The sequence below is a fragment of the Girardinichthys multiradiatus genome, chromosome 2, assembly GCF_021462225.1.
Source record: "Girardinichthys multiradiatus isolate DD_20200921_A chromosome 2, DD_fGirMul_XY1, whole genome shotgun sequence".
NCBI classification, from domain to species: domain Eukaryota; kingdom Metazoa; phylum Chordata; class Actinopteri; order Cyprinodontiformes; family Goodeidae; genus Girardinichthys; species Girardinichthys multiradiatus.
In genome coordinates, this window is record NC_061795.1 from 6,174,192 (window position 1) to 6,302,746 (window position 128,555).

The window sequence follows — 128,555 nt, forward strand, 5'->3', positions numbered from 1 at the left end:
CAGTCTTGTAAGCTAAAAGATAAAGTTAGATGTGGTCCCATTTTCTTCTTAACCTCAGCTAATAATCTCAGTGCATTGTGAATATCCTGAAATATATGTCCGTTTGTTTTGCAGGGAAGGAGAATCACCATTAATTTACCCCTTTTCCTCCGCTTTGTCGGATTCCAGTGGCACTTACAGCAGTATCCTAAAATGAATAGAGGCTCCTCCTTGATGAGATGAAGGTGGGGGGATGGTGATATTTCAGGAGCTTGTTGGCTGATTGGACTAAGGATCTTGTATTTCCATAAAAAGCAGCTCCACATTCACATCAGAGGCCTCATATATATACACCCTGATGATGATTTCTTCCCACTGCCTCCACTGTCCTCCTTCTTGGCTTTCTGTTTCATTGTAGGTGAGACTTGGCTGCTTTTCTTTCTCTTTCATTTATCATATCTTTGTAAAGTTTGTATATGCATACAGACTCTGGTGATAATAAGTAAAGTAGTATGGTGATGATCTTCAGCAATGCAGAAGGAAAGGTGTGATTCATTGTTGAGGGGAGAGTACCAGTTGGTGCATAATATCTGAGGAGGTTGTGTTTAAACAGGGAGGCATTGAGATTTCAACTAAGGAGGTATAATTTGCTTAGTTTTGTTTTAAAATATTGACTTCTTAGAATTTGTAGCACTTAGTGCATATTTGCTAAAATAAATATTAAGGATTGCATTGGTCATACAGCATTGTGCATTGAATAATTTTGGGCTGTTTTGCAATAATAATGTTCAGAAATCTATTGAAATTTCTAGTTTTCTAGTCTTTTGAGCTCAGATTTGAAGCACAAGCTTTAGTTTTTCTTCAGAAACAAAATTACATGCCACCTATCAAGAAATGTCCTGGAGATGCTTGTGTCTCACACAGAACAGAAGGTCCCTAAAAACAACAAGGATTTTTTATAGATTCCTAAACAAGCAGCACTGTAAACTATGCTGATGTTTTAGGATCTGGAGGCTAAACCATTAGCAAGGAAAAGAAAAAAAAAAAATCTTTTCACTTGGATTGCCATTTTAAAGAGATTTCAAATTGTTTAAATTTTTGAAGTTTTATTGGTTCCCTGTCAAGTAAAGTAATGAACCTATTTATTGTTTGTTAGAATTGTGACTAAAGCAGCTAAGCTGGAAATTGTTTTCAGTAAATGTAGAATTTGATTGGGGATCTCCTACCTTGTTCTGGTAGGTTCTAAGTCCTTGTGTGCGTGGGTGGGAATGTGTTTGGGTTCAGTTACTGCTGCTAAAGATGCTGTTGCAGCACATTCACTTGAGAAGTTATTTTCTGCAAAAATAATTAAGTGTCAATTCCCTTCGGATATTTGGCTTATCCTACTGCCTGCGTCAGCTGTGACATTTGAGCTTACCGCTAAACTTAGCTCTATCACCACTCAGCTGCTCATTAAAGGTTTTAACAGGCAACTTTGGGACACAGCACGGCTTCTTGTGTGATGAGATGGTTATTTTTCTTCTGTTGTTTTTCTTCTCCAAACAGGCTGTGAACAAAAGAAACTGCCAACATGTCTGAGTAAGTTACCTTCCTCTATGGATTTTAGTACACTGAATAATTGATGTTTGTTTTCAGAAGTTTGATCCAACTTTACTGAGAAAAAAGAAGCATGATGTACAAACATTTGTTGAGAAGCTTTAAAGGTTAAACACTTATAAAGTTGTGGTAAAACAACAGTTTCACAGCTGTTACACTTTCCAAAAAGCACAAGAAAAAAAGAAGAAACAGGTGTAAATATTGGTTTAAAATAGATGAATGAATAGAAGCAAAGAAAGAACAAGAGAGAAAAAAGCAAAAACATTAAACAATGAAGAAAGTAGAAAGCATGGCACTGATGTGAGACAGAAATCAGAGTCTGATCACAGAGCCAAAGATCTCTGGAGCTGTACTGTAGTCAGGTTCTCCTCAGCTCCACATTACATTTGATACCATCTTTTGTTTGTGTTCCTCACAGGAAGAAGATGACTTCCAGCCGCAGGCACCACCTGAAAGTAAAACACTTACTGCTGATTGGGTTGGGCATTCATGATGTCTGCTGTTTGCCTGCTGTGTTGAACTGATTCAGGACAAAGTCCTTGCTGTACAATACATTCATTGCATTACTGCATTACTTATCTACATTACAACATTGTTAATGCTAATTTTATTCTGTTAAATCAGTAAGGAAAAACTATCCTAGAATGTCACATATTTCATCCACCTGCCTCTGTTTCTTAGACAAACTAAATCATGTTTTGATGTGCCTTTTCTGGTTACTTACAATCAATTTAATGACAATCTATAGTTTGTTGACTATTAATTTATTTAGATTGAGTTTGCAGCTAGGTTTGTGATGGGTTAGACACTTTGTCTCTTGTTTTGTGAGAGTGGGCTGCGAAGGGGCAACCATAACTCAGTGGTAGGAGTAGATGAAGCAGCTTTTCCCTTTATTTATCATTGAAAGGTCTGTAGAATGTATCATTGAGCTGGTGTTATTACTGTTTGACACAATTTCAACTTCTACATTGTTGGAAGTTGCACCTCATAAGTTGTTGTCGGTTAATTGTTTTCTGTGAACACTAAAATATCTCCAATCTGAGCCAGCACCCTGGTCTTTTTGTAGCAGCCATCTAAAAAGCCTGAACTGTATGGCTAAACTTGAAGAATCTTTGCAAAAACTAGACAAAAAAATATCTTAACTTATGCGACGTTGTATATATTTTATTCGTGCATTTTGTTGCATAACTTTGTCTGTAGCAATGGAGTCTGGATGATTGGGCAATACAAAATTGTATCGTTTCTAGCTCTGAATCAAAATGTTTGTCCACATCTTTACATAGAATGGGTTTTTCTGACAAGTTTGCTGCTGTGTATTAATTTTCATCCTGGACAAACTGTATGAAATGCTGTGCCCACAGCTTTTGTCCTAAATGTTGTGGCAAAATACCAGGTGGGAATGTTGGAAGAGACATTCTTTTTCACCTGAACCCATGCTGGGTACAGTTTCTCCAACCTTTTCTAAATGTATTTTAATTTAAATTAGTTTAAATGCCTATCTTTAGACATTCTTAAAATAATCTCAAGTATCATCCAAGATGACATTTTGGCCTGCTTTTGAGCATCAGCCTCGTCCTGACGTTGTATTTTAGTGCCTCCATCTACTCTTGGTTTTTCATCAGGGTTTTCTGACTTATATTTAGCAACAGAAACATAGTGTAATATTAATTACATAATTTTAAAGATTTTAAGATGAGATGCAGTTTTCTGCATTGGACTTAGAACAAAGAAGGTAATCAGGAATATGTAGCTGGCGTACAGTTTTTTAGCTTTTGTTGTGCATTTTGTAGACTACAGGTCCCCATCTGATATCGGTGTGGTTAGTATTTCCTTGTTTCAGCAAACCTGATATAAAGGTCAGATGTCAACATACAGGTCCTTCTCAAAATATTAGCATATGGTGATAAAGTTCATTATTTTCCATAATGTAATGATGAAAATTTTACATTAATATATTTTAGAGTCATTGCACACTAACTGAAATATTTCAGGTCTTTTATTGTCTTAATACGGATGATTTTGGCATACAGCTCATGAAAACCCAAAATTCCTATCTCACAAAATTAGCATATTTCATCCGACCAATAAAAGAAAAGTGTTTTTAATACAAAAAACGTCAACCTTCAAATAATCATGTACAGTTATGCACTCAATACTTGGTCGGGAATCCTTTGGCAGAAATGACTGCTTCAATGCGGCGTGGCATGGAGGCAATCAACCTGTGGCACTGCTGAGGTCTTATGGAGGCCAAGGATGCTTCGATAGCAGCCTTTAGCTCATCCAGAGTGTTGGGTCTTGAGTCTCTCAACGTTTTCTTCACAATATCCCACAGATTCTCTATGGGGTTCAGGTCAGGAGAGTTGGCAGGCCAATTGAGCACAGTGATACCATGGTCAGTAAACCATTTACCAGTGGTTTTGGCACTGTGAGCAGGTGCCAGATCGTGCTGAAAAATGAAATCTTCATCTCCATAAAGCTTTTCAGCAGATGGAAGCATGAAGTGCTCCAAAATCTCCTGATAGCTAGCTGCATTGACCCTGCCCTTGATAAAACACAGTGGACCAACACCAGCAGCTGACACGGCACCCCAGACCATCACTGACTGTGGGTACTTGACACTGGACTTCTGGCATTTTGGCATTTCCTTCTCCCCAGTCTTCCTCCAGACTCTGGCACCTTGATTTCCGAATGACATGCAGAATTTGCTTTCATCCGAAAAAAGTACTTTGGACCACTGAGCAACAGTCCAGTGCTGCTTCTCTGTAGCCCAGGTCAGGTGCTTCTGCCGCTGTTTCTGGTTCAAAAGTGGCTTGACCTGGGGAATGCGGCACCTGTAGCCCATTTCCTGCACACGTCTGTGCACGGTGGCTCTGGATGTTTCTACTCCAGACTCAGTCCACTGCTCCCGCAGGTCCCCCAAGGTCTGGAATCGGCCCTTCTCCACAATCTTTCTCAGGGTCCGGTCACCTCTTCTCGTTGTGCAGCGTTTTCTGCCACACTTTTTCCTTCCCACAGACTTCCCACTGAGGTGCCTTGATACAGCACTCTGGGAACAGCCTATTCGTTCAGAAATGTCTTTCTGTGTCTTACCCTCTTGCTTGAGGGTGTCAATAGTGGCCTTCTGGACAGCAGTCAGGTCGGCAGTCTTACCCATGATTGGGGTTTTGAGTGATGAACCAGGCTGGGAGTTTTAAAGGCCTCAGGAATCTTTTGCAGGTGTTTAGAGTTAACTCGTTGATTCAGATGATTAGGTTCATAGCTCGTTTAGAGACCCTTTAATAATATGCTAATTTTGTGAGATAGGAATTTTGGGTTTTCATGAGCTATATGCCAAAATCATCCGTATTAAGACAATAAAATACCTGAAATATTTCAGTTAGTGTGCAATGAATCTAAAATATATGAATGTTAAATTTTCATCATTACATTATGGAAAATAATGAACTTTATCACAATATGCTAATATTTTGAGAAGGACCTGTACAGTCATGAGTGTCAATTTCATAAATAGTTTTCATAAATAGTTTTTAAGTAGTTTATTTCAGTGGTTCTCAATACTGGTCCTCAGGACCCACTACCCCACATGTTTAAGGTGTTTCCCTGCTGCAACAAACCCGACTAAGAGAAACAGGTGCAGCACTTATTGACTTGGTGAGGGGAAGAGTCAGATGTTTTGGAGCTCAGCCACATCTAAAACATCAGGGGATAGTGGACCTTAAAGACCAGGACTGAAAGCCACTGCTTTCTTTGACTTCTTTTGTCAGGATGGAAGGATAATATCTTTTTTCAAAATAAGTATTATGTTTTAAAGTTCAAAATTATGAAGTAATTTATTCATTATTTCATAAATGCTCTTGAGTACAGGGAGCTGGTGGATTACTTTGTGGCAAGGTGTAGAAACAATCATCTCATCTTGAACGTGACTAAAACAAAGGAGATGATTGTAGATATCAAGAGATACAAGAATAAGTCAAACTCTATTTCCATCATGGGAGAAAAAGTGGAGGTGGTGGAGGAGTATAAATACCTCGGCATTCCCCTGGACAACAGACTGGAGTGGAGATGCAACAATGAAGCCATCTACAAGAAGGTACAGAGCAGACTGTACTTCTTGAGGAAGCTTAGGTCCTTCAGTATTTGCAGCAAGATACTGCACATCTTCTATAAGTCTGTTGTAGAGAGTGTGATCTCTTCTGCCATCATCTGCTGGGGTAGCAGCATCAGAGCCAGGGACTTAAAAAAGCTCAACAAGCTAATAAAGCTTCACTTCATCCTCCGGCACCTGGACTCCACAGGAACCTATGCCAGGATCCTGTTTGTGGATTTCAGCTCTGCCTTCAACACCATCGTCCCAGTTCTGCTACAGGAGAAGCTCTCCCAGCTGAGTGTGCCCGACTCCACCTGCAGGTGGATCACTGACTTCCTGTCTGACAGGAAGCAGCGCGTGAGGCTGGGGAAGCACGTCTCTGACTCCCTGACCATCAGCACCGGTTCCCCCCAAGGCTGTGTTCTCTCTCCTCTGCTCTTCTCCCTGTACACCAACAGCTGCACCTCCAGTCACCAGTCTGTCAAGCTTCTGAAGTTTGCGGACGACACCACCCTGATCGGACTCATCTCTGATGGTGACGAGTCCGCGTACAGATGGGAAGTGGACCATCTGTTGGACTGGTGCAGCCAGAACAGCCTTGAGCTCAACGCTCTAAAGACAGTGGAGATGGTTGTGAACTTCAGGCAGAACCCAGCCCCACCTGCCCCCATCACCCTCTGTGACTCCACAATTGACACTGTGGAATCTTTCCGCTTCCTGGGAACCATCATCTCCCAGGATCTCAAGTGGGAGCCAAACATCAGCTCCCTCATCAAGAAAGCCCAGCAGAGGATGTTCTTCCTGCGGCAGCTGAAGAAATTCAACCTGCCAAAGACTATGATGGTGCACTTCTACACAGCCATCATTGAGTCCATCCTCACCTCCTCCATCACCATCTGGTACGCCGCTGCTACAGCCAAGGATAAGGGCAGGCTGCAGCGTGTCATTCGGTCTGCTGAGAAGGTGATTGGCTGCAGTCTACTGTCGCTCCAGGAACTGTACACCTCCAGGACCCTGAAGCGGGCAGGGAAGATTCTGGCTGATCCCTCCCACCCCGGTCACAGACTCTTTGAGACTCTCCCCTCTGGCAGGAGGCTGCGGTCCATCCGGACCAAAACCTCACGCCACAAGAACAGTTTTTTCCCATCTGCCACCAGCCTGGTTAACAAAGCCCGGAAACCACCCTGACATTCCCCCTTTCCCCCACCCCCCCCCTTTTTTTGCTGACAGGACACCTGTAACCTGTAACTCTATGCGTTACATTAACGCTCAGCTTGGACTCCTGCTTACTTGCACTGCTTTACTTGCACAATGATCACCTGCACTGTTGTATTGCTCTTGCATCTTATACTGCTCTATATTTACTCTCACTCACTTAAAACTGTGCACTTATATTTATATTATATTGTAGATATGTTTATACTGTTTAATTTGTACTGTATTGCACCGACTACGCCAAAACAAATTCCTTGTATGTCCAAAAACGTACTTGGCAATAAAGCTTTTCTGATTCTGATTCTGATTCTGAAGAAGACTGGCTCTGTTCTGGGGACTCCTCTGGACCCTCTGGAGATCATTGTGCAACGAAGGATTATTCATAAACTGAAGAACATTATGGAGAACCCTGAGCATCCTCTTCATGACACTGTTGTACACCAACAGAGTGTCTTCAGTCAGAGGTTTCTTTAGATTTGCTGTAAGACGGAGCGCTACAGGAGATCCTTCCTGCCCACAGCCATCTGCATCTACAACAGTTAGAGATTTTTTACACTGTGGACTGAGCATAATTTTTTAGGTTGGAAGTGAGTATCTAGATACAACTGGGAGTGTTCAGGCCAAGCATGACAGGTTTTTCTTTTAGTCTCTGGGAAATAATGGTAATATTTAGCTAAAATGACTTTACAGGATTCTGGCATAGATGAGTGAGTAGGTTGTTCAAAATGGTGCATCTTGGAGCAGTTGGGGAGTCGCTTGTATTTCAAGTATCAGGGAGGTACCCCTATAATTTTTCCATGTAGGTATGTTTTGCTACACTGATGAATTTTGAAAGGGCTTGTGTTGCTTAGCAGATAGCAGCCTTACAATGTCTAACTAACTAATTATAATATCACAGGTAGTTTTGAGTCACAATGGTGCAATGCAGGCAGCCTGGAGCTGCAACAGATAGCCTTTAAATCCTTTCATAGATTTATTAAGTCTCCAAGCAACTACTTTCAGGTAACTTTTCTAGTAACTTCCTCCTCCTGACTAGATAAAATGTCACATAAATCTTGAGTTTATGAAATTAAATTCAGCTGGAGTCTTTTACAACATCTTATGCAAATATGTCATTGTGCCTGAGTTCAGAGTTTCAGTCACCCCTCTTTGATATATATTTTTTTGTTGTGGACTCTTTTTTCTTTCATATGTAGAAATATGTATTTAATTTCTCAAAATTTTCCCTTGAAAATTAATTAACTGTTGTGAGCCACAGGCTCACGATTAAAAAAGAAAAAAGGAAAAGTTGTCATATTATGTATGATAAATGCTCTTTAACGTTTAGGGTTTGATAAATTGTGTGCAGATGTATGCTTTTTGGGGAGTTCTTGAGTTTTTGCAAACATTTTCATTGTAGCTCCATATTTGTTCAGCTGATGCGTTTGGTGGAAAACATTGTTAGAATCTTCATACATTGACTTCATACAACTGAGGCAACTATGCTTAGAATTTATTCACCATGACTTTAGTCTTGTTTGTAATTCTCATGACTATCTTAGCACAAAGAAGACATTTATTCATTATTTAATAAATACTATTTGAGGGATATGTTTGTTCTCATAGAGGGAAGTCTTTAATAAAGACTAAAAACCTGGTGAATTAAAATGATTTTTTCACTAAGTTTAAATTGTTGTCTTTTCTATAGAGTTTAGTTCTCTCTGTGGCAGCAACCTGGCTTGAGAAGGAAAAAAAGGAAGTTGCTGAAGCCAAGGAGGCCTACATGGCTGAGAAATGTCCTGCACCAAACCTTAGTGGAGATCAGGCTTCCCTCATGGTGAGAGCACTGCAGCTTCAGGACACAATGGTCTAATGCCTCTTTTCTCATTCACGGCTCCCCTCCACTCTATCTCGCTCTACTCAGTATGAAACCTGTTATGTTTCCATTGACAGCTGAAGGTGGGACTTTCAGCATCTTGTGCTGTGCAAACACTCACCGTCGCACATAATGTCCTCTTCAAACAGTGAGGTTGGCGGAGTCCAGACCACCCTTCTGTCCACAACTCGCAGGACAATGGCCATAGAAGGCATCCGTAATTTCAAACCCCACCATAGCTTTCAGTTAGACCAGCTCCGGCCATTGTAGAACATTTTTGTAGTTGCTCTTGAGTTATTTGAGCTTTTTCCAGGACCGCGGTGTGCAGTAAAATCTGAAATCATTCTCTCCACACGTTCTCATTTCGCTGTTTCACTGACAGTCGGCTGACCACGCTCATGGCCAATCAGTGAACAGCAGTCTGTTCAAGTCACATTTCAGCCCTGCTCAGCCTCGATGGGACCTGTTGATCAGCAGGGACTATGAAACCCATACCGGGCCGGAAAAGCCAGAAATGGAAAGGGTCAGAAAACAGACTGAGTGGAGTGGAGCCAGCCAAAGTAGAGCCCATGGAAACGTGGCATAAGAAAGTTAGCTTTTGCTCTAGCAGAATCTCTGCATGTTAATTAATTCCAGGTTAGTTGGACTGCATGAATCTTAGCCAAAGTTTAATTTAGTTTTGCTCATTTGTTTGCTTGTATTTCATTTTGAGATCTTTTGGATTTCAACTTGAAACCCCATCATTGTCTGCTTTCTAAAGCATCCATGAGTTGATCCCAATATCTAACCATCACTTTTCAATTACTACAAGGAAACCTGCAAAAAGTTACATGCTCTCATTGACGTTGTGGATGAGGAGAGATATGACTTGGAGGCCAAACTTGGCAAGAGTGATAAAGAGGTAGATATGCATTTTTTTTAGTCATGATGTTGGAATGGTAACCATTGTGTATTTTATGCTGGAAGCATTCTGCATGGAGAAAAAAAAAGGTTTCGCTTTAGTCTCAGTTTGAAACTGCTTTATTGCTCTCAGATTGAAGACCTCAAGATCAAAGTAGTGGACCTCGCTGGAGTAAAGAAACCAGCCCTGAAGAAAGTGCGTATGTCTGCTGATGCTATGCTGAAGGCTCTGCTGGGCTCCAAACACACGGTTAATATGGACCTGAGGGCCAACCTGAAGCAGGTCAAGAAAGAGAGCAAAGAAGAGGTGAGGGTTTTGTTAATGGAAGATTGGACCTGAGGTTTGTTGTCAGGAGAATGTGCTGCATTTCACTAACAGTGGACAATGTCTGTGTGCTTCAGCCCACAGAGGCAGTTGGTGACTGGCGTAAGAACATTGAGGACAAAGCGGACAGAAAGAAGATGTTTGAGAGTGCTTAAAGAACTGAACTCTACTCCTCCAGTTGCTCTGGGCTGTTCAAACATTTTTGAAATGTCTGACATTCTACATTGAATTATCTTGTGTTTCATAAAATAAGTGTGTTTCAGCCTGCTTTTGTTATTGTGCATTTGTATAGTGCCTAAAGCAGCATTAGCTCAGAAAGTAAAGTAGCTGACCATCTGTTGGATGACTGGTCATTGAATCCCCAACTTTTCCAGTGAAAGTGTCCTTGTCCGAGATACTAAACACAATATTGTCCCTCATATGTTCCTCACTCAACATCGGATAAAATAATAAATATAATGCAGTGGTTTAGATGGGTAAAGATGCCTTTTATTTGCATTTCTAACTACCTCTCATTTTGTACAGTAAATTTCAGCTTTATCTCATTGCTAATATTCACTTTCACAATTTACAGGTCCCAATATTTTTTTAAATATTGTAAATTTGTACTGGTTTATACTTTAAAAGCCACAAGATATATTTTCTTTAAACTCAGTGATGCACAACAATGCAAAAAATGAGACATTAGCATCAGTGGCTGAATTTACAGAACAGATTTAAGTTTTTTTGTAAGATTTGTCTCATGCATTAAACATTTAACTCAAAGAGATCTTGTTATAGCAAATTCCGTGAAAGCCAACATTTCATCTTCTATTTTTTTTTACAAGGCATGTTAGTTAGGAAGAAGACTGAATAACCAGTTTCTCTCTGCATCCAACAGGAAAACCACACTTTCTGTTTGCTCATAACTACAACAGTGTCAGAAAGATTGTATTTTTTTCTGTTATAAACCAGTCATGAATTTCACCTCAGCAAAATATTCAACACAGCACAGTAACATGTTGTAACACCTACACCTTTATTAATTGAACTCACTGTAATTTTTTTAAAACCAGAATCAAACTTATTAAATTACAAATGATAAGTATAATAGGATACAACAAGTTTAACTACCTTTTATCATTGGTATCATGTTGAGGAAAGTGCTCCAATAATAAAGAATGATCTGTGCTAGGTTCAGGAAGCTGAAGAGAGAATGTTGGTACAGCGTTCCAGGACTCATCACTGAAATTATTTGGCTTAAGTGTTGCAAGATTCCATGTCCTCCATCATTATTTTTTCTTACTCTTTTAGTGCTAAAAAGTAAACATTTACTTAGCAGGCTATAAAATACAGTCAAAAACTTAGAAAAAAATAATCAGCTAACCTTCAGGTTAATCATCGGTCTGGAGGACAACATTAAGCTCAGCATAGGGGCGTAACTTTGTTTAAAATAAATTTAAAGAACTTAATTCTGATTCCAACCATGCTGTAAATTATCTTTGATTTTTCATATTTAGGAGAGCAAAGTTGTTGAAGGTCATAAGCTTAAAATGTTTCTTAGTGTAGAGTTACTTTAACGATCCCCTCAGCCACACACTGTCAACAGAGTGCTGCCCAAACCATACTATTCTGATGGACACTGCAGTGTTCTCCAAAAACAGTGTTAATGCATTATATTATGGAAAGTCATCCAGGTCAAGACACACCATTTCAAACAAAAAATGCATTAATGGGCCTTGAGTTACGTTTCAGTCTTACAAGGTCAATCTAATATTTGTTTCATTCAATGCATGGTAATGAAATGTATATAATTTGTTGGTTTAATCTGTACACATTTAATTGAGTCAAAAAAGGTGAGTAGTGTTGACTTTTTTGTTTTTCAACATGCTTTTTATTTCTTGACACTTCTTTTGTTGCTGATTACTGTTTTCTGTTTGTTTTCAGGTGGACCGATGCCATTATGACTGAGTCTTTACAGCCTCGACTCTGAGGATGAGGTATGTTTTTAATATTAACCTCAGCTTTCATTTGCACAGATTTAACTAATGCAGATTGTATCCGATATGCCCCTTTAATTTAAGTCTAATGAAGTTCCGAGCTTACAGTTTACATAGGTCTCTGACTTGGAGCCAGGACTTGCAGTGACACTCCTGGCTCATCAATTAACCTTCATAAAGAATTAAATAAACATGAATTAAATATTTATTAGACAGCCCCCCTAAAAGCCAGTAGAGCCCTGATCACAAAACGAAAAACAAGTAATCACATTTTAAGCTAATTATCATACTGATCAGATACTGATATTGAAACAAAATAAAATAAACTAGTAATATGTCCAAATATAGCAAAGTCAATTTTGGATTACCTGTTGGGAAGGTGATTGTTATGAACCACGTCAAACACAGTCTTCTGTGTTCATAACAGTTGGACAGTTTAAAGAGTTTTTAAAAAAACAACGTGTTGCCATGGGTTGCTTGAGATTGAGTTTTAACATTGCAATAATCCACTTTTTTGCCGGCCCCGTTCTTACAGACCTTTTGATTGGACATCTAATGTCTCCTTCTTTAACGTAAATATGTAAATACATTTAAAGAACTACAAGTGACATCACCTCTCAACAAAATCCTACTTCCAAATATCAGAACTGTGAGACTCAGACTTTTCTCTTTGATTTAGTTCAGAGATTTCATAGAAACAGAGAATTTTGTGTTCCTCGTGATGTTCTTTCTGATGTGAATTAGCATGAATCATGTTTGCAGCAAGATGCTGCATATCTTCTATAAGTCTGTTGTAGAGAGTGTGATCTCTTCTGCCATCATCTGCTGGGGTAGCAGCATCAGAGCCAGGGACTTAAAAAAGCTCAACAAGCTAATAAAGAAGGATGGCTCTGTTCTGAAACCTCTGGAGATAATTGTGCAAAGAAGGATTCCTCATAAAGTGAAGAATATTATGGAGAACCCTGAGCATCGTCTTTATGAGACTTTTGTACAACAACAGAGTGTCTTTAGTCAGAGGCTTCTTCTGATCTGCTGTAAAAAGACCGCTACAGGAGATCCTTCTTGCCCACAACCATTAGCATCTACAGTTTTGAAGTAACCCGCATATGAGATACAACAACATTTAATTTCCTTTTGCATGTGAATTGAATTCTTGAATTAAATGAATAACAGTAATTAGTCTTTAATTTCAGATTAGGTCAATTTGAGACAGTATTTCATCTGTCAACATCCATTGAACTGCAGGCTGCAACACATTCCAAAAAGCTTTTCTAGCACTATAATGTTTTGGTCTTTTTTAGGATCTCAGGCAGGCCAGTCCAGTAGATCTTCTTCGCCAGATATGTTTGTCATTTTGCTGTAAAGACAGTATATGTGACTTTAGAATTTCAGCTATAGCAATAGTGCTATACCAATGATGGTGACAGAGTTTTGAAAAAAATTTTTTAGTATGGTTCATATTTTAAGGTCAATCTAAACTGTATCAGGCTAAAAACCTGGGTTATGAACAGGGGCAGTTTATGCATGAATATCAACCTGGGCAAGCTTTTCCTTCTGCCATCCCTTACACCCACTACTGTTTTCTCCCTTCGTTTATTCATCCTTCAGACAGAGATTTACTGAAAGGGTTTATGAAGATGTAATTTATTCAAATTTCCTGGTGAAGTTTTGCTAAAGGTAGTCTTCATCCACTCTAGCTAAAGAAAAGAATAAATCACAGAATAACTTGTGCCTCACCCCATGTGCCCATTGTGTGATTGAGAGCAAACACACCCTGATCTCCCAGTTTTCAGCAGGAAGCAGGGGGATTCTTCTCCACACCTGGGTGCGCCAACCCCCAATTGACTACACCTGAATGAATGCATTTGAAAACTTGTTCAGGTTACTGGCAGATACATAAGCTCTATATTGAATGTGTTTGCTTGTGAGCCTTCCTGGCCGCCCTGTGAAACTCCCCATATGGACCATATCAAAAATGGCATTGTTGATGGGGAAGAATGTGATGCTGTTGCAAGAGTAGCAAAGACACAAAAACAGGCAGTCTTTGCAGGAAGGCTCTGCAGGGAAGCTGGGCGTGGTGTGTAGTTTAACAAGTCATTTAAAACACTTCATTACCAAGCTGGTTTGTCATTCAGGCAGGACTCAACATTGTTTGCTACTGGTATAATTTATGGGGTTTTTGATCCATCTGAGGATGGTTTCTTGACTAAAGGAGATGAACTCTTCACATTGTCAGTTTGACCATTTACTGGGTTGACAGCACAAATGTTTAGCCCACGTGCAAGGATCTTATCAGGACCTACTACTGTGTGAGTTGCACCTGTTTAATATTCTCAGCGTTACCTGAGCTGATGATGAAACAAACTTTATGAAAGTAAGTTCTTCAACATGACTAGAATGCAAAATGCCCCTCATTTTGCATTCTTGCTGACATAACAAAAGTAGATATGGAAACAAATAGTTGCAAAATAAAATCCCCAATACTTAAAAACTGGAATAATAAAAGTAAATGTAATGCATTTTTAAAATATGTTATTAAAAATTGAATGCCTGCCTGTAAGAAAACAAAACATAATAACTTTAAATTGTTTTGGTTTCCATTAATTGAATACATCACCTGGCAGTGTAGGGGGTATGGGCATTGCCAGCTTGGCATTGGGGGCTGGGGTATGGGAATGCTGGTGCTGGTGCAGTGCTAGGCTTTTGCCAGCTGTGGCAGTGAGTCTGACATGGCGGTGTCAGGAGTAAGGTTGGGGTGCTGCGGCTGCGGCTGCGGCCATTAAGGGAGGAGGGTTGAGAGATTTGGGTGTGTCTGGGTGGACAGTAGGAGTCTGGAGGCTGGGAGCACCTGCCGGGGCCTGTGTGCTGCCTACTGTCCTGGATGTAAATATTTGACCTTCCTGTTGCTAAAATTAGCAGTTAGCGCCAATTTAGCTAACAAAGGAACATACTTTATTTAACAACCATTTTAGTTTCATATGTGCTTGAAGTACCATTAACATCATATAAATATTAATGGGTATACAAGCACTGAAGGCGCATTATGTAACTATCACGGAGCGTTTAAAAGGAGCTCTGTTGTAAACAAAGCTGTCTGCTGTGTGGTATAAGAAGACCTATTAGTCACTAGCAGAGACAACTTTTGGCATATATTTTAAGCAATATTCAAACCTATTTTTAGCAGTTTAGTTCAAGGAGATTAAGTTAAAACATAGTTAATTGGAGCAAACTTACATTATTGGACCATCAGTGAAATAAAGTTTGTCTTAAACTTTAAAAACACAACAGAACAAATAGACTAGCCTCAAGGCTTAGAGATTTCAAAGTATATTAAAATGTACTCGTACTCGTACTCGTCGTCTTCCGCTTTATCCGGGACCGGGTCGCGGGGGCAGCAGACTCAACAGAGACGCCCAGACGTCCCTCTCTCCAGACACCTCCTCCAGTTCCTCCAGGGGGAGCCCAAGGCGTTCCCAGGCCAGCTGAGAGACATAGTCCCTCCAGCGTGTCCTGGGCCGTCCCCTGGGCCTCCTCCCGGTGGGACGTGCCTGGAACACCTCCCAAGGAAGGCGTCCAGGAGGCATCCGGTATAGATGCCCGAGCCACCTCAACTGGCTCCTCTCGATGTGGAGGAGCAGCGGCTCTACTCCGAGCCCCTCCCGGATGGCCGAGCTCCTCACCCTATCTCTAAGGGAGTGCCCGGCCACCCTACGGAGGAAGCTCATTTCAGCCGCTTGTATCCGGGATCTCGTTCTTTCGGTCATGACCCAAAGTTCATGGCCATAAGTGAGGGTAGGAACGTAGACCGACCAGTAAATTGAGAGCTTTGCTTTTCGGCTCAGCTCTCTCTTCACCACAACGGACCGGCACAGCGCCCCCCTTACTGCCGCACCGATCCGTCTGTCGATCTCCCGCTCCATTCTTCCCTCACTCGTGAACAAGACCCCGAGATACTTAAACTCCTCCACTTGAGGCAGGAACTCCCCTCCAACCTGAAGAGGGCAAGCCACCCTTTTCCGGTCGAGTACCATGGCCACGGACTTGGAGAAGCTGATCCTCATCCCAGCCGCTTCACACTCGGCTGCGAACCGCCACAGCGCATACTGTAGGTCTTGGCTAGAGGGGGCCAGCAGGACCACGTCATCTGCAAAAAGAAGAGACGAAATCCACTGGTCCCCAAACCCGACCCCCTCCAGCCCTTGGCTGCGTCTAGAAATCCTGTCCATAAAAGTTATGAACAGGACCGGTGACAAAGGGCAGCCCTGCTGGAGTCCAACATGCACTGGGTACAGGTCCGACTTAGTGCCGGCTATGCGGACCAAACTCCTGCTCTGCTCGTACAGGGACCGGATGGCCCCTAGTAAAGGGCCCCCGATTCCATACTCCTGGAGCACCCCCCACAGGGCATCTCGAGGGACACAGTCGAATGCCTTCTCCCGGTCCACAAAACACATGTGAACCGGTTGGGCAAACTCCCATGAACCCTCGAGCACCCTGTAGAGGGTGTAGAGCTGGTCCAGTGTTCAACGGCCAGGACGAAAACCACACTGCTCCTCCTGAAGCCGAGGTTCGACTATCGGTCGGACTCTCCTCTCCAATACCCTGGCGTAGGCCTTACCAGGGAGGCTGAGGAGTGTGATCCCCCTGTAGTTGGAACACACCCTCCGGACCCCCTTCTTATGAAGGGGGACCACCACCACAGTCTGCCAGTCCAGAGGCACTGTCCCCGACCGCCACGCAATGTTGAAGAGATGTGTCAACCATGACAGCCCTACAACATCCAGAGACTTGAGGTACTCAGGGCGGATCTCATCCACCCCCAAAGCCTTGCCACCGCGGAGCTTTTTAACCACCTCGGTGACTTCAGCCTGGGTGATGAAAGAGTCCGACCCCGAGTCCCCGGCCTCTGTTTCCACCACGGAATGCGTGATGGCAGGATTGAGGAGATCCTCGAAGTACTCCTTCCACCGCCCGATAATGTCCTCAGTCGAGGTCAGCAGTCTCCCGCCCCCACTATAAACAGTGTTGGCGAAGCACTGCTTCCCCCTCCTGAGGCGACGGACGGTCTGCCAGAATCGCTTCGAGGCCAACCGGTAGTCCTTCTCCATGGCCTCACCGAACTCCTACCAGGCCCGTGTTTTTGCCTCTGCCACAGCCCGGGCCACTGCACGCTTGGCCTCACGGTACCCGTCAGACGCCTCAGGAGTCCCACAAGCCAACCACAGCCGATAGGACTCCTTCTTCAGCTTAACAGCATCCCTTACTGCCGGTGTCCACCACCGGGTTCTGGGATTGCCGCCGCGACAGGCACCGCAGACCTTACGGCCACAGCTACGTATGTAATCATTAAACATAAAGTGATTTTCTGAGATACTGGTTATCTTTTTATATTTCTCATGGTTTTCAGATAGATATAGTAAATAATCACTGCAAATACTGGAATGAGTGGGTCAAATCAGTGTTTTCTTTGGTTTGTAATCAATACCGGTCTTTTAGCTAAATATTTTGTGTTGCTATTAAACTAAAAACTTCACTAACCTTAAGATCTCAACTGTCTGATGCAGCCTCACTTTATTTGCAGTAAAACTTTTGTTTCAGTGTATGCTGGATGCTGAGTCTGCTAAATCAACCTCGTACTCTCTGTGTTCTCCTGGTATGGATTAACTCAATGAATCTGCCTGACTTGTGGTTTAACAATTGCTTCAGTCCCACACTTGTCTCTGACGGAGGCAACCTGATAGGAAGGTGATTTCCTGCGGCCGAAATGTATGAGATTCCGCAGAGAGTTGCAGTGGTATTTCTGGATCCTGCTGGCCCATTGGTCTGAAGTGGCTCTGCTACCATAAGGAGATCTGACTTTCCTGCTGAGCTGGCACTTAACAACATATATACATGTTTATTCTTTACTGTTTGGGACTTGGCAGTATCTCCCTCTTCTTCTGCAGCTCCTTGTCCTCATCACTCCTGCAGATTGCTCCATTCACTGTCAGGAAGCATTATTGACAGTCGCTTTTAGATTTGTCTTACAGGTAGGACATAAGTTGATCCTGTAAATGTATTTACCTAAATATTATTGGAAATCAAAAGCAGCCTAGACCAAGACTTTTTGTATTTTTGAAGGATGACGCAAGACACTCAGATACATGGTGAAAATGCTGGATTTTTAGAAAGCTTTGAGTTTCCTGTTACGTAGAAAATTGTTGGTCAGTACAAGCAAATCTGAAGGTTATGAGTAAAACAAAATCAATGCATTTTATTTCATTGCAATACGGTTTATTGTCAAGACGGGCATTCGTTTAGATTCCTGTTTGGACTTAAGTAAATAACACCACGTTTAAGATTTATAATTAGTAAGACTTTATTCATACACATCATGTGGTTAAATCCTGAATTTGAAAACCTGCTTCTGGACCTGGGTGGTGTCAGTCACTGTTTTGATTGCCTGTAGGATGTTTGAATCACTTAACTGCTGTGACTGCCTGCTCTGTGCCATGTTTTTGTGCGGTGCTGGTGTCTATTTCTACTGTGATCTTTGGCTTATTGCTACAAGTTTAGTCTCAAGTAATATGTCTTCAGTAGGACCAAGGCATCTGGCCCCACCCAGCTAAAACTGCCTGCTTTGAAAGCCTGGTTGTTTTTATTCTAAAAACAAATGTCTTTCTTCTACTTGCATTTTTCTACTTGCAAGTTATCTTATGAACAACATAGAAGCAGCAATATGTTTCTTGTTCAGTTGAGAATTTTATTGTGCTTACATTTACTTGACAAAACTGTTTTCTCTGTCTGAACAGGGTGTCAAGATCAAGCACGGCCAAAATGTCTGAGTAAGTATTATTCTCAAGATGGTCTTGCTGTTATTATAATGGTAATTAAATTTCAAATTTTAGAAATCAATGTGATTTCTTCATTTCATGTTCTTATCCCAGGATATTTTAAGATTTGAATATTTCTGAGTGTATCCTGGACATCAAAATCAGATTTATTTCTTATTGGAGCCAAAAAAGATCTTAGAAAAGTTCTTTAATAGCTTTGACATCAGTTTTTAATATATTCTCCCAGACTTTACCCCAAATATATGTTACTTGTTAAATTAGGATTCAATTCAATTCAATTCAAAGATACTTTATTGATCCCCGAGGGGAAATTAGAATTCCAGTACAACCCATCCAAACATACATCATGACACAAGACAAGGGGGGACAGGTCACCGAGGCTTTGCTGCCCACTCACAGGCGCTGCCCTTGCTAGATGAGAAAAGAGGCCACATTAGGTAAGTAGAGGAAAAAAAATCATATTTCACACTTTATCCTTAGCAGGATACAGTTTGAGATTGCAAAAAACCTCAGCACAAAGAAGCAACAAGTTGACAAAACAACATCATGCCGGGAACGGTGAAGGTGGTGTGAGGGGGTGCATATGTTTATCTTGAACATGTGTGTGTGTGCAAGTGAGTGTGTGCAAGTAAGTCCATGGGGCACTGTCACAGAGGCCATTGTCCTTGATGGTACGATGGAAAGTTCATCAACCGGCCACAAAGTTCTGAGCAGGTCCACAGATGTCCTCAGGGAAGGGAGGGAGCGTCATGTTTACATAACTTCCAGGAGAGTGCAGGGGAACCAGATTCAGAAAAACAAATTATTTGGGTTAGGCGGACTCTTAATTTTCTGTCAGCCTTGAAAGTCTTGCTGGTGCTTTTCAAAGACAAATCCAAACAGCCAAATTCCTGGTCTTTCGCCAGATCCGAGCGAACAACTTTCTCCAAGATTTATCCCATTTCACCCCTGAGTCCAGGAACCGCAACCTGCCTGCGATCCTAAGGATCACATCCAGTCTGCGATTCAGCTCACGTAACATCTCAGTCTGAGTGCTGATCGCACTGAAGATCCCATCACACATGCCAGGCAGCCTTACAATGGCCAGAACAGCTGCTGACATTCTCCGAATTTCTCGATATGCCAGGTAACCGCTGACTCCAAAAAGCAGAAATCCTGATATCAAACATCCAATTATATACATATCTTCCACATCCTCGACTGACATTATCAGCAAACACACAATCCTCCACTTCTGCTAGGAGTCCATTGTGTATCCAGAGAAAAACGTCCAGTCCGGACAAGTTGGGCTCTCCCGACCCCTGTCTTCTCCTCGAGAAAGATTTATCAATTGCATTGAGAGACCAGCTGACCAAATCCATAACTAACAATTTGGAAGATATGCAAGAAGAGGCTCCAAAAAGAAGACAAGACACAGAGCTGAAGCAGGGCAGATATGGGAGGGGTGCGGGAGACAGAGAAATAGCGTCCTCCTCCACCGAGAGCAGAAAGAAAAGATGGTAACTTATTAACATAGGTGGGTCTAGACAGGGTCTAGACAGGGTCAAACAGGGGCCAGTGCCCCTGTTGAACTGGTCCTGTCCCCTGTTATGGCCCCTGTACTGAAGACATAATACTAAATTAGTTGCTTATGATGATGTGCGCTGGCACCAAAACTGTAACTGATTGGCCCCTTGGACCAATTTCATTTTTTACCGTTACAGTTTTACTTTAACAATGATTTAAAAAGCAGGGTTTTGCACTTTTAGCTTCAGACGTATTGAGATAGGATCATAGTTTTCATCTGCTAGATCAGGGATCTGCTACCTGCAGCTCCAGAGTTGACAGTGGCTCACTTAATATAGTAAACCATAAAATATTGCCCTGTTTAATTCTTTTGTTCTGCTCCCCAATGGAAAAAACACTGGCTTCACCCTGGCCCCCCTGGTAAATTTGGTCTAGACTGACCACTGCTGACTAACTGATTGAAGGTATTTTAGCTGGTTTCTATTTGAGGCTTATCTGCTCCTACTTATAGCAAGGTTGGTTGATTCATTCCTTCTTCAGCACTAGCATCTGAACATAGTACTGTGTCAGAAACTCAGTTTCTGTTCAGTTGGATATTTTTGTTATAATGAGTACAATTCTATAAACATGAGTGCACAGTCAGCTGTAAATTCAATTTTTTTTTTTTACAATTTACAGTTTTGTTTGTATATAATTTTTTTTCTGCTAATCTGTAAAATATATTTAAACTAAGACAGTGAGAAATAGACATTTTCTTTTAAAGAGCAAGACGTAGCTTAACATTAAGACTGCAAAACAGAATGAACAACTAGCTCAGGTGGAACATCCTGGGTGTGCTGTGTAGATCCCTGTCACAGCTACATTGTAAAAGACCTAGAAGATCTAGCTGTCTTCTGTCATTGTTGTGGGTGTTTTGTGTTAGTGGTATCAACAGTCAAGATTTCCAAAAACAAAATCATAAAAATAATAGTAATTAATATCCAATTAATTAATTGTTTGTCATGATGAGCTTCTGAACCTCACCTTACAGGGGAAAGAAAATGACATCAAGCCGCAGGCATCAATTGAAGGTCAGGATTGAATTTTGTTTTTTCTGCACTGAATAAATTTAAGTGGGTTTTTATTTTAAGTGTTTGGAGTGTCCCTTTCACTTGTTTAAACCTGTTTTTACAGAGCTTGATGCTGCAGATTGCTACCAAAAGGCTTGAGGAGGAGATGAAGGAAGTTGCATCTGCTAAAGAGGCCTATATTGTTGAGAACTGTCCCCCGCCTGACCTTAGTGGAGACATGGCTGCTCTCACGGTGAGGAACACACTCAGGCAAGAGTGCTGCTTTCTGTTTAACACAGGGACTGCATTATAAGAAGGGATATATCCAAAGCAACAGACAATAAGTCTCCAGATGCAGTAACATTTTGACTTTGGCAAAACAAACCTTTTACCTTTTTTATATTTCTTTAACATGAAATTTGTTTGGTAAATTTATTGAGCCAAACCTTAAACAAGGCTGTGAATAACCCATAAGAAAGAAAAAAAAAATACATTTTGTTCCTTTCACAAAAATTTTAACATTACCAAAATACTTCAGGATCTCATTTTTGAGAATTTAAGACAGCTTTTCGATTTTTGACCTGAAACCTTACTTGGGGCGGAGTTCCAAACAAGAGTTTTATATTTATCACCTTGAGGCATTGAGCTTGGATCATGTACCAATATAGTATGTGGAAAAAAACAAAACTGAATATGACAATGCTAATGAACTAGAAAATAGTCATGTATCTCCTTTAGAGTCCTTAAGAATCTAAAATGCCCTTAGCAATCAGGCTCCCAATCTCATTTTCCTTGCTGTCTTAATATACAGTATATGTTATAGAGAGATGGGATTGTAGGTTGTAAAAATGTGTGTAGTAGTTATCTTGCAAGACCCAGAAGCCCGGGTAAAGTTATGTTCTACGACCTAACCCTGACCCTAACCCTAAACCTAAACCCTAACCCAGAAACAGCACAAAGCCTGGGCCCCATAAGGAGAAGCTGGTCCTCACAATGTAATATGTGTTGGAAAATGGGCCTTGCACTGCATAAAGGGTAGGACACACACACCCACCACATACACAGTCCTCTGGCAAAGCTGAGGGGTCCCTTTGCCAGATATATCCATTTAAAATCTGGTGGCTTTAATTTTGAAAGCAGGGTTTTCATTAACTCACTCTTTGTCCAGTTATCTTTATGACCAAAGTCTTAGCCCATACTAAATATTTTATCTAATAATTTAATAAATAATGCTTTTAATAAAGCATCTGGTCAAGGGTTTAAAATGAACACCTAGCACAGAAAATCAGCATAGCCATTCTTTGATCCAAATAACAAAAGCTTAAAACCTTCCAATGGCAGGGTTTTCTGGTTGGGAGATTTCACTTTATGTAATGAGAACAAGTAAGGCTCCTCATATTCAGCCTGTAAACAAGAAAATTCCACCCTTCATTGTGACAGAAAAGTAACCCGAAAAAAAGAAAGACAAACAAAAACCAATCAGATTCACTGGGAACATGTTGAAACACAACAATCACCATTTTTCAGACGGGAGGTTTTGCTCTTTGGTCGTTGGAATGCCTTTTCAACATTAACAATGGATATTAGCCAGTACCCCCAGTCTATTCTGTTTCCTGGCCTTTTTTTAAATAAGAGTTATGACTGCGTCAATAAGAATTTTGTGCATGATATGAAAAATAAGGTGAATGTATATCTGTAAATGTGTTGTAAAGCTCCAGTGTAAAACTGGAGTGTAATTCAGGCCAGAGGTCTTCCTACATTAAATTTTTTGTTGTTTCTATTAGTTCCTTTTGCTCTAAACTGCATAGTCCTCCTGTGAGAGAAGTGACTTTATTTTAAAAAATGAATGCCAAATCACAGGGTTCAATTATTATTTTAGAGGTTCAAAGAATTTCACACTAGTCCTTAAAACAATGAAGAACACTGTTATTTTTAAGTGAAATTCCTGATTAAAATCTAGCTATGGCATGTCATAAACTGCTGAGAATATACATTGTTTCTCTGCATCCACAGGAATTCTGCAAGAAACTCCACATGGCCATTGACAAGATTGATGAGGAGAGGTATGACATAGAAGCCAAAGTTCAGAAGATTAATAAAGAGGTGAGAGACAAGCAACAGGCAAACTGTTTTAAACTCTAAATATGCAGTTATATCAACAATCATTTAAATCCACTTTCAGCCCTTTGTTTTATTTCCTGTGAATTTTTACAATGCAGATTTCACAAATTCATAAAGAGTCCTTTACTCAGGGCAGTCACTGTCAGTGAGCTCATACGTGTTAATTGCTTTTTATTATGTGTTGGGATAGAAAATAGGTAGACGCCATCCATTCCACAGCACTCCAGTGTGACAGATCCTTTAATAGGTACCTGAGCTTTTAATCGTTAGTTCAATAAAATATTAATTAATGGAAAGAAAAAAAAAACAGAACAGCATAGATGAAGTCTGAAATGCCTCTTTCAGGTTTGAGTTCAGGCCTTTTGACCAGCAGCTATCACAGCAACCATACACAAATGATGACCACCCGGGTCTTCTTTAAAATGTTACAGTTAAAACATTACCTAAAATCAATGCTGCTATTCTCAATAAACTCTTACAGCTATCACTCTATTAACAAGTTCTATAACTGACATGAATGTTTAGCTGAAGCGACTGTGTATGGGTGTATAAGGGTAGGTGTAAAAATCAAGCAAATGGCTGAGCATAAGACCATGTGCTGTGCAGCTGTTTCAGCACACATGGTACAGAGAACAAGGGGTCTTTGGAATAGCAGGATTTTTAAATCTCTGCAGAAGTATAGTTTTGGTTCATGGGATAGTAGGATAATGCTAATATGGGCAAAGTTAAACAAATGATGGTAATTTTGCATGACTCTATCTTAAGCACATCTAATTCCACTCAATAAAATGACCAGCTTTACAACTAATTAGATAAATAAAATTAACTTTTATTTTGTTTTTAAAACCTTATGAGGTCTTCAAATCAGTTTTTATTAAATATACAAATTACCAGGTCTAAACTCTAGGGCAGGGATCTCGAACTCCAGTCCTCGAAGGCCGGTGTCCTCAAATGTTTAGATGTGTCCCTGGTCCAACACACCTGAATCTATGGCCAAATTACCTCCTCAGTATGCAGTCAAGTTCCCCAGAATCCTGCTAATGATCTAATTGTTAGATTCAGGTGTGTTGAAGCAGAGACACATCTAAAGGTTGCTGGACACTGGCCCTGAAGGACTGGAGTTTGACACCTGTGCCAGGGTGATTGGACTTTCTCAGTGACAGCACCCAGACACTGGAACCAGCTCCCGCAACCACATTGTTGCCTTAATTGGCTGTTTAAAGAGCTTTATAAATAAACGATTAATTGATTAATTGATTGTCCTGGGCTGTCCCCTGGGCCTCCTCCCGGTGGGACGTGCCTGGAACACCTCCCGAGGAAGGCGTCCAGGAGGCATCTGGTATAGATGCCCGAGCCACCTCAACTGGCTCCTCTCGATGAGGAGGAGCAGCGGCTCTACTCTGAGCCCCTCCCGGATGGCTGAGCTCCTCACCCTATCTCAAAGGGAGCGCCCGGCCACCCTACGGAGGAAACTCATTTCAGCCGGCTGCGAACTGCCACGGTGCAAGCTGTAGGTCTTGGCTAGAGGGGGCCAGCAGGACCATGTCATCTGCAAAAAGAAGAGACAAAATCCACTGGTCCCCAAACCAGACCCCCTCCGGCCCTTGGCTGCACCTAGAAATCCTGTCCATAAAAGTTATGAACAGGACCGGTGACAAAGGGCAGCCCTGCTGGAGACCAACATGCACCGGGAACAGGTCCGACTTAGTGCCGGCAATGCGGACCAAACTCCTGCTCCGCTCGTACAGGGACCGGATGGCCCCTAATAAAGGGCCCCCAATTCCATACGCCTGGAGCACCCCTCCCCCCACAGGGCATCACGAGGGACACAGTCGAATGCATTCTCCAGGACCACGAACCGGTTGAGTAAACTCCCATGAACCCTCGAGTACCCTGTAGAGGGTATAGAGCTGGTCCAGCGTTCCACGGCCGGGACGAAAACGACACTGCTCCTCCTGAAGCCGAGGTTCGACTATTGGCCGGACTCTCCTCTCTAATACCCTGGCGTAGGCCTTACCAGGGAGGCTGAGGAGCGTGATCCCCCTGTAGTTGGAACACACCCTCCGGACCCCCTTCTTATGAAGGGGGACCACCACCCCAGTCTGCCAGTCCAGAGGCACTGTCCCCGACCGCCACGCAATGTTGAAGAGGCGTGTCAACCATGACAGCCCAACAACATCCAGAGATTTGAGGTACTCAGGGCAGATCTCATCCACCCCCAAAGCCTTGCCACCGCGGAGCTTTTTAACCACCTCGGTGACTTCAGCCTGGGTGATGAAAGAGTCCAACCCCGAGTCACCAGCCTGTGTTTCCACCACGGAATGCGTGATGGCAGGATTGAGGAGATCCTCGAAGTACTTCTTCCACCGCCCGATAATGTCCTCAGTCAAGGTCAGCAGCCTCTCACCCCCACTATAAACAGTGTTGGCGAAGCACTGCTTCCCCCTCCTGAGGCGCCGGACGGTTTGCCAGAATTGCTTCAGGGCCAACCGGTAGTACTTCTCCATGGCCTTACCGAAGTCCTCCCAGGCCCGAGTTTTTGCCTCTGCCACAGCCTGGGCCGCAGCACGCTTGGCCTCACGGTACCCTCTCAAGGAGATGGGTTCCAGAGCCCACGCTGTGCGTGGAGGCGAGCCCGACTATTTCTAGTCGATATCTCTCGACCTCCCGCACAAGCTCAGGCTCCTTCCCCCCCAGCGAGGTGACATTCCGCGTCCCTAGAGCCAGTCTAAGCATCCGGGGATTTGGGCCGCTGAGGTCTCCACCTTCGTCCGCCACCCAATCCTCTTTGCACCGGTCCCTCACGGTTCCCCCTGCAGGTGGTGGGCCCACTGTGGGATGGCCTCGCGTCTCTCGTTCGGGCTTGGCCCGGCCGGGTCCCGCTAGGAGCAACCAGGCCACCAGGCGTTCTCCGGCGAGTCCCGACCCCAGGCCTGGCTCCCGGGTGGGACCCCGGTTCCGCCGTACCGGGCGACGTCACGTGCCTTGAAATTTTTGTCCTCACGAGGGATTCTTGAATTCTTTGTCTGACCCATCACCTAGAGCCTGTTTGCCATGGGAGACCCTACCAGGGGCATTTAGGCCCCAGACAACATAGCCTCTAGGATCATTTGAGCACTCAAACCCCTCCACCACATTAAGGTGGCGGTTCAAGGAGGAGGAGAAAGGATTTCTCCTTGTGCAAACTTACTTTGTTCATGACAGGAAACAGAGTGTGTGTCCACAGTTGGTCCTCTTTGTGAAGAAGGACTTGTCACTTCCTGCTCTTGAAGGATTAACCTCCAAGTTAACATAGTATGTCAATTCTGTGTCCCAAGGCCCTTCGTAGCTGGAAGGGAATGTCTTCCAGGCTTGTGTTTATTATGAAAGTGAAACAGAAACAGGTGAGTGAGCCTTGCACACAGACCTTGGTCAGTGAGCATTTTTTGGGAACTGAAGTCTTGCAATGGCTTGAAAGGCAGAATATGTCAAAGAGAGCAAAGGATGTGTTGGAATAAATGTATTTTTACTGGTGTATATGATTTACAATTTTGTTTTAAAATGTTTGTTAGAAGATTTTTGAACATTTTCAAGTATTGCTAGGTTAACTCAAAGGACAATGTATTGACTTCACAGGAGCATTCAGAAAATGTATAATGCTACTCCAAACAAAAGCAATCTTAAGGACTTTAAACTAAAATGAACCTTTAAAATGAAGAAAGTGATGACCAGCTAGCTGTTGTTGAATTAATATGGTAAAGGTATGTGCACAGCTTTATTAAAATTATGAACCTGTTTTGGTTTGCCCACAATGAAACATCTTTAAGAAAAACATGTGTGGTGGAGTGGAAGAGAGATCAATATATCTCTACTTCATGTTCTTGACACAGCTATCTAGGGTACAACTGCCAACTTTAGGACCTTTGCTGCATGTGTTTCTCTGTTTTATCTCGGACTCTTTCCTATCTGAAAATTGTGAATAAAACACCAGTAGTGCCACAAAATCCTAAAAATTATAACAATAAAAAAACATTAGACCTTTTAACTTTGGGAAAGAGATATCCAGAGGACCGTGCTACAAACTGATTCAAATGCAAGGCTGTTTCAAGGGAAATGACAGTAGTGTCCAACACTGTGTAAGCATAAGCATCATATTACCTTTACATTTGCTCAATGATCAGTTACTCATTGCTAAATATTTTAATAAAATATCATTAACCCAATGGTTTATAAATAAGCATTAATGCTTATTTAGAAACCATAGGGTTAATGATATTTTCTCTGGTCCCAGATTGAGGATCTGAAGCTGAAGGTGGTGGACCTCGCTGGAGTGAAGAAACCTGCCCTGAAAAAAGTGCGTATGTCTGCTGACGCCATGCTGAAGGCTCTGCTCGGCTCCAAACACACAGTCAACATGGATCTGAGGGCCAACCTGAAGCAGGTCAAGAAGCAGACTAAAGAGGAGGTAAAGATCAACGTTACATCAAACAAAACTCTTCCTCAGTGTGACTTCCTCAGGATTTTGCTTTTGCTTAAAATTGAACAGAGATTTGTGCTTACGGTTACTTAACAGCTGTGGCTAACAATTAACTTTGATTTAACACCTTAGATATGTATTGCACATTATGCAAAGTCATCTTTCTCTACTAATCACCAATCAGGAGTTATAAACGTATTCTTTTTTAATTAATATGGAAAAGTATTTTGCAGTAAACTACACAATAGACTTTTCCAGCCAAGAAATTGGAAAGTTAGAATTTTAGGGATTGTTTTTTAGTCCAAAGAAATCTGTTGAGCTATTACTTACAGTCTAGAATGCAGGCTAGAGGAGTTTTGTCAGTGTTTGTGTTGTTAGTGTTGGTATTAACAATTTGTTGTTGTTTGATCCAGCCAACAGAGGCAATTGGTGATTGGCGTAAAAACATTGAGGACAAGGCCGACAGGAAGAAGATGTTTGAATCTTCCTAAAATCCTTCAGGATCCACGAGGATGTTAGCAAGGGAGACAGGTCTGACTGACTGGGTGCATCTCTGTGTCCCCTGGAGGCATTCAAAGCCAAGAGTTGGGGTACTTTTTCTTGCTATTCTAGTTGTTTCATACTACACTCCTGGGAGAAGGATGGAACGTAACCAAGAACTATTATGTATGTAGTTAAACTTGTCATCAGAATGTACCAGATTTAATGAAAGCAATATAAATAAATCTTTTGAAATATGAGGAATATTGTTGCTGCTTTTATTTACTTGTTAGATCATCCACACCATTCTAACTGACACCAGGGGGAACCTTGGAAAATGGAAAGATAACAGAAAGTACTTTTTATTTTGATATGTTACAGTCAATGGTAAATTATTCTAATAATATAAATAAATAAAATAAAATTAGTGTTTTTAAATAATGATTTATGTAGAACTGTAACCATGTCACTAATAGTAATAATGCCCCTTTGTAACCTAGCCCTTTAGCATGGAGATCCCCCCACACTATCCTGTATCTGGGTTTTAGTAACAGATCCCTTTGTCTCTACAGATTGTTGGCAGGGATCTTTGTAGTTTGGGCAGATGCTTTTTTTTCAGACTAGGTCAGATTGGGGGAACACCTCAGATCATTTATACCTGGGAAGTGATGCTGTTATGAGATGTTTGAGGCAAAGTGGATTGTTTAGGTAAAATATGAGATTTGAATTATTCTAAAGGCCAAATTGCAGGTTTTTACATCACAAAAAAGGGAATCTATAGTTTAGGCTATTCTCATTTGACAGCAGTGAAGTGGGGATAAAACCACTGGAAGACAGCATAGAGTGAGTCACTGAGACTACCTTGGATGTTGGGTTAATTTTGCTATAGCAACCAGACAAATGAGTGATTGTTCAGTTAATTGTTTTACTCTGCTTTCTGTCTGTTTGCAAAGAATCAATAATTCCCTCTACTTATGATATCTGAAAATTTCTATATAAATATGAGGAAACAGTCCTTAAAGGTTGGAATAATAAGTAATGCCTAATTTTCCTTTCACAGTAAACGTGGTAGAAGGAGCTTTAAGGTTAGTTAGAAGGATAGGGGGCAGCTTGGAGTGGGGCTGGGCAGGGTGTATTTCAGGAGCTCGTAGGGCTATTGGTCTGACTTTGAAATTCATTTCCATAAAGAGGTTCTCAGCATTCTGCTGAGGTATCTCAGGCCACCATATATACGTATTTCATTTTTCTCTGTCCGTGGCTTTGGCAGTGTCTGCTTTTCTTCCAACAAGTGTGTCTTGTCCTCCTTCCCTCTCTCAGTAGGTGAGAACTCTTTTATTTTTTCTTTCTCCAGCCTTTTTGAGCCTCTCTGACAGCAGCATCCTTTACTTTAATTGGGAAACCAGAAAATGTTAACCAGAGTCATGTCTTTAAATGACATCATTTCAGACTGCTTCACGTTTGACCAATTCTGACACCCTAAAGTCACGTTCAACATGTTTTTAGGCCCTTTTTTCAGTTCTTATATTTTGCCTTGATGTGTTTTAAGATCTGTTTGTGGCTCAGTGGGATAAAGTGACTGTCCTCATAGTTTTAAAACTGTCCTGCTGGTATTTCTTTTCAAATTATTTGTCTATCATGACACGGGTTAGAAATGTCCTTCAGAAAATGACGTTTTAACTAAATAAGTAATGTTAAGGTCTTTGTTAAAGCAAGTCTATGGATTTTGGACATAGTTAAATTGTTAAAGTTCATTAGTTTCTAGAGAAAAATGTGCATACTGCTGACTGACACATTTTCCTTCAACCCTATCAGTCAAAACTGTTGGAATTTGGAAGAATTTTACTGACTTATTTTTGCCTTTCTTGTTTTTTATTCAAAGGTCAAATGTTCCGATTTTGTGTACTTAATGTTCTCATAAATATTGCATTAGGTGGTAAATATTACTTAGCTAGGTTTTTGATAAAATGTACCACTACTACCACTAATAATAATAATAATAATAATTATTATTATTATTATTATAGTAATAATAATTATAATAGTAATAATAGGAAAATTTGTATTCAATAAAATAAGTTTAATTTTGTCTGTGTGTTGATAGGAGAATCCAATGGTATCTCATTAGATCAGTAAAACATGTTCTTGTCCTTGACCATTTAGAGTAATTCTACATAAAAATGTCATGTTGAACTTTATTGATTGATATTGCTATAAGGATGAATTCCGATAACCTTTTCACATGTTCTTATGGTACCTGAAAAAGAAGCGACACCCTAGCTGGACTTCCCAGATTAGTTCAGTCTATGTTGCTGTTTCTCAGCTGTGGCCTCAGATCACGTTACGTTACAAATTCTGCTGTACATCAGTGTCCATCTTGCTGATCTCAGACAGCTGATATGCTTGGCTCCAGCAGTCAGCAGAGCTCAAGCATACTCATAAATGTTCTCTTATTAATGTGTTTTTCATGTAGCTTGTGAACTACAAAGACCGTCAAGATGTCTGAGTAAGTTAAAATATCTTCTCTGATGACTGTTTCCAGTTGTCTGTCACTACACAGATAGTTTAATTGATTGTCACATAATTTTTTCACCTATTTTTAAGGAAAATACATATGGGAAATTTTAGTTTTTATTCAACAGTGACATTGTAACTATGTAAAATCTGTCTAAACAGGAAAAAGATGACATCCAGCCGTCGGCACCACTTGAAGGTTTAAAAAACACACACAAACACTCTTCTCTAACATGCTGTCTATAGATCTGAAAAGCCTGCTGCTACTGAAGTTAGCAAGTATACAGTTGATTAACGACAAAAAGAACATCCAAATGGCAGCCCTTGTGAAAATTCACTTTAATGTTCTAGATGGATTAAAATAACTGAAGAAATGCAAATGAAATAATGTGTTTCCTGTTGTTTCATTCTGCAGAGCCTGGTTCTGCAGGTTGCTCAGCAATGGCTTGACAAGGAAAAGAAGGAGAATGCTGAGGCCAAAGAGGCTTATATGGCTGAGCACTGTCCTGCTCCAGACATGGCTGGCGATCAGGCTGCTCTCATGGTGAGAAACCACTCAGAAATATTTATACATTTATAAAGATGTTTAACAAAAGAGGAAATGTTTATGAGGAAGCAAGACCAACCATTCAGTAACAAAAACAGGCAAAAATAGCTTAAGGAAGATATTAGAAAGAGTCAGAGCCTGTGACACTTTCCTTTGACTCCAAAAACATTCTTAAATTATCATCAAAGGTTTCTAGCTTGTGAATGTCTACCTGGGTTCAGATTTAACCCTCTAAATAAACTACATACACAGGGTACTTGTTTCCCACAGTTAGATTTCACTATAAATTATGGTAACATCTTAGAGGAATCAGAAAGAGATTTGTATGGCACAGATATCCAGTTTTTGTAAGAGACAAAATCTTTATCGACAAAAGTTTATTTCCTTACAGATTTTTCCACATTTTTTCTTTACAGTCACTAACAAATCTGAATTTGACAGATGAGCACAACTTGTTGTCCTGGTCCATGAGATGATTAGGTGTTTCACAGACATGTTTACACAAAGCTGTTATTGGCTATATTTATTAATCTTTTGAGTTTATGGGATGGGGTTAAAGGTGAACAGTTAGGTTACTCTGCCCCCTTTGTTCTCCGCAGCATTTTTAGATACAGAACCACATAAAATACGGTACTTGCTAAAAGTGCTACAGTGCTTTAAAAAAATTGTTGGATTAGTTACAGGCTCTTAAACGCAAACTAAAGAGTTGGATGTTATGTTTAATATTAAGTCTGATCTGACAAGAAGTAGACAGTAAAAGTAAGCAAGTCTACACCTTAGCATCCGTTCTGCTGTGGATCTTTAATGCAGTTCCTCCATATGTATAAGCAACATTTGTTTCTGAGTTTTTCATTGAATTTGATCTAAAACAGGCTAGGCACCTATTGCTTCTCGGATTTAAATGAACATTGTTGTTAGGCCGATTTATTTTTAAAATTCCAAATGCTTCTTTTATGCTTTTATGTGAACAGGAATACTGCAAGAAGCTCCATGCTGCCATTGACAAGATTGATGAGGAAAGGTATGACATCGAGGCCAAAGTCCAAAAGGCAGACAAAGAGGTGGGTCAAATATGATTACAAATACACTGCAAACCCAAAAGTAAAGAGCAGAAAAATGGCATTGTTTTACTTGCTTGCAGATTGAAGACCTAAAGATCAAAGTTGTGGACTTGGTTGGAGTAAAGAAACCCGCTCTGAAGAAAGTGCGTATGTCTGCTGATGCCATGCTTAAAGCTCTACTGGGCTCCAAGCACACAGTCAACATGGACCTGAGGGCCAACCTGAAGCAGGTCAAGAAGGAGACCAAAGAGGAGGTGAGACACATTTTTAACATTTTAACACTATACGTAAAATACAAAAAAGTATGATAGCTATTCCTATGGCTGTGATACTTTTTAAACAAATGCATTTTAATTAGAAAAATATGTTTCTTTCCGCTACAGCCAACAGAAGCAGTGGGTGACTGGCGTAAGAACATTGAGGACAAGGCTGACAGGAAGAAGATGTTTGAGTCTTCCTAAATGTTCTCTGCTGCTCGTCTTTCTGTTTACATGAACTACACGTGTCTTATGTGCTGGTCGACGTAGGCAATTAATGTTCATCTCACAGCTGAGGCTTGGTGTGCCTCAGGGGAGTTTTCTGCAGGAAATGTAACGTGTCAGAGTGACTGAGAGGGAGTTTTTGCACCTTGTTGCAGTCTGGAGGGAGAGGGAGGAGAGTGGAGTTTCAGGTTCACCACAGAAATATCAAGTCTTCGGTTCCACACATACAGTAAAACACTCACCCCAAACGAAACAATAAATATAATAAAATCAAATGTGGAAGAAGAGAAGTGGTATGTTTGGTCTTTTTTCTGATGTGACATTTGATGTAATGATACCATAACTGAAGCAGCAATGATTAAAACCTCTACTACCAAGAGGAAACTCCACTCCAAATCACTTGAGTAGTTACCCACTAACATTCAGTCAAGTTGGAGTTAGACTAACGCCATGAAGTGTATATGTGCGATTTGTATTGACATACAGTGAAAAAAAGCTCTAAGTAAAACTCTGTTACAAAACCCATAGTCCAATGGCCTTTAGAGACAGACGTGTTTATGTCTGTTTACTTGTAATGAGACATTCTGTAACCTGTAAACCCACCAGTGACTGCTAGTTTAAAAATGCATAACCCGCTTCCTTGTGTATCAGCTTCTATTGCTCTGCATCTATGACAGCTCAGTAATTATAAAATAATCTACAAAGCCAAAATTATGACCTTAGTATTTAGAAAACCAAACTGTTAAGGTTTTTTCAGGTCAGAAATCCTGTTCCACAAAGTAATTTCACAGTCATGTTCCTTACCAATGACACACATTTATGTTATGTATTTCACAGCTTTTTGTTATAAATACAAACGTTTCAAAGGTTCAGTTGGAGTAACCAGGCTAAATTAAATGTGGTTATGTAATCCTTTAAATGCCATTAAAGGAGTCCTTATTTAGATGTGCGAAGACAATATTAAGCTCTGAACACTAAGACTGCTTTCTGATTGCATGTTAGAATACCCTCCAATAATAACACAGCAAATCACTTAGATATGATATACCCAGGTGGTTGGATTAATAACTAAAATAGAAATTTTAATGAATGTATAAAAGCTACCACTAAACGTTATGTGTTTATTAATAAAATGACAGTTTGTCATCAATTGTTGTGTTTTTGGTGCAGCCTTAAATGCAGACAACACAGTGTGTGCAATGTATCATTCGGAATACTGGAGCCAACTCATGCAAAAGAAAATAACAATTAGTTAACTTTTGGTAGGAGCTGAATATGATTTATCTATTTATCTGTGTCTAACTAATCATTTCTCCTGATGTTTACTGCTCCGTTTGGTTTGTTCTACTTCCTCCATATATTCAGACATGGTCCCACTCCTTGTACGGTGCTTTGAGCTCTGCCTCCAACCTGTCAGAAACCTCAGACACTCCAAGGCTCTAATGTTTCCTCAGAAGCTAACTTTATCCCTGTAGCCTTTGGAGGAATGTCACAGAGATGCCTCTGAGTTATATTTGGAAAATGTCCCTTTACTGAGACTCGTTTTAAAAAAATAAGTAAAGTTGGATAATTGCTTTTAAAGTTAGAGCTATGAATCAACTTCTGGGCTGAGTTTAGGTAAATGCAATACAGACAGGTGTAGAGATTAAAAAAGCTCAATTTTAAATCAAATCAATCTTGAAAGCTGACTCCCCTATTAGGCTCCTACACTTCTTAGTCAGTAGTGATAAGCAAAAACAGCCAGAGCAGTGGGTGCAAGTAGAGCAAAACCACTTTACAGTCCTTCAGTGTCTAATATGAGAGGTATGTTATTCATCAAAATCTGATGCAGTGCGTTAGGAATGACCCCAAACTTTGCTCATATTGAAAGTATGAAGACTGTAGCAGAAAGCTTAGCCAGATAAAATTGGATACAGGGGAAATGACAGACACACATTTTCTACAAACTGCTCAGGTGAATGCTGCTGAGTTATAAGACCCATATCACCCACTTTTCCATGTGCCTACCCTCCCCTGGAGCTGCAAATCACACACATCGAAACGTTTGTCAACAGATACGTCTACTTTTGAATGTTTGTTGAAGCAACAGGGACACCTCCTGGATGTGGTCACATATTAAACGTGGTTCTGAGCCAATTTTGAAAGATTGGGGCTTGACCCAGCCCTAATTACATTTTCATACAACCAGTGTTGGGAATGTTACTTTAAAAAAGTAACTAGTTATAGTTATTAGTTACTTCTTCCAAAAAGTAACTGAGTTAGTAATTTAGTTACTGTACTATCAAAGTAAGTAGTTACTATGCAAAGTAACTATTCAGTTACTTTTTAGAATCTAAATGATGTTACAAGTTGTTGGCCGGAGAAATCAAGCCTTTTCTGTTTGCACGGTGTAGGATTGTCAGAGCTCCGCCCCATTTTGAGCCCTCAATCCACACTTCAGCGAACTTCGCCAAAGTATGTTACCCACAATTCACTGCTGCAGATGACGTTCTGAGCAAAAACCAATCACAACCATCAACGTAATAAACCATCAAATCAGAATAATAAGAACTTCGTGAACTTTAGACAGCAAGCCGACAAAGTTTTTTTTTCAGAGATGTGTGGACAGGGATGAAGACGATCACAGGCTTCAACCAGAAGGATGATCAGACCGATGGATGTCTGGACAGAGCCAATGAACTGAACACATTCTTCAATAGGTTCAGTTCAGAAACAAGCTCAGCATCCTCCTCTCCTGCTAACAGCCAAACAGACATTCCACCTTCCTTTGACCCACAGGACCCACAGCTGTCCAGTAACACCTCACATTTTTTATCTTCCACCTCAGCCCTATACCCTTCTGCTTCTACATGTTTGCCTTCAACCATATCAGAAGATGCTGATGCTTCCTTTGCTTCCACCTGTGTGTCTCAAGAAGTCAAGTGAAGATGCAACTGGAGAGACTGAATCGGAATAAGGCTGCAGGTCCAGATCATGTCAGCCCTAGAGTCCTGAAGGCCTGAGCAGAGCAGCTCTGTGGGATTCTGCAGCACCTCTTCAACCTTAGCCTGGCCCACAAGAAGGTTCCGGTGTTGTGGAAGACCTCCTGTCTTGCTCCGGTACCAAAGAAAACTCACCCATCAGTCCTCAATGACTATAGACCTGTTGCCCTCACATCCCACATCATGAAGGTCCTAGAGAGACTCCTGTTGGCCCACCTGAGTAAGCAAACAGTAAACCATCAGGACCCCCTTCAGTTTGATTATCGCTGTGGAATTGGAGTTGAAGATGCCATCATACACCTGCTTCAACAAACTCACTGTCATCTGGACAAAGCCAGTAGAACTGTGAGGATCATCTTCTTTGATTTCTCCAGTGCATTTAATACAATCCAACCTGATTTGCTTTGTCAGAAACTCCAGAAGACTCAGGTGGAGGCCTCAACAATCTCCTGGATCAAAGACTACCTGACAAACAGACCACAGTTTGTGAGACTGAAGGGTTGTGAGTCCAGGTAGTCAGCAGCACAGGAGCACCACAGGGGACTGTACTCTCACCATTCCTTTTTGGTGTTCCTCGGTGTTCACCTGGACAACAGACTAGAGTGGAGATGCAACTGTGAAGCCATCTACAAGAAGGGACAGAGCAGACTGTACTTCTTGAGGAAGCTTAGGTCCTTTGGTGTTTGCAGCAAGATGCTGCATATCTTCTATTAGTCTGTTGTGGAGAGTGTGATCTCTTCTCCATCATCTGCTGGGGAAGCAGCATCAGAGCCAGGGACTTAAAAAACTCAACAAGCTGATAAAAAAGGCTGGTCCTGTTCTGGGGACTCCTCTGGAACCTCTGGAGATCATTGTGGAAAGACGGATTCTTTATAAAATGAAGAACATTATGGAGAACCCTGAGAATCCTCTTCATGAGACTGTTGTACAACAATAGAGTGTCTTCAGTCAGAGGCTTCTTCAGATCTGCTGTAAGACGAAGCGCTACAGGAGATCCTTCCTGCCCACAGCCATCAGCATCTACAACGGCTCTTTGAGGAATCCCTCATAATGAGCTACAACAACATTTAATTTCCCTTTGGGATTAATAAAGTATTTTTGAATTGAATTGAATTGAATTGAATTGAATTGAATTGAATTGAGTTGAATTGAATTTCGTTCCTGATCCTGATCAGGGCATCACTGAGCTCCTGGAGAGGTAACTACTGGAGGATGTTGGGCCATCAGGCTAACCTCATTGAGTCTGTTTGTAATTGTTTGGTCAGAGACATTCACGCCAGTGGCTCCCTGGAGGTCCCTTTACAGGGCTCTGACAGCATTCATCCTGTTCCTTCTTGCACAAAAGAGCAGATACCAGTCCTTCTGATGAGTTAAGGACCTCTGACAGCCCTGTCCAGGTTTCCAAAAGTAACTGTCTGTCTCCTGGAGTCTCCTGCATGCTCGAGACCGTGCTGGGAGACAAAGCAAACCTTCATGTAATGGCTCGCATTGATGTGTCATCCTGTTGGAGTTGGACTTTCGGTGCAACCTGTGTAGGGTCCAGGTATCACCTCATGTTACCAGTAGTGACACCGACCCTGGTCAAATGCAAAACTACTAAGAAGTTATCAAAATAAATGAGCGAAAAAATGTATATGATCTCCACTTGCAAAATCATTCCAGTTTCTGGAATCATTTAATTGTTGCCCCTTTAGTGCACCTGTTGGTAATCTCAATAACACCAAAACAGCTTACACTGATTTTACAGCTCCTTCTACTACATACTGACGAGATCAATATTCCAAAGGTTTAACTGACTTAATGTTATACTATGATTAAAAAGTGTTCCTTTAATTTATTTTAGCAGTGCATTACCCTAACCAGTCAGCAAGCACTACCCACTTGAATGCTGACGCTGCTGTGAATATATGATTGGTTCATTTGATTTGTTTTTATTTGTATTTTACTTTATAATTTAAATTAAAACTTTTTGGTAATTTGTGATTACCCTGATGAAAGCGACAAGCAGAAATCCAATAGTCAGTCTGTGTCATATGTGAGGGTTTTTGTTGCGGATCAAAGTGCAGAGACTGGCGAGGAGTCGGCATGGCGAGGCAAAACGATGATTTATTTAAATCAAAACAAAGGCAAAACTCACAGGAAGGCAGGCAGAATGAAACAGAGAGTTCAGGAGTCCAGGTCTGACAGTGTACCAAAAATAAAGGGCAAGTGCTCAAGTGGAAAAGGGCACCTTGTGCGCACATGGAATTCTCAATTGCCTTTATAGTGTGAGATTTATTACAGGCACAGTTTGAACATCATGTACAGCATATGTATTAGTAAGTACCCACACAACAAGCTGTCCTGTGGGATCTAGGGAAATAACCACTTAGGAAACATTTTTTTACTCAAAACAAGGATGCATTTTAAGTGCATTTTATAAAATTCTTAAGATTAATAAAGCAGCAAAATTATCATAGATTGATTAAAAGTTACTGGCTCACAACCAGCCTTTAACATGAATTTCTTTATCAAATTTGAAACTTACATTACCCTTAATTTTTTTTTCTTTTTATACAATGAACACAATGTGACTATATCATTCTTTACTTTTATCACAAAATATGTTCTGCACCATATAACCTTATGTTGTAGCAAAGCAGGTTAGCCCGCCAAATTTACCAGGTAGGTCACACTAAATGAGTTATTTCAGAAATCTGAGTAAGCAGTGACCATTCTAAAGGGTACATCAACTATACCCAGAAAAGATTTATAAAATCTTTATAGACACAATGAACCCAACAGCAGAGAAAATGGTCATAAGAAGAATCATCTATACTTCTGCAGCCAGTATGATATATGACAGAAATTATTCTTAGAGAGTTAAGATGAATGAGATTAACTACAAGTCCTGAGTACGGATAACAAGATATCTGCTATTTACACATTAAAACACTCTGATCACATCGACATTTTTACACACACAGAAATAGAAAATACAACTTAGCCTACATGCCCCACATTTACTGCACTTTATTATAGGATTATTTTTGTAGTGACTGAATTGTAATGTTACCCAGCTCATTTGGCCTTATATGTATTTAAATAAAATGTTTAACTTGTCTACTGTATTTGCAATATAAAAACATGAGCCAAATAGAAGTCATCAGGGACCATTGTAGCAAATGTAATAACTACATCTATGAGATACATTTTAATTTATTTTTTTATTCTAATTTAATCTAAGAGCTAAGTTGTAAACATTCTCCTGGCGCCTGGTGGCGGCCATAGAAGACATAGTGGGTAAAGGTATACCATTGATTGGCCTGCTCTGTTTAGATAAAACTGAGGCAAGTGAAGTTTTGACTTCTTCATCTGAGGTTTAGGAAGCAAATACACTCGTTTTGTTTGTTACCCAGGTGGTCTGTCCCTGCTGAGTGACACACAAGACAGGGCTCGTCACCTGTGTTTGTGGGTGAGAGCAGGGAATTTGTTGGGCAACATTACAAATCGTGGGGCACTGCTATTATAGGCCTTGACAATCAGAAATGTTGGGGGAGGGGGGGTAACAGCAGACTTCCCGTGAGGTCTCTGCCCGTATAAAAACCCCACCTTTTCCAATGAATCGATCTCTTCCATGCCAGTCTCTAGAGGATTGGGACAGGAGAGGCACAACAATGTCTCTTTGCAGGCAAACAGACATAACTCTTCAAACTGGATCCAAGAGTGTCATACAGTCAGCCGATCATATGCACTAAGTTAAGTAGGAATGAATTGCTGTATGTGTATCCGGTATTCATTCGTGAACGGGGGTAATTAAGTTACAAGCATTGCTTGACTTTTCTCTAAGAGTTCTACGGAATCAAGCTGTGTTACAGAGAGTTCCCAACAGAGACGCTGTCTCTACGACGCCGAGTGGAGCAGTTTCCAGGTCTCAAGGAAGGACAACGGGGGCCGCATCACCGTGGTTATGGTAGTAACTGTGCAGTTTGTTTGGTGGGCAGAGCGAGCCACCTACACAACAGCTATGGAGGTTAGCTGTAGCTAACCCTTGGTTCACAGAGCTTTCTTCAAACTTCGTCGTCACCCGGACAACATTTCGCCAGCATGGTTCACATACGAGGTTAGGGGTTTGGGCAGAGAGAAGTAATTTAGGATGAAATGATCTAAAAAAAAATTTATTTTATGAAATTTGGTTTTGTTTGTGTTGAACTCAGCTATCTTGCTGCTAGCAGGCTATCTGCTCAGCACGTGCTCAGTTTTGTGTTTCTGTGTTTGTGTGTTTTTAAAGTTAAGACAAATTATTTTTAAAGGGTGATTTTAAACACACAAGATTGATCATAAGGCACCCTCTGCGCTTATGCATTTTAACCCTTTTATTAACGGTATTTTAAAGGTGTGTGTTTGATTCTGGTGCTAAGCTATCAGCTTCTTTTGTTAGCTTTAACTGCTAACAGCTAAGAACAAATAATATTTCCCTAACATTATTTTACTAAACTTGATACACCATTAAGCCCCATTTCTCCAGAAAGATTTGGCTCTTTTCCAAAAATATTTCCTTAAATATTTTACCATTTCTTTAATAATATTTCTTTAAATATTATTTTAATAAATAAAGGCAGCTAATGAGACACCATTGACAATTATTCATCCAGAAGGTTGGTTTTATCCAGCAAATCATTCTTTAAAACATTATTTTAATAAAATAATATTTTATCTGATCTTGCATTGTGAATGGTTGTCTACAGGAATGCTGATTATTGCCTAAGTTAGTTCCAAGACTAACTTAACTTCACTTCCAGATTCGTCAAGATAATCCTTGGTTTTCAAACATCAACATTGCATGGTAATGTCGCATCACTCCTTCAGTCACGGTTTTCAACCATCTTTGATCAACTTGTTTATATTGTACATAGCCCCTTAGTCTTCGCTATTCTTTAATTCTGCTTGGTAGTTTAGTTGGATTGCTTTAGCATGGTGAAGAGTTTGTTGATTGAAATATGTTTGACTTTGAGTTGACTTATTTTTGTTAATAAATTCTTGTATTTTAAAAAATTGTGTGAATTCATTCCATGTGTGTGCAGAGTTTTTCTGTTCAGTAATGTCAGAGCTTGGCTCACCCTTTTCTATTTTGTCCTAATACCACCACCTTACTGGGCTGGTATTCACAGGACAACCCTTAACAGACCGAAATATTATTTGATAAAATAGTAAAGTATTAATATTAAATAATATTCATATTCATAGTCACAACAAGGTAGACATCATTTAAGTTGCCTACGGTCTGCTCCGTGCTCTTCCGCCAGACCAACATTATCTGGCTGTGCTGCAGGTGGCCTGGTCTTATGCTGTAGCTGAGGGGGAAGGTAGAATTTGACATCTCAGACACTTTGATAAGTCCTCAAATATATGGCACCAGAATCTATGGACAGGTGTACCTAATCAGAGTGCATGTATGTAATTGTCAGCTAACTCACTTTTTGAGCAAGACATTAATCACAAAACCATGGATCGTCTGAGAAAGTTGTATTTCTCATGTCAAAAGATACTTTGAAACAAATGGCATGCAATTAGCTTATTAGAGTACACCAGGAAGGAAATTATTCCTAGAAGTGTATGTATTCTCAAGCCACTTTCTTTTGGAAAGGACAATCCAGCTTTTATAATGGCAATGAACAATTGCTCCTTTGCCCTAAAGATACCTAATGAAATATTAAATAATAAACATCACCTGGAGGTGTTGGCAAGAGACAACAATGATGTACTAAAAGAAATGGAGGAAAGTGATAAAAGACTAACAGAATATGAAAATGAAATAAAAGGCCTCAAAAAAGAAAAAAATACTAGGAGATGAGGAGAACTATAAGAAGGGATTCATATATCTCTGGTCTAAAGACACCCATAATGCAAACACCAAAAGTTCCACCACTACTGAGCCACGCCATGCCGAGTTTCCCCCTTGGCACACCCACCCAGGAAAGGTCCCAAGTCAAGCACACAGGTGAAAAAGGAAATGATCCACTCGCCCATTGACACGATCGCAACATCGAGGAAAATATCAGCTGTTGTCACACTGATTAGCACTGCAGTGACCCTGCTCAGCTCGCAGTGCTTGAACTTGGTCTTTCTTGTCTGACAACTACATCTATAAGTTAATTTTGTTAGATTTTCAAAAATTCTTCAGAGATGTAAAATGTAAAGACCTTTTCATAAAACGTGAGTTTTTCCAAAAGGTCTTCAATTTCAGAAGTAATTTTTGGCCCCCAATAACATATATAATTTGGGGTTTTCCAGCAATGGAAAATGAGGGATTTTGTCATTTGAATGATGCTGAAAGATTTGTTTCTCATGCAATGATGTTGAGGTATTGACTCTAAACTTGATATAAATGAGGTTCAGGCATCAGACAGTAAAAACATGTCTTTTGTGAAAAATGTAACATCCACCTGTCCTTTGTGCCATACCCTAACTGCTTCAAGGTTGCTAATTTAAAATGAGAGATTATATGAAAATACCAAGCAAGCCGATGCTTTGCCAACTGTTTAGTAACTGTATAATCAGTAGTTACACTTTTAGTTTACTATATTAAAAGCATGGCAATGCATTTGGACATTCCATAATCCATTACTTAAGGGGATCCGGATTTTTTTTATTATTACGTTACCCACACTATTACAGGTTCATGTCTATATTTATATAAAGAAGTGCCATTATCATAATGAACACAAGTAAATATGAAAATTAGGATTTAAGACAATTAGAAAATTCTAATTTCTATATGAAAAAAAAAGATCTGATCTGACCCAACAAAAGATTAAAGAAACTACGTTTTTTACTTGAAGGTTTCCTTTGGTGAGATTTCTTTGAAAGAAAAAAAAATTCTTATGAGCATTTTTGTATTTACTATATTACTAAAAATCCATACAAACCCAGAGCAACCACCTGAATTGAAAGTTCAACGGAGAGAATGTCAAGTTTTAGAGACTTTCATATTAACAACCTTGTACTCTAACATAAAAGACAACTCTCATCTTCTGCTTCTTCTCACAGACCTCCCACGAATTGACTAGATATAATAATGTGCACCATATATATTGGATCCTTATACACTGTTAACCATCAACAAGACCTGGAGTCACTGGAATGTTTTCATCTCATCTACAATATCTCTATCCTTTTGAATTAAGCTGGCTCATTTTTTTTCTACAGAGGAATTCTCTTTGTTTAATACCACATCATGCCTCTAAATTTCTGGAATTGCAATGGGAACAAAATGGCACATATTTTTGCTTGTCATTCGTCACTGGTCACCTGGAAGAGCTACTTTAATATGCTCACCACAAAAATCCTTTCCTGCCATTCATTATGGAAGGGCTCAGTCACCAACTACTGTAACTGTGTCATAACGGTTGAGTAAGTGACTCTAGTGCAGGCAACAATTACAGAGACAAAGTTACAATTTAACAGATTTATTGATGAACGAGCAGAAGCAGAAGGAATATCTTGTTTCCCTGTTATGGCTGGTCTGTGCACTAAGAAGGAGAGGTAAGTGATTAAGGTGGGTATGGAGAAAGGAGATTTGATATTTTGACCGTTTGACTGTTTGACTGTTGCAGCGGAAGAGGGATATCCAGGAGGAGGTGAGTCTAATCACAAAAGCTGAGGATGACAGGAAAAGTTGTTATGCTGTAGCTGAATCTCTGTTTGTTTTCCAAATGGTGGCATGCTGTGTTGGAGGGTAGGTCAGCTTGAAGTAGGTAATCATGAAGAGCAGTCCGTACTTTCCTTAGTTCTGCAGTTTCCAGGAACGGGAAGGAGACTCACTGTTGGATTAGGTCTGTTGAGTACCAACCAACAATGGTTATGGACTTGGAGCAGCAGCCATTTTCAGATCTCTCCAGATCTTTCATCTGGCCACTACCATACAGGCCTGATTAGTGGATTGTTGCAGAGATGGTTGCCCTTCTGAAAGGCTCTCCTCTCACTTAATTTTATATAAATGCCCATCATGCTGCTCTCATGGCCATTGCACACTATAGGGAGCATAATTTTGTGCTTTATTTAGATAAATCGCTCACAGTTTCTATGGGACATATGGTTTTGAGTCACAAATTTCAGTAAGATTTTAAATCCAGACAGAAGCAAGTGACTGATTATTAATTGCAATCCCTGACACAGTGACGAGAGGGATGTCATGTCACTGCATCACAAATGCAATGCTTAAGTTTAATTACTATTTTGCTGAAAAGGAAAAATTTAAGAGGTAGGGTGTACCGATTAAACTTGTCAAATAAACTTGTTTCAGTTTTTCTTTGATTTAATTTGATATAACTTAAAATCGTCAGATCTTTGCAAAGGTTGGAAGGTGATTAAAAATAAATGAATCAGCGTCTTTAAAGCATGTAGGCTAAAAACTCTAGTAAAGAGGCAACAACATATAACAACATTTCGACATTTAGACTTGCACAAAGAATGATGAGTCAAAGCTAATAGAGTGACTAATGTATGATTAATGTTAGCTTAACAACTAAGTCTCTTTTTTTGCTCACATCATAGAGTCTGTGAAGCCACAGCTTCTGAGTCAGAAGTAACCCGAAAAAGATTACACACCAGCATTTAATTCAGATGGTTAAAACTGCAGCCTGCTAATTTTGCAATACTAAAGTTACATGGTAATGCAGTGACATAAAGGTGCGCTGCCACTTTAAGACTGCCAATTCCGATGTAATATATAAAAGTGCTTGCCTACACATAGCGAGTTCCCTTTCTCTCTGCCTACGTCATGACCTTTCTGTGCTTCCACCCTCAACAATTAGGCTAATATAAATTATTGATTATAGCTTGCCATAAAAGTAAACGTTAATGTAAAGTTATGTCACCCTTATGTTTAGTTTAGCCTTTCTTCTGGGATATTAATAGATCTACCCATTGCATCTCCGGTTTCCAGCTCATCGATAAGAGCTACTGTTTGATCATTGTCAGCTCTTTCATGTGGACAAATGCTGATTTGGTGGTGATCTGAAACCGCTTTAGTTTCTCTTTCTTTGAGCCTCATCAGGCGGCGATACTTCTGTCCATGTGCCCCTGCTATCTGACCCATAGGTCAGCGTCAATGTTATGTTGCTGCCTTGTTGTTGCCAGTTTTTTTTAATATAAATTAACGCTCATAGTGCTTTGTCACAACTGTTTTGCCCTTCATGTACCTGCGTCTACCAGCTTGTCTGTCTGTGCTGTCAGTGATTGATTAACAGGTATGCAATTTGATTTATAATGCAGTCTTGTTGCAAGCACTTTGACTCTGTACTAATGATCCACTCTGTTTTAGCTTTCTGCTGCGCCTGCTGACCTGCCATCTGCCACAAAGTTATTTTACTTGCTGCCGTTATGCCTTGGGGGAAAATAATGTAAAGCATTAACCCAGCCCTTGCTTTACAAGTTTGATTCGACTCTGCAAATCCAATGGACTGATTGCATAATTGGGAAGTGTAGTCTGAATGTGAACATTTCTGTCTCTAATGCTATCATGGTGATATTGTACTGAGGCTGTTTTCTGTTGCAGGCACTGATGCTCTGTGACCCCTGGTGGCGGTGTCTCGTTTTGTGTCTTTGGAGCACCCCTTTCTTTGGTTTGCTGTGTTTTGTAGGGTTTAGGGTGTCTCTCTTTCTTCACTGGATGCTGTCTCCTTGTTCTCCACAACTGCCTCAGTTTCCCTAGTGGTAAGTTAGTTTTAGCCTTGGCCAAGTTTTTTTTAACCTTTTTATTTTTTTTTATTTAAAGTTAATATAAAAAAATATTTTCTATGTTCTTCATTTTGCAGATTAAACTGTTCTAGTTCCATGTTAAGTCTTTTCTTTTTGTGTGTCCTACCATTTTTATCGAATTGTGTGGTGAGTGTATTTGAATCTTGTCTCCTTTCTCTGTGTCTTTTCGTTTTTCAGTACTTAGATTTCCTGCGGTATAATTCTAAGTGGCGCTGTTGGTGTTTTTTCCTGGTTTCGTACTGCAAATTTAATATACATGTTATAGAGTACACTAAAACAACCACTTATTTACTCTTTACCACCAAGTCACCACAGTAACATTACTAGTATTTCTCTTAATCAAATTGAAAATCAGTTTGCTCAATATTTTTCTTCAGTTTTCTGGCTGTTTTGTTGGTTCTGGTAAATACTTATAAAAAGCAAAATCAGCAATGATTCTCTGATGTTTATGAATTTCTTGCTGGTTGTGCTGGCGAACAAAGGCACCTATAAGAATGTATTTATAAATCTGAAAATGGTAAATTATTATTTGGCTGATTAAACAACAAATCTTGCCAAATAAATCTGTTCAAGACTTAAAATAAAAAGTTTTGATTTATGGGGGCTCCTCTCTGTCACCACTGGGGAACTCTAGGGGGAGTATCATTTAGGACTGAGAGCAACACAGCAACAATAACTGCTGCTGGTAAAGTGGTGAATGATTACAGTGGATAGCAAACAAATACTGGTTTGCTCTTTTTCTTGGTTAATTGAAAGCGTTTGGCTGACTTGACCACATTATTTTAGTAAACTGGAAATTCTTGCAGAATTTTGGAGCAGCTGCTGACTTTTTACAGAACTTTCTGTTGTTCTGATAAGGAATAGCAGCAGGTATGCATTAACTGTAAAACATTTATAGTGATAAATTCTATGTAATTATTTAGATATATGGTTATCTATTTACTTTGTTACTTTGTATGGCTTGCTGTTGGCGCCAGGGTTTTTACATTCATTCAAGCATGTGTTGTGTTTCATACACTCCAGTAGATTCTTTTTTTCAGGGAAACGCTCTTGTTTTTTTTGTTTGTTTTTTTCACACTAAGGAAACCCGAATTTGCTTGAATAATGGACAAAGATGTAATAAAGGCTGAGAAGAGAGAGTCCCGCTGCTCTGAGCTCTTCAATAAAAACCACATGTAGGACAGAGGGAGGGGTGACGTGTGTGTTTGAGTTGGGGGGAGTGTAAGGACTAAAGATCCAGCCTCCATGAGAGAAAGGAGCTAGTCCATTTTAGCTTTGCTGACATTCTGAACAAGCTTTGTAAGGGTTAGGACTGTGTGTGTGCTTCAGGGATCTTTACCATCTAAACACACAATCTCAAACACTTAAGTACTGTTTAATTTGGTGCAACTTCAGGGTAAAAAACTGCTCTCAAGGGTTGATTTTAGAGAGAGAGGAAAGTGATATAGGTAGCTGGTGTGATATCGTTTATTTCTAACAGGGTAAGGTAAAAAGAAGAGGACAACAATAAGCAGAAAGGAGGCAAACATGTCCAAAGCTCTGGTGAGGAGGAACTCCAGCAAACAGGGTTTGCAAAATCTAATGAGGTATGTTATGGATCTGTCTTCATATCTGGTGCTAGTTTATCTTTGTGTTAGAAAAAAACACAGCCTCTCAGGTTAATATTTAAATGCCACACAGTTTTCAAATAGTGACTGCTACGAAAAGTAAAATGAGTAAACATGGCTTTTTGGTTTACCCTGCGCAGTTCTTGAATGATCATCCAAAACCATTATCTCTGCCTATCTGCAAGTTTTGTCAAGTTTTTCTTTTTAGGTTTTGTGTCTGTTTGCATGAAAAATCAACATATTTTCATGAAAACCCTGGGATTAGTGGAAATGTTTTGGGTCACACAGGGTTTTAGGGGGATTAGGGGATTCTCAATAAGATCCTTTAATATGTGTTCATAATAATAAATAGACTGCTTAAATATTTTGATTGAACCCCACCAACCTTAAGGCTGGCAGTGGAGACTTTTCAGTTAAATGTTTGAGAAAGTGTAGATATCTGAGCCTTTTTTTGCTTTACTGAGGAGGGAAATTTTGTTTAAATAGGAACGTTTTATATTTACTATCAATTTCTGTTGTGTGAAACACCTTTTTCCACTTGATTGTTGAAACGAAGCAACATACTTAATGTTCCTAAAATGTGATTGATTTCATCTTAATTCAATCTTTTTATTTCATTTTGACATTATCTTCGCTTATTTCATTTGGATGACAGTTATTGCTTTAAATTTTCTTTTTGATTGAGTCCTCCTCACTTTGGATGGGCAAGTAAGGAAATGATATAAAAGAGAAATGACTGCCTTTTGATTGCAAGAGAACTTGTGTAGAACCAGAACCAGACCCAGCAGAAGGTAGATAGCAGACGCTCAGGAAAGAGACATTCATGCAGTCAGCCACGAAACAGAAAAGAGAAAAGAAAAGAAAAAGAAAAGGTTCATCAACCTGAGTAAAACAATAGAAGAGGAAGGTTTATAAGCCTATCTCATGTATTTAAAATGTCCTCTGAGATGTTTGTTTAAATCATATTTACCCACTGCTGATGTGTTCACAGCCTGTGCAGACTTGTGATGTGCTGAAAATGATATTTACATGTTAATCAGTCTGAACTAGTCAGACTGCTGTCATAAAATATTAGGTCAAAGCACCTCATGTTCCTTTAAACAGGAATGAGATATTAATTTTCCAATGTGCCTAATGGAAAGCTCTGACTGATGTGCAAACACTGTCAATCTGAAGTCTTCAAACTAAAATGCTGCTCACTATAAGGCAGCATTCATTCCATTCATCATCAGTGTGATAATTAACATAGTTTTCCATGGCAGTTTATGATGCAGTTTGCCCCAAGCTTCTATTTCAGGTGTGAGATCTTTAACGGATTTCTTGAATGGACAGCTGATTACAAGTCATCCCAAAGGATCCAGATAAGACCAAGATATGGACTACCAAATACTTGACTTTTTTTAATTTTAAAGATTTCAGCCTTGTCCTTGCTGGGTTAACTGGCATGTTTTTGATCCAGTTCTTCTGTACCTTTGATTGTTTTTATGGATGGTCTCACAGGTTGTGGTGAATCACCCAATGAGGTACTTCGAGTTATTTACAGCCTTTACATGTTAGTTTTTGTCTGTTAGTTGCCTCTTCATCACTTGATCGGGGTAAAGACGTTGGAGCTGATCTTTGGGCATTAGCGGATTTGAAGAATGTTTGACTATTGAAATCATGATCTTTTTTATTTATTTAGAAATGATCAAGCATTATTTTTTCTACATTCAATTTTAAATGGTTTAAATCATATATTGTTAACCCCAAACAATGTGTTACTCCAAGTGCAGAGAAATGATAATTTTAAAAAACTGATACAGGCCTACCCTAAGCCTCAGTTCTTGGTCCATTTCATAGGAATAGCTGCTAATTCACATAGTTGTTACATAAACAGTTGGTCTGGTTGTTATCAGCTATAACCTCTTTCATTACAATCTTGTTAGAATTATAAAAATATTGCTTTATTTCATATTGTTACCTTTTCCACACTAGTTCTTTAAGATAAAATAGTCATCCCAAGAATTGTCTTTGTTTCAAATGTTATTCATGAACATTCAGATTGTTGGGAAAACCTTTAACCTGTTATTATTGAACTGGGTTTTATGTGTAAATTGCTGTCCTCAGAAATTTCCTGATACTAGACATTTGCCTTTAAATTAGATATTTTGTCACAGAGGATTGATGCTGAAGATCTGTTTCTGGTGCCTGTCTGTGTTGAGGTTTTGTAATCTATGAGTCACTGCAAGAATATCAGATGGCCAACAGATAACAGCTGGTGGAGGTGATTCTGATGTTTTTTTTCAGAAGATTACCTTTGTTCGGATGTGCAGACAGAAACCATGACATCATACCAAATGCAGAAAGTAACTCCAACCCCCCTATTGTGTCAGATAATTTATTGCTTGTCTGTTATCCATCATCATTTGTCATGTTCTCTCCTCTCAGGGAGTTCAGACATACCCAGATTGTTTGAGAATGTTTGACCCTTGGTTTGCTAATTCTGAGCTACCTCATTTAGTGTTTTCTCTAGATAATATGTTTATTGTTTATTTGTGTTCCAGTTGTCTAATACAACTGAGACCTTTGTTTTTAATATTTGGCACAAGCCTGAAGCCTCATGAAAAATCATGTGTCATGTGAAAACCTAAGACACTCTATAAAAGGCTATGTGTTTTTATAACAAATGTTGACACATAGATGTTTATTATCAATTTTCACAGTACTGAAAAAATCAGGTAGTATAATTAAATAATTAAACTGGACCTTAAAAAGCAGTTTTTTGAAACTTTTTGTGGAGCTGCACATGGCATAGCCGTAGAGTGGGTACCCCATGTTCCAAGCCTATTAGTCTTGGAATAGCACCTTGGGACCTTTGTTCCAGGACTTCCCCCCTTTTGCTCCCTACCCATTTCATATCTGATTACTGTAAATAAAGGCTACTATCAATGCAGTTTCTAGTGAGGATAAGATTTGGACATCCCTACATTTATTGTCGTTCAAAATAAAATTATACATCAGTGTATCACTTCAGGTGCAACTAGAAAATCATTTTAAAATAACGTCAGAAAGTTAGTTTGGTGTGCACCTTTTTAAGTGAGCTTGATCACCATGATGAGATCATAAGAGCCATCTGATGCCTCCAGAAGGAGGACTAACAGCTAATGAGTCACATTTTTCAAAGACCTCTGAAAAGAATTTGAAATCTACCGTCCAGAAAATAGTCTACAAGTGGTGAACAATTAAAAAAAAACTTCCTCCATGCCTAGGTTTGGTTGTCCAAGCTTGTTCACTCCAAGAGCAGACTGCTAGATACTAAACAAAAGTCTCTAAAAACTCTAAAATGTCATCATAAGACCTACAGCAGTTCTTGTAACTGTCAATGTGAAAGTGCATCCCTGTACAATAAGAAAGAAACTGCACAGGTTTATCTTTCATAGGAGGTTTAAAAGATACAAACATTATCTCTCCATAAAACACATGAAGGCCTGACTATGCCGAAGATGAACATAAACAAAGACTAGGACTTGTGGAACAATGTTCTTTGGAAAGATGAGTCTAAAACTGAAATATTTGGACACCAGAACAAATGACATCTTAAACCAGATACAGCAGGAAAAGAACCCTTTTTAGGTTTGGGAGTCCTTTGCTGCAGCAGAACCTGGCCAGCTCATCATCATAGAATCCACCTTTAATTTGATCAACTATCCGAGGGTACTTGAAGAAAATATGAGATGATCTAAAACTGAATCTGGACACTGGACTTTAAAGCGTGGTAATGACTTAAAATGTTCAGTAAATCCACAAAGGACTGACTGACAAAAATATAATGGAAAATTCTGGGCTAAGACAAAGTCCAGATCTTGGTCTCAATGAGATGCTGTGGGGTGACCTGAAACCATCTGTACATGAGAGAAACCCCTCAGATATTAGACAGATGTCAGAGACTTGTAGATGGCTACAAAACGTGCCTCACTGATGTTATTTCAAGCAAAGGTGGTAAGACTAGATGTTAGGGGACACGAGTCTGAAATCTTTCCTGAACTAAAGTAACACACATTTATTGAAATATTTTGTTTTAATAAGTAAAAATGAGGCAATATTTTTGTTGTGTGCACTTAAGTAACTCAGATTAGACAATGATATGTGACAACAATATTTTCTATTAAAGAAAAAACGATTTAATGGGATGTCCTAATTGTTTCATATGACTGTAGTTAAGAATTAGATAATTCTACTCTGATTTCTCAGAAATTCTTAGAAGGGATTTGTAAGATACTTAGAACATGATCTTTGTTTTGAGCTATGTCTGTTTTTTGTTTTTTTTTCGGGAAGTTTTTATTTTGTCCCACATTCTTTAAAGTTTTGTAGTACTGGACTGAAAATGTGGTCACAAGCTCTTCTCAGACACAGCATGCTGTTATCAGAGGGGGTCACGGCAGGCATGCAGGAGACCTGATCTGTTTTTAATCAGCTCTTTGTCAGGCTGTTTAGCCTGCAGCACAGATTGGGGCAAATCTGTGACCTCGAAACTGAATCCACCACTCATGTGTAGGTTGTCCTAATGTTTATGATCCAAAGAGATAAGACATTCAGGAATGTCTTTGGGGGAGGTGGTCTAATGAGTGACGAGAGCACAGGCCTCCCTGCTCTCTCCACATGTTGTTTTCATTAAAAGGATGAAGGAACTTCACAGTCAAAGTACCATCCTATGATGGTTATTGACTTAAATACCTACCTACCTACCTACCTACCTACCTATTTATTTACTTACTAGTAAGGGTCAACAGATGAAGTTTTTCTTGTTCCAGCTGTTCAGATGCTAACCGTTTTACTCTTTGCACCACAGTTATCTATGTTTGATGTTACAAAGGAATTTTTACCTCCGCCAAGCAGGGTATGTTTTGTCGGATTTGGTTTGTTGGTCCATCCGTTGGCCTGTTTGCACAATAACTTAAAAAAGTTATAAACTTATCTTGATGAAATTTCTAGACAAGGTGCATATTAGGGCAAGGAATGGAGTATTACTTTTTGGTGGTGATGCGGAGCACCACCTGGATCTAGGATTTTTATGAAGGATTCTTTCTTACTGTTTTCTCAAAGTTTTAAGAATTTTGCCAGGTTCAGTGTATGTTGTGACTGTGACACATGCTCCCATAAAATAAAGACTGAAAGGAGTTTGACTTGTGTAATCAGGGACCTCCTCACACTGTTCAGAAACCACCTGTTGATTTTTTTTCTGATGTTAGCATGACTCATTGCATCTCACTGTTCTGACTTGTTTCAGCACAACAGTGACTTCATCTCCAAAAGTGTTCCCACCATACTTATCTGCACCACAGAGGCTGGAGGGCTTTTAGGCTGAATACTAACCCTGTTATTATTGTATCATTCAATCCAGTCATCCATCTAACAACAGTGTGAGAGATTACAAAAGAAGTATAATACTCTCAATCTTTCCCTCCTTAACTGTGATCCCTCTTCCTCTTCTGCTCCAGTTAAACATGTACCGACAGAGCAACCACCTATGCGTTGTTGCTGGCAGTTCCTATCTGTCATGTGCTTATTTGTCTGTCAAGCCACAAATGCACCAAGTAATCAATTCTATCTAGACAACACAAAGAAACACTAAAGAACCTTTCAACTTGTCTGTTGACATCTTTCCTTTGTTTTTTAAAAGCCATATAAAATATGAACATCACAGTCACCTGCTTGCTAGGTGAGTAATAGGAAGGATGGGGTCAAAGACGGACACCAAGAGACTATGAACAATTAAATTATAAGGATAAACAAATAAGAAGTTTGGCATCATAACTGGCCGCCGAATGGACACTTTGGTAGGTTGGTGGCGAAGATGAAGATGCTAAACAAACTGCTATCGGTCTTGACAATTTCTGACCAGCCTCACCAGCATACACTGGATGGGAACCTTTGCAGATAGACTGCTACGTCTTCTTAAATAAATAAAGTAAATAAGGGGTGACTGTGGTTCAGTGAAAGAAGGAGTCATCTTGCAATCTGAAAGTTGTAGGTTTGATTCCAGCTTCCTCCTATGACATTGATGTTCCCCTGGGCAAGACGTTTAACCCCAAGTTGTCTACCAACCTGGGCAATGGTCTATGAATGTGTGTGAGTTCTTCCTTCCTTTCTTTTTTCCTTCCTTCCTTCCTTCCTACCTACTTACCTACCAATCCAGCCGGGTATCCATCCATCCGTGAGGTTCTGTTCCATCCAATTTAATATAACGCACTCTGAAACATTTGTTTAACAGTTTTCGAATTATTACATTAACCATTCTAAAACTACAAATGAAGGCAGGGGAGAAAAACACATCTCTTTAAACAAAGGAAACCACGGGCAAAACCAGAATTTTGATTGTCAATTATCAATTATTTGGGTTTGAGGAATTTCCACTGGCTAGCCATGGTAATTTTTTCTCACAAAAGTGATAAAAATTTCTTATAATTACTAATTACAACAAGTAATTATCTAAACAACTTAGCTGCTAAATATTAAATGCCAGTTTAAGTTCAAGAGTAAATGCTAATTATTTTTGTGAAAATGTCCCAACTTCTGTTTTTTTTTTTTTCACTTCTTAACTACACTTTTAGGGAGAAAATATAAAAGTGGTAAAAAAGAGAACATATTTCATTGGACTCCCTAATCATGCTGTTCACTGTATATTCAGGCAATTCACATAACCATTCATCAGTACTTCTAAAAGCCCTATTGTAATTCTGACCTGAAGAAACCATCCTCAGTGCTGAACAATTTACTTTACAACTAGATGATACATGTTTATGGTTGGTCCATAAAGTTATGTAGCTTTCTTAGTATTTACTAAAAGTACAAGAAACATACACAGTGTGTAGAAAGCAATTTGAAATATGCTCTCACTTACTATGTAAAATGCTTTACTATTTTTCCTCACCCTCCAATCTTTTGCTGTGACTGTCAGGTCAACCTGTGGAACACAGTGTCAAATCAATTTGGGTTCAAAGGTTATTCCCCAATGTGTTTCCTGAGATTTAATATTAAGAGATTTCAAGCAGATATTTAATTTCTACTAACACCTTTCTGCTCTTAAAAGCTAATCTGTCATTCAAGATAAATGTTGTGGTTTGTACTGACCTCCGTGGCTCAAGGGAACTTTGCCAACCGTTATATGAGGAAACACTAGAGACAGCACCTCTGTTCTTGCCCGTGGTGTCAGTTTACAAGGCAACAGCAGAAGACTACAGAAAAGTCTTGGAAGAAAAAAAATGTTTTAAGTATTTGCAATGGCAACATTACCACAATACAGACCCAATGGGCCCTGTGTGCTGTGAAGGGTTTTGGAAAAGGGGGTAGATCAACATATGTGTGCGAAAATTACATGATACAAGAGAGAGGAACAAAGATTGTTTTTTTGTAAAAATACAACAGGAGAAAATTAAAATTACTTACTGGTGCAAAATTAAAATTATGGTCATAGGTTTGCTTAAAATGACTGAGATGGAGATTTATTGTTTAAACTTAAAGACACATTGGAGATGCTGCCAAGCTTAAGAAAATATTTCACCAATGATTAAAGAGAATAAATGTAATAAGCAGAGGAAAATACGGTTATTTCGTCTCTTTGTTAAAATAATCTATACCTACTCATTAGAATTGTTTTAGGTGTTAATGAGGTTTTTCTTCATAAGATCAGTCTGCCTGGTTCTGATGTACTTTTAATCTATTACATCCTGACCGAGGTTATCATCTCTCAGTGGCCATGACTCAGCAGAGAGGAGTCACTGGGAGGTTGTGAGTTTAATACCTGCCACTTTGAAATGGGCAAAAAAAAAACATATCTATTGCAGGACTTTCAGCCATTACCACGGATTTTAAAAGCCCTTCACTTGTTTCGACACAGTTTTACCCGAGTAATTTCATTTTCTCAGCTCCACACTGGATAAAAGGTCATGGTCTGGCTGTAGGACTAATGTGCTGAGCAATTATTGATCCTTTTTAGCAGTGTTCTGACATCCACTCACCCTCCATATTTAAGACTTGGGTGTTGCTATTGTTTTCTACATTACATGAGATTCATATTTAAATTTACTCCTGCTGATGGAAAATGGACCAAAGGAAGAGGAAATACGGTAGGTGGACGAATAATGAGGTCCCGGACAATGTGGTATAACATCACAAGCAAATTAGCAAGTTGTGTGTTCTTCATTTTCTTTTGAGAACAAATGGCCGGGCACTGGTTTTTCATTCGGGCTTTGCTTGTTTGGGCTTTGGTTTCTTATTCCCGGCACCTGTTGACTGGAGGTACAGTGCAGTTTTCTTCACCTTCTCCATATGTCATTGGGCAGATTTAAATACATTGTCTGCAGCTTGTCAGAGCAGAGAAGACAGAAAGCACACAAAATAACCAGGATTCCCTTTACCCGAGTAGGAATAATCCAAGTATTTAAATCCAGAGACGTTTGGTGGGAAACGGGGCTATGTGTCCTCCCCGTAATCTGTGTATGTGTATGTGTGTGCGTAGATGAGTGTGTACAAAGTTCACCTGGAGGTGCGGTGTTGTTAGAATGGTGAGAGAGGCAGAATGTTTGTAGCCTCAAGTAGCCTCAGCTCCTGAAACTGCCGCAACAGCCCCTGGAAGACACCAGGCACCCCTTTAGAGCAACCATACATCTAACACACAGCTATGTCCACAAGGAAGCACAGGAGCAACAGCCCTCAGGTCAAAGAGGCACAGGAAAAGATGCAGGTCACCAAATCTCTCTGACCAGGCAGCATTTCCCAGTGCTAATGCCCCTGGCAGCATGTCTGCTCAGCACCTAGTAAAAGAGACCTCCCCAGAACTCTCAACCTGCCAGGCAGTCTAACACAGGGACAACACTTCCTCTATAGCCAAAGCCCTCCAGCCGTTTCCCAACCATATCCACGCCCCCTCCCCCTGTGCCTCCACCCTTCAGTCTTCTGTGACACTGCCAGAGTCCCCCATCCAGGCACAGAGCTTGGCACCAAATCAGGAACATGCCACATCATCCAGGGGCAGCCCTCCACCCCACCCCCAAGTTCTTGAATACCAGTTTTCCACATTTTGGTGATTGGTGTTTATTGTGTGAGAAGAAGAAAATGAAAAGTAAGACACTACGATGCAGTTATTCACTGGTACCACCAGTGCAGGCACATGCATTTATACATGTAGGGGACTTTCTGGCTCCTGTCATGATTAGCAAACAGTAACATAGTGCACTACAGCAACTGATACAACGATACAGTTATTTTCTTAACTTCCAGTGCTGTGTATTATTGATTTAATTTGTGGATTTTATTTGTAAATTAGCTGTCACTGAATTAACTGGCCTGGTACTGCTGCTTCCTGCTATTCTCACCACCCTAAAAAAACCTCCACTGATTTTCCATCTGAGTGTTCATATTTTTGACACACCCAACTCATTTACATCAAGCTGTGCTCTGGCCTATCCACCTCTATGCCCTCTCACTGCCTCTTTGCTCATCCTTTCCTGTCAGAGGGAAACACATTAGTAGAACTGAAGGAGGAAGAAGGGCATTGAATGTTAATGAATGCACCAGTGCTTCAATTTCAGAACAATAGCAGTTAAAAATGGTAACCCTCTCGAGTTACAGGTTGGAAATTGTGAATATGCAACATGCAAAAAAATGTGTTTAGTAGGAATGGGTGAAGCAATGTGAAATGATTGTGGAATTTATTGTAATACAGACTGTTTATTTGTATGGAAACTTTTCACCTTTCCACTTTTCACCTTTCCACACATTCTTTTTGTATTTTTTATGAAAAGAATTGAGAACTTAATATTGACATCAATGAGTATTCTGCTTTTCTCACTTATTATTAATGTCTGTAAATGAAGCAGTGTGCTGATCTTTCCCTTTTGGCATGTTTGGCAACACTTTTACAAAAGCCATTGGATGTTTAGATGCTTCTAATTTTTGTAATTGTTGTCTTTTCTCCAGGCTTACTGCTCAGAGGAGCATTGAGGATGCTGAAGAGGTGGAGCGGGAACGTCGCCGAAAAGCTCGGGAATCTTTACGCCGAAGGAACAGTGGCTCAACACCCGAAAACTCATCACCAGAAAGCGAGGCACCAGAAGAACGTAATATGTGAGTACATACAGGGGTTGGACAATGAAACTGAAACACCTGGTTTTAGACCACAATAATTTATTAGTATGGTGTAGGGCCTCCTTTTGCGGCCAATACAGCATCAATTCGTCTTGGGAGTGACAAATACAAGTCCTGCACAGTGGTCAGAGGGATTTTAAACCATTCTTCCTGCAGGATAGTGGCTAGGTCACTACGTGATACTGGTGGAGGAAAACGTTTCCCGACTCGCTCCTCCAAAACACCCCAAAGTGGCTCAATAATATTTAGATCTGGTGACTGTGCAGGCCATGGGAGATGTTCAACTTCACTTTCATGTTCATCAAACCAATATTTCACCAGTCTTGCTGTGTGTATTGGTGCATTGTCATCCTGATACACAGCACCGCCTTCAGGATACAATGTTTGAACCATTGGATGCACATGCTCCTCAAGAATGGTTCGGTAGTCCTTGGCAGTGACGTGCCCATCTAGCACAAGTATTGGGCCAAGGGAATGCCATGATATGGAAGCCCAAACCATCACTGATCCACCCCTATGCTTCACTCTGGGCATGCAACAGTCTGGGTGGTACGCTTCTTTGGGGCTTCTCCACACCGTAACTCTCTCGGATGTGGGGAAAACAGTAAAGGTGGACTCATCAGAGAACAATACATGTTTCACATTGTCCACAGCCCAAGATTTGCGCTCCTTGCAACATTGGAACCGACGTTTGGCATTGGCATGAGTGACCAAAGGTTTGGCTATAGCAGTCCGGCCATGTATATTGACCCTGTGGAGCTCCCGACGGACAGTTCTGGTGGAAACAGGAGAGTTGAGGTGTACATTTAATTCTGCCGTGATTTGGGAAGCCTTGGTTTTATGTTTTTTGGATACAATCCGGGTTAGCACCCGCACATCCCTTTCAGACAGCTTCCTCTTGCGTCCACAGTTAATTCTGTTGGATGTGGTTCGTCCTTCTTGGTGGTATGCTGACATTACCCTGGATACCGTGGCTCTTGATACATCACAAAGACTTGCTGTCTTGGTCACAGATGCGCCAGCAAGACGTGCCCCAACAATTTGTCCTCTTTTGAACTCTGGTATGTCACCCAAAATGTTGTGTGCATTTCAATATTTTGTGTAAAACTGTGCTCTTACCCTGCTAATTGAACCTTCACACTCTGCTCTTACTGGTGCAATCTGCAATCAATGAAGACTGGCAACCAGGCTGGTCCAATTTAGCCATGAAACCTCCCACACTAAAATGACAGGTGTTTCAGTTTCATTGTAAAACCCCTGTACATAACAAAATGACTATCTACATATTTCAACAGATTCATTTTAGGTGTTGAATAAACCTGCAGTTTTTCATATACCTTCCATTGGGTGAAGAGCAAGTGGTTAGAACTACTACGCATTCTGTCACCTCATGACTGCTTATTTCCCACATTTAATGTTTGTCATCATTTGTCCAGCTGTGAAACTTAAAGCTATGCAGTGAACTAAAGCAGACAACCCCCACCCACCAATCCCCTTCAACCCAACCCTTTCAATGATTAACATCAGAATCAGCTTTATTGACCAATTTTGTGTGCACAGACAAGGAATTTGACTTTGGTTTCACATACTCACATCATACAGACGTTAAATTTAAATAGATAAACTTTAGAGAAGATTAGAAAAAAACTACTAGAACGCTATGTTTATACATGTGTATGTACACCCAATAGTTTTTTCTTTAAAAAAAATGAAAGGTTAAAAAACTGCAAATTTGCTTATTTTGTTACACAGTAAAGTAGCTAGTTGTAAGGTGTCTGGTTTCTGCAAATAGCACACTGTAGTGTGCCTAAACAGCTTGCTTGCAGGATATGTGGGATCTGCTGAGATTTTAGAGGCCTGTTTCCTGACCCTATACCTCTAGTTCTGGATGGAGGGAGCCCTGATGATCCGCTCTGGATATCCGTTCATTGCAGTGGCCCTTTCCTGTTTGTGGCTGAGCCAAACCACACAGTGATGGGTGTGCACAAGATAGACTGAATAATGGCAGTGTAAAAAATTACCAGCAGCTTCAACGGAATGTTGTACTTAAGTTGCCGCAGGAAGCTGGATTTTTTTCCAAACAGTGTCTAGGAGTGAGGACCATCTCAGGTTCAGAGCAAGGGGTGTTCCGAGGAATCGGACGTAATCCAGAGTAGATACAGAGTTGTCGAGGATGTTAAAGGAAGTGAGTGTGAGGGTGTGTAAGGATTTTATTACAACAAGCATAAGAAGAAGCCGTTGAGGTTGTCAGCCAGAAGGGGTGTCGTCACAATGTTGGGGATGGGCTCCTGTAGTTACTGATGTTGTGCAGGCCTCTCCAAACTGCTTCTGGATCATTAGATTATAAGCTGCTTGTTAGGTTATTGCTGTTGTTCTAGCTGTGCTGATCTCCTTGCTCAGTTTGTATCTTGCCCACTTATACAGGGCCTGGTCTCCACACACAGCTGTAAGCCTCTTCCTTGGTCCCAGGCAGCTTCTTCAGATGTGGACAGGACCATGTTTTATTGTTGTCAGATGTGGAAAAGATCTTGGTCTGTATAGGACTCTGATGTATGATGTCGCAGTTTCAGTGAGTTTGTTTAGATCAGTAGCTACAGCTTCAAAATCACTAAAATCTGTGCAAACCAGGCCTGTAACATCTTCTCTAACACATCAGCCCACTTCCTAACAGTCCTTACGGTAGGCTTAGAGATTTTAAGTTTTTGCCTGTAAGTTAAAATGAGGTGAAGCAGACAATGGTCGGAGAGTCCTAAAGCTGCACCAGGAACAGCGCGATAGGTGTACTTTAAGACTGTGTAGTAGTAGACCAGTGTGTTTGTGTCTCTGGTGTAACACTTGATATGCTGTCTGTATTTTGAAAGTTTATTTGACAGGTTTGCGCAGTCGAAATCCCTAAGAACAATGTCTGGGTGTTATTTCTACTTATCGTAATCAGGTAAGCAAGCTGTTTTTCAGCCTCTGATTTGCAGGCTTGTGGTGGGATATAAATACTGGCCAGAACAAACAAGAAGAACTACCTTGGTGGATAGAAAGGTTAACAGTTTATCAAAAAGGACACCAGAGTGAGGGCTGCATGTCTTCTGTAACAATGTGACATCAGTACACCAACCTTACAAAAGCACATTCCACTTCCTTTCTTTTCCCTATGAACTCTGTGTTGCGGTTTGCTCAAAACAGCTGGAAACCCAGTATCAGAAGTACACTGTCCAGGAGGAATTTACCAATCCAACTTTTGCTGAAGCAGAGGGCGGCATATCCACAGACGTCTGAGCTGAAAAGAAGCAGCTCATTAATTTTGTTCACTGGGGAGTAAAAATTCGCCAGGTGTATAGACTGGAGTGGAGGCCAAAGTCCATAGCTTGATTAGCATACCTGTGGATTTTCCCCATCTGCATCTCCAGTTAATTCCACAGAGAACCACTGCACTTTCAACCAGGATCTCAATAAAGGTTTCTGGATTGGTGTAAACTACAGAAAAACTGCTCAAAGAGGACTGCCTAATGCTTAGGATTTGCTCACTGGTTAATGTAACTGGAAAATGGCGCCAAAGTCCACGACAAACACAGAAAAACACACAAAGAACAAGATAGCGTAGTACTGAGGTGGGCATCTTTGGCGTCAACTTAAATGTCAGGGGCGGCATCTTATATCACCTTGTGTTAGCTGATTTACTTTATTTTACTGATAACATAAGAACAAATGTTTTCATTGAGCGAAGCAGTGAACAGTCTCCCTTCCCAACACCATGGTGATGATTTGAAGATGAACACACAACTGTTTCCTCATTACATAGCTTGCAAAGAATGTGTCCAGAGAGAAGTATGACCATGCCACAGTCTGTGTTGTCTCGGCAGACTTCAAATTTAGGGCCTGTAAATTACTGCTTTCACCTCTAACACCTCCTCCATCTCATCGCACCCTCAGCTGGTCTGATGTTGTGGTGATTCAACATTAGGTAGCTCTGTCGCTGCAGTCTGTCATTTTCAAAACTCTTATCTAGATGTAGAAATGGTGAAATGCTCTCTCTTAAATTCACATTTTGTAGTAGATGGATTATTTTTAATTTTCTGAAGTGGCAATTCAATAATTAATTTGGCTGGGATCATTTATAGTAAAAGTAAAGGTGTTTCCTCCTAAAGAATTGCTTCAGGTACTGCGTTTAAAGGAATTTTCTTGACACTTAAACAATATTTGGTGTATGTGTAAGTTCTTTACTTTACCAAGGATCAGGAGACTTAGGGTTTCACTGGGTGATCAAGTGTTCTAATCATCTGTGGAATGCTGAATGAATTCCTTCTGCCACCTCCCAGAGCTACAAAACACCCTTTCAACACTAAGCAGGAGGACACTCAGAGGCACAGGTCTGATTAAAAGTGGGAATTGTACGTGGTAAAATATGGCAAATAAACAAAAGGTTTCAAATAAGCTATTTATTTCCTCTCATCTAGACTATTGTAACGCACTTTTGAAATGCATCAACAAAAAAGGCCTTTATCAACTTTAATTGGTACAAAACTCTGCAGCAAGTCTCTAAAGAGAACAAATAGAAAAACTACCATCAACCTAGTTTTAATCAGTTTTTAACGTTTTTGCACTGCAGACAGAGATAAGTATGCTTTGAAGTGGCTTTTCAACAATGGAAACAACGATTATAAAAGAAATTTCAGGAAAACAAATATTTCAAATATTTTTTCTTAGTAGAATCCACCAGATTTTTATTATCTTTCAGCTAAATGATGATCCAACCATTCAATTACTACACACAGCAACAGAAGCAACCTGTTCTCATTACTTTAGGATTTAAACCAGGGGTGCCCAAGTACAGTCTTCATGAGATATTAACTCGCAACTTTTGGATGTATTTTGCGGATTCTCCAACACATGAGACTCAAATGGCTTACTTCCCGCATTAGTATGTCTTTCTGCTACCTGGCCATTCATTTGATTAAGGTGTGCTGGAGAAGGGATAGATCAGAATTGCCATGTTTGTGCAAACAAACAAGGAATTTGGCTTCGGTTCCACTTTGCTCTGAGGACTTTTTTCAAAAATATAAAAGGGGAATGAAAATATTTTTGTAAATATGTATTTAGACAGTGTTATTTACAAGACATGGTTGCAGTTAAATGTCGCAGGATAGTTGTTCTTGATAACTATAATTGGACAACCCTGGTATTAGCAACACTGAAATATCATAAAGTGCCAGGTTGTTTGACTTTTAAGTCAAAAATTATGTATCTCTTTCTAGAGTCTACAGCCTTCAGTTTTGCTGAACATTTCGGCTATTTTGTGTTATAAGAATGTACACCTTTTGGAAAACATTGTTTGTAAGTGACATGATTATCTTGAAACTAGTAAACTGCTAAAAGTTTACACCTCTGACCAATAACTGTTAGTTAATGATAGGAAGCTTTGGCACCAAAATCTGCTAATGTGCTTTATTCGATTGACATTTAGCTGCAATCCAGGAGGCTTGTTCATATTTACTATTAGGAATGTATTCATTCATCAGTGGTTTTCAGGACTAATCATGTTTCTTACTAAAGCTTCAAGAGAAAGTTCTAGCGAATAACTGAAAGTCTTTTTGAATGTGTTATTCACATTCTGGAACATTAGAGAAGTTACATTATTGTTTCCACTTTGTCCTGTTGGATAGTATTTAGGTTGTAAATTGAGATTCCAAATGTAACAAGATGAAACAGGAGCGAGCAACAAGAAATAGAGAAGATTTATGTTTAGCATTGTTGTCCCAATTTACTTCCAAGGACCACACCACTACATAGTGAGTTTAAAGGTTTACTGAAAAAAGAGGTCAGAAGATTAACTTGAATTGGGTGTGATGATGCATCATTTGGTGACACTTGTTGACGGAGACTAGGGCTCAACATGGTGGCCGAGAACGGACTTTTCTTGAGCTGACTTAGAACCCCCTAATGCAACTAAAATGAAGAGGAGTATGAATAAAAGACATGGAAAATTATATGGAAAGGTTTGCAAAAATGTCCATAGATGAACCACTGAGGAACATTTCCACCAGCCTAGGGACAATGAAATTGGGGTGCTCAGTACTGGATCCTTCTTGAAAGCCTTAAGTTCTGTTTGGAGGGCTTTAGTTTTAAACCACTGACCAGCTGATGATCTGCCTGTTCATGTTTTAATCTCGTTTTGAATACTTTGCCTCTGCTGTTAATTTTGTGTCTTGTTCATGTTTCTTCTTTTTGCAGGTTGAAGCTAAATGTACAACCAGATTAAAATAGCATGAAAATACTTTTTTCCCATACTTACCATTTGGATCAGGATTGTACTATTCCATATTTGAGCCTGTAATATCGCTTTAAATATATTTATTTAAAGGTAAATGATAATAGGTGTGTCACCCAAATACTACAGCTGAACAAATTTTGCTTAACTGTCTCATGTAACTTTAGGTATGATTGCGAACTGAAACCCAGCAGTTCCCCATCTCTTGAGGAGGATGAGGGCTTTAGTGACTGGACTCAACGCAGACAGAAACTAAGGCAGCAGCGTCTGCAGGAGCTCAGCCATGATGGTGAAGAGAAGGAAGATCAAGAAAACGTTTTTAATGTAGCCAAAATGGCTGTCCAGGGCCTTTCCATGCCTTTCAGTCAAGTCCAAAGACAAGAGCAGCAGGAAACTAAGAGTATCAGAATGGAGTTGGAGAGGAGAAAAGAACACAAGGAAGAGGCTAGGACAGTGAAGGAGAGGGAAGAAATAAAGAAGGATAAAGAGTTCCTAAGCACAAAACAAGAGATTCAAAGGTCAAGTACAGAGGTAAGAGTTTTTCATCAAACACCAGAAGATGTTGTTCATTAGTCACACTTATTTCTGAAGTTGCTAGGATAATTTTGTCTGATTTATTTTGTAATTGATGACGTTGCTAATATGCTGTTGACTCAACTTATTGATAAAAGACGACACTACTCACATTAACTGATCTCCATTAGATTTAGGGTACCATGTGAAAACAAAGTGTGGGTCACAATACCCCTACCGTAATTTAATTCAATTAAATTCTGTTTATTTATAAAGCACAGATTTACAAAAATGTCTTAACAAGGAACTTTATAAAAAACACCCAATTTATACGCAGAAACTCAACTAAGTCCAACTGTTTAGACTGATTCAAAGTCAACTACATACATTCCAACTCAATCCTAGCCAATTAAGCAAAGCAGTTAAGTTCAGGTTATTATTCAAATTGGTAAAACGTTCTCTATGTTCTCTTTGGAAAGCCAGCCATAGTCATTGACTTAACAACCATCCTGAACATAAATGTAGCAACTGTCAACAACTGATTGCACAAAGTCTTAAACTTTGCAGCAATCACTCAAACTGAACATCCATGTGGCAACAGTGAAAATAAAACTTCCCTTTAACAGAAAGAAATATCCAACAGAACCTGGCTCAGTGTGAGCAGCAATCTGTTGCAGCTGTCTGTTGGTTTTACAAGACTGTTCAGATACACAAAGAAAGACATAAGTCCTGGAGTACTTTCTATGTTAAAAAAGTAAAGAGTTAATCAGAGCAGTAGCTCATTGAGTGGCTTCATCTAGGACTGAAATGCAGCTAAACTAATAAAGTCTGAAGCAGAAGGAAAATCTATAGGACAAAAACATTTCACACAGTTAGTCACAGCAATAGCTCCTTCAATTACCTTGTATGGGAGAGAGACAGTGGTGATATGGTTTGCATGTTCTCCCCGTGCATGTGTGGGTTCTCACCGGGTACTCTGGCTTCCTCCCACAGTCCAAAGACATGCCTGTTAGGTTAATTGGTCACTCTAAATTGCCCTTAGGTGTATGAATGAGTGTGTGCATGGTTGTTTGTGTGCTGCCCTGCGATGGACTGGCGACCTGTCCAGGGTGTACCCTGCCTCTCGCCCATAGACTGCTGGAGATAGGCACCAGCTTCCCGCGATCCACTATGGAATAAGCGGTAGAAAATGACTGACTGACTGATGATGACTGATTTTAAACGAGTCATATTCAGCTTTATTTTGTTTTTAGTTAGACGTAATATTTTTTTAATTTATTTAAAATACATCAAAACCATTTGGTCCTATCTTAAGACACAAAGGCAAAAGATTGTTTAGGTTTTATGATTACCACTTGAAGTACACATAAAAATAGAAAAAAAAATGTGTCTGTCTTACTTGAGATATATATATGTTCACATGCAGTCAAAGATGAAGATGTGCCTGAAGTTACAAAAAAAAAAAAGTGAGGCTGCACAGAGGCACAGTTGGTAGCACTATTGCCTTGCAGCAACAACGTCCTAGGTCCAAATCCTGACCTGGGGTTCTTTCTGCATGGAGTTTGCATTTTCTTTTTGTGTACTTCCTCCCACAGTCCAAAAACATAACAGGTTAATTGGTCTCTCTAAATCACCCTTAGGTATGAATGTGTTTGTGCATGGTTCTTTGACCTGTGTGTCTTTGTGTTGCCCTGTGATGGACTGGTTATCTGTCCAGGGTGTACCCACCCAATGAATGCTGGAGATTATCTGTTCTTTCTTTCTAGGTGAAACGACTAAAGGAGCTACATCCATTAACATTTACTTTTCCTTCCCATAGAAAGTACTCCTGGGTCAGTGCTTCTGTGTTCTTTTTGTGTCTCTGCTCTGTTTTCTCAAACCCGCAGTCGGTCGTGGCAGATAGCCGCTCACACTGAGCCTGGTTCTGCTGGAGGTTTCTTCCTGTTAAAATTGAGTTTTTCCTCTCCGCTGTCGCTACATGCATGCTCAGTATGAGGGATTGCTGCAAAGTCAATGCCAGTGACTGTCCACTGTCTCTACGTGCTCATCCAGGAGGAGTGAATGCTGCAAGTCACTGACTGGATGTAATCTGCTGGGTTTCCTTAGATAGAAAAACTTTTTATCCAATTTGAATAAGAAGCTAACTCTGACTGCACTGTTCAATGGTTAGGATTAATTGGAATGTATGTACCTGACTGTTGTGAAGTGCCTTGAGACAACATGTGTTGTGAATTGGCGCTATATAAATAAAACTGAACTGAACTGAACTGAACAGATAGGCACCAGCTCCATACGACTCTGCAAGGATAAGTGGGCATAGACAATGTATGTATCGATGGATGGTTGGTTTCCAGAGGTCACTCTAGCTATTTCATTTAGACAACTTTTTAAAGAGAAGTTAGAAAAAAAAGGACTGAGTCAAATCATAAATATTTTATTGGTAAAGATAATTTTGTATTGTCTTTAACACTTCAAAAAAAGAACATGTGCTAACAAAAGCCTGTTTTTTACTGTTTCAGAAACAGGGAGAGAAAAAGCAAGAAGCTAAAGTGTCCTACACGTCCAAGGTTTTCCTTGACCAAGAACCAAAACACTACAGCCCAAGGAGTGACATGGCCAGTGAGGAAGTCACATCATTCGTGAACCAGATGAACATATCCAGCAGGTGTGTGGTGTGCATTCAAAATAATCCAAATCTGCCCTGTGTATCTATCCAGCATTTGAAAAAAACATATTTTTCCTTGGTCAACATAAGCAAAGGAGACCAAGCTTTAATCTGGTAATAGCATCAGCTACAATGGACCAATAATCTTCTGATCATAGTTCTGTATTTACAAAATAGGAATGTAAGAAACGTTTTGGAGGAAAAGTCATTTTTTAGAAAATTATTACCTCAAATAACTTTCTTTATTTAAGAAGAATGTGTTTAAAAAAAGGATGTATGTGGTGTTTCATGGTCCAGAGCCTAAACCAAGAAAAATAAAAATTGTTTTGGTGTATGCAGAAGATCTGTGAAGTCAGAGAAGGTGAAACCCTTCCTGGAGGCGGAGCAGAGACTGGAAAAGATCCGTCAGAGTCTGCACGAGAAGGAGAGTCAAGAGCTGGAGCAAATAAGACACAGACAGTTTGAGGCCGAGCAGGAGCTGGATGAGCTGAAGAGGAGGAGGGAGGAGAGACGCCAAGCTCGTCAGGAGGAGGAACGCCAAAGGGAGGAGGAAGAGAAACAACAGCTGGCTATAGAGGAGGTGATCATAATGTTCTTTATGCTTTATGTATAGATTTACACAATTGCCAGGAATGATGCATCTCTCTGGATGAACCTGGAATGTAAAGCTTGGCTGTTATACAGGTCCTTCTCAAAATATTAGCATATTGTGATAAAGTTAATTATTTTCCATAATGTCATGATGAAAATTTAACATTCATATATTTTAGATTCATTGCACACTAAATGAAATATTTCAGGTCTTTTATTGTCTTAATACAGATGATTTTGGCATACAGCTCATGAAAACCCAAAATGCCTATCTCACAAAATTAGCATATTTCATCCGACCAATAAAAGAAAAGTGTTTTTAATACAAAAAACGTCAACCTTCAAATAATCATGTACAGTTATGCACTCAATACTTGGTCGTGAATCCTTTGGCAGAAATGACTGCTTCAATGCGGCGTGGCATGGAGGCAATCAGCCTGTGGCACTGCTGAGGTCTTATGGAGGCCCAGGATGCTTCGATAGCGGCCTTTAGCTCATCCAGAGTGTTGGGTCTTGAGTCTCTCAACGTTCTCTTCACAATATCCCACAGATTCTCTATGGGGTTCAGGTCAGGAGAGTTGGCAGGCCAATTGAGCACAGTGATACCATGGTCAGTAAACCATTTACCAGTGGTTTTGGTACTGTGAGCAGGTGCCAGGTCGTGATGAAAAATGAAATCTTCATCTCCATAAAGCTTTTCAGCAGATGGAAGCATGAAGAGCTCCAAAATCTCCTGATAGCTAGCTGCATTGACCCTGCCCTTGATATAACACAGTGGACCAACACCAGCAGCTGACACGGCACCCCAGACCATCACTGACTGTGGGTACTTGACACTGGACTTCTGGCATTTTGGCATTTCCTTCTCCCCAGTCTTCCTCCAGACTCTGGCACCTTGATTTCCGAATGACATGCAGAATTTGCTTTCATCCGAAAAAAATACTTTGGACCACTGAGCAACAGTCCAGTGCTGCTTCTCTGTAGCCCAGGTCAGGCGCTTCTGCCGCTGTTTCTGGTTCAAAAGTGGCTTGACCTGGGGAATGCGGCACCTGTAGCCCATTTCCTGCACACGCCTGTGCACGGTGGCTCTGGATGTTTCTACTCCAGACTCAGTCCACTGCTTCCGCAGGTCCCCTAAGGTCTGGAATCGGCCCTTCTCCACAATCTTCCTCAGGGTCCGGTCACCTCTTCTCGTTGTGCAGCGTTTTCTGCCACACTTTTTCCTTTCCACAGACTTCCCACTGAGGTGCCTTGATACAGCACTCTGGGAACAGCCTATTCGTTCAGAAATTTCTTTCTGTGTCTTACCCTCTTGCTTGAGGGTGTCAATAGTGGCCTTCTGGACAGCAGTCAGGTCGGCAGTCTTACCCATGATGGGGGTTTTGAGTGATGAACCTGGTTGGGAGTTTTAAAGGCCTCAGGAATCTTTTGCAGGTGTTTAGAGTTAACTCGTTGATTCAGATGATTAGGTTCATAGCTCGTTTAGAGACCCTTTTAATGATATGCTAATATTGTGAGATAGGAATTTTGGGTTTTCATGAGCTGTATGCCAAAATCATCTGTATTAAGACAATAAAAGACCTGAAATATTTCAGTTAGTGTGCAATGAATCTAAAATATATGAATGTTAAATTTTCATCATGACATTATGGAAAATAATGAACTTTATCACAATATGCTAATATTTTGAGAAGGACCTGTAGATCTGATTCTTCTTTAATAAAATAGACTTATCAGCTCAATCAAAATCCTAAAACTGAGTTTGGATTGTTTCTTTAAGGATAAAACTGCTATTGTGACATTTTAAAGTAAAAAAATAAAATGAATTGAAGAAGTCTACCTGCATGGCCGACCAGTTGGTTGCATTGTTGCCTTGCAGCAAGAAGGTTCTGGGTTCGACTCCCAGCCGGAGGTCATTCTGCAAACTCCATTCTGCATGGAGTTTGCATGTTCTCCCCATGCAGACCCCGGCTTCCTCCCACAGTCCAAAAACTCTTAGGTTAATTGGTCTCTCGCAATTGCCCTTGGGTGTAAATGGGTGTGTGTATGGTTGTGTGTCTATGTGTTGCCCTGCAATGGACAGGTGACCTGTCCAGGGTGTACCCCGCCTCTCGCCCACACATGGCTGGAGATAGGCACCAGCTCCCCCGTGTCCTTGTATGGAAGATACAGGTATAGAACATGGATGGATTGAAGGGTGGATGGAAAAGTTTAGCTCTTGTTTGAGTTTGAACAAACAAGATAAAGTACGTTTAAATAGCCAGAAACAGAAAAGTTAGAACTGGACATTGATTTGTATGCCGTACCTCCCATTTTACTGTTTGTTGAACAGCTGCGACTGTGCTTTTATGTTACTCTAAACACCTTGGAAAAGACAGCTTCACAGAGGAATTATCTGGGAGGAACTTTCTGGCTGTTTTTTTGTTAGACAGTACTGTACCACATAACATGATAAAGCGTTGGCCTTTTCTCCAGGAGGAAAGAAGAAAGATGAGAGAAGAAATAGAAAGGAGGAGGATGGAAGCAGCAGAAAGGATGAAGAGCCTAAGTATGTCCAGTGCGGATGAAGAGGAGGTGTTCAGTCCTTTTTCTCCTAAAATTTCAACACATAAGGTAATAGAAAGTGCTCACAGAACCTCCTAACAACTCACAATAAATGATATTCAGCCTCTGTCTGAACAGCAGGTTTATATGTTGGCTGAATCTTACAGCAGATTGTCAGCTATGAAACATTAAGTTTTTTTGTTTTTTTTTTAAACCTGACACATCATCTGTAATCTATATACCACCATCTTTAATTCCAGATACTGATTGAACAGCTTGCATGTTTTTAGAACAATGAAACGTTTTAAACTTGATATCTGACCTGTCTGGTTTTCAGACTAAGCTGACGCTAAGCTTGCCTTTTGTGTTGTTGTATTGAATGGATGATTATTCAAAATTATGTTAGAACTGCATCAAATGTGCCTTCTTGTGAAATAAGGCAAAAGTACAGAAAAGCATCATTCTACATATCAAGCAGTAGTCAGCACGTTTAAAACATTTTTAGACATTAAAAACAAATAAAACAAAAACTTTAGAATAGGCTTTAATAATACGCTGACTTTTTTTTGCCATAAACTTCAGTGAACATGCAAAAAAAAAATTTACACACTGACCAGTAACTGTGTATTTTCTTCACAGCTGACGGGTTCAGCCTTTTAATGCTTGTAAGTTGCATGTTTGTGTTTGTGTGAGTTTGAAAAGCAAGCATGACCTGGCTGCACATTCCACATACCTGCATGTAATGTTGTGTTTGGGTTTAATCGATATGTTGGTTTCATGGTGTAAAACGTGTGCAACGTTAAGGCTCTATAAACGGATATGTGCAACATGCTGCATGTGTGTGCCACACTTTTCATTATTTTCTTAACAGCGTTTGGATAAAAAGTGCACACAGATGTTACAAGAGAGAAAACTGATTTCCTGACTTGTTTATTGAAGCAGAATGGATTGAAACCCCCAGGTCCATTTACACTGACTTCGAAAGTTCATTTAAGTGTGTCTAAAACTTTTGACCAGTAGTGTAAATGGCAGAGAAAACATCTTACTCACTTAGTCACACGATGCTGATCTAGAAGACAACCAAATTGCCCTTTGCCGGTTTGAGACTGTCTTTTGGATGAGGCAGCAAAGAATAATCCTCAAATGTGTTTGCAGCAGTAGTAGTTGATCAGTGTCATCAGTGTGAGGAACACATACTTCAAGTTGTTCCTAACAAACTATTATTCAATTACAATTAACAGAAAAGATAGATAATGTTCATTAATATGACAAGACTTTGTGTAGCAAAAAATAGGAGATTTATTTTGTGTGCACATACAGCGCCTTGCGAAAGTATTCGGACCCCTTGAACTTTTCAACCTCTTGCCACATTTCAGGCTTCAAACTTAAAGATATAAAATTCAAATTTTTTGTGAAGAATCAACAACAAGTGGGACACAATTGTGAAGTGGAATGAAATTTATTGGATGTGTCAAACTTTTTTAACAAATAAAAAACTGAAAAGTGGGGCGTGCAATATTATTCGGCCCCTTTACTTTCAGTGCAGCAAACTCACTCCAGAAGTTCAGTGAGAATCTCTGAATGATCCAATGTTGTCCCAAATGACTGATGATGATAAACAGAATCCACCTGTGTGTAATCAAGTCTCCGTATAAATGCACCTGCTCTGTGATAGTCTCAGGGTTCTGTTCAAACCGCAGAGAGCATCATGAAGACCAAGGATCACAACAGGCAGGTCCGAGATACTCTTGTGGAGAAGTTTAAAGCCAGATTTGGATACAAAAAGATTTCCCAAGCTTTAAACATCCCAAGGAGCACTGTGCAAGCAATCATATTGAAATGGAAGGAGTATCAGACCATTGCAAATCTACCAAGACCCGGCCGTCCCTCTAAACTTTCATCTCGAACAAGGAGAAGACTGATCAGAGATGCAGCCAAGAGGCCCATGATCACTCTGGATGAACTGCAGATATCTACAGCTGAGGTGAGAGAGTCTGTCCATAGGACAACAATCAGTCGTACACTGCACAAATCTGGCCTTTATGGAAGAGTGGCAAGAAGAAAGCCATTTGTCAAAGATATCCATAAAAAGTCTCGTTTAAAGTTTGCCACAAGCCACCTGGGAGACACACCAAACATGTGGAAGAAGGTGCTCTGGTCAGATGAAACCAAAATCAAACTGTTTGGCCACAATGCAAAACGATATGTTTGGCGTAAAAGCAACACAGCTCATCACCCTGAACACACCATCCCCACTGTCAAACATGGTGGTGGCAGCATCATGGTTTGGGCCTGCTTTTCATCAGCAGGGACAGGGAAGATGGTCAAAATTGATGGGAAGATGGATGGGGCCAAATACAGGACCATTCTGGAAGAAAACCTGTTGGAGTCTGCAAGAGACCTGAGACTGGGACGGAGATTTATCTTCCAACAAGACAATGATCCAAAACATAAAGCCAAATCTACAATGGAATGGTTCACAAATAAATGTATCCAGGTGTTGGAATGGCCAAGTCAAAGTCCAGACCTGAATCCAATCAAGAATCTGTGGAAAGAGCTGAAGACTGCTGTTCACGAATGCTCTCCATCCAACCTCACTGAGCTTGAGCTGTTTTGCAAGGAAGAATGGGCAAGAATTTCAGTCTCTCGATGTGCAAAACTGATAGAGACAAAACCCCAAGCGACTTGCAGCTGTAATTGCAGCAAAGGGTGGCGCTACAAAGTGTTAACGCAAGGGGGCCGAATAATATTGCACGCTCCACTTTTCAGTTTTTTATTTGTTAAAAAAGTTTGACAAATCCAATAAATTTCATTCCACTTCACGATTGTGTCTTATTTGTTGTTGATTCTTCACAAAAAATTTGAATTTTACATCTTTATGTTTGAAGCCTGAAATGTGGCAAGAGCTTGAAAAGTTCAAGGGAGCCGAATACTTTCGCAAGGCACTGTAAGAGATCATTCCTAGAACCAAAAGTAACATTATGAAATAGGTGCAATTTATTAATTTGCTTATTAAGATGCAGTAATATGGTGAATATCTTTTAACCATCTATTCATGAACTTTTTCAGGGAGAAACTGTTACACTTCAAAGAATCTAATTATAGTGGGGACTATTTTGGGGTCCTACTACTGTATAATCAAAAGACCATTAACCAGAGTGTTTTTCTGAGATCCTTTTAAATGCTGTTGCAAATTGTAAAGGGCACTCAATGCTAATTTCATTTCACTTTAAACATAAATTAAATAACACAGGGCAGTTTATTGAGTTTCTCAATTCTTTCTCACTTGATGCATTTCTTTTCTGACTTCATGTGTCTAAAATATTCTGTCCTCCTTTTCCCACTCCCTCATTCTCCACTCCCCCATCTACATACCTAAAGAAGGAGAAATAGAAAAACAAAAACATTCCATTAAATATTTCAAATACTATGACTATACATTCTGTACTCCTGACTGTGATGATTAATAATAGTTACATTTAGTCGAAATATGCCATTTCACTGCAAGCTTGTTGAAATGAAATACATCCTGAGTTAAAAGCTAACAAGCTAGTCAGACATACAGTACATTGTTTTAGCTGAGGGTGGCAATTAAAAACAAATCAACATGAAAATATTCATGACATTTGTTACATTTGGTGTTTTATTCAGTCAGTATTTGTATGGAGGTTGTTTGAGCCTGCTGGGTGGATCAGTCCTCCAGGTCAAATGTGACTCACCAGTCAGATCCAGCTCCGCCTGGATTGGAGGAAACCTTCGGAGTTTGCAGCTGTAAAGCAGCATTGAGGATTGGATGTTCCCGTGTTTGTCAGGTGTTTTGTTGTTTGACAATTATCACGATGGGCTCATGATCAGCTGATCTGCCAGACTGGCTGATGAGGTGGATTGACACAGTGTACATCAGCTTAGCTTGTTAGCTTCAATCACTTCAATTATGCACTTACTTTTCCTGAAAAGTTTAAGGTTGATATTAAATTTTTCATTTTACTACAGTTTACAGATTACCTGAGCTAAACTTTCCCCAGGTCTGTGAGCCAACTTCATTTTGTCCTGCTGTTAACTCTAAAAACTGCTAACAAATCCAGGACTGGATCATGCAAAAATCTTTACAATCTATCTTTTTATAGTTTAATTGTACTGGAAAATGGAAAAAAATATTAACCTACAATGATTTTGCATCCAGATAGGGTATTTAAGGTGTCCTGGAACTTCTGTCCCGAAAATCTTCAGTGGGCAAGCTAGAAAACCTTTAAAGGAAGAAATCTCAGACGGATAACTCCAAATCAAGCTCATTTTACAACATCATTTTACGCGGGTGCTTTCGTCTGATGATCCTAATTTATTTTAAATATGAAATTACCAAAAATAATCTTCTCATTCTTATTTATATTTGAGGGACTGATACGTACTTATTTCTGGGACCAATTAGGACCTTCTCTATATACCTTAAAGGCCCCTGTGGCTTGCTGTTGCTGTTTATTGTATCACAATTAGTTATGTTATTTGAACACATACGATTTATGATTCAGCTGTGTGCAGCCTCTTTATCTCAGTTTTGTCAAAGTAAAACATTTTGCAGTTGTAATTTTTTGTACAGAGAAAGATGTTCCTCTCATTGTTCACCAAAGGTTTAAGTCTAGGCTTTCCATTGTCTCCATAGCAGTGTGTTTTTGCAAAGCAATGTTCTGACTCTGATTCCTGTTCCCGTTGTCAGACAAAATCCCAATTTTGCCGTCATCATTAGTCCTGATAAAAAAACTAAACAGCTTTGATTGTAGTTTTTTCTTCTAATAATTTTTCTCTCGATGCTTTTATTTATTTTATTAAGTGTATTTTACCATGATGAGTCCCTGGAAGAAGAGATGGTCTGGCTCAGTCGGACCATCTCTACTGAATTAAATCTTTATAGTTACTTCATTATTAATGACAAAAACAGTAAATTACACTGTCACAACTATGTATAAAACATGCAAATAGTTTGTTAAGCATGTCTAGGTCACCATGGGCTGTTTTCAGGCCTCTGGAGCTTTGTCTAGGATGGAGCTATGGAGCTCTTGTAGCTGAAAGCAGGGGTGAGGCGTACTCCTATGAACTTAGGCAGTCAGAACAAGTTGTATTACATTTTTGGCCCTTTAAGAAAAACTGACCCCAAACTTCTTTTCTTTTCAGATCACAGAGAGAACCAATTCCCTGAACCGTTCGCTAAAAAAAAGGTAACCATGCTTTCAGTAATTTTGTTTTGGTTAAAAACATTTCATCATAGCTCAAGTTGACCATAGTAATGCAGGTTTTAAAGGCTCCTTTCAAAATCAAATAATATGGCTGTTGAACGTTTGCTTAGCTCAAGGATGTCTGAAGTGCAGCCCGTGAGTCATTTGTGGGCCTCAGAAGGATTTAGTTTGGTCTACAATCACAATTCAAGAATGGTACAAATTTAGCCTAATCACAAAGAGGCTGATGCAGATGGACACAAATTTTTAAGGGTTAGATCTTCACAAACATGATGTTCATGAAGATCCCACGAACATCATGTTACTAACATGGGGCCTTTAAAAAGATTTATATAAATTAAAATCACCTTTAATCAAAAATCAAAACAATTCAAAAAATTTGTATCACGTTTAATTTGTTTTGATTTTAACCATGACATCAAATAGAATCAAAAACTTCCAATCGCTTTCACTAGAGAGCTGGGTTGTGCGCACCCATTCAATGAACCTGCCTAACACAATAAGCACTTTTGAACAGAGAGTGGCCCATATCCTGGTCTTGTTGCTGACAAAGGCTAATAAAAACACCTAAGAAAATAAAAACAACGAACACCTAGACAATCTGAACATTATATGTCTTTCTTTTAGATAAGATGCACAACCCTTTTATTGCCTCAGGTCTACAGTGATTTACAGATCCCTTTCCTACTTCCTGACCATTTCCAAATATTAATGCAGTGTGTGTTTAGGTTATTGTTAAGGAGTTAAAAATAAACAGATTATCAATAAACAATTTTGTGTTTTTAATCTGAAATGCATTTGAATTTTAATATTATTATGTTGGCAATTTTGGCCCATGTGCCATAAAGTTTTGATATCACATGTTTAAAGAAACCAGTGAACAATGTCGGCAGGTCAGCACCCAATCTATAAAGCTAAAAGCTTTCTCTCACATGTTGAGCAATATTTCTTAAAGATCCAGCTTTTGAAATCATCCTCTGTTGGAGACTTATAGGGTGGATTTCAGAAGGAGTTTTAGCAGGTGTAAGTTGGAAGAATTTTTAATGAACCAGAAATCACTGTTTACTTGAGTATAAAACTTTTCAATCAGTATGGCTAAAGTTGAACAGCCAATTCCTTCGGCTCGGTTGTCAGTCCTAATTGCTTTATAGCTGCTGGTTAACCCTTAGGTGTCTGAAGCTAAGACAGACATGGTAACATGAGGAAGAGGGTCAAAGGATGGTGTACTTGGAAAAGTGCTCTGCGCCTGTGCTAGTGGGAGTCCTGACTAGGATTTTCAAACTCTGACTTTAACAGGCTACCATCCTCCAGTGCCGGAAATCAGCTACCATTAAACCTGTCCCAAGGATCCCCAATGATTACAGACTTATTGCCTGAACATCAATTGTCATGAAATGTTTTGAGAGGCTCCTCCTGCACCACATCAAAGCTTGTCTCAAATCTTAACCCACATCAGTTCACCTACAGAGTTAACAGATTAATGGAGCAAACCATTGCTTCAGCTCTTCACACTCCATTAAGCCACCTCGAGCAGACAGTAGGCTACGTTTGTAGGCTTCAGCTCGGCATTTAACACCCATCAATCCCTCAAATAATTAAATTTGCGGATGAAAACGAGGTCATTGGCCCCATCAGTGGAGGGGATGAGACTGCGTATAGTGACGTGATCAACAAGCTGGCATGTTGGTGTTCTAACACCAGCGAAACTAAAGTAATGGTAATGGACTTCAGGAAACACAGGGGGGATATAGCCCCATTGAGCATCAACAGAGTTTTTGTTCAGCGGGTGTCCTTCTTCAAATTTCTTGGGAAACATATAGCTGAGGACTTCTCCTGTACTGCAAACACATCAGCTGTGGTAAAGAAGGCCTGACAAATACTTCATTTCCTGAGGATACTTAGACCAAATAGGTCAGAAACGATGCCTTTTTACTGCATCACCATTGAGTGTCTCTTGATGTATTGTATTACAGCTTAGTATGCAAACTGCACTGCAGCAGAAAGAAAGAACCTGCAAAAGGGGTTATTAACACCGTGCAACATATTACTTGCAGCCCCATACCCTGCCTGGAAGATGTTGCCAGGACTGGGTGTTTTGGGAAAGAACTTGTTTAGCTCTTGCCCTCTGGCAGGAGGTACAGGTCACTCAAAAGCAGGACTAAGGTTAAAAAATAGCTTCTTTCTCTGGGCCATCAGGTCCCTGAACTCATGTAGAGTTTGTGTGCTTAGAGTAAATTATGCAAATATAGAGATCCCTTTATATAGTTTCATTATTCTACATTTACTTTTTTTTTACTGTGTCCTTTATCTTATTATACACTGGCTGGAGACGCACTGCAATTTCACTGTATACTTAAATGTGCAAAGACAATAAAGACATATTCTATTCAGTCATATTCCTAACTTCTGATTCATAGCTCTGCTTAACTCTGTCCAGATGTCAGGGACTGTGTTTTCTCTAGTGGTGGGTGAGGGATGGTGGCTCCAGGCAGTCTGCAGCAGGAAGTTATCAGCTCTGAGAAGTTTTCAGGAAAAGGGATGTCTCTGGGAGGATAAGTTCAAATAAATGAAAGATAATTTGGCTTCTTCAGTGACAGTGTTTAAAAATTCAGCTCCACACTTGATATTTTCTGAACACAATGCAACTCAATGACATCTCTAATTAATCCTGTCCTTTGTAAAAATACAGAAACATTAGGAAGAAAATGTGCAGAAAGTATAATAGTGTGAACTACCGAGTACCTGCTTTGGCCAGATTTTGTATGATTAAATTGCTGTACCAAGAAAGGATGTGCAGCTACAATGCCTATATGTAGTGAAATCTAAAATCTAAAAATAAAACAAAATATTTGACTTCTAAATGAGGATTTTGTAAGAAGTGTCATTTACATGACAAAAACAGACTGTTTTAAACCAGTCAAGTGCTGGTGTATATCATTACCATGCTGGAACGTCTGGAAAACAAGGTTGTGAACAGTAATTTAACCTCTCTAACCATCCTGGGTTGGAAACTAGAAGACAACTTGATAGTTTGGATTAAGATATTTTATTTGTAGTTCAAGGATAGCACAAAATCAGCTAAAACATAAACAAAATCATACCGTTAAGTCAATGCCAAATTCAGTAATGAACCAACGACAATAATAGAAATTATGCCATGATGTCTTTGATGAGAAAAAGTTATTTATTATCCAGGTTACAATAAAAATATCATATTTTAGGGGTTGATTTAACCCAAATACATTTAAAAGTTCAAGGCAATGCTGATGTTACATGAAAAGGTGAAATAAAAGAGCTGCATAAGAACAGAAAGAAAAAAATGTACAGAAATTGAAACTAACAGAGCTGGTGAATGGCAAAGATCGTCAAGGTGTGCTTCTTGGAGTGGACCCATGTGCAGACAGGTAGCCAGAAGCAACACGGTGAGTTGAAAAGCTTATTTAATTTGAACTAAAAATGACAGTCAGGCATGAGATGGCAGAAGCAGGCATGGGCACATGTAAACTTTGCATGAGCAAAGCAGTATCCACCATTGAGGAACAAACAGAACTGAAAAATTTATATAGCGCCACACAAAGGTAAGTCAGGGAGACTGATTGGATTGATGCAGATGAACTGAATCAAGATGATTATGGTGGCATGGCTTAGAATGGGAACCAAAACATGACTGGAACTAAACAGAAATACGAGGATGCGATCTAACCAAAGGAAATGTCTTACATATATAACAGAAATGAAAAATAAAGTACCACCTGGAGAACATTAGCAATGATCAGAAGCAAGAGCCAAAAATTGATAACAACGAAATGCTGCAAACAAGCCCAAGGGACCAATAAAACCCACAGATCTACAAATCGTGACAAGGATCAGACAATTAGCACGGAAAAAAACAGGGCTATACTGTACATACTGAGAGAAATTCTGACCACATGGATGCAGCTATTAGACTAAGGAGTAGGTTTGACAGGGAAAATAGGAAGTACATTAATGGAGAAAAATTTGAATCAGACAACCGAAATAAAACTGTGAATCAGCTACTCAAAGAACAAACAGTAAATAAATGTAATTGAGCAAAACTAAAATAAAACATCTTAAATCATGATGATTGCAATTTCTTTGCCCGCTTTGAGTGAAGCAGACAATTTAGACCTCTCCCAACCTTTAAGAGCAACTCATTATCTTAGGCAACATTAAATGAGGCATAAACCTCATTTAAGGGTGACTTTGTTCTAGCCCCAAAACGTTGGCGTCATCTGGAAAACTTGATAATGATGTTGTTGTGGTGAGTGGGGGTTCAGTCTTAGTTATAGCAGGTGTAAAGCAGGGGGCTCCACACGCAAAGTCTCAACGTTTGATTGCTCCAAAAAAAAAAAGAGCTAAGTAAAAAGTTGCACATATGTGTGAGAGAAAATTACACATTGACACAATTGTCTTATGTTATTCACAACCTGTAGCTTTGATTTTAACAGACTCCAATATCTTGTTGTTTAATTTAGCAACAGCTTCAAGAAGACTCAGCCTCTCTTCCTTCTGACCAAGATTGATGATAAACGGGAGCAGTACACTCACGCTGTGGAGGTCAGCATCCCACACACAAGCACACACATTTAAAATGTTGCACATAAAGTCAGTTTTTTTTGTATTATTCGACCTCAAATTTGGAATATTTTTTATCACATTTATGTACTACAAATTAGGCATGAAATCACCAGTTTTTTCTCAAAAGTATGCCTTAACAAATATTTAAATATTGAGTCTAGTGTATGAGAACTGAACCACTGCTATGTAAACCATGGACTATACATGAGCCTATAATAAATTAGGTCAGGTTACATGTACATTGCTAACACACAGATTTATCGTTCAAAAGAACTCCCAGGAGCCCCGTGCAGCGAAGACATCGCTTACTGACCTACTCAGCTCCCCAGAGGTTGTTGCCACCAAGAAGAATCTGTTTGAGGCTGGAGAGGCCTGGAGCCCAAACAAAGGAGTCACATGCAAGGTGACAAAACACTCTCAGATTGTTGCTGACAAATGGAGTTTAGATAGTTTTCTTTAAAGCCAGACAGGTATTTTTGAACTGCTTAGGGACCCCAATTGGCTCTATGCAGACTCTGCTCACTTCAGCACTTTCTCTGGCATCTCATTAAAGGGACTTTAAACTGTGAGAACAAGACAATGAAAATATTTAGCGATTTTTTAAACTGTAATTTTTTGAAACCTTGGTGTAGCTTGATACCGATAACTGGATTATGCCTACACAGGCTGACAAGTTCACCAGTTGTTTGCAGACGAAGGAATTTTTATTGTCATAGATATTTTATGACACTGAATTATAAGATACAAATCCCAATATACATTGCAGAGATGTCAAACATTTTACATTTACATTTACATTCAGTTATGTATGATCCAAATTTAACTGAATTCATTCTTGTTCAAAACAATCAGATATTCAGATTTGGATTAAATGCAAATCAGTCCTAATTATAGTACAGTACAAGTCAGATCATAAATGATAAGTTTGTAAAAAGTAATGTCTATGTTGTTAAACTGTCAATCTAAACCTTTCATAATTTAAAAGTATTGTTAAAATAGTTACATTTTAAATCTAATTTATTCATTCCTTGAGGTGTATTTGAGCTAGTTTCACGTTCTTTGCACACCGAATTGAAAATTATGAAAATAACTGAAGATCATTATTATAGACTCTGCCAAGTCAGTAATAATAAATGCAGTGGGCTTATCTTGAAGTGGGGCTCCAAATCAAAATCTACTTAGGGCCTCTTACAACCTTTGGGGAAATTCCAGTCTGTGTGGCAATCATGTGTAACTGAAGAAGGGCCACTTTAGGCTGACCTTGCCTTCTAGTTTAAATAGAAACTAATTAGTGTGTGGCTGATCCAGCAGAAAAAAAGCACACATAAATTAATATAAGCAAAAATCACGTTATGAACATATATGAGATCACCAGACAGACAGAAACAGCAGATAGAATGTTATGAATGACGTCAATAACATGCCTTTGTGCAATATTTTCATTATATCTAATACATTACTTTATTTTCTCCTCCACTGACCTTAACAATCGTAAGCCTGAACCGGAAGAAAGAAGCTCGGAAAGGATACAAACACATTTGTAATCACTTGTATTTATTTGCATGACTAACTCAACCCTGTAAAACCAGAGACTATTTAATTAGACTTAATATCCTTTCACTGCTTTCTCTATCAGGACACTGGCAGTCTGAAGGTGGGCGTGGCTAACCTTATCACACATTGGGTCAAAGGCCCCTCAGAAACCAACAGTAAACAGTTATCATGCAGACCGTCCGTAAGTTCATCTTTCACAGCACATTTTTAAACTCTTGAATTGTATATAAAAAATAACTACCCTTTTAATCAACATGATTTCAAATGTCTAGACATAAGCTCATCATCACCTCCTTGGACCGCCACCTTAACGTGGTGGAGGGGTTTGAGTGCTCAAATAATCCTAGAGGCTATGTTGTCTGGGGCCTAAGTACCCCTGGTAGGGTCTCCCATGGCAAACAGGCAGTAGGTGACGGGTCAGACAAAGAACGGTTCAAGAATCCTTCATGAGGACTAAAATATCGAGGCACGTGACGTCGCCCAGTACGGCGGAGCCGGGGTCCCACCCTGGAGCGAGGCCTGGGGTCGGGACTCGCCGGAGAGCGCCTGGTGGCCGGGTTGCTCCTCGCGGGACCCGGTCGGGCCAAGCCCGAACGAGAGACGCGAGGCCATCCTCCAGTGGGCCCACCACCTGCAGTGGGAACCGTGAGGGACCGGTGCAAAGAGGATTGGGTGGCGGACGAAGGTGGAGACCTCAGCGGCCTGATCCCCGGATGCTTAGGCTGGCTATAGGGATGTGGAATGTCACCTCGCTGGGGGGGAAGGAGCCTGAGCTTGTGCCTCCCACTAGAAATAGTCGGGCTCGCCTACACGCACAGCGTGGGCTCTGGAACCCATCTCCTTGAGAGGGGTTGGACTCTCTTCTACTCTGGAGTGGCCCACGGGGAGAGGCGGCGGGCTGGTGTGGGTTTGCTTGTTGCCCCCCAGCTCAGCCGTCTCATGTTGGGGTTTACCCCAGTGGATGAGAGGGTCGCATCCCTGCTCCTTCGGGTTGGGGATAGGTCTCTGACTGTCGTCTCAGCCTACGGGCCGAGCAGTAGTGCGGAGTACCCGGCCTTCTTGGTGTCCCTGTCGGAGGTGCTGGATAGTGCCCCTTCCGGGGACTCCATTATTCTGCTGAGGGACTTCAACGCCCACGTGGGAAACGACAGTGACACCTGGAGAGGCATGATCGGGAGAAATGGCCTCCCCAATCTGAATCCGAGTGGTGTTTTGTTATTGGACTTCTGTGCTAGTCACGGATTGTCCATAATGAACACCATGTTCAAACATAAGGGTGTCCATCAGTGCACTTGGCACCAGGACACCCTAGGCAGGAGGTCAATGATCAACTTTGTTGTCGTATCATCAGACCTTTAGCCGCATGTTTTGGACACTCTGGTGAACAGAGGGGCTGAGCTGTCCACTGATCATCACCTGGTGGTGAGTTGGATCCGCTGGAGGAGGAGAAAGCCGGACAGACTTGGCAGGCCCAAGCGCATAGTGAGGGTCTGCTGGGAACACCTGGCGAAGCCCTCGGCCAGGGATGTATTCAACTCCCACCTCCGGGAGAGCTTTGACCAGATCCCGGGGTATGTTGGAGACATAGACTCCGCATATATTGTCGATGCTGCTGCCCGTAGCTGCGGCCGTAAGGTCTGCGGTGCCTGTCGCGGTGGCAATCCCTGAACCCGGTGGTGGACACCGGCAGAAAGGGATGCTGTCAAGCTGAAGAAGGAGTCCTATCGGCTGTGGTTGGCTTGTGGGACTCCTGAGGCGGCTGACAGGTACCGTGAGGCCAAGCGTACTGCGGCCCAGGCTGTGGCAGAGGTAAAAACACGGGCCAGGGAGGAGTTTGGTGAGGCCATGGAGAAGGACTACCTTAGCCTCGAAGCGATTCTGGCAAACCGTCCGGCGCCTCAGGAGAGGGAAGCAGTGCTTCGCCAACACTGTTTATAGTGGAGGTGGGAGGCTGTTGACCTCGACTGAGGGCATTATCAGGCGGTGGAAGAAGTACTTCGAGGATCTCCTCAATCCTGCCATCACGCATTCCCTGTTGGAAACAGAGGCTGGGGACTCGGGGTTGGACTCCTTCATCACCCAGGCTGAAGTCACTGAGGTGGTTAAAAAGCTTTGCGGTGGCAAGGCTTCGGGGCTGTATGAGATCCGCCCTGAGTACCTCAAATGTCTGAATGTTGTGGGGCTGTCATGGTTGACACGCCTCTTCAACATTGCGTGGCGGTCGGGGGACAGTGCCTCTGGACTGGCAGACTGGGGTGGTGGTCTCCCTTCATAAGAAGGGGGATCGGAGGGTGTGTTCCAACTACAGGGGGATCACACTCCTCAGCCTCCCTGGTAAGGCCTACTCCAGGGCATTGGAGAGGAGAGTCTGGCCGATAGTCGAACCTCGGCTTCAGGAGGAGCAGTGTGGTTTTCGTCCCGGCCGTGGAACACTGGACCAGCTCTATACCCTCTACAGGGTACTCGAGGGTTCATGGGAGTTTGCCCAACCGGTTCACATGTGTTTTGTGGGCCTGGAGAAGGCATAACTATTTGGACAGCTGTGTTATGGTGATAACACAGCTGGAGGAACACACAACCTTGTAGGGCTACCAAGCTTGTCCCTCCAGTTTGGTACAACAGGGAAAAGGTGTCTGCATGGAGCACAGACAACTAATATTGAGATGCATCGCCCCCTTGTGGTTTTGGAGTTATTATAACTTAAGTGTGGGTCCTTTAATCTGCCCCACAGAACTCACTGTGAGGCAGATTTGCTGTTTTTGTCCACCCCCGCATCAAAACTAAGGTGGCAATGTGGAAGCTACACAGTGCCATCTTTCAGCATTGTCCTGTCCTATATCATTTTTTGCACTGACATTGTAAAACCCATACTACAAATCAAAGTGTTGGCTCACCAGAAATCTTGGTTCATGAGTTCAGGACATAGCACTGATGTCCAGAGACAGGAAGGATATAGGATGGCCAGAGCTAATTTTCACAGAGGCATCAAAACTGCAAATGTGCAGTACAAGCAGCACACTGAGAGCTGTTTTATTATATATTTGAGTATAGCTGTAGCTCCAACAGTGAACTATACCCAGATGCCTGAACTAGCTAGGATGACCAGCCACTCTAGACCTACCAGGTACAAAGAGCTACACTAAGTATAATAAACTGCACTATAGCTTTCTGGCATGATAGACAGTAAGCATGTGCTCATCTCCTCTCCACAGTATTTACTAATATTTTCAAGCTGCTGTTTCAGTAAGCCATCTTTCCCACGCTGTTTGGAAACTGCCACTATAATCCCTATACCCAAACCCTCAGCTATTACTGGCATGAATGACTGCCGGTCAGTTGCCCTCTCCCAGGTTAACCCCTCTTACATTTTTAAGCAAGTCCTGCAGATACTTGTCTCCAGGATCACAATATATTACAGGCTACTCATGAGCTGCTTATGAGCTTCTACCACTGCACAATGCTCATACTCTGGTTGCACAGCTGCAGAAAAAAAAAGAATCTGCAACAGATGGTGAGGACAGCTGAAAGGATGAGTGACATCCACTTGAGACACCCCCTCACATGGGCCTCAAGCATCCAGCAGGACACCTCACACCCAGGGATTTATCTCTTCATTATACTCTCTTCAAGCAGACTCAACATCAAGAACATGAATTCAAACACACTGTGGAACCGCTTTTTCTCTGAGCGGTGGACATGCTACAAACATGAAGTAAACAGGACAGCTTGAATTCAGTGCAACATGTACTCCAGAACTGTTGGGATTTTAATTCAGTGTTAAACATCTGTGTGGGAAAATACCAGCATTTATTTATGTTTTATATATTTTTATAATGCTGGGGACACACTAGACAACTTCCACACTCTTTACAGTTGTTAAAAAAACTTCCATTACACACTAGCAGGCTAGTTTCAGCTGAGTTTTGTATGAATACTGAGAGATTGAATATCACATAACTGTCGGTTGGAGAATTAAAGTCAGTATTGAAAAGAACTAGATGTAATTGGATTTTAATCTAACTAAATGATTGGATTTGGTGTTATAAATCTGTATTGAATCAAGCTGGATTTCATTAAACTGGATAGGAATTTTATCGATTTCTTGTAAACTGAAGGTAAACAGTATTAATAAACCAGGGCACAGTTGGCCCAATATGTGTCTTTTCAGTTCTGAGTGGTAATATTTCTGTTCTGGATTTCAATGGACTTTCCAGGATGTGAAGTCTGGAGATGTACTGCAGAAGACGAACCTGTGGGAAGTACTTGGAGACCCATCAGGGAGGACTGAACAGAAAGGAAAGGTTTGCAGCAACTGGATTTTTCTTATGAAATAAACGTTTGACCATTTAGTTTTGTGCTTAGTTCTCTCAATGTCAAAATTATACCATTATGGTGGAGTGATGGTAAGTACACCCTCTTTAAATTCTATGGTTTCATGTGTTCTGTATCTTTCTGGAAGTTCTGGGATTTATCTTATTCTTCAGAAATGTTTTAATTTTGGCTTCATCTTTCTTGCAAGAGTAAGTTAGGTGTGTGATTTTGTACACATGAGGAAAGGTTTAAGTAAGTTTACAAAATAGTGAAGGCCAGAGCATTTATTCAGTATTATTATTTTTTTTTACCATGACTCCACATGACATTGTCAATAGGACTGTGTCAACAGCAGGAACTGGGATAAACCTTAATCTAAACAGAGTAAGAGCGATTTAAAGGGAACAAAATTTAATTTTGCGTCTCATCTCTTCTCAGCCAACGCCACATGGTAAAAAGCATAAATTTGTTGTCACTGGTCATGGAAAATATGAGAAGATCTCTGTGGATGAATGTGGACAGTTCAGCCAAAAGACAGGTAGGACCTCTGACATGAAGTAGTGACACAAGCAAATGAACACAGCTCTAATTTTAAGCTTTATTGTTGTTTTTTTCCCTCTTTGGATCACTGTTAGAATGTGAGACAGAAACAATAAAATAATAAGAACCCGTGACTAATAAAATGTAGCTTGATTTCAGCAGTCCTTTAGTAGTACAGCACTTGCAAGCTACTCAGAACTCTGCCTTTTCTTCTATTTGAACTTATTTACCCCAGCAACTTGATAATACCAAAAATATGAAGTTTGTTTCTTTTAAAAGGTAGTGATACAATTTTTGTCAAAACTATGAACAGGCGACTATCTTGGAGACAGTATTAAGATGACCTAATTAGCATGGACAATCCTGACTAAGAAACTCACTCTGTACAGCGATGGCCACAATTTTAAATGTAGTTCTGTGGAGAGGATGTCTATAATCAGTATCGTACCTGCCATAGCCAGCTCAGTGACTTTAGTTTAGAAAAATAGAGGTTAGTTAGTTAAGCTAATAGCTAGTCAGAATGGAGACAATCCTAAGGTTGGTTTTTCCTTTAACTTCAGTCTCAGAAATTACATGGTAGCTCATGTAAACCATGGTAAATAAACCATAGTAAAGAAAGGCATAAATAAAAATAATTACTTACTCTAAAGACTAAAGAAGCATTAACGGAGGAAAAGAATCTTCTGCAACTGTATCTTCGTATTCCTGCTTTGGATTTACACATGCAAACATGCCACAAAGGTTCAGCAGGTGGGAGCAAATTGCACCGCCTTTGCAATAACGAAAAGAAGTGATCAAAGAGAAAGATATTTTGTCTCAGATGATGAGGTCCTGATCTATTGAAGACAAAATAACATTTTAGTGTATCAGGCTGTTTGAACTGAAATTCCTAATTTAATAAGTGAAGTGGATGATTATAAAACTCAAATAATTCTAAATACAAAGCAAGTTGCTCTGACTGTAACTTGTATAGATATAAACTATATAATATGGATGCAGTTCCCTTCAGCACCTATTTAAAAGTGTTTGGAAGCACATTTGGCCCTTGTGTGTGGTTAGAAAATTAGAAGGAAAGTGGAAACTTTAGTTAGCTCAAATTTAGCACACACAGCATTCTTCATTACAGTTTAAAAAAATAATAACATTCGGTTTAATTTCATAAAGTTTCAGAAAAGCTTATAATCGCTAATTTTATCTGCATCTTCATCTTCACATTGTGACTTCTTACTGGTGAAGCAAATTCATATTATGATGATTAAGTTTTTCTTTCTGTCCGGTTTAAGACATGACAGTGGGCAAGGCTGCGCAATACAAATATTCCTGTAATTAATATACCTAAAATTAACTTAATTAGAAACAGCCTTGCAAATTAGGCCGTTATTTTTTCTTGTAAACGAAAGAGCAAAGAAAAATGTAATATTGTGTCTCTTAGTGATAAACTTTATTTTGCAATGGTTAAAACCACAAACAACTCGCACTTTCAAAAATGTCATTTTTTCCCCCAGACTTAGGTTCATGTTCTAAGTTGTTTGCAAGTACTTTCCTGTGAATCATACCCTAAACATAATTCAATGACCTGAGAAATGACATTTCATGCCCTAATTAATGGAAAGAATGGTTTCTCATGCGGGCGAAAATCCAGAGTAGACTCAACTTTGTGGGGACACCTCTTGCTGTGTGTCAAATGTTGGCCAAATGAGGAGATGCTGCTCAGTTTCTAAAAAAACAAATAAAGTAAAAAATCAAGCAAAAAACAGCCAAGAAGCCTAGAACATTCTCCTTTCACGGCATCCTCGCCATGGCATTGACCTCCTTCATAGCTTTTTACAGAGAAATACCTCTGTTTATGTTTATCTACATCAGTTTTTTTTGTCTGTAAATTTCCATAAGGTAGATGGAAGTGTGTTATTGGTTACTCTGGGTAAATGATATATTAGTACCTGAATCAGCAATTCCCTTCCATTATGTTGTTTTGGGATCTTTAATTTAATATAAAACACATTAATAGTTGTCATAAATAAGCCATTTGTCACTGACTTAAATATTCCTTTCCACTTCATCACAATCAGACTGGGGTCTAATGAATTAAACCGTCTCACTGAGGTTACAAACCAACAGAAGAAAACATTTACAGCCTCTACATAAACATTCATCATTTACTCGGAGGACTTATGCTGTTGCAAATATCACAATTTTGAAAAAAAAAAATATTAATAGGATGATTATTTATTTCAATATGGATGAACATCTATTTTAACATTTCTTGTTAAATATATGTATAAAAACAGGACATTTGTAAACAAGTAACAACCATGTACACACATACATATTCAATAACATCCATGGTAAATGTTTGATGAAAGAAACAAATTAAAGTTCTCAGATTACATAAATACTTTAATGTTGTGTGATGTCTGAAGAAATTTAAGACAAATTAGCTCTTTTTCGCTAATCAATATAGACAAAGCTCTAACACCCATTAAGCAACTATCACATAAACCGTCAAGTATTAAGTTGGTGTTTAGTTTCCTTCAGCAGTTCTTTAAAAGTCTTCTGTTAACAGAGAATTAATGTTGAACTGTGCGTTATCTCTGCTCCAATGCACTAATATAATAAGTTTTGTTTGATCTTAGTTTAATCTGGACACTTTACATTAGGCTTAATTTAAATAGCAGTAAAACCTCTGGCTGTTCTGTTAAAGTCTTTTGGTTCCTCTTCTTTACCTTTACGCCCAATCAGGCCCATTTCAAACACAATAGAAATTTTTGTGACTGGTCTTGATGCTGCTTCTTTAAGCTTTTTAGCATCAAACGTGGGGCTAAAAAGCAACACTGGTAGCCTAAATGCAAATGAAGGGATCTCTTTCTGCTCACTGCTATTCTCCTCTTTTTTTTCATCCTCACTTTTGTTTAATTCAATCTGATGCATGATGCTCTCTTTCGAGGAAAACATTTGAAAGAGGACTGCGTCCCACATCTTAGTTGCCTTTGGAGTGTCTGTGTCTTTGGGTGTAGTTTGCTTCTCATCCTGACCACTTATATGCTCTTCTAGCCTTTTTTCTTCACTCTGGTCCTGCCCACGGACCTCTGTTTGAGAACCTGTCTCTGGAAATTTTGGTTCCTCTTCCACCACCATGTGTTTCTTTAGTCGTGACCATCCACTCACTTTTTGTTTCATCCCCTTTGGCTTTTGCATGACATTGAGAAGAGATACAGCTGCTGGGGGGGAGTCACTAGTTTCTTTTTTGTCAGATTTATCTGCTGAACTTTGTTCTATGTTATCGTTTTTGTTGGTTTCAGTTGATTTAGTAGAAGGTGCCTTAACAGGCAGAGTAGGTATTGCGGAAACAGACTTTGAGCCTTCATTATTAATCTTTGTTTCATTAACAGTTGCCATTGGTTCTTTTATAACAGATTTATCAACTTTCTTGTCAAATATTGTTTTCTCCTCATATGTCTGGACCTTCTCTTTACTCAAAAGCAGTTTTACTGCATTCAAGGAATCCTGGTCATCACTTTTTAGAAGAGGATCTTTTATTTCAGTAGTCTTTGTCATTAATGTGTTTTTTTCCTTCTGTTTCTCAGGAAATACATCCACAGCTTTTTGTATCTCTTTTGTCACTATTGCCTCTTGTTTTGCTGCAACTGGACCAGTTGCTGTACATGGATATTGTTTTGACATTGCTCCTGTTGAATCAGATGGTTTTGAAAGTACAATGACTGGGACTGTGACACTGGAACCAGCCTTTTCATAACGCTGGTTAGGCTTTTCTTCACGCTTAGGGGTATCCTTTATCTTTAAAAGCTCAACCGTAGATTGTTCTATTACAGTTGGTTCTTGGTTACTCTGTTTTGTAACTCCTTTTTCAGCTTTAACCTCATCTTGTGTTGGTATCACTGAGGTTGTAATGCCAAATGCAGGTGAATATGTTTTGATTCCACCATAAGCAGCATACTCAGCTGGTGTAAGTCCACGGTAGGCAGACTTTGACTTTTGTGAGTCTGGGGTTTTAGGCCTCTGAAATACCAAATGCAAAATATTAGATGTTGATGTCTTTTGCTTTTTATAGCCCGGTGATGTGGTCAAAAGGCGGGAGGCCTCATATGTTGGGGTTTTAGGCCTTTGATAGCCAGTCACTACTTGTGTTGTCGACACAGATTCAGGAGTTATGGCTCTTTGAGAGCCAACTGTTGAAACTGAGTTCTTTTTTCTTGTCAGATCAGACTCTGATTTTGACTTTTTAATACTTTGTTTTAAAGAGTTTTCTGCAGGTCTCATGTCAGAGTGACCATCTCCATTTAGTAAAGTTTCAGGAAGCTCTGTAGTCTTCAGATTAAGAGAGCCAGATGAACTGTTCACAGTAGAAATCGTTTGGGGTGACCGTGACCTCTGTGGATCCACTGTAATTGGTGACACCGCAAACAAAAGAGGATTTGGTCGTGAGATTTCAAAGACAGGGGTTGCGGCTCGGGTGATGTGGTATGCTGGAGTTCTAGGCCGTCCTGTTGAAGTTCTAGATGATAGAGACTCATAAGTCGGTGTTTGAACTCTGATATCAGATGTTGGAGTGGTGGTTTTATTTTCAGTTGCTTGAGTTGATCTTTTTGATTCGAAGTTTGGGGTTGCTCTTCTGATTTCAGATGTAGGAGTGGCACGCATTATTTCTGATGTTGGAGTACCTCGATTTATTTCTGATGTTGGAGTACCTCGTTTTATTTCTGATGTTGGAGTTCCTCGTTTCATTTCTGATGTTGGAGTGACTTGTTTGATTTCTGACACTGGAGTAACTCTTTTGATTTCAGCTGTTGGGATGCTTCGTTTCAAGTCTGATGTTGGGGTTTTTCTCCCAGGAGGCAGAGTAGTTGTTGCCTTCCCGCCACTGATCTCAGATGCTGTGAGCATTTCCTGTTTTGTTTCTGCTAATGATTTGCTTTGAGGTACTGTGCTGCCGATAGCAGTTAATCCAGCCGTGTCATACACTGGTGGTGTCCTAGATGTCTCATAATAGGATGTGCTTGCTGTATACATCCTAATTTGAGGCACTTCAAACATTGGCTTTGGTGATTTTGAGGGCTCAGTTGCTTTAAATGTTGGATGTGGACTTTTGGATTTGATGAAATGGGTCAACACAGTAAGAGGCCGAACCACAGGTTGACCTATGGGCACTGGATGTGGAGTTGGACCTGGACTTGTGATTTTTGATGGTGTGGTATATGGGACAAGTCTCAGACCGGCTTGACTTTCAGTAAATGTTTTTAAGTCAGTTGTTGGCATGTTTACCTCAGGCACAGAGGAAAATGGCAGCGAATGTTTCGCTTCTCCTCGCAGCCCAACGTGCTCCATAGTGGCTAAGACTTTAGAAACCTGATGTAAAGCATAATTTGAAGATATTTTTGTGACATGGTGTGAATAAGAGTATGAAGGGACTGCAACTGTTGGAGGCGACATACTAACAGCTCGACCAAAAGCTGCTCGTTGTGGGTAAGGGGATGCCACATGTTGATAAAGTGGTCTGACAGTGAATCGTGGAGGTTGCTGAATGCTGTGGAGTCTAGGGGGTGTCTGTGGTGTTTGGGGGGAAGTTGAGTGGTCACTGTGCTCCAGGTCAGGGCTTGCTTCATTTACAGGGGAAAGGCTTGAGCGGAAAGCTGTGGCAGACTGTGATGTCTGAGTGGAGGCCTTTTTCTTGGCAGTCCTTTTGAGCAGTTTCTGAAGACGAACATTGTCTTTTCCAGGTTTGGGCAGCAGCGGTGGAGGGTACTGCTGGGAAAACAGGCCCAGCTGGTGGATAGTGCCATAAGCAGCAGCCATGAATGCTTCTGCATCCTATTAAGAAAAAGAGATAAAAAAAAATTTAAAACTTGGTTTAAAATTTCAGATATGAACACAAATTTCTGTATCTTGATTTTTTTTTCACAGGCAAGTCATTTAAACTGAAGTTGTGAACCAAAGGCTGCTCTTATTCCTTCGTTAAATACAGACATTAGTCAGACTTCTCTGTTTTTGTGTATTTACATGTGTAAGTCCTGCCAAACATCCTCAACTGCTTCCCCTTTTAGTTACTGCTGACTTAACCCTAAACATTCTAAAGTTTGAAGAAGACAACCTCAGTTTATCTTTAAAACAAAATACCCTTTATGCATCTGGGAAACTACTTACTTAGTAAGCCTTACTCATCCAAAATAAATGATGCTAATAGACGTTTCTAAGGATTTTCCTTTTCTCCTTTTGCAGGTTTATCCTACAGTGATTGCTGAGGTACCATTTCCTCTTCAGTTGCCTTCTTGATCTCACAACAGCTCTCGTACTGATGCAACAGCTCTACAGCTCTGTGTTTTCACTAAGTCAGAATGATCTTTTCCGACCATTTCTGGGTAATACGCAAACAGTACCAAACCCAAGCTGAAAATTATTCATACCCCTAGCAGATGTGGGTGTAAAATGATTTTCATTTAGCAAGGAAGTTTGGTTACGATAGGAAATGAGACATGCTTCTCTCAATAAAGAGCATACATTTCCAATGAAATTTAAAGATGACTTTAAACCTAATCTGCTGGGGGTATGAATAGGTTTTGGCTTAACCGTACATACTAAAAATACAGCCCAAAATATTGGACGACCAAATACTTGTGTGTTGTATAGTTGTGTGATGCTCTCTATATTTTCTTGTTTTCTGTTTTTGGTATTATGTGCCTATCTAACTGTGAGTTTTATTTTTATTTTCTTCTGTTGAGGAGGGTTATTTTTGATGTGTAACCAGTATTCTGAATTAGCATGCCAGTTAGTTTAATGCAAAATGTTTATGGTTTGAATCATCTACAGTAAATGGATCCCACTGATGTTTGACCTTTTCAACGCTTTTTGGCTTGAGAACAATCAAAACTGCAAAACCTTTGAACACCATTACAGTTAAAACCAAATGTTATATGTTACACATTGTATAAATAGACACAAAATCCTTTAACTGTCTGACATTAAATCACAATATTTTGTTATTTAGGTCAGTGAGGGTTACGAAAGTTATTTCTATCTGACAAATGCCAGAAACATAAGAGAGAGATTTTTTTTATGACTTCCTTCTGGTTCAGACGTTCCTTGCATTTCCTTAATATTTGGTAGAATTTTCATTTCAACTGTATGACTTAGAATATTTTGGCTTATCACAATAATTTACTGGGATTTTGTTTGGAATGTTATTTGATGGGGACATTTTGGCTTCAACATTATTCTATTAATTTCCCTACTGTCAGAAGTTTAGATATTTCTGCCTTTTATCAATTTGGGAAATTTCAGAAGATGGCGTCTTGGCATTTTAAGCTTCTAATTTTGGTCATAAAGTTTAAAATTCAGTTTTATCAATTACTAAAGAAATCTATGTAAATGTATGAATTTGAAGGAACTTATAAAAAAGCTATGACTCATTATTCTGGCATTTAGCAACAATAAATAATGTTAGCAATACTAACTGCCCTAAAACGAAAGTTTAGTCTGATTTCATGTAAGACAGTGAGGAAAAAAAGGTTATGTGTCCTTTTTCTAGAGTGTATACACAGTTAAGCACACAATTATTCATAGCCCAGATCCACTCAGATGTAAAATTGTATTCAACCAATAAGTTTATTATTAATTGAGACACTCTTCTGGCAAATAATAGTAAAACAATGTTACAGAAAAATTTATTTATTTATTGGAAAAATGCCATGTTTAAGATGAGCAATCAACCCCATTTTCTAATTGCTGACCAGTTTATGGAATATTTCCAGTGGTATTTGGATGATTTATCTTTGGTGATGAGTTCCAAGTCTTGAAGTTGGAAAGCCCCTTTGCCATCACCCTAATCTTTAGCTCCCTCCACAAATTCTCTATGAATTATGACTATGGGGTAAAAATAATGTTTGGCTTAACTGTAAATAACTGGGTTTGACTGTATAAAGGGATCATGCATACATCACAGTACACTAGTGACAGCTATGGTTGTAGGGGCATTTTTTGTTGTTTTGCAGTCTTTTATTCAAATTTGACATTGTCATATTTAACTTAATATGTTCACATCTGATTACTTATGTATGTTTTAGTTCACACATTCCTTCTTCTCTCTCTCAGTCTGTCTTTACTTTTATACCATTTGAATAAGATTTTGCTGTTATGTGTAAGTGTGAAAATAATAAATTAATTAATTCAGGATCTATTTGTTAACGTTTTTTTATTATGTACAGTGTGTCAAACAACTATATTATTCACAATATTAAAACACTGATTTTGAACTATTTTGAATACATTTTTTATAAATAATTACCTGGTCAAAGCTTTGAGGTCTCATTAAAGAAGCTTTTTATCTGGGAAGGGGACAATTAAGGAGACAATTCCTTTATATCTGCTTTCTGCTCAGTTTGCACCAGACTTGCTTAGACTTGCACTTTTTCAATTTAGTGCTCAGCCAGGATGAGCTCAACTTCCAGCAAGACTGGACAAAACGAAATGTGGCAGTGAGGTACATCCTGTAAATAACAGGCCAACACAGATCACCAGTGATCTCAAACTGCATCCAATATTCAATTTAGAATCAGAAAATTAACCAAAATTAGTACAATCATGCAGTTTTCTTCCATATCTGATAGTATATGAACTTTACTTACATGTACATGCTGTTCCTTTCATCCTTTATTTTTCTTTCCCTAGAGTTTATATATTCATACTGTATGTCTGTATGATGTGTGTGTGTGAAACCAAAGTCAAATTCCTTATTTGTGCTCACAATCTTGGCCAATAAAGCCGATTCTGAATATCTGGCTGGCTAAATATGCGGTTCAGAAGGTGTGCTTGTCTGGCGTGTCTAGCCTCTGTCTTGTATGAATTTAAGGGCAGAAAAAGTCACCCAGGTATGTTAGTGATTATTCATAATGGATTTGTTTTTTTATTTTATTTATCATTAGCATGAACTAGAATGTATCAGAATCCAAATAAATACAGCTTACTGTTCCCTTTATTCTTCAAACATGTTCAAGCTTCAAATAATACTGTGATTTATTGCATTAAATGCAGTACAAGTGTAAACACAAGTCGATTATCTAAGTTACAGCAAATATCATCTATAACGTTAATCAACATTCGCTTGTCACTTGCTCCTCTGTTTTAACACTCATGTTTTTACAGGCTGAATTGTTATTGTTATGATAGTAAATCAGAGTTTTATGATGCAGTTATGATTGAGTATTGCAGGTTCAGCTTCCTTGAGACCACCATAAAAAAAAAAAACATGCATTATTCCTAAGAGTAAAAGTTCTGTACATTTCAATAGTTCTGGCAGTAGGTTCCATCTTGTAAGAAGGATTTTATATCTGGCTATAAGTGAATGCTCATTGTACCATATGACTTCACACCCTACTGATACTGGACAATGCCTTATAAATTTGATATCATTGTGAAGCTCCAGTCATGAGGGGCAATTAGACATAAATGCTTCATGAGCATTCAGCTTTGGCACAGTTGCTCCAAGCCTCTGAGAAGAGGTAAGAAATAACACTCTGGATGCATCACACTGCCAGAAGATTTAGTATCACCAGTCTTGACCCCTAAATGCCAGATCAGGTTATTAGAAGACCATCCAAGCACTTTAAGTTGCATTTAAAACTTCTCTGACACAATAAACCCTATACATTAACAAGTGTTTGTTAGCCTTATCTCACTATGTCTGTCACCCCGATGAATTATAGGCATAACCTGGTAAATGTTCAAAACTCCTTCCCTTCTGCTCTTTGCTGCCAGCCTGAAACATGACACACTCATTCCTCCTTTTAAGGCTTTGCTAGTGTTGGCATTTGTAGTTCTTTTAGGATGCAGGTTCAAAAGAGGAAAGTCTAATAATAGCGGCAACACACTCATAGCTTCATGTCAAACAGTTAGTTTGAACAAAAATTCAAACAACTTACCAGGTGAAGAACTTATTGGTTGAGTTTTAAGCACTCCAGGCAAGTTTCCCTTAACATAATCAGACATGACATTGATTTTAATTAATGGTTAAATGATTTAATTGAAAAGGAATAATGTATTTATTTGAACTACTCAATTAAAATTACAAGTCAATGTTAAAATGTTATACACCCTGGACAGATAAACAATAATGTAGTTTGATTTCATGCCACAGGCAACTAAAACATTCTCAGTTTGCCTTAAACAGCTTAATCTTAACCCTGGTGGTGTTTCAGAGGACAATAAAGTGACCTTCAGAGCTAGCAAACACATAAGCTCTCAGCACATATATCCACCAGCAGCTGCCTCCTTAACATGATAGTTTTTCTCTGATCTGGAAAATAAAAGGTGTAATTGAAGGGAATTGTTACCTGTAGAACTGCTGCTTAGGGGTGGCTGGCCAGCTGCTGCCTGCTTGTCCCAGCCTGGAGTGTCAGAACAGCAGGTTCATGCTGAGCCCAACTCGACCCCCCTTCCTACAAATGGAAGGAACAGGCGCCATGGCATTCCAAAAATAAACCCTGAGCCCTGCGGGTTGCTCAGTAGCAGCAGCAACATTGTGACAGCAGAGAAAGGCGAGGGAAGATGTAGTCGACAGGGGAAGGCCCCAGTTTTTACAACTTCAGAGCTCTAATTGAGCTCTGAAGGCCACCTAGGGGTCCTTGTGAAGGCACCATTTAAAAAACTTGAAAGCTAGAAAGATTCTTTTAACTGGGCCTCAGGCCAGTTTACAAGAGAAGGCATCTCAAGGCACTTATAAAACAGATCATATACAATGTCACCCACTCCTTGTTTATTCAAATCCAATTCAACACATATCAATCAAATGCAGTCAGAGTACAAATTCTTGGGAAAATTTTTGGAATGACACCTTTTTTCCCAAAACATTTTACACAGTTAGAAAACTTCTCAACTCGGTCAACACTAAAGCCAGAAACATATTCCAGTTTCCTTACAGATGTAAATTCAGCAAAACCATTCTGCATGTATGTGTGTATTTATATAGCAGATATGTTGTCTCGAGGCACAATTCAGTTTATATACAGAAATACATGGTTAAGTAACTCATATAAATGAACTGAAATCCCACACATACAATTCAAATTGATCCTGTTTATAAATACAGTCAAGCTCAGTTTAATATTCCAAGATGATTTTCAGAATTATCGTGATGTGACCGCGAAGTTGTATGGAGCGCCAGAAGGGACAAATTAAATAAATGAATTTATCAATAAAAAAATAAATGTGAATGTCTCATGAAAAAAATAAATGTACCATGAAATACAGAAATACACCATGACGTGTCAAATTAAATAATTAAAACATATATAATGAATTGGAATAATTAAATGTCATTTTTAATAAATAAATTCATTTAAAAATACATATAAAATATATATAATTATAGGTATTCTTAGGGGGTTGCCAGTCACTGGCACTGTTATTTTGAGGGATACAGGCTGAAAAGTTTGGGAACCGTTGATCTAGGAGTGACATACAGGTAAACAGACATACTTCTGTATGTTGTAAAATCTATATAATGCTGGCTTTGTTTTTAAAAATGGGAGTCCTCTATAGCAACACTGAAAAAAATATGTTTTGACCAAGTGGTAATTGCAGTATTTTTCCATAGCCTGGAGCCTTTTGTTAAGTTGCACCTTAAAGATTTAGGTGTCATTTTTGACTAAACTTATACCTTTGAAAAACAGATTTGTTCAGTTGTACAGCTAGGCTTTTATCTTTTAGAGCCTTTGAACATGCTTTTATTACATCCCAACTGGATTATTGTAACTCATATTGTAACTCACTTTCATTTTGGTGTTAGTCATGCTTGCCTTGCAAAACTGCAGTTGGTCCAGAATGCTGCATCCCATCTTCTGACATGAACTAAAAGGCATGCACATACACTCACTGGCCACTTTATTAGGGACACCTGTCCAACTGCTCGTTAACGCAAATTTCTAATCAGCCAATCACATGGCAGCAATTCAATGCATTTAGGCATGTAGACATGGTCAAGACGATCTGCTGCAGTTCAAACCGAGCATCAGAATTGGAAGAAAGGTGATTTAAGTGACTTTGAACGTGGCATGGCTGTTAGTGCCAGACGGGCTGGTCTGAGTGTTTCAGAAACTGCTGATCTAATGGGATTTTCACGCACTACCATCTCTAGGGTTTACAGAGAATGGTCCGAAAAAGAGAAAATGTCCAATGAGCAGCAGTTCTGTGGGCGCAAATGCCTTGTTGATGCCAGAGGTCAGAGGAGAATGGCCAGACTGGTTCGAGCTGATAGAAAGGCAACAGTAAATCAAATAACCACTTGTTACAACCAAGGCATGCAGAAGACCATCTCTGAACGCACAACACGTCGAACCTTGAGACGGATGGGCTACAGCAGCAGAAGACCACACCGGGTGCCTCTCCTGTCAGCTAAGAACAGGAAACTGAGGCTACAAATCACACAGGCTCACCAAAATTGGACAATAGAAGATTGGAAAAACTTTGCCTGGTCTGATGAGTCTCGGTTTCTGCTGCGACATTCAGATGGTAGGGTCAGAATGTGGCGTCGACAACATGAAAGCAAGGATCCATCCTGCCTTGTATCAACGGTTCAGGCTGGTGGTGGTGGTGTAATGGTGCGGGGGATATTTTCTTGACACACTTTGGGCCCCTTAGTACCAACTGAGCATCGTGTCAATGCCACAGCCTACCTGAGTATTGTTGCTGACCATGTCCATACCTTTATGACCACAGTGTACCCATCTTCTGATGGTTACTTCCAGCAGGATAACGCGCCATGTCATAAAGCACGGATCATCTCAGACTGGTTTCTTGAACATGACAATGAGTTCACTGTACTCAAATGGCCTCCACAGTCACCAGATCTCAATCCAATAGAGCACCTTTGGAATGTGGCGGAACAGGAGATTCGCATCATGGATGTGCAGCTGACAAATCTGCAGCATTTGTGTGATGCTATCATGTCAATGTGGACCAAACTCTCTGAGGAATGTTTCCAGTACCTTCTGGAAACAGGAGATCAAGAAACGTTAGTCTGTAAGCTCTGGAGAATTGCAGTAATTTGATCAAGCTGCTGACTTGTAAAATTTTGTTGTTTGCTTAAGGATCGGAGTACGGCTTCATGTGTATTGAGTTGTGTGGTCTGTTCGGCGATTGTGTTCCGGAGAGCTTCTGATGGGTCTGATCTTACTGGTGTCTTGCAGAGAGCTGAGTCAGAGAGGGGAGCTGGTTCCAGGGGTGAGGCTTGTGCAGAGAGCTACGTTCCAACTGTAGTTTGATAGAGAGCATTGGAGGGCAGAAAGGTCAGTTTGGTGGTTCTGAGGATAACTGACACAAAGACGTCATCCAGGTGATCCTTAGAAAGACCAGTCCAGGGGAGATCTTGGATGGGAACTTGGAAGGGAACCTTGGAAAAGGTAGATAGAGAAGGTTAGCTTTAGCCTAGCAATTAAACTCTAGGAAACTTGCTTGAGGTATTCTAAAGGGCTAGAGGTACCTCTTGGATTGATACTCAGGCGAAGAATGATGAGCAGCCACCTTCTCTTAAACTCCAGCAATCGTGGTTGATTAGAAGCAGAGAGAGAAACTGCAGCTAAGACGGAAAACAGAACACCTAAAAAAGAAACAAAAAAAACACACAAAGCACCTCCAGATTCCTGACACTATTTCAGCATCAGACAGGTTGAGGGATAAACAGAGACTTTAAATATGTCTTTGCAAAGATGTGTAATATGGGACTCAAAGGAGAAGTGGGAATCGAACCAGACACCAAGGTTGTTGAAAACAGAGGAGAATGGGATGTCTTGTCCACAAAAAAATATGGCTGTGACGGGGGATGGGTTTTGATTTCTCCACAACTTTTACTTGTCAGAGCTGTTTCAGTAGAATGTGCAGGCCTAAACCAGGCCTGAAACTTTTCAAACAGTTGATTTGATTTGAGATAGTTGTGCAGCAACAGCTTTCTCTTGAACCTTTGAATGGAAAGATAAGTTTGCAATGGGTCTATACTTTTATGAGGATTTCTTTGGTCGAGAGTTTTTTTATTATGGCTTTAGTATGTTAGTTTTCAGTGGGGATGTAACACCATAAGACTGGAGGTCCAGATTGATTATGTAGGTGATCAGGGGAGCAATAATAGGAATGAGTGCCCTAAATTGGAAATGTAAGCTCTTGATTTTTGTCACCTATATTCTGCCATACTCTTTTACCAACTACCTTGTGTTGAAGGATAGCTCCAAGGCCCTCTCCTGAAGCTCTACTGTTTCTAGTGCTGAAGTCACCAAAGAACCAAAACAAGACCAGAAAACAAAAAAACAACCTGAACATAATGAGCGAACAGGGTCTTACATGGAACAGGATAAATAAAAAGGAGGAAAGAGTTCAGGCGAAAGACCTGGAGGCCGTCCCCAGCAGACTCAGAGTTCAGGCGGTCGGCAAAAACGGAGCAGGCGATCTGACCTGAAGGCCGTCGACGCAGGAGCTGGTTATCCGGAGGCCGGCGATGCAGGAACTGGCGGTCTGGAGGCCGGCGACGAAGGAGCAGATGACCTGAAGGCCGGCGACACAGGAGTTCGAGATCTGGAGGCTGGCGACACAGGCGGGACTAGGAGAACCCGCAACAGACCTTAGCAGATGGCTGGTCCAAACGTGAAGGACCCCGGAGCCAATCCAGAGCCAAGGTGACTCGGACCCACGGTGGAGCTCAGAGGCATGGTGCGGAAACCGCTGGAATCAAGGCGAGAGGTGCAGAGACCACTGGGACCTACAATGAGGCGCTGAAGACCGGTGGCACAGTCCAACAGACGAGCGACGGGGCAGCCAAGGCACAGCTGATGGAAGCTGTGCATCCTCGCACACCTCACAGACGTGCACACGATCAGACAGTGGAGGCAGCTCAGCCTCGAGTTCCTCCACAACAGGAACAGGACCAGGCAGTGGTTCCTCCGTGAACCGCTCAGGAACCAGACCAGGCGGTGGAGGCAGCTCGTCTTCGGACCTTCCCAGAAAAAGACCGGGAACAGAAGCAGGAAGCGAAGTGTGAGGGCGGCTCGGCTTGGGACCCCTCGAGAACAGGACCAGAAATTCAATTCAATTCAAAAATATTTTATTAATCCCAAAGGGAAATTAAATGTTGTTGTAGCTCATTATGAGGGTTTCCTCAAAGAGCCGTTGCAGATGCTGATGACTGTGGGCAGGAAGGATCTCCTGTAGCGCTCCGTCTTACAGCAGATCTGAAGAAGCCTCTGGCTGAAGACGCTCTTTTGTTGTAGGACAGTCTCATGAAGAGGATGCTCAGGGTTCTCCATAATGTTCTTCATTTTATGAAGAATCTGTCTTTCCACAATGATCTCCAGAGGTTCCAGAGGAGTCCCCAGAACAGAACCAGCCTTTTTTATCAGCTTGTTGAGCTTTTTTAAGTCCCTGGCTCTGATGCTGCTTCCCCAGCAGATGATGGCAGAAGAGAACAAACTTTCCACAACAGACTTATAGAAGATATGCAGCATCTTGCTGCAAACACCAAAGGACCTAAGCTTCCTCAAGAAGTACAGTCTCCTCTGTCCCTTCTTGTAGATGGCTTCACAGTTGCATCTCCACTCTAGTCTGTTGTCCAGGTGAACACCGAGGTATTTATACTCCTCCACCACCTCCACTTCTTCCCCCATGATGGAAATAGTTTTTGACTTATTCCTGTTTCTCTTAAAATCTACAATCATCTCCTTTGTTTTAGTCACGTTCAAAATGAGATGATTGTTTCTACACCATGCCACAAAGCAATCCACCACCTTCCTGTACTCAGCTTCTTGTCCATCTCTGATCCACCCCACGACTGCAGAATTATCCGAGTATTTCTGCAGATGACAGGAGTCTGACTTGTACTGGAAGTCTGAGGTGTACAGAGTGAAAAGGAATGGTGAGAGTACAGTCCCCTGTGGTGCTCCTGTGCTACTGACTACCTGGTTAGACTCACAACCCTTCAGTCTCACAAACTGTGGTCTGTTTGTCAGATAGTCTTTGATCCAGGAGATTGTTGAGGCCTCCACCTGAGTCTTCTGGAGTTTCTGACAAAGCAAATATGATTGGATTGTATTAAATGCACTGGAGAAATCAAAGAACATGATCCTCACAGTGCTGCTGGCTTTGTCCGGATGACAGTGAGTTTGTTGAAGCAGGTGTATGATGGCATCTTCAACTCCAACTCCACAGCGATAAGCAAACTGAAGGGGGTCCTGATGGTTTACCTTTTGCTTACTCAGGTGGGCCAACAGGAGTCTCTCTAGGACCATCATGATGTGGGATGTCAGGGCAACAGGTCTATAGTCATTGAGGACTGATGGGTGAGTTTTCTTTGGTACCGGAACAAGACAGGAGGTCTTCCACAACACCGGAACCTTCTTCTGGGCCACGCTAAGATTGAAGAGGTGCTGCAGAATCCCACAGAGCTGCTCTGCACAGGCCTTCAGTATTCTAGGGCTGACACCATCTGGACCTGCAGCCTTATTCCGATTCAGTCTCTCCAGTTGCATCTTCACTTGACTTCTTGAGACACACAGGTGGAAGGGGGAAGCAAAGGAAGCATCAGCATCTTCTGATATGGTTGAAGGCAAACATGTAGAAGCAGAAGGGTCTAGGGCTGAGGTGGAAGATAAAAAATGTGAGGTGTTACTGGACAGCTGTGGGTCCTGTGGATCAAAGGAGGGTGGAATGTCTGTTTGGCTGTGAGCAGGAGAGAAGGATGCTGAGCTTGTTTCTAAACTGAACCTATTGAAGAATGTGTTCAGTTCATTGGCTCTGTCCAGACCTCCATTGGTCAAATCATCCTTCTGCTTGAAGCCTGTGATCTTCTTCATTCCTGTCCACACATGTTTGATATTGTTTTGCTGGAGCTTGCTCTCCAGCTTCTTCTTGTACACCTCCTTGCTGTCTCTTATCTTGACTTTAAGTTGCTTCTGTATACTCCTCAATAATTCTCTGTCTCCCTCTCTGAAGGCTCTTTTTTTCTTGTTAAGCAGGTCCTTCAGGTCACTGGTGATCCAAGGTTTGTTATTGGGGAAGCATCTCACGGTTCTGGTGGGGATGATGTTATCCACACAGAAGTTTATATAGTCAGTTACACACTCAGTCATGGCATTGATGTCCTCTCCATGTGGCTGGCACATTGCGTCCCAGTCTGTAGCCTCAAAGCAACCTTGCAGAGCTTCTTCAGCTTCCTGTGACCATTTTCTCACAGTCCTCTTTATTACAGGTTGCCTCTGAACAAGGGTCTTATATTTCGAGCAGAGAAAAACAATATTGTGATCTGATTTGCCTAGAGCAGGTCTTGCTGTAGAGATGTATGAGTCCTTGACATTTGCATAAAACAAATCCAATGTTTTGTTTTCTCTGGTAGAGCAGTTGACAAACTGTTGAAACTTTGGAAGTGTAGCAGAGAGTGAAGCATGGTTAAAATCGCCAGAAATTGCCACAAAAGCATTGGGGTTTTGTGTCTGTAGCTTAGCAACAACTGAGCTGATGGCATCACATGCAGTGTCAGCAACAGCGGAAGGTGGAACGTAAACTGTTGCCAAAATAACACTGGTGAACTCTCTGGGTAAATAATATGGACGGAAACTTACTGCCAACAGTTCAATATCTGGACTGCAGAGATGACACTTCACAGTTACATGTCCTGGATGACACCATCTGTTGTTCACAAATACTGCCAGTGCACCTCCTTTACATTTGCCGCTCCTCTGTAAATCTCTGTCTGCTCGTATGGTTAAAAAGCACGGCAGAGAGACGCTGGAGTTGGGGATATGATCCTGCAGCCATGTCTCAGTAAAACACATAATACTGCATGCCCGGTACTCTGGCCGGGTCCTTTGTAGGGCTTGGAGTTCATCCAACTTGTTTCCCAACGATCTCACATTGCCCATCATAATCGATGGAAGAGATGGTTTGAACTTCCTCCTTCTCTCTTTTCTCTTTGCTCCAGCTCTGCATCCACGGCGTCTCCTTTTCAACTCATCAGGGATTTGGGGTTGTAGTTGAAGTATTATTTGAGCTTTTGAGATATTAATCAGCTGCTCCCGGTTGTAAGAAACAACCCCGTTGCCATGGCAATGCATCATAACAAATGTCCAAAAATAGAAAGTATTAAGAGAAATCCTCCAAGCTGCACAGCATCCGACACCAGAGTGGACAGTCGTCAAAAAAAAAAAAAACAACTGTATCCACCACAAGAGGAATAGTTCCCAAAAAAGAATAAATCAGAATCAAAAGTAACAGTGCTACTCCAACCTGCTGCCACCTTGAGCGGTGCAATTCTAGAATGGGGTCAGGAAGTGAAGGCAGTGCATCCACGAGCCCCTTACAGACAAGAACAGAGAGTGAGTGTGGCTCGACTTGGGACCCTTCCGGAATAGGACCAGGAACAGGATCGGAGTGTGAAGGTGGTTCATCCATAAACCCCCCCGGAACAGGATCAGGAGTCGGGGGCAGCGGCGATGGCTGATCAGGAGCAAAGCCATGAGCCGAAGAGTCGCGTCGAGCTTCGGTGGAAAGGCGAGTGGAGGAGGAAGCAGGAAGCCTCCTCATAGAGTTGGCGATCTCACCCAGGGCCCTTTGACGCTCGGCCTCGATGGCATGGTGAGTCAGAGGATCTTGGGAAAAAAAGTCCTTCCATTCCTCCAGCCAGTCTTGTAGGTTGCCTGCAACCTCCAATCTCCTCCATGGAGAGCAGGGAGAGGTCATAAGGTGTGAAAATAGTTTTGCGAGAACTTCACCCCTTGTAAACTCTCCCCTCTGTAGGCTGGTTCCTTCTGTCATGATAAGGTATTGTGGTCAGACCAATGTGCAGAAAAGAACTTCTGAAGCACGAGGTTTGCAGGTAAGCAGCATCTTTAATGTTCACAACTCAGGTGCAGGCAGGGAAAACAAGTCATGACCAAGTGCGGTCTCAGATTCCATGACAAGGAGGATATTGCCAGGACACAGACAGGGTAGCAAACATACACAAGGAACCAGCGGGGAACAAAGTAAACAAACGGGCTTAAATACAGAACTGAACAGCAGGGGGAACCAATGACACACAAGACCAGACAATCGAGGGAAAACACAGAACAGATGTGGGACTGAGGTGCAGGGAAACAGAAAACAAAGGACTAGACCAGGTAAATAAATAAAAACACAAATTCAAGAACTCAGACACAAGCTGGCATGACAGAATAATTGTATTATTGTTATAGAAGTTCGTGTTCATTTACTTGACTATTAAGGGGGTGGATCCCAAGCGATGAAGCCAGTAGCGTGTTATTAATTCACTGTTGTTCATTGTTCGGAGAATATCTCTCCGTTCTCTTGGTCTTTCCGCCATCTTGCCTGCTTAAGACACTATTATGGTGCATTCCGATCGAATGCGAATGACGCGACGGGAGCGAGTGTATTACATATTAACACTATGTAAAGGCACGTTAAGGACACGACACGAATGGCATGATTAGTGCGAATAGAGCGAAGCGAGAAGCTTATTTCATTGGTGTTAGAAAATCTGAACTTTTCTGTTAATTTGCGTCACATCTAAAGCCCTCTTTTCACCACATATGTTCTCATAGAAGGATGAAACACAGCAATTGCTCAGGGTACATCTATGTTTATGTAGGAAATATTTTATTCATAAGTACTTAATTTTCAGATGCATATGTCAGCAAGCCTGATTTCTTGGTCACCAATTAGCCATTGTTACATAATTATTCAATACTTATGGCTACCATATGACGTTCTGTTGTCGTATCATCTTTTACCTGGAGTATTTTGGCAGTCCTCATCCATATGTTTTCGTACAAAAATGTGTATCATATTTAGAAGAGGTGGGCAGTACAATTTGGCTGTTTTACTATTGAGCTGAGATTTATTTACTCACCGAGGACAGATGGGCAGGCATTCAGCATCGGGAATATGTCGCCTGTAGTTGGTGTCCCGGAGGCTGATTTGTCCCCCAGCCCTGGGCAGCAGGTTCTCAAACTGGGTCCTAGATAAACAGAAGTACCATCATCTAGGCGCAGCTCCTGGAGTAGGTGGTGGTACTCTCCATACTGGTTCCGTCTCTGGTGAACCCAGGGACGTCGATGCCAGCGGCGTTGTTCGGCTTTCCATAAATAAAGCACCATGACCCGCTCCATTTTGAGTTGAAACTGGGAAGCAGCAGATAGAAGCTCCTCCTATTTGATGACGCCCGTTTGTTGTCGCCCGTTGGCCACGCCAATTGCTGGCAAAAAGTCAGGCGAGCGAAAAGTCAGGTGAGCAACACAGCACGAATGAGATGAACAATTTGCTCGAATTTTGATTGGTCTGAACGCACCATTAGGGTCACTAAATGTCCTCCTCAGTACTCTTAACATTTCCTCACATTAGAAGCTCTCTTAAGGCTAAGATGCTTCATGAATAACTTTTATCTTAGCGATGGAACATTCTAAGAAAAATCTGAGAATTCTAGAAACTCTCAGATTTTTATTAGAATTTAATCAATAAGAGCTACTTTTAGTCTTAGGATTCTTTGTGAATACAGGCCCTGGTGTTTTCAGTTGTCCTTCAGCAGATCCAGTGGGCTTCTCACCTGGTGCAATTACAACAGTTGAAAGGGTGAAAAGCCTGTGGAACCCTGCGGGACCTCCTGGCTGGCAAATAAGAGGTGGTGTAGCCACTAGTCCCAGTCAGCACTTGTGCGGGACCTCCTGGCTGGCAAATAAGAGGTGGTGTAGCCACTAGTCCCAGTCAGTACTTGTCTCACAGACAAACGGCAAGCTTTTGAGAGTCTGGTTATATCTTTCCACTTGCCTGTCTATTAAAGTGGGATAAGGAGTGGTCTTAATTCCTTTAATCTGACAACTTGTAGACCTGCTGCAATAACTTGAACAAAAGAAATTTGTCTCAGTCTGTAAAGACTTCCCTTGGTACTCTGATCCTGGATAATTGCTGCAATTGAGTGGAAAAGGCCTCAGGGTAAGGTGCAGCATAGTTACATAAAACGAATATGCAATGATGACCTGTAAAGCTCACTTCTAAGGGGCTCACAATGCTTATGCCTATTGTCTCAAAATGTGTTGCAATGCTTGGCAATGGTTGTAATTGAGCTTGTGCTACCCCTTTGCCTGAAGTCAACTGACATTTTTCACAAGGTGTCATTTATTGTGGCAAGCCTCTGACCCATATGCGATAAACTCTCAAAACAATATTCAAGTTCAACAAGTTTATTACAATACAAAGTAGATGGTGATTTCTGGGTCCAGGTGGGTTCCTTTAACATGGGCAGGAGGTTTACTGCAAGAAAAAGGTTACTGCAAGAAAAAGGTTGCATGAGTGGAATGAATAAATGAGGAAATATGGGAATCTGAAAATATGTAAACTGATCTTACTGGTCAAAAGATAGATGATTAAAGATAGGGAGATGTCAGCAGAGTCTAGGGGGTCCGTGTGGTGTTCTAGGTCTTGGAGGGGAGTTATAGGTGGAACATGGAGGGTAGACAGGTTCAGGCTCAGATGTTTCAGGAGATCGAAGCCTGAGGTTGCTGGTGGTTGAAGTAGTCTGGGATGTTATGGCTCGAGACAATTTGAGAAGCAAAGCCAGGAAACTTCACTGCGGAGAACTTGAGTGGTAATCTTGGGAAACACAGAGAGTGTGGGGTTAAGCATAAAGCCAAGAAATAACAAGAAGATAAAAAATAGGATTTTTCAGGGAGTGCTAGAGCCATATATGTGGACACTCAAAGACCGGCAGCCAGCTCCTCTTATGCTTCAGCTCATAAGCTTGATGAATTACAGGCGTGTGGGAGCATACTGCTCAGCCCAGCCCGCCAGGGAAACCTGCAGCTCAGTAGACACAACACTACCCAGATTGCTGGCACAAGAACCACAAACTTAGAAAAGTTTTCATGAGCAGGAACTATAGAAGTGCTCTGGTATTTTTATTTCTGTCTTCCCTTTTTCTGCTACTAATCAGATCAATTTGTTTAAAAAAAATTTTTCAAATGTTTTTGTCTTATTTTAGTTTTAAAATAGAAAGCTTCTGTTTATTTTAGTTTTAAAATAGAAAGCTTCTGTTACTCAAAAACATTCTACTGAAAAAATACAAGGAGATCTGAAAAAGACAACAACTCTAAGACCTGTTACTTGATTCAATTAGACTTTTACATTTAGGAAAATACACAATTTATTTCCAGGTAGTGCCAGTCGTTGTTAAGATACAATATATTGCCAAAATTATTGGCTCACACCACCAAATTGATGAATTCTATTGTCCCAACCACTTCCATGGATGAATAAATCCAACCAGTCTTCCAGGTTGCAGCAATCGAGCACTCAATAGGTGGGACAATAAGACTGCAGTTTGGGGGTTGGGGATCAATGTGTGTGTCTGGGCAGAATGCAGGTATGAATAGAGCTATGGACCAATAGTTTACGCCTTTTGAATAGGTGTTTCTGAACACGGGGAATTCTTGGGAATTTCTGAACAGGGGAAATAAAGGAAATTTTCTCTCAGCTTTTATTATTTGACTAGTCAGGTTTACGTGAACTTGTCCGCTTCACTGAAAATACTTGATTAATTTTCAATATGATGCCACATAATAGTTTTTTTAAAAAGTTGTCAAACTCACCCCTTGAGAAACTGAAAGGTATTCCTGCAAAGTTCGATGCCTTCCATCAAATAAATTGTCCTGACGTGTTTTCTTTACGTTGGTGTCTTCTTGGTGGATGTCGTCATCGCTGAAGTTTCTAATGTATTCCGGTTTGCTTCAAGATATCTGATGATTCTCATGTCCTGCCACTCTGTTTCTGCTGCCAAACAATCCCTCAGTATGTTGTACATGAGCTCTGGAGAAGGTTTGCGGCTACAGGACTGTGTCCCAAGTGAAGAATTAATTAATTAATTAATTTTTTCTTTTTCTCCGATAGCATTTAGAGTCAAAGTTACGGATCTTCTCCATTTCGCTGTTGTGATGGCAATAGCTTCTGATATCTTGCGTTCTAGCTCCTCTGCCGCCAGTCTAAGCTTTCTTCGTCATCCTCTCTTGGGTTAACGTCAGCTGGAAACTAGAAATGTTTTGCAAACTTATGCAGTCACTATCATTTCTTCTGCTTTATCTCCTTCTGTTTCAAAATCTGAAAAGAGTCCAGTGTTGTCATTGGTCTGGAGCTCCCATGTACTCCCACAGCCATGGTTCAGTTTTTGGGTGATGTGTTCAGCTTGGTTCTTGAAGAAACACATTCTTTTTCAAAAAGCAGCTGCTTTAAGTAGCCATGTGCTTACTTCAAGCACGCGGCTTATTGGCTGACACGCATAACAAAAGCCAGAGTGTAGCCAAACAAAGCCGCTATATAAATGAACTGTGGGTTTTCCCTCCCCGATATGCAGATGCGGGCCAGCTGGATTTTACACTGAAAACAGGCTGAGTTTAAACACAAAATTTACCGTTTTAAAACTTCCAAAACTGTCATATAGCACTGAGTGGTTACTTCATAAATTCAACATGCACATTTTGCAATAAAACAAAAATCACTCTTTTCTCAGAAATGGATGGTTTTTCTCTGTTTGTGCTCTGCCAACTTGTTCCTACTTTACTCATAGCATGACGTGTATATGTGTATATATATATATATATATATATATATATATATATATGTATATATATATATATTGATAACAAGATATATTTCCAATCCAATTTATTTATGAAGCACATTTAAAAAACAACAGATTGTTGACCAAAGCGCTATACAAGTCAATAACGCAAAAAATACATATAAAATAAAACAGACATAAAAACAAAGTACACAGCATAGGGCCAATCAAAGAAATTAACAACTTAAGCTGTGTTGAAGGCCACGGAAAAAAAGTGAGTCTTTAAAAATGATTTAAAAGAAGACAGTGAAGGTGCCTGCCTAACATTCAGCGGTAACCCGTTCCACAGCTGCAACCGCAAAAGCCCTGTCACCTCTGAGCTTCAGCCTTGACCCTTGAACGGCCAGGAGCAGCTGATCAGCTGACCTTAGAGACCGTAAAGGATGATGCGGTTGAATCAAGACCGAGAGAGCATCAAAACCATCTAGTTTCACTCTCAAACTAGTGACCGTGGATCTTACTTAAGGAGACACGGAGCCAAGATTCAAATCATGGGTGTCACAAGAGCCATTTGGGTGGAAAAGTATGATCCAATCTTATTTTCATTAAAACTAAGAAAAATTTACTTTTTCCAGACATTTCAGCAGAGTATGAATGGAGTTTGCATCCTGCTTTTGCAGACGAAATCAAACTTGGCAGTAATCAGCATAACAGTGAAAGGACATTCCAAATTTTCGAAAAATGTGTCAGGTTTAAACAACCTACAATACTTATAACATCACAAAAAGAAGAGAAAGACAAATAATTAGTTATTTCACTCGCTGCGAGGAGAACGGACAGAGATGTTTTCAGTTACAATCTCTCTACCGCTCTGAAAAACATCTGTCCGACCTTCTCTTTTTATTATCTTTTCGGGGGTCCCTAATTACAAAGAACGATACTCCCTTAGGATGGGAAAAACAGCTGCATCGTATACAGGTCATAAACACCATTATCTTTTAACAACACACTTCCACAGTCTCCTCCAATCCTAAGATCAGTGTGTTGTCCGTTCAGCACAATCAGCCTTCATCTTTTATAACCTCCTCAACTGCGGACTGCTTCCTTCTCAGCTCCATTTATGACCTTTGCCTGCAGACAAACTCATCACATCCTTTACTCACACAAAATCAAATAGTCAAGTTAAAGAATAGGAGAAAATATAAGATAAATCTATATTAAATTATTCCAACATTTCCTCCTTGTTTATAGAAATATTTGCTCATATTCTTATATCACTTAACAGCCACTTCTTCCAGATTTTTTTAACTGTCAGATTATTTTCATGAGTACAAAGACAATTATATTCAGAGGTACTTACTGACATTTAAATCACAGATTCATATAGAGATGGATCTGGGTATAGGTCAGAAAAGTGGTCAGTCACATCCTCATCATTTTCATTATCCTGCTGTTTAAATAACGGAAAGAGTTGGGTAACTCTGTCTTCCATAGGAGAAATAGCTGTGGTGATGAGACGGTTAAGCAGAGAACGAAGGCAGGGAATACAACAACATCCACACAATGTCAAAATTGCAGCAAACACTGCAAAGGAAATTATTACTGATGATACTAAAATTTTATACTTCCCAAACACATCCAGCCAGGTGTCCCACATCGAGGTGTCTACTTCAGAATGCTCCTCCATTATGCCATTTAGAGATCTCAAACCTCCTATGGTTTAGTGAGGCTACCGTCAGCAGCAGTGTTGTTAGGTATGAATGTGCAACATTTTTCTCCAAAAATGGCACAAACTCCTCCGTTTTCAGCTAACAACATGTCCAAAGCAATTCTATTCCGGAATGCCATTAAGGAAGTTGAAGCCAATTAGTCATGAACAGCTTCAAACCCGCTTTGTCCAATTTCACAGTTTTTGCACATTGTAGTGAATATAGTTGATCCTGTCTACGTTTTTGTTCATCGTACACCACCACCAGATACTTAATTCAAATCTTGCGGCTACTTGATCAGTTAATTTATCTTCATCTATAGCATCTATGTATGTAGAGTCTCCCTCGGTATGCCAAGCTACTGCTCTGCACTTTCTATCACGCCAATCATGTGGGATTACACTAGATAGTCCATCTGTTACTTCATCTACATAGAATATACTGAAACTGATAATAATAAAGTAATTAGAGCACAGAGTCCCGTTACTTTTTGAAGGCAATCGATCAAACAACCTGTCGTCACCACACCACCACCAAATGTCTCCTCTAGAGACTGGTTTAAAATACTTATTTACTTTTACAATTGCAGTACACCATACTGCAGTGAGATTTCCCAATTTATTGCCTCTCTCTGTCATACTTATACATGTGTAGTTTCCAGTGGTGACCCGTTTATGGAATACTGGTTTGTTCTTATCTGCTGTGGTTACAGGAAAAACAGAATCCCAGTGTTGACACATTTCATTAAAATTTGTTTGATTCATTACTTCCATCACACAGGGTTGTGGTATCACAGCTGGAATTATTTGTAATAAAGCCCTGGGACCCATACACACAACACAATCTCTTTTAGTCATGTTAGCCATTTGCTCTACCATCAATAACCAGTTATTATTTGTTCCTTATACTCCAGTAATAACCTGGAACTTAGTCATCTGTGGCTAAGTTTCCTAACATAATTTTTACTCTCTTCGCTTTGTTACCTGGATTGCATTATCAGCTTTATGGAGCTTAAACAACTTCTTTTAATTGACTAGCATAAGCAGTGGTGCCCCACTCTGGTGTCCAATTGTTTCCTTCATCAGCTACCATCGTGGACCATGAGGTGTCTCTTCTGTCATTAGTTAAGTACCATTTATAACTCCTATAATCCTGCCCTTTCCTTCCTCGTTTGGTCAAGCTAATGAGTGGGATCAGCACCACAGCTGTTGTATTAGATTTCACGCACACTTGAATGTCATTAGTATAAGAAGTTTGTTTAGTGCACATAGTTAGGTTATCTTGGCTTCCTTGATTTAGCTACTTGTTTCATATGACTCATAGCAGGTGTTATTACATTCTGTTTTATCTTGACTGGTTCCCAGAAGTACCAGAAAAATAAAAAATCAATATGAGGAAAAATATAAATGCCCAGCAACGGAAAGCATTGTTCATCCATCTAAAAGTATTTTGGCTGACATTTTGACTCCTCTAAGTGGTTCCAGTGTGTTAATTTTCTTCACTGACTTTCGGGTCTCTCCAGCCTCTAAATGTCTGGGTCCACCCTATTATCAGTCTGTAAATCACTTCCCCTGACGGAGCTTTCAACCGAAATGACCTTTTTACAATGTATAAGGTGTATCCAGGTTGATATCTTAGCTATTTTTACTGCTGTAGGAGTGGTTAATAATACCTAATATGGGTCCTCCCACTTAGGTGAATACCAATGTTTCTTTTCTACACTCCTTATTAACACCAGTCTCCTGGTTCCACTAGTTGGTTTTCTTGCTGGGAAATAGAACATTCCTCATTAGTTTGAATTTGTTTCTGTTGTTTTTCTAACATACTCCTGATATAATCAACTAGGTTAGCTTCTTCATCTAACACCCACTTATTTTTTAACTGTGGTAATCTGTATGGTCTTCTAAATAACGTTTCATAGGGTGTTTGCCCTGAGGTGCTTGTAATGTTTAGTTGGAAATAGTTCTATCCATTTAGAAAATGCATCTATAATGACTAAACAGAACTTTTTTCCCTTCACTGTGATTTAACTCAATAAAATCCATATGAATTGTTTGAAAAGGGTATTTTGGTTTTGGAAATTGTCCCATTCGTGGTCTTAAATTCCCTTGTGGATTATGTTTTGCACATGTTAAACATGTTTTACAAAAAAAATTGTTTTTAATAAGAATTAAGAATTAAATCCATATGTTATATAATATTAATATATATCTGTCCTACCCTTCCTCCCTGTTGAGACATTGTGAAACACGATGGCTCAATATTGCCGCCCATTTATATAGGTTCTTTGGTAGGACAGGTTTATTATCTGGTCAAATATAGTTTTCATCTTTTAATGCAGCTACATGTTTGTTCCACATTTCTATTTCCTGTAGTGGGCTTTGTTGTTGCATTTATTTTAACACTATATCTTTTGTCACCAATACATATCCTGTTTGTGTCTTCCCTCTCTCATCTTTTTGGAGAAGTCATTCACATACTATTTCGTGATCCTGCAAATCACTTCTAGTTTTTGCTTCTTTTTCTGCTAATTTTTGACAATCATGTTAATTTCATCTTCAGCTTCTACACTCCATTTCAGTTCAGACGTCATTTTCAGCTCTTCCTCATACATTAGTTTGTTTAATGGAGCTACTATTTCTGCATAATTTGGCAACCAGTTTCTACAATAATTAGTTAGTCCAAGGAAGGACTTCAGTTGCTTTTTTGTTACTGGTTTTGGAACTTGTAATAGTGCAGTCTTTCTTTCTTCTACATGTTTCAAATGGTATTGTTTTACACTGGGCCTGTATTCTGTTTTTGCTCTAATTTATACAGGTAACGCTCCTTTTACTAAACCCACATCAGTAGGGTCTTTTGACCATAACTAATCAGGGACTTCACTCAAGAACTGTTCCTCCTGTTCAGTAAGGAATATTTCTCATTGTTGCTTTGTATGCAAATGTATCCCTTTTTTGCCCTGCGATGGACTGGCGACCTTTCCAGGGTGTACCCCGCCTCTCGCCCATAGACTGCTGGAGATAGGCACCAGCTTCCCCGCGACCCACTATGGAATAAGCGGTAGAAAATGACTGACTGACTGATTGACTGTATCCCTTTTTACACTGTCACTGTCCAAAATAATAATTTTCTAGTTAATCCTGTGGATGCACTAATTTCTGTATTCATTGTTGTTGCAAACCAGTCAGTGGCATCTTTTCCCCTCTGCACTAATCTTCCTATATCATGCCACTTGAGTTCTTTATCCTTGAATAAAGATATGTGTGGAGGTGTCCACATTTTGCAGAGCTTCCTAGTATCTTCCGCTAACACTACTTCAGCAACTTACGTACTGAGTTCTGCGTTTTCTCTTTACTACAATATGTCCTTCTGAGGTCGTAATTAATGCTATCCCCAGATGTAGTAATCCATCTCGTCCCAATAGATTCACCGGACACTCAGGGAACATTAGAATAGATAGCTGACATGACTGTCCATTGGGATCTCTTATCCAAACTGGTTCAGACTCACAGATTTGTGTCAATTTCCCAATAGCTGACCTTACTGTTATTTGCTGATCACTAAGTCTGGAATTTGGGATTGTTTCTCTACAGGTGGTCCTGCATGCTCCGGTATCACAAAGAAAAGTAATTTATTTTCCATTCAACAGTAAGGTAACTTCAGGTTTTATGCTATCTAGGGAGAGAAGGTCCTGGAAATTTAGGAGGATATCCTGCCCCTGTGTTTCTGGTTTTTTGCTTTCATCAGTGTCTGAGGTACTAGGAACAATTTCACTTGTTTTCTGTCCTAGTAATGCTGAATCATTATTTCTCCTCCCAGGACAGTCTCTGGCCAGATGTCCTCCTGTCCCACAACACCAACACCCTGAGGTATATTGTCTGTAATTTCCTCTGCTCACTCCTCCTCTCTGACACTTGCGGTTTTGTCCTCTGCCTCTAAATTCTCCTCTTCCTCTGCTGTTTTGATAATAAATCTGTTCTTCTTCTTCTTCTTGCTGAAAAATAGTGTTGGCTATCTTTTTTTTTGTTTTTGTTTTTTTATCCTTCATTACTTTTTCTGCATGGAGGGCATGATTTACATAATCTTCTAGATTTGCTGTGGGGAACCCTATAAAATGTCTCCTTACCCAGGTATTAAATGCATCCCTGGAACCAGCATATAGTGCATTTTTTAACTGCTGTCGATAAGCTCCTTGCTCGTTTTCATCTTCTTGTAGACCATTATGTATTTTAAACACTTTTGTCAGTCTAATCCTATATTCTTCAAAAGGTTCTTCCTCTTTTTGTTTCACTCTGGCTATTTCTGCGTAGACAGCTCTGCGTCTGTACCTGACTGTAAGCCTATCGATTAATCCCCTCACTCTGTCTGTTCTGCTGTTAAAAAGAGTAAAATATTTTCTAAGGTTACTCAAAAAAAAACGTGTCATGCCATGAACCTCTGTGACAAGTTGTATCAACAGCCTCCAGCGTCTCGAAACAATAATAAAAAATAAACACAAATAAAACATACATGAGGTACAGCCATGGTGGGAATGGATGTATTCACCAAAGGGACTCATTTTAGCCCATCCAATCCTGTCAAACCTCATCAGATCTTTGGTACAAAACAAAAACTTTCCACCTACTCTTTTTACTCACTTTCTTTTGTCCTGCTGTTCTACTTTGCAAGTCCATCAAAAATTACTTCTTAGCCCTCTGACCTTTGCTGCTTTCCACAAAAACGTCCATTCTAATCTCCTGCATCACATCTCTCTCTTTTTAGTTACTTTTAACTAATAATCTACATTCTCATAACCTTCTTTGTCCATTTTTCTTAAATCACGTGTACTTTTAATGTACTTTTAATTATTGCATCCTATAGATTAACACATTTTTTAGAGTTTAAACGACCATCACAATGATATGTGGTTATCCATTTATCTAAATATTTTAATTTTAATATTTTAATTTGATCCTGTGCTTCTATAAATTTCCAATCTTTGCATTGTTATTCATTTTTAGTTTATTTTTACTCGCCCCTTTTCCCATTTTTTTATTTAAATTTGGTCAAGCATATAAATACCTAGGGTATTCTAAATGCTGGATTATTCTGCTCAGTAGGGTGACAGGAAAAATCTCGTTCGTTCGTTCGTCGTCTTCCGCTTATCCAGGACCGGGTCGCGGGGGCAGCAGACTCAGCAGAGACGCCCAGATGTCCCTCTCTCCAGACACCTCCTCCAGTTCCTCCAGGGGGAGCCCAAGGCGTTCCCAGGCCAGCCGAGAGACATAGTCCCTCCAGCGTGTCCTGGGCCGTCCCCTGGGCCTCCTCCTGGTGAGACGTGCCTGGAACACCTCCCAAGGAAGGCGTCCAGGAGGCATCCGGTATAGATGCCCGAGCCACCTCAACTGGCTCCTCTCGATGTGGAGGAGCAGCGGCTCTACTCTGAGCCCCTCCCGGATGGCTGAGCTCCTCACCCTATCTCCAAGGGAGTGCCCGGCCACCCTACGGAGGAAGCTCATTTCAGCCGCTTGTATCCGTGATCTCGTTCTTTCGGTCATGACCCAAAGTTCATGGCCATAGGTGAGGGTAGGAATGTAGACCGACCAATAAATTGAGAGCTTTGCTTTTCGGCTCAGCTCTCTCTTCACCACAATGGACCGGCACAGCGCTCCCATTACTGTGGCAGCCGCACCGATCCGTCTGTCGATCTCCCGCTCCATTCTTCCCTCACCCGTGAACAAGACCCCGAGATACTTAAACTCCTCCACTTGAGGCAGGAACTCCCCTCCAACCTGAAGAGGACAAGCCACCCTTTTCCGGTCGAGTACCATGGTCTCGGACTTGGAGGAGCTGATCCTCATCCCAGCCGCTTCACACTCGGCTGCGAACCGCCACAGCGCATGCTGTAGGTCTTGGCTAGAGGGGGCCAGCAGGACCACGTCATCCGCAAAAAGAAGAGACGAAATCCACTGGTCCCCAAACCAGACCCCCTCCGGCCCTTGGCTGCGTCTAGAAATCCTGTCCATAAAAGTTATGAACAGGACCGGCGACAAAGGGCAGCCCTGCCGGAGTCCAACATGCACTGGGAACAGGTCCGACTTAGTGCCGGCAATGCGGACCAAACTCCTGCTCCGCTCGTACAGGGACCGGATGGCCCCTAATAAAGGGCCCCCGATTCCATACTCCTGGAGCACCCCCCACAGGGCATCACGAGGGACACAGTCGAATGCCTTCTCCAGGTCCACAAAACACATGTGAACCAGTTGGGCAAACTCCCATGAACCCTCGAGCACCCTGTAGAGAGTATAGAGTTGGTACAGTGTTGCACGGCTGGGACGAAAACCAGACTGTTCCTCCTGAAGCCGAGGTTCGACTATCGGTCGGACTCTCCTCTCCAATACCCTGGCGAAGGCCTTACTAGGGAGGCTGAGGAGTGTGATCCCCCTGTAGTTGGAACACACCCTCCGGTCCCCCTTCTTATAAAGGGGGACCACCACCCCAGTCTGCCAGTCCAGAGGCACTGTCCCCGACCGCCACGCAATGTTGAAGAGGCGTGTCAACCATGACAGCCCTACAACATCCAGAGACTTGAGGTACTCAGCCTCAATACTTGATACTTGAGAATCAAGGCTTCCAGTTGACGCAGGCTCTGGTCCCTCCATTAGCCGCTGTCCACAGCCAGAATGAGGCAGAGCAAAGGGGGCAATGCACCCTTGGGTCAGAGATTCCAGCTCTGACTCCTCCTCTTCCTGGCCTGAGCTGGAAGTAGGTTAATGTTATTTTTGAAAGGTGCAGAGATTCATACAGGCCTTGTCCATGTTCATCCATGTTTAACTTAATGTTCATCCATGGCTGGGGTCCCAGCAGCAGTAGTATGTGTTTCACTGAGATATGGCTGCAGGATCATATACCTGACTCTAGCGTTTCTCTGGCAGGCCTTCTGACAATACAAGCAGACAGAGATTTAAAGAGGAGCAGCAAACGCAAAGGAGGTGGACTAGCAGTACTTGTGAAAAACAGATGGTGTAATCCAGGACATGTTACTGTGAAGTGTTGTCTCTTTAGCCCAGATATTGAACTGTTAGCAGTACCCACCTTTGTCATCATTCTCTGGACCTTGTGCTGACATATGGCATTGAGTGTAAAGAAATAACAATATTTCCTCATAACCCTGTCCTGTTTGACCATTTTTTAATAACCTTTGAGTTTTAACCGAGTACTCCACACCTGAAAGAAAATTTCATTATAGTGGATCATTATCAGTCAATGCTGTAACAACCTTTAAACAATCTGTTCCACTTTTAATTTCTTCATTATCACAGAAAAAGACAGTGGAGGGCAATAATTTTGTTTCTTCCCCTTCACAAATTGATTCTCTTAGTTCTTAGTGTTACTTCATCATTGCGGGGTGCATTAGACAATGCAGCCCCCTTGAAAAAAAAGGTAATTATTCAAAGGAGACTGGCTCCCTGGTTTAATTCAGAGCTGCGTACTTTAAAGCACAATATTAGAAAATTGGAGAGAAAATGGCACTCTACACACCTAGAGGAATCCTACTTAATCTGGAAAAATAGCCTACTGTTGTAGAAAAAGACACTTCACCAAGTTAGAACAGCTTATTTCTCATCATTAGCTTCCTGAGTTATCAAAAATATTAGCTTCATCTTAACCTTCAACTGGTATGTTAGACCCAATCCCAACCAAATTATTTAAGGAAGTGTTCCCTCTGATTGCCGGGCCCATTTTAGATATGATTAATCTCTTCTTAATAAATGGATATGTACCACAAGCTTTTAAGGTTGCTGTAGATAAACCTTTACTTAAGAAACCTTTGCTTGATCGAGATGACTTGAAAAATTACAGACCTGTATCCAATCTTCCGTTCTTATCTAAAATTCTTGAGAAAATAGTTGCTAATCAAACGTGTGAGCATTTACACAGCAATGATCTGTTTGAAGAGTTTCAGTCAGGTTTCAGAACTCATCATAGGATGGAAACAGCACTAGTGAAAGTCAGTAATGATATTCTACTGGTCTCAGATAATGGACTTATGTCTGTACTTGTCCTGTCAGATGTCAGCGCTGCATTTGATACAGTCGATCACAGTATTCTCTTAGAAAGGCTGGAATATGCTGTAGGGATCAGGGGAACAGCACTAGGCTGGTTTAAATCTTATTTGTCTGACAGATTCCAGTTTGTTCATGTAAATGATAAATCATCTTCAAAGTCCAGGGTTAATTGTGGAGTACCACAGGGTTCAGTGCTTGGGCCAATTCTTTTCACTATATAAACTGCTCAAAAAAATAAAGGGAACACTTAAACAACACAATATAACTCCAAGTAAATTAAACTTCTGTGAAATCAAACTGTCCACTTAGGAAGCAACACTGATTGACAATCAATTTCACATGCTGTTGTGCAAATGGAATAGACAACAGGGGGAAATCTTTGGTGATTAGCAAGACACACTCAATAAAGGAGTGGTTCTGCAGGTGGGGACCACAGACCACTTCTCAGTACCTATGCTTTCTGGATGATGTTTTGGTCACATTTGAATGTTGGTGGTGCTTTGACACTTATGGTACCATGAGGCAGACTCCACAACCCACACAAGTGGCTCAGGTAGTGCAGCTCATCCAGGATGGCACATCAATGCGAGCTGTGGCAAGGTTTGCTGTGTCTGTCAGTGTAGTGTCCAGGTCCTGGAGGCGCTACCAGGAGACAGGACAGTACACCAGGAGACATGGAGGAGGCCGTAGGAGGGCAATAACCCAGCAGCAGGACTGCTACCTCTGCCTTTGTGCAAGGAGGAACAGGAGGAGCACTGCCAGAGCCCTGCAAAATGACCTCCAGCAGGCCACAAATGTGCATGTGTCTGCACAAACGGTTAGAAACCGACTCCATGAGGATGGTATGAGCGCCCAACGTCCACAAATGGGGGTTGTGCTCACAGCCCAACACCGTACAAGATGCTTGGCATTTGCCAGAGAACACCAGGATTGGCAAATTTGCCACTGGCACCCTGTGCTCTTCACAAATGAAAGCAGGTTCACAGTGAGCACATATGACAGATGTGACAGAGTCTGGAGACACCGTGGAGAGCAATCTGCTGCCTGCAACATCCTTAAGCATGACCGGTTTGGCAGTGGGTCTGTAATGGCGTGGGGTTGCATGTCTTTGGAGGGACACGCGGCCCTCCATGTGCACGCTAGAGGTAGCCTGACTGCCATTAGGTACCGAGATGAGATCCTCAGACCCCTTGTGAGACCATATGCTGGTGCGGTTGGCACTGGGTTCCTCCTAATGCAGGACAATACTACACCTCATGTGGCTGGAGTGTGTCAGCAGTTCCTGCAAGATGAAGACATTGAAGCTATGGAGTGGCCCGCCCGTTCCCCAGACCTGAATCCATTTGAGCACATCTGGGACATCATGTCTCGCTCCATCCACCAAAGTCACGTTGCACCACAGACTGTCCAGGAGTTGGCGGATGCTGTAGTCCAGGTCTGGGAGGAGATCCCTCAGGAGACCATTCGCCATCTCATCAGGAGCATGCCCAGGCGTTGTAGAGAGGTCATACAGGCACGTGGAGGCCACACACAATACTGAGCCTCATTTTGACTTGTTTTAAGGACATTACACCAAAGTTGGATCAGCCTGTAGTGTGTTTTTCCACTTTAATTTTGTGTGTGACTCCAAATCCAGGCCTCCATTGGTTAATAAATTTGATTTCCATTGATGATTTTTGTGTGATTTTGTAGTCAGCACATTCAACTTTGTACAGAACAAAGTATTCAATGAGAATATTTCATTCTTTCCGATCTAGGATGTGTTATTTGAGTGTTCCCTTTATTTTTTGAGCAGTGTATATTAATTTAAAACAAAAAATAAAAAATACATTGCTGCAGCAATAACAACCATATGCTGATTATTAGACATAATGTCTATGAAATATATTTATTTTTATTTCGATTTTGAGCCCATGAGCCTCATGAGCCCAACCAGTTAGACAGACTACAAGCATGTCTAGAAGACATCAAAACTTGGATGACTTTAAATTTTCTGCTTCTAAATTCAGACAAGACAGAGGTTGTCGTCTATGGACCACAGTCTTTGAAAAAGAATCTGCTTAGTCAACCACTTAATCTGGATGGCATTAAATTGGCCTCCAGTAATACAGTAAAAAACCTTGGTGTTATTTTTGACCAGGACATGTCATTTAAATCCCATCTTAAACAGGTTTATAGGATTTCCTTCTTTCACCTCCGGAACATAGCCAAAATTAGAAATATCCAAAACTGGTTCTGTCCAGATACTGATACAGCACACACGTCCACATCTGGCATTCAAGAACACAAAGATTGGCTGGGGTGCGAATAGTACTGTTCCCAGAACTCCCCCACGCACACAAGTTCCTGCTCAGTCTGCATAGCAGATGCAAATCTAAGACAAGATGACAATTCTGTTAATAGTTCATTAAAGTACTTTGAAAATACATGTGAAAAGTATTCAAACCACTTCTATCAAAGTTCACCAAATTAAATAAATGAAAATCTATTTTAATGGCAAATCATAAGGATAAAGAACCTTTTTAAACTAAGCAATGATAATTTATGAACAAATCTTCCAACACTTACTATCAGGATGTCCACAAAATGCAGTTAAAAGCCTTCAGCTGATACAAATTGCTGCAGCAAGAGGTATGACTAAAATTAAAAACAGAGATCATATTTCTCCTATTTTAGCTTCTCTTCACTGGCTCCCTGCTAAATCCAGAATATAATTTAAAATTCTCCTTCTCACATATAAAGCCCTTAATGATCTAGCTCCATCATACATCCGAGATCTGATTGGTCCATATGTTCCTAACAGAGCACTTCGTTCTCATACTGCAGGTTTACTGGTGGTTCCTAGAGTCTCTAGAAGTAGAATGGGAGGCAGATCCTTTAGTTATCAGGCTCCTCTCCTGTGGAACCAGCTCCCAGTTTTAGTCCGTGAGGCAGACACCCTGTCTACTTTTAAGGCTAGGCTTAAAACTTTCCTTTTTGATAAAGCTTATAGTTAGAGTGGCTTAGGTTATCCTGAGCTATCTCCGTAGTTATGCTGCTATAGGCTTAGGCTGCTGGAGGACATAATGACCACTTTCACTCTTTCTGCTACATTCTCATTGTATTCTCCAATTTTGCATTATTTGCTGTTTTTTCAGCTTTTAACTTCATGTTCTCTTGCTGTCACATTGTGGTTTTGGGGTGGACCGAAGCACAGGCAAGAGCTTGGTAGCAGCATTTCAAGCAGTCTTCAGTTTTATTCACAGGAAGCTAAACGTAACAAAACTCACTGCAGGTACAAGCATGAAATAGTCCAAAACTTACGAGTATCACTGCAGGAACGTAGCAAAGGCTGAACTTAATCAGGGGTAGTGAACGGATGTGAAATGAGGAACCAGCAAAGGACAATGAAAACAAAACCAACTAATATACAGAGTGAGAACAAAGGTAGGTAATCAAGGAACTAAGAACAGGTCTGACAAGTAGGCAGGAAGGCAGAGGGAACAGGTGAAAACAATACATAGATTAAAACATGACGAGGGACTAATAAACAATACCAAAACGAAACTATAAACAAATAACCAAATGAAGCATGAGAGTAAAGAATAATCATGAACCGAGAAACTAGAGAGAACATAAGAAACACCATAACCTAAGAACGAACAAGGAACCCATAAAGCAAACCAGATTACACAGTAACAAAACCTAACACCACACAGACTGAACTGACAGGAAAGGAAGCAGAGAACATGAGGACTAGGATGTAAACAAACAAAATGTAAACAATAAGTAAACACAACCTAACCAGAGGGCTGGAGAAATAAGATAAACAGAGCACAATAATAATAAACATAATAATAACAATAATGACAACAAAGAGAAAACCATACTAAGTCATAACTAAGAAAGATAACACTAACTAAAGGAGCTATGAATGAGGAGGGAGAGAAACACAACTTAACACTCAAAATAACTGAGGAGAAAACAAAACACAAAGCCAACACAGAGTCCAAAAGATGACACACCCTGACACTTGCTTTTCTCTTCCTAGAAGCTACACCTGGCCTGACTCTGTATCTACCTGTGACCACTTCCTGGAGGGGGGCATCGTCCAAGCTTCTGCTGCCAAGAACTTAATGCTCACCTTCTACCGATGATCCACTTGGGCCTGTCTTTCAGTGTTTAACCCAATTTTTCTCCTAGACATAGCTACTGACTGAGCGTGTACTGGGACTAACTTTATGTGCTCTCTCTCTCTCATACTCTAACCTTGAAAACTGGCTCAGAGTTTATCTGTTTTTTTCTTCCTAGATGAAACCACTAAAGGAGCTCCATTGATTAACATTTACTTTTCCTTCCCATAGAAAGTACTCCTCGATCAGTGCTTCTGTGTTCTTTTTGTGTCTCTGCTCTCTCAAACCCTCAGTCGGCCATGGCAGATGGCCATTCATGCTGAGCCTGGTTCTGCTGGAGGTTTCTTCCTGTTAAAAGGGAGTTTTTCCTCTCCACTGTCACTACATGCATGCTTAGTATGAGGGATTGCTGCAAAGTCAACGCCAAGGACTGTCCACTGTCCCTACATGCTCATCCAGGAGTGACTGCTGCAGGTCACTGACTCGTTGCAATCTGCTGGGTTTCCTTAGATAGAAAGACTTTTTATCAAATTTGAATAAATAACTCAATCTGACTGCACTGTTCAATGGTTAGGATTAATTGCAATGTATGTACCTGACTTGAAATCTGTATGATTCAATTGAATTGACTTTGCCCATTTTAAACCTTTCACACAATGGAACAGGAAACAACACTCCAATTATTTTTACCTCTGCCTTCCTGCCTCCCTGTTGGATGGTGTAAGGGGGAGTCAGGTTTTGCCTAAAGCGGCTCAATTATGGTTGAGGTGCAAACACATCCTCCATTTCTGCTACCTGTGCGACCCCTTCTCTTTTCCAATGGTTATAATCAGTCTGACAGAGAGAGGTACCCCCAATCCTTGTGGTTTTTAGTATAACGATGGCCACCAGTGGGCTCCACATGGACAAACTTTATCAGTTTATTATTTTACTTAGTACCCCTACACATAGCCAATTCTAAAATGGCCAAACTCTAACACTCAGTAGTTTATTCTAACCTCCCCAACAACCTTGCACCATTCCAAACCCTTTGTGAAGTGCCTTGAGACGACATGTGTTGTGAATAGGCGCTATATAAATAAAACTTAAATTGAAGTTTTTGTCCATATTATTTAACCAGAGAGTTCACCGGTGTTATTTTGGCAAGGCTTTATGTTCCACCATCAGCTGTTGCTGATGCTGCATGTGATGCCATCAGCTCAGTTGTTGCTAAGCTACAAACACAACAACCCAATGCGTTTGTGGCAATATCTGGTGATTTTAACCATGCTTAACTCTCTGCCACACTTCCAGTGTTTCAACAGTTTGTCAGCTGCTCTACCAGAGAAAACAAACCGTTGGATTTGTTTTATGCAAATGTCAAGGACTCATACATCTCTAAAGTGCCTTAAGATGACATGTGTTATGAATTGGCATTATATAAATAAAACTGAATTGAATTGAATTAAAGCAAGACCTCCTCTAGGCAAATCAGATCACAATCTTGTTTTAGTCTCTGCTCAAAATATAAGCCCCTTGTTCAGAGGCAACCTGTAATAAAGTAAACTGTGAGAAGATGGTCACAGGAAGCTGAAGAAGCCCTGCGAGGTTGCTTTGAGGCCAAAGACTGGGACGCACTGTGCCAGCCCCATGGAAAGGACATCAGTGCCATGACTGAATGTGTAACCAACTATAAAAACGTCTGTGTGGATAACACCATCCCAACCAGAACGTCGAGATGCAAGCAGAAAGCAGAAAGAAGATCTGAACGATGGATGTCTGGACAGAGCCAATTAACTAAATACATTCTTCAATAGGTTCGGTTCAGAAACAAGCCCAGCATCCTTCAGTCCTTCCAAAAGCCAAACAGACATATCACCCTATCCCACCCTCCTTTGACCCACAGCTTTCCTGTCACACCTCAAATGTTTTATCTTCCTCCTCAGCCATTGACCTTTCTGCTTCTATATGTTGTCTTCAACCAAATTAGAAGATGCTGACACTCCCTTTGCCTCCACCTTCCACCTGTGTGTCTCAAGACGTCAGGTGAAGAGGGAACTAGAGATTAAACCAAAATATGACTGCATGTCCAGATCATGTCAGCCCTAGAGCCCTAAAGGCCTGTGCAGAGCAGCTCTGTGGGATTCTGCAGCACCTCTTCAACCTTAGTCTGGCCCAGAAGAAGGTTCCGGTGTTGTGGAAGACCTACTGTCTTGTTCCGGTACCAAATAAAACTCACCCATTAGTCCTCAATTATTATAGACCTGTTTCCCTGACATCCTACTTCTTGAAGGTCCTAGAATGCCTCATGTGGCCCGCCTGAGTAAGCAAACATTAAACTAATAAACTAACCAGGACCCCCTTCAGTTTGCTTATCGCTGTAGAGTTGGAGTTGAAGATGCCATTATACACCTGCTTCAACAAACCCACTGTCATCTGGACAAAGCCAGCAGCAATGTGAGAATCATGTTCTGCGATTTCTCCTGTGCATTTAACACAAGTCAACCTGATTTGCTTTGACAGAAACTCCAGAAGACTCAGGTGGAGGCCTCAATAATCTCCTGGATCAAAGACTACCTGACAAACAGACCACAGTTTGTGAGACTGAAGGGTTTTGTGTCTAACCAGGTAGTCAGCAGCACAGGAGCACCACAGGGAACTGTTCTCTCACCATTCCTTTTGACTCTGTACACCTCAGACTTCCAGTACAAGACAGACTCCTGTCATCTGCAGAAATACTCAAAAGATTCTGCAGTCGTGGGGTGGATCAGAGATGAACAAGGAGCTGAGTACAGGGAGCTGGTGGACCGCTTTGTGGCATGGTGCAGAAACAAGGCGCTCTGTTGGCTCTGCCCCGTGGGTTCAGGGGTGGCTGGACATGCTGGTCATGTGCCCTCCTTTGTATGGCGTATTTTGGTTGCGCTGGGCTGGCTGGCTGGTCTGCTCCTTTGTTTGGAGTGGGGCCGCATTCTTGGCCGCTTGGGCGCTTGTGGCTGGGTCCTTTTTGTTGGGGGTCGGTGGCTACTTCGGGCGGCGGACTGGGTAACGGGGCTGGGGTTCAGGGTCTGAGGGGCTGGGTGGTTCCGGGGGGGGCTGGGGACGTTGGTCCCGGTTTTCAGTTGGTTCTCGGGGCCTGTTACCTGTCCCTAGTTTTTTGCCCGGCAGATGTGCCTATGCCTCCCTCCTTTGTTGGGACTCGGCAAACGGGGGTGCCTATTGGGGTCAGCAGGGGAGCTGGCTCCCTGGGAGAGCGGTTTGCCCCCCTGTCTTTCCCTCCCCATCCCCAGACACCTCCCTCTGCCAGCTCCATCACAATACCACTCATGGAGGGCCTTGGGGTGCGGGTGCGCCATCGGAGTGCCACAAGGGTTTTCCATCTCCACGGTCCCATGGCAGCCTGTGCCCCAATTTTATTGTACAACTTAGACACTCTCACTTATAACATTTTCACGACATTCACATGTAGGGTCTTGGGGGTGGGCGCACTCAATGGCATCAGGAGGGAAGGATATCCTAGTAGCCTAACCTCTAAGGTTAGGCTAACCAATTATATCTAAGGATATAATTGCATGTAGACATTGAGGGTTCAGAGTGGCGGGGGGAGCTGGTATTGGGGGTCAGGTCTTGGGGATTGTGTGGTGCTGGGCTGGCATTTCGGTTTTCTCAGGATCGCTTGGGTTCCCTTGGGGGGCCCTAGTATGCCGGCTGGGGGGTCTTAGCCAATGTTTATTGGGATGTGGCCCCGCTTGGATGGAGGGGATGGACTGCTTCGTGGCCATGCGGGGGTGCCACGGGTGGGGTCTGCCCTGTTGCGCCGGTGGGCGGGGGTGGCGCTGCGCAGGGCCCTTGCCTTGCCGTTGTGGCGCGCTGTGTGGTGGGGGAGCGGGGTGCGGCGGGTGTTCTTAGAGCGGGGCTGTGTGTGGAGCTTGCGCTGTGTGGGTGTGGCTTCATTGGCTTCTCGGCCACGGAGTTCACCTGTGGGGGTGTGCCCCTGTGGGGGTGGGGATTCGTGCCATTTGGGTTCGGGGGGATGTGTTCAATATCGGTATCCTTGTTGGGGTTGGCCCTGTGGGGAGGTTCTTGTTCTTGTTGGGGTTCACTGGTGGTGGGAGACTCATGGGGTTGAGATCAGGGCTCGTTGGGGGGTCGGGACCGCTCCGTCCTGGGGCGGCTTCGGTTGGCGGGTTGCTTTGGGCCATGTGGACCCCTCTTTTTTACATAGCCCCCTCTCCGGAGGTGGATGGGGGTTGTTGGGGACTGGGTTCAGGGCAGGGGGGCAGGACCTGGGCCGGGGTCACCCGGGTCTGGGCAGTACCGGCGCTGTCTGCCTGCCTCTGCCCCAGGAGGGAAGGGGACTACCTCCTGGGTCCGGGGGATGGTTGCCCTGAGGGGGTACAGGCGCCTGGACCTGGTAGTATAGAGTATGCATGGGGGGTGTGAGTGAGTGTATGACGTCCATTGTTGTTATCCTTATGTTGGGTGTGAGTGATTTTATGTGTCTGTATGAGGGTGGGAGTGGGTGATTGTGACTGTGTGTGCCTGTTTTTTTGGGGGGTTTTTTTGCGACAGGTTGGGTCTTGAACTGCTCCCTCTCCTGGATCAGCTTCCTCCCCGCCACACCGCCTGCTGGTGGTTGGAGTCTCTGCCCACTGGTGTACTTGTGGTTTTCGGTGTCCACGGCCGGGTGCTTTGGTGTGGGCTGGCTCACTCCCGGTGGCTGCTTGCCGGGGCCTTGCCCCCTGGGTTCTGTCGGGCCTCTGCTTGGGGGGAGGTGTGTCCCGGGGTCTTGGGCCTTTAGGTCCATTGCTGGATCTGCTCGGGCGTGGACGGCTGCCGGCGGAGCCTGTGGACTCGTCGCTGTGGCTCCCTGGGGCTTCTGC

At 40.9% G+C, this 128,555-nt stretch overlaps 5 protein-coding genes across 12 annotated transcripts; 4 read left to right on the top strand and 1 right to left on the bottom strand.

Moving 5' to 3' along the window:
- The first annotated feature begins 295 nt into the window (after positions 1 to 295).
- LOC124881310 (troponin I, fast skeletal muscle-like) lies at positions 296 to 10,428 on the top strand. 2 transcript variants are annotated; one of them, XM_047386867.1, is made up of 7 exons: positions 296 to 397; positions 1,525 to 1,557; positions 1,994 to 2,030; positions 8,565 to 8,693; positions 9,544 to 9,633; positions 9,766 to 9,939; positions 10,035 to 10,428. In XM_047386867.1, the coding sequence occupies exons 2-7, from the start codon at positions 1,550 to 1,552 to the stop codon at positions 10,110 to 10,112; spliced, it is 516 nt and encodes a 171-aa protein (XP_047242823.1). In that variant the 5' UTR covers positions 296 to 397; positions 1,525 to 1,549; the 3' UTR covers positions 10,113 to 10,428. The 2 variants fall into 2 exon arrangements, with proteins under 2 accessions (XP_047242823.1, XP_047242832.1); XM_047386876.1 differs by having other exon boundaries at positions 320 to 393.
- A 1,410-nt stretch (positions 10,429 to 11,838) lies between these two features.
- Positions 11,839 to 28,641, top strand: LOC124881287 (troponin I, fast skeletal muscle-like). Its single transcript, XM_047386834.1, has 7 exons — positions 11,839 to 11,936; positions 18,728 to 18,760; positions 21,306 to 21,345; positions 21,449 to 21,577; positions 23,338 to 23,427; positions 27,716 to 27,889; positions 28,315 to 28,641. Exons 1-7 carry the CDS (start codon positions 11,932 to 11,934, stop codon positions 28,390 to 28,392), a joined length of 549 nt encoding a protein of 182 aa, XP_047242790.1. The 5' UTR covers positions 11,839 to 11,931; the 3' UTR covers positions 28,393 to 28,641.
- Positions 28,642 to 29,610: 969 nt separating this feature from the next.
- Positions 29,611 to 33,269, top strand: tnni2a.4 (troponin I type 2a (skeletal, fast), tandem duplicate 4). Of its 2 annotated transcripts, none has more exons than XM_047386846.1 (7): positions 29,611 to 29,701; positions 30,852 to 30,884; positions 31,055 to 31,091; positions 31,308 to 31,436; positions 32,411 to 32,500; positions 32,581 to 32,754; positions 32,884 to 33,269. In XM_047386846.1, exons 2-7 carry the CDS (start codon positions 30,877 to 30,879, stop codon positions 32,959 to 32,961), a joined length of 516 nt encoding a protein of 171 aa, XP_047242802.1. In that variant the 5' UTR covers positions 29,611 to 29,701; positions 30,852 to 30,876; the 3' UTR covers positions 32,962 to 33,269. The 2 variants fall into 2 exon arrangements, with proteins under 2 accessions (XP_047242802.1, XP_047242810.1); XM_047386854.1 differs by having other exon boundaries at positions 29,621 to 29,697.
- A 13,704-nt stretch (positions 33,270 to 46,973) lies between these two features.
- lsp1a (lymphocyte specific protein 1 a) lies at positions 46,974 to 94,427 on the top strand. 5 transcript variants are annotated; one of them, XM_047387833.1, is made up of 13 exons: positions 46,974 to 47,290; positions 57,269 to 57,415; positions 63,863 to 64,226; positions 66,728 to 66,873; positions 67,216 to 67,453; positions 69,940 to 70,077; positions 75,178 to 75,221; positions 79,736 to 79,817; positions 80,110 to 80,241; positions 81,475 to 81,573; positions 85,607 to 85,693; positions 86,142 to 86,241; positions 92,478 to 94,427. In XM_047387833.1, exons 1-13 carry the CDS (start codon positions 47,232 to 47,234, stop codon positions 92,498 to 92,500), a joined length of 1,659 nt encoding a protein of 552 aa, XP_047243789.1. In that variant the 5' UTR covers positions 46,974 to 47,231; the 3' UTR covers positions 92,501 to 94,427. The 5 variants fall into 5 exon arrangements, with proteins under 5 accessions (XP_047243789.1, XP_047243818.1, XP_047243799.1 ...); XM_047387824.1 differs by having other exon boundaries at positions 46,976 to 47,290; positions 67,213 to 67,453; XM_047387843.1 differs by lacking the exon at positions 86,142 to 86,241 and having other exon boundaries at positions 46,975 to 47,290; positions 67,213 to 67,453.
- On the bottom strand, positions 87,661 to 96,683 carry prr33 (proline rich 33). 2 transcript variants are annotated; one of them, XM_047387811.1, is made up of 3 exons: positions 96,584 to 96,683; positions 96,173 to 96,221; positions 87,661 to 92,069 (listed from the first exon to the last, which is right to left on the bottom strand). In XM_047387811.1, the coding sequence occupies exon 3, from the start codon at positions 92,052 to 92,054 to the stop codon at positions 88,908 to 88,910; it is 3,147 nt and encodes a 1,048-aa protein (XP_047243767.1). In that variant the 5' UTR covers positions 92,055 to 92,069; positions 96,173 to 96,221; positions 96,584 to 96,683; the 3' UTR covers positions 87,661 to 88,907. The 2 variants fall into 2 exon arrangements, with proteins under 2 accessions (XP_047243767.1, XP_047243769.1); XM_047387813.1 differs by lacking the exon at positions 96,173 to 96,221 and having other exon boundaries at positions 96,584 to 96,671.
- Between the last annotated feature and the right edge of the window lie 31,872 nt (positions 96,684 to 128,555).

Excerpts from the sequence above, each read along its gene's own strand:
- LOC124881310 (XM_047386867.1), top strand. Across the intron at positions 8,694-9,543 it reads GAGATCAGGCTTCCCTCATG|GAAACCTGCAAAAAGTTACA; the intron begins GTGAGAGCACTG and ends AATTACTACAAG. Across the intron at positions 9,634-9,765 it reads TTGGCAAGAGTGATAAAGAG|ATTGAAGACCTCAAGATCAA; the intron begins GTAGATATGCAT and ends TATTGCTCTCAG.
- LOC124881287 (XM_047386834.1), top strand. Across the intron at positions 21,346-21,448 it reads GCCGCAGGCATCAATTGAAG|AGCTTGATGCTGCAGATTGC; the intron begins GTCAGGATTGAA and ends CTGTTTTTACAG. Across the intron at positions 27,890-28,314 it reads AGAAGCAGACTAAAGAGGAG|CCAACAGAGGCAATTGGTGA; the intron begins GTAAAGATCAAC and ends TGTTTGATCCAG.
- tnni2a.4 (XM_047386846.1), top strand. Across the intron at positions 31,092-31,307 it reads GCCGTCGGCACCACTTGAAG|AGCCTGGTTCTGCAGGTTGC; the intron begins GTTTAAAAAACA and ends TTCATTCTGCAG. Across the intron at positions 32,755-32,883 it reads AGAAGGAGACCAAAGAGGAG|CCAACAGAAGCAGTGGGTGA; the intron begins GTGAGACACATT and ends TTTCCGCTACAG.
- lsp1a (XM_047387824.1), top strand. The coding sequence starts at position 47,232 with ATGTCCAAAGCTCTGGTGAGGAGGAACTCCAGCAAACAGGGTTTGCAA. Across the intron at positions 67,454-69,939 it reads AACAGCTGGCTATAGAGGAG|GAGGAAAGAAGAAAGATGAG; the intron begins GTGATCATAATG and ends CCTTTTCTCCAG. Across the intron at positions 85,694-86,141 it reads GGACTGAACAGAAAGGAAAG|CCAACGCCACATGGTAAAAA; the intron begins GTTTGCAGCAAC and ends ATCTCTTCTCAG.
- prr33 (XM_047387811.1), bottom strand. The coding sequence starts at position 92,054 with ATGGCTGCTGCTTATGGCACTATCCACCAGCTGGGCCTGTTTTCCCAG.